The sequence below is a fragment of the Lampetra planeri genome, chromosome 34 (genome assembly GCF_965212315.1).
Source record: "Lampetra planeri chromosome 34, kcLamPlan1.2.h2, whole genome shotgun sequence".
NCBI lineage: Eukaryota > Metazoa > Chordata > Hyperoartia > Petromyzontiformes > Petromyzontidae > Lampetra > Lampetra planeri.
In genome coordinates this window covers 8127650-8271828 of record NC_136140.1, presented here as the reverse complement: position 1 = coordinate 8271828, position 144179 = coordinate 8127650, and the positions used below count along the sequence as shown (strand labels likewise).

Sequence of the window (144179 nt, the reverse complement as noted above, 5' to 3'; positions counted from 1 at the left end):
AAGAGCACACACCAAGAGCCATCATAAAATCTGGCTGTATTCCAGAGTTGAATATTTGTTGGCCTGTTATCATTAAAACTATCATTACTTGTTTTAAATAAATAAATACGTGCTACATGTTAATGTAGCGCTAAATACGCCCATTCGTATTTGACGAATACATCAGATTATGCGATGGCTTCATTTATACTGCCCAAGCTGTTGATGTCCATTAAGAGGCGAGGTCGGACCATGATAAGCTATATTTTAGTAATTTTGGAATACTCTAAATGTTCATTACTTTATGCATAAAAAACAGACTTGAAAGGGAATGACATTTCTTTATTCATGTATATATTTTTTAGTGTATTATCTTCAACAACTGCTACATGTTCATGAGCACTGGAAAGCAGATCCGTGCCGTGCCTTGTGGTTTCGTGGGCTCCACATTTCTATCTTCATGCCCCACTCTCTCTTCCCCACCCTTCCCTCCATGACCAGATAGAAGACTTTATACAAAGTTAAATGTGCGTCGGGTTATTGCTTACATTATTTGGAGAAATGTAAAGAAATATAATTCGTAGAAATTTCGATCTTGTTTTTTTAAAAACATGAACACAACACGGATGCCGATGACAACTTGTGTCGCTTGCGTAATGACACCTCGATGTCGTCACTGGCTCCGAGGTTGACCCGGCTAGAACTGTACTGTTTCCTTGGGAGGAAAGGAAGGCACGTGGCCCCGTTAAAGCTCGCCATGCATCCAGGTTTTACTCGGGGAACGCTAATGTTGGAATCTTGGCGGGGCCCACTTGTCCATTGTACAAAGTGGACCGGCATACTTTCCAGTGGTTGTGGGAACACAACGGAAGTTTGTTGAGATGGTGATCCCCTCTGTGCTTTGGCCTTGATACACATTAGCAAGGAGAGCGGGCACATTCGAAAGGATCCACTGTGGCCATAGAATCCATTCACTGAAGTCATAAAGCCCAATGTAACGTTAGATACCAAGCATCAGCTCAATATAAATAGCACGTTTTTTTTCTATTTTAGCATTCGCAACCTGGATACGAACCACATACATCCATACGGCCTTGTTTCATTTAGAAAGTAGCGTAGATATGAGCGTGCAGGCTTCACCTCATGAGCCTTGCAGTATCATTCAGGATGAAGAGTCAATGTGGCAGGTTATCGGCTTATCCTTTTTAATGTTCTGTGCCCTGCTTATCGTCTCAAAGCAGAGATACGTAAAACTAGCTTTTACTGCCATGAAAGCCATGCTGTCACTCAAATGCATGGCAGCGAGCAGCATTTGTTATCAGCCCTAGACAGTGATGTTCCACAGCGATGCAGGAAGCAACATTCAGCTGGGAGCGAGGGGGGGAGAAAAATATATCCCTTGGAATAGCAGAGTTTAGCATCTGCACAGGCGCACGGTTTAAAAAATGAAAATGCATGAGCTCCTTGAAGTGATTGCATAGTAAATGGAGCACTTTCCAGGTCATTTTGGCGTGCGTTTATCTGTTTGTTAATTTATTATAGACAATCCACTACACGGAGTGTTCCCATTGAGGTGTAATTACCTTGGTCACATGACCACCCTCGCAGGCAAATACGGACGAGGTAATGGAGCGTGACGGCCTCCTCTTGGAAAAAGTCATCCGTGGGATGTTTTGCGTTACTTGCGCAAGGAGGCAGATGGGATGGCGGTTTTAACGTCCCCTCCAGGGATGTCACGCTTATTGATAATGCACCTTCAACACGTTATTATGCGGACAGGCCGGGAGCGTGAATCTGCGAACGTTGGTCTAGGAGGCAAACAGAGTGCCACTTGGTCACCCAGCCACCCTTGAATCATCCAAGTATTCAGCAGTGCCACACTGCCCATTTTGCAGCCTCCCGTAAGATTGATTGCTCGATGTAAAAGAAGTAATCCCGCTCTTGTTCCAAGTTGGGTTTTGAAGATGAATCTGGGTGGGGTGTTCTCATTGGAATTCTCGACAAGATTGTGCCCGGGCAATGCTATAGCTCATACGGAAGCACACAGTCCTGCTCACCTAACCAAACATTGCCCTCCGACCTAGATCGGCACTCTGCAAATGGCTAGTGCCCCCCTGCCTCATTTCCCATCTGTCCCTGTGTTGCCTGCTCAAATGCATTAGCTTTACACGACACATTCCCAGAGCCCAGAGGACCGAGCAGACCGGAGTGAAGCCGAGCCAGGCTGACTGGCTCTTTTAAATTAATTTATTTTTAAACACTTGGTTTACACTCGGGGCAGTTTCGCTTAGACTACACGTCCTGTTTCATTTATGTATTGTGCACGTACATGACAATATGATTCTGCGATGGCAATCAGAAGGAAGGGCACGGATCAGTTGGCAGGACAATCTGAGCGGTTGGATGAAACTTTCTATGAGAGATGATGAAGATTGCAAAATATGGAAATCCAGTCTCATGGACAACCCACAATTAAGAGTTTGACGCTAGCATTGCCAGTCCAATGCCTTTCCCATTCATGGGGATTATTTCACCATACTTTGCCACGCTGGTCAGCGCGGGCTGATAAAGGTGGACAAGGTAGAAGTGGAAGCATGTAAGTACAGTCCAACAATGAATGTAGCTGCACTGCCCTCTGCTGCCCATCTTCGAGCACCGCGGCTGCTTAGCTTACAGAGACCTGGCAAGATCAGGGGCATTGCAAGCAATGTGCTCGTATACGTTTACTTTTTAAATGCTGAATTAATTCAATACCCAACGAATCAAGAGATTCAATTAATGTCTTAATTAACTCTGTATAGCTTGGTGCAAATTATGATAATGATTAAATAAATATACAGTACTGTGGTGACATTCAGTTTGAGTGTGAGGCTCTGCGTATTGTTTCCTACACCCCCCAATTAAAAAACCCTTTGGCTTTTCAGCAACACAGATTAATGTGCGAGGATGAGGCGGGTTTTTTTTCGCCCATTGGGCTTTTAATAATTGTCTCAGAGATAGAGAGTGGAGGGGGTGAAGGGTTTTTCATAGCAGTTTTTCCATGAAGACGTCTTGACATAAGTAAACAGACGTACATTTGGCACTAATGCCAAAAACATGCATTTACATAAGGGGCTGGTTTGATAATGTACCAGCTTCTATCACAACCCCCTTTCTATTTCATTTTTCATTTTAAATACCAGAAATATGTATGGATGCTGCCATCTGTTCTGCTGCATTATGGAAGTCACTGGTTATCCATATAATTTCAAAGTAAAGTATGACATCCATTGATTGCACAGTTGATACGCAGTCAAGAATAACACGTTCATATTTTCTTTCTTAAAATAATCTATAAAATGAATTCACGTGGCTTCTACTTTTGCACAAATTGGAATCTTCATGATTGACTCATTAGCATACAACTCAGGGTATTATTTTGTGCGAGATCGTGTGTCTCGCTATCGTAGAGCATGGGCTCATTTTGTTTCAAATAAATGGTGAGGCATTTCAATTTCGATTTAAATCAAGAATGTTTGAAAACCTTATGCTATGTTTCAATTTGCACATTCAAGACATTGTTTATTATTTAAGCATACATTGCTCAGAAGCCTTGTGTTTAATGAATGGGAAAACACTACATGTTGCTGTTCTCTACGTCATATGCGATACATTTAAAATGTGTGGATGGGATTGCTTGCTTTTACGTTTTTTATGTGCACCTAGTATTACTAGTTAATGGTAGTACTAGTTGCCAGTAATCGTGGTGATGAATACAAGTCACTAATGGTTGAGGATGTCACCCCTACTCACCCCCTCTAGTGGATTTGATGAATTGACAGATTCAGCTTTGCAATTTCAAGAATGGCAGTTCCTCTATTGGCTGCAGGGGCACCACGATTCCATTACGTGCGAAATAAGCAAGAAAACATGGATTCTTACTTGTGCACTTCAATACATGTACCATGATATTTACAATAAATATTAATACAACTATCCCTTACTTCAGATTACTAGTAGTTCCTGGTAGCAGGCTTAACCCACTGCTGATTGGCTTCAGTGTGACATGCCATAGGAGGCAACTTACTTGGTTCACTGACAATGGTGATAAAACATCTTTACGTATTTAGCAAGAGACTGAAAGCGAAATATAGCTTAATGCTAACCCTGCCATATGAGTGAAACCAAAAAGTTTTAAGATTCGAATTTTTAGGCCTCAAAAATTATATTCGAATCTTCTAGTTTTGAGCCAGGGCTATTTTTATTCGAAATTTCAGCTCTCCGGCCTTTCAATAATCACTTACTCGCTCACTCAGGCAGTCATTCATGGATGACGATATGTTCTAGATGGTAGATATGAACAAAAACAACATCGGACACAAACCTAAAACAGGCGAGGCACTTTAATTTTCATTTTGATAACATTTTATCATCTTCAAAATGAATAAGCGAATAAACAAAAATGCAGTCCCCAAACACCGCGCATCATTTCATCTGGTCAAGGAGACGCGATAACAAAAATCCAAAAAAACAGCTACTCCCTCAACGAGCTATTTTCTGGAAATTAATGGAGTATGAACAGTACATTTTTCTCATAGCAGATTTCCAGCCTTTCCCCAAGGATTCGTATGGCTTATCCGAGCGCCGCGAGCCTGGGGCTAGAGTGAGATGCCGATTGTATTTCCTTGTGGGCAATATAAAGCCCGAGGAATCCCTCTGGAGTAAAATGATAGCCAAGAACCCAGTACGTTGTGAGCAGGTGCTTACAGCACCTCACAAGGCTCTGCAGCACGGTACGGGCAGCCTTAACCCTTGCTTGGAACAAACACATTCAACTCCAAATCGGCAGATATGGTGAAACAAAGGCACTGCAAGGGTGGACTTGTTTAATTTTGATGTAGTGAGTTTTTACGATGCTATTACAACTGTGGACATTGTCTTGTGGACTGCAAAGAATAAGTAAGGGACATGTGGTGGTAAAAGTGCAGCCCTACAATTACTTGCCGATGCCACTGCTGGAAGCTCTACATAGCCCCTCTACAGGGATATTATTGGCCTACTCTTCCACGCTGGTCAAAGAATGCTAAAGTCTAGTCGAAGCTGCTCACAAGTTTAAATAATTGTTTAAAAAAAAAAACTATAAATTTGGTGCATTTTTTTTTGGGTTAGATCGCGTAAATATATAAATGTGTCGTTTAAACCGCCACCACCCGACACAGCCAACTAGTAAGGGTTGTCACGTAAACAGAACGTGGCCAATTCGTCACTAGTACAGCACACCGGTGTGTTGGAGAGCCAAGCCACAACATTTACAATCCGAGTACGACGTTTCGCCAGTAATTATAACTAGCTTCATCAGGCAACAGCCAGATTTGTGGAGAAGTCCACCTGTTTCGTTCCTTTGTCGCGAAAGCCTACGTGTTAAATCGGTGCAAAGGAGTTAATATCCCTGAAAAAACATCGGTTCGAATGTTTGTCCTGGCTATGGGATTGCAAAATGTATAGCCTACAATTCCTATTATGAATCTAAATAGGGTCTAAATATATTATTTGATGGGCGGACGTTTTGGTTATGCTATTCATTTTTGTTTTACTTTAGGATAACAATAATAACAATAAAACCCATCCCAAAACGCACCTGTCTTACAATGAGTCTTTGCATGTGTCTTTAATGGCAAGGTTCATTAACCTTTGGCTGTGTAGAGACGAAGCGACTCTCTTTTAGAGGTGCTTCCCACCTTCGTTGCAGACATGCATTGCCACTGCACATTTGACACAAGCTGACGGCTAAAATTACGTGCCTCCGTTAGAAATTCCGCCGTATGTGATCCTTCCCCGATCTCGGGCAATGGACTGCTGGAATTGGTGCAATGAAAGGCAGCGTCGTTTAATTGTACACTAATAGGAGGTAAGTGCACTAAAGGGTACCTTGGAGAAATGGCACAATTATGTCGATTAAACTTGCTCCGGATGCTTTGCTTTCTCACATCACGTGAAACGATATATTTTATTTTTATTTGTCACTTTCAATGGAACTGATATCTTACGTCGTCAATAATATATATATATTTCTTCCAGCGTGGTGCCATAAGGATGCTTGTCTTTGGCAATTACGTGCTTAGAAGGAGAAAACAAAGGCAGTTGGGGGAAACATCTTGGCTGGAAACAATTTTGCAAATGCTCTGCCCTCACCCCGGCGTAGCGTTAACCACTTTAATTGGTGCGATGTTAGTCTTGAGAATGGCCTGTCAAGCAAAATGGTCAACAAACAAATTGCACATTTGTTTATGATATATTACATCTCACTGTGAGTCACAATGCTCCGATATATATACACACACACACACACGTGTATATATGATAGCAGTTGGTTGTATAAAACATGTGGGTGATGATAAATTAATCTAGGCAGCAGTTAGATAAACAAAACATTTCCTTTTAAACCCATTTCACCATTTTTGGTTCGGGATGAGCTGCTCTGTTTCTCCAGTTCTCTGGTACCCACGCATGCAGGACAACAGTCCCGCTCCACATTCCCCCACGTCCCTTGTGACGACGCACACATGACTAATAGCGCTGCGGCGTCTTCTCGGAGCGGGAGAAACTAGCGAGGAAATCTGCGCGGTGGAGAGAAAAGCTGCTTCAACGTGGTTGCGCATTTTCCCTGCCGCCGAGCGGTGGAGCTAGTCGTGGTGGCATGACGCGCAGCCCTGACCACCACGGTAGCTGGCCGTGGTGCTGAAGCGGGATGCTAACCGCGGAGCTGGGACCCGGTGCCGTACGTTACGGAGTGCTGCCCCACAGGCTTCTGGCTTTGTGCGCCGTTTTGTTTTTCTCCGCTAGTCCGGGCTGCTGCCCCCCTCCCCCTCCCCGCCACCCCCCCCCCCCCCTCTGTGCACCGCCCCCTTTCCCCGGACTGCCCAACCAGCGTCCCGCGCCCGCCTGTGATTTTAATGAGGCTGTGTGATGAAGTGGAAATAATTTCTTGCAGCAGCAGATCCTCTTTCCTTCACTTCCCCCGTGCAGCGCTGCCCGTGCGGGCCCCTCTCTTGTTGCGTGGGCTGGTCTGGGAGGGGGAAGTTGAGTGTCGCTTGCCACTACCCCGTAGTAGCGGGCAGGCGGTTTGTTCAGCTGCCCCATTCATGAGTGATTTTTAAAACCCCATGCGATCTCAGCGAATGGACGGACGTCAAGTCGTTCGGTGAGAATCTGCATAGCCGAACCTGCATTCCTGGAGTTGTCGTACCGCGAGGTAAACGTTTTCTCTATTATGTACTAATCGTTGTTTTATTCAGGCATGTTATATACCCTCTGAGCGTGTGAAATAGTATGGTCTATAGGGTATTACAAATAATAGTTTTTTTTAATCAAAATTCATAATAACCTGGTTGTGAGGAGTTGGATACAATGTAACACGTGTTATAAATATTGGAGGATTTTTTTGGTATTTAATGAGAACAGCGTGGATCGGTAGTTTAATGCAGTTCTTTTAAAATATACGAATGATGTTTTACTTGAATACTGCCCTTTTTGTCTGTTTCAATAAAATGTCATGGATGCAGATGTATGTAATTACAGAGACACATACATGCTGTGTGCCTCAGAGAGAAGCAAAGCATGGATGGTGATGGTGACGATAATGACGATAATATTTACACCAGTACATCATTAATGTTGTCAATAAGTACGAATTAAACGAGAAAATTACGAAAGAACGCGATAAAACACAGAAGTAAACATCGTTAAAACAAACAAAAAAACATGTCAAGCAAGAGAAATATGTGTTTGCCTCAAAACCAAACTAGAATGCATAATTCATGCCTTAAGTGAAACAAGCAATCTGCAATGCAATAAATAATTGCATTGCCTTCAAGTCCATTGTTAATGAAACAATGTAGAAAACCACACAAGTTGCAGGAATGGCGCAAGCCAACGGGATTGATGTTTCGTAACATTAAAGCATTAACCTAGATACTCCTGAGATGTTATCCTCTGAAAAAATAAGCCAGGGTTGTGGCCGCTGATAATTGTGCCAGTGCTTGAACATCTTGCCAAGCCACAGGCATCTTCAGTGGCCCAGCCACTCTAATTAATTACGGACACCGAGTAAAACTGCACGTAATAAAATATGAATGAAAAGCTTACATTTTATACTAATTCCGAATGAAGCGACAACCATTTTGCATTGACTAATAAGCATATTATTGGAGCAGGCTTAGGTGTTGCTTATTTGTTTTGTTGTTTATGTTGATCATTACTGCAGGGCTACTGCACATTATCTATTTGGTGGTGCTTTACTGGATTAATGAGGGGCTCTATAATGATGCCAAGGACCGGTTTAATGTCTGTTAAAGGAGCTGCTCCTTATCACCTGGTGTGAACCGATAACCTACAAGGGAAGAATCTCACTGACCAAAGCACTTTGTCTTAAATGCTGTGATATTGCCTTCAGAATGACAAGAATTTGCCTTGGGGATGAAACGAATCTACTTTACTGCCCTTGTGGTTCTGTGTGCAGTGTATGCGCTCGTAACCACAGAGGGGACATGTCAATTTGGATTATGCACATGATGGATGTAGTTGTGTAGGTATCCAATTTCTAAGCTCGAATATATATATATAAAGAAACAAAGCGTAATCAATGTTGGCTATTCTTTCCATACTTATAGTATTTTGCCAATTATCTTTGATGTATGCTTCCAATTGTGAACAATGAGCACTTCATATTAATTTAAACGGTTTGTCTGAAGCTCACAGATATACCCATGCATTTGTTTTCCTAACTTAAAGGAATACAAAAACTAAATATATTTGAAATGTAAATAATTCTCAAAATTGGATAATTGAACAATAGTTTCGATCCTTACCTTGACTTGCTTTCTGGCTTCTCAGCGGAATATAAGGGGCTTCTCTGTGAAGCGTCATTCTCTTGTCGGTTTATAATGATTTGCTCAGGAAACCGCAATGTGCAAATGTGCTTACTGGCTGGCAGTCCCTTCAGTGCCCTCCTGTGTGCTGTCAGTGCATCCGTTCAATTGCAGCACATGGATGACGGTAAACACACTAATTGCCAGTTCTCCCTCTGTTAGAACACAGCAAATATTGTGGCATTGACCTTTTTTTTTTAACAAAAACCACCACCGGTATTCACTACTGTATTCTCCCACGGGGAGTCTGAAGTGGGCAGCGGACGTATCATGAATTCGCTGGCTTCTCGTGCTGACACAGGAACCTGGTATAATTCACGGTGGCCTCTTTTATGTTCTTCCCATGGCTTGGACAGCGGCATGGATGCGAGGCTCATGCTTCCCGTACATTCGCTCGTGTGCTTGTGTTTTCCCGTGCTTGAAATTTGGCGTAAGCCAAGATTTATTTTTAAAGCTTTACACGGTGCATTATTAATTTGCAAACGGCACCAGCCTATGCAGCATTGACATAATTTATACCACTGGGAATGCTATCTCTGCTGCATACTGAAAGAACTGACCTGTGCATTTGTGGTGTCTCTAAGCAGCACATTTCACAAATATTAACATTTAAACCACATTAACTTGATTTTTCAAGGGTGATGCAGGGATATCCTCTATATATGAGGTTGCCCCGTATATATTGGGGTATTTCCATGCCTGTATGCCCTTGGCATGCCAACTCTGAACTTAAGTAAATCTATAATATGACTGCTCTCTTGCATTTTGTCCGTAGGCAATTCAATATTTCAGGTGCGATTATTTTATACGACTATTATTAAGATTTATTAATTTTCGTCAAGAAAATGTTCACATCGGTCATTATCTTCATCTAAGCAATCTGCAGTAAAAGCACTGTGCTCTGCCTTTCATGGGATTTAAAATGGACAAAGGTGGATTTCCCTTCATATATTTTCAGCTGTAGAGGATTTCACTGTCTGCCTCTTAAGGATTGTCGAGGCATAAGGGCCACTTGCATCCAGAGGACAGTGGGTGAAGGACATTCTGCCATCCATTGTACGTCGCCACAATAATTTACACATCTTTTTTTTTTACCAAGAAAAGCCCACTGAGCTACGTTGCTCTTTTTCAGAAGCGACTTGGTCGCAATTGATAGCTCAACGACGTTGCTTAGCATGTGGACATTTATAGCAGCCAAATACTCTAAATGCGTGTTTCTAAAATGTGGAGGGAAAAACCGGATGACCCGGACAAAAATCCACGCGACCACGGTGAGGACATGCAAACTCCAAATATACATTCGTCAGGGTCAAGATCGAACATACGACCTCCTGTTTACCAGACGAGGTAGTTAACATCTCGTCATTGTGGCGTCCCATGTACAGCACCAGCCTTTTGCTGGTGGCACGCAGGGCTGGCCAGGGTGCAAAGAGGGCTTTCCACAAAACAGGGCCTCACATGGGCCTGTGTTGTTGTTGCTAAAGGGGTCCAAGTGACATCCTGCCTTGGGCCTCCAGGTAACTCCAGGTGGCCACTGATGCCATCTGCCTCCCATTCTCAGGGCTGGTCAGCAGGCCTAGATGGTGGTTGCACACAGTTTATATTGGGTGATATTGGCCCTTCCTCATGTGCTCTGAGGAAGGGCCATTGCTTGACATGTCACTGATTGTATATGTTTTTTTCTTCTTGGTTATATCGGTAAAGTCACGTAGAAGGAAAATAATAAAATAATATAAATAAAACATAATAAAAATAAAACTTAATACACTTATTTTATTATAAAATTATTGTATTATGTTTTATTTGTATTATTTTATTATTTTCCTTCTACGTGACTTTACCGAAAATTATTTTATTAAAAATGTATTTAATAATGTTTTATTTTTATTATTTTATTATTTTCCTTCTACGTGACTTTACCGAAAGAACCAAGAAGATGAATCCCTGCAGTAACGAAAGCTTTAAATTGTATATGTTTGTTTATTTGGGGGCAATGCTATCGATGAGTGTGAGTTTGTTTTTATTAAATGTGTTTGTGCATCAATGAATGTGTTTAACATTGAGCTAAGAAGCAATTTTGCAATGGCAACTCTTCACAGTGATGCAGAGCAGCCAAGCCAGACGTGGCCAGCGGGGACAAGGATAATGGCAGATGTTTACAGTCCCCATAATAGACGGTTAGATTATCCACGACCTAGTGTATGCAGACCTAGGTAACCTGGTGTGCGCAGACCTGGAGAAGCTGGATTAGATGATTTCACACGCGCAGCTAAATCCCAGGTCTGGCTCTACAGTACTGCAATCGCGCACGTATAGTCATGAGTGTTCCTGTTTAACGTGTTTATCAATCTGTTTGTGAATTTAATTATTAAAATGCCTTTATTTGTTTGCTTATTTATTTTTTTTACTCGCCCTGGCTGTAACTTTTAATGAGCCTTTACAACCTAATGCAAAATTGAATTTTTAATAATCGTACATGCTCCCCTTAAATTAAGATGAGATGTTTCGCTGATGAATTTCACAGCCGCTCATTTATATGCATTCAGCCAATCTTCGATCGCGGTGTCTGCAGGCAATCAACTATTGATTTTAATTACCAAGGCACTCTGTGTGCCTAATGAACTTTTGTTTCACTCCAGAGGCCAGCTTTGGATTTACCCATGCATTTTTTGAAATGCTATATTATTATTAATAATTCACAGCCCCTTTGTCAATATACTATTGGATGAAGACTTCTCCATGCATTGTTGTTTGCGGGGAGAGGAACAGGAAAGAGGTGGTGGTTCTTCAACTATACTTCACCATGTTGGTCAGTGCACATTCATGGAGGAGAAAACCAAGGACCAGGTCAAATATCCCTCTTCACTGATGTTAGCCGTGGCCCGTAATCATTAAGCTAACCACTGCCACCGCTGTCTCCCAGAATATATTGTGCATTGGTAACAGGGGGTGCCCAGGACTGGTTGTTCAGAAATATTAGAATGCTGTGCAAGTCTATGATATCGCCTCACTATTTCACCAGCACATTTTGTCCAATGCAGCGAGACAGGAGCAAAGGGCATGCCTTTGATTGTCGTCATCAAAATCCAAAATGCTGTCAGCGGCATTAGGGTTTTCAAGAACACATTACTGACAGGTTTTAGAGCAGCTCAAAGGAAACGTCATGGCCCGTGTTAAAGAGCCCATTCTCTGCTGTTCCCTCGCGGTGCTGCATGGTTAATTTTATTCTGAGCATCTGACAATGGGAGGCAAGAGGTGGTGCAGTGGTTAGCGCGCTGCTCTGTAGACTCTGGAAAACCCGGAGTGCGATTCCTGTCTGTGGTCAACATCAGTGGAGAGTGGTATATGAACTGGTCCTGGCCAACCTTTTGCGTTTGTATTCTTAGGTTTTTTTTCGGTAAAGTCACGTAGGTAAAAAAATAAAATTAATAAAAGTTAAATAAAAATAAAATAAAAACCACGACGACGTTTCGGAGGCAACACAATCTTTATTTTATTTTTTATTTTACTTGTATAAATTTTAATTTTTTGCCTACGTGACTTTACCGAAAAAACCTAAGAATATGAATGCTTGCAGTCACGAAAGCTTCAAATCTAGAACTTTTGCGTTTGCTCAGAATCAGAATATATATTTAGTCCTGAGAAATCCCTTAAGCTATGACTGGCACTGGATAACATGGTGAAGCATGGTAAATTATACTCCGTAACTAATACAGTATGGGGATTCATCCAGCAGTGGATTGATGAACGAACGGCCATGAATCTACTTAAATGAATAATAGACACGCACACATGCTTACAGATGCAGATTCTCTCTAAATAATAGTTCACAAGACAGCTCTGAATTGCGGGGAATGTAATGCGTGCCACAAAATTTTCCATTTTATTTTATATTTTATACAGCTTTTGATCTACAATACCAATGACACATTCGAGGTCTTAATGAGATTGTAAGTAATTTTTGTGATTTTTTTTGTTCTACCAAAAAAAGCACAGTGTTTAGGCAAATGTGTATTACAAACACATGGGTTAGTTTATACCTAGATATATCATGTCAAAGTATTAATTTTGAGGATTTTACAAGCATAGACAGCAGGCTAATTCTTTCTAATACTTTCCCACCTACCGTGTTTGTATTCCAGGCTTAAGATGTGATATTTAAACACTGTGGCACCTTTTTTATGCCTCTCTTACACAAGATAACGCTCCGGTATAATTAGCGAATATACACGTGGTGTTTTAATATGTGCGACGAACGTTAATTAGGCAGCTTAGACATCACAATCAGCTGTATAATTGCATGTACAGCACGTGTGGAATGCATTAAGTATGTATTTATAGAAAGGCTGATGGCATCTTTACGGATGACGCATTAACGGTGTGAGGATTTTTTTTTCTCCGACTGGCAATGTCCCATCTGCAATTGCCCTGCTGTTATTTTCAGTTACGTAAGGCTGTTCAGTAAAGTGTGTGTAAGCACACCTCTCGCTGCCTAGCACTAACGCAGAAAAGAAATGTTTTATAAAGCTGTAGCCGTAATGACCTTTACTGTCAAATTACATTCCACTAACACCGTGTCACTGTTGGCATATAGAAGCAGGTAAATTGAATTCTACACAGGACTCAGCCGATCGTAACCCGCTCCTGACAGCCCTGACACGAGGCTCATCTAGCTCAGCGCTCGCTAATGCATTTGCGTTGTTACAGGGACGACGCTGGAAATGCATTTCACACTCATATTACGAGCACCACACTACCGCCGTATCGCTCTTCCAGATCGATACGATGTACGCGCAGCATTGCCGAGCGCGCTGCTGCTGCTACTGCTGCTGCTACTGCTGCTCCGCAAAATGGGATTGCTTCCTCCGAACTACTGATCACTTAGAGTGTCTGCCGCTACAAATGTGTTGTCACACGGCAAAAAATTATTACGGTGTTTACTCTGATGCTTTTGTCCTTTCCTTGAACATGTTTAAATGTAATTTCCACACAAATGAAGTTAATAGATTCATTTATTAGATATATATTTTTTTATTATTTTCGGGCAAACCTGCCAGGCAGAATTTTTATTCGAAAAAAGCGCTCCTACGATTGCCTGTGCACGTGTGTCTCTCCGTGTGTGTGCATATGGGGAGTGGTAGTGTAGCGGTTAGCGCGCTGCGCTATGAACCTGGCGACCCGGGTTTGATTCCCGCTCACGGCTAACACCAGTGACGATTATCTGAACCGGTCCTGGGCCTCCCCTAGGTCGACTCAGCCTTAAATGAGTACCTGTGCGGTGTGTAAACATCGCCACTGGGGAGACAAAGGCGGTCGGGCGTGGTGTTGGCCACCCACCCCCTCGTGTGCCGTTGCCGGCCTTCATAGGTGCTCGCTAACAGCACTTGACCCTACAGTCTGCTAAGGCTATACGGGGGATCTGTGTCTTTGTCTTTGTGCATATCTGTGAGTGCGTATGGGGAGCGTCCCTGCTCCAGTTAGCACGTTGCACTACAAATCCGGCCACCCGAGTTTGATTCCCTCTCACGGCCACCAACACGAGCGACGATTATTTGAACCAGTTCTGCGCCTCCCCTAGGTCGACTCAGCCTCAAATGAATACTTGGTGCGATGTGTGAACATCATCACTCGGGAGACAAAGGCGCGGTGCTGACCAGCCGCATCATGGTGGGCTGTGCCGGCCTTCATAGGCGCTCGCTAACAACTGTCGGTTCAGGCTATATGAGGGTATTTTGTGTGTGTGTGTGTGCGTGCGTGTGTGTGACATCAGGATGACAGTGCAGTTGGCAGCCATTGACACCAATCAGCCAAATTACCCGAAACGTTAACCATCTCCGCGTCCCATCTGCTTCAGAATCTCATGGAATCCCAGTCATTAGAATGCAGGTCCTTAAATAAAATGGGTTCTGTTTAGCCGTGCGTGGCAACCAAGAGCACACCAGAGTAAGCACTGCTATTTGGAGGATTTTGCGAAAAGCTGCTTTGTTTACGCATAAAAAAATAAACCTGTTGAAAATCGCTTGGAAATGTTATTTGAAAATTATGGAGGATCTTCACCGTGACCTCAAATGTGTGATGTGGCAGCAATTGTACCTTTTTTTCTTATTCTGCCACTGGAGAGTGACGCTTTATCCTCTGTGGAGGGGAGAAGAAAAAAACTCTGGTGAATCTGTGCAGAGGATAATGATCCGTCGTCACTATGATTTCATGATTTTCTTTGTCCTTTTTTTTGCAATACTCTGTCACTCGATGAAAATGCAGCAAAACCTCTTGATACCGTTTCCACTTTGTGAATATCCTCATATCTGACATTTCCTTTTTGTTATTTCCCCGATATATTACATGACAGTTCACACTGTGATTTAACATTTTGCACATCCAACATTCAATCTGGCTGATCCACCCAACAATATTATATCTAGGTTGCTCTGTACACTGACAGATAATTTGAATGTGGTAAAGATTAAAAGTCGAGGTGCAACCTTGCCAATTGCTTGCTCACGCCACTGCTTGTGGAAGGGTCTGCACTGGAGGTAGCTCTAGAGAACCCCTCTATAAGGTATTTGGCCTACTCTTCCATGCTGGCCAGATGTAAGAGATGTGAGTACTCACACTTTACCGCAATCCGCTGATCGACTAACCGCTGGTGGCCGGAGTCACATTGGATTGAATAAAACTCCCATCATTGTCTCAACAACCACGCTGGGTAATTGAATAGAACCACTGACCTGTGGATTGCAAATCCAGTGCACTAAACATTGCACCACGCCAATACCCTTGAATGAGTTAGAGAACAAAACTAATTGGGGGGCATTGTGGGAAGCCGAAGACACCTTGAAGGCCCTTGCTAAGTTTATGCATCTCCCTGAGCAGTTCCCGTCAAGAGGCACCGCTTGGCCCTTGGCAGTTGTGTGAGGAAGTTCAATTTACAACGCGTCAGAGGCTCCGCCACCTGCTCAGGTGGCATTTATTGCCTCGTCGCAGGCCAAGGGCTGGTTTATTAACCCTTTAGATGGTGCATTTGCCCATAGGGGGCCCACTAGTGGCCAGAGGTCGCAACCGGGTACCCGATACCCGTACCCTACCCGATACCCGGCTACCCGTACCCGGCCGGGTACGGGTACCCGTTTGCGACCCTGGTGCGGCCGGGTACGGGTACGGGTAGACCGTGAGTCACTGGTGAGTAACCGTTTGTCACTCATTTCCCAACGTCTTGTCTCCTCTCACAATTCAAGTTCCTAGAATCAACCCACCCGCGCCTGCAACATGGTTTCATCCCAGAGGTCGCAATCAGGTACCCGATACCCGTACCCTACCCGTACCCGGCCGGGTACGGGTAGAGTACGGGTACGGCCGGGTACGGGTACCCGTTTGCGACCCTGGTGCGGCCGGGTACGGGTAAGGAATCAAAACCCGTTTGCGACCTCTGCTAGTGGCTGTCCCCATCACGCAGCACTGGAGTAACACAACAGCTTTAGAGGCTGCAGCCTGAAGGGCTTGGGTTACGATGACCCCACAGAAACATATATATGCTACTTTATATTGGTTGAAATACAGTGCTGTAGTTCTATGATGAACCCTGTAGACAATTAGTTTTTTTTGTAATGAAATACATGGCAATACGATGTGTATTATGAACAGTTACGTGCCCACATTACAATTAAAAATAAGCGTCAGCTTCGATTTAGCTTTACAATTCAACGTCACTTAAAAAGAAAACACTCGAACTGAAATAACGCAGTGGGAATAGCAACAGGGCATTTTAGTATCATGCAGTCAAGGAAAACAATTTAATGAACAAAGAGGGCCCTCCAAAACTATAACAGCCTCGGGCCCCTATTAAACGTCATCTGGCCCTGCCTGTGCCTTGTCCCATATGTCAGTCTCTCCCTTCCGTAAAACTGGGTTGACTATAGCAGCACGTGAAATTATATGGAGCACGTGGAGATTCCACGGACCCCCATCCTGAGTGCCGTAGAACAACTCCCGATATCATCTACGGCCTCTCTCGACCACATGGGATACACGCACAAGGGAAAGGAGGCAGACTTAGGAAGAAAACGGGACTCAATTCGGAATAACCCATTTAAACCCCCCCTGACATCCGGGATCGTTGATCCCAGTGCTACGAAGACACACACTTTGTTAACTGCGTGAGTTCCTCTCCCAGGTCAATGTGTGCAGCTCTGTACTCTGCCATACGTTAACCACTACGCCCCCCCCTATCCACCCTTCCACCCCCACCTTATTTTCAGCACCCCTCGTGTTAATAAAAGATGATCATGGACAGCCATGTAAAGTACCAAAACAATGAGCTCTGTAAATACGGACGCGTATGACCTGTGACGCTGGGCAGTGTATGTATTGTTGGAGTTTACCATGCGTCATGAACGGAAATAAAAAAAAAGAATATCAACAAAAATGAATTGAAAGACTGAGTTTCCTAAAATACTCGTGGTTGAGTGTGTAATTGAAGTAACAGAGGGACAACTCAGAATTGTATCTATTGGAGCGCGCTCCGTAACGATCGCCCGAGCATAGATAATGTTGTAAACGCATTGCGGTGGACATAGTGTGAAGACAGGGGTCCCATGGGCAACACATGCCTAGAGATTTCACTCGGGGGGGGGGGGAGATGGGGGTGGGGGAAACACACACACAAAACAGATAACACGAAAGAAAAAAATGTATTTTATGATTTTTAATCCAAGTTATGACCGATGCTGCTGTTGTGTCATGGTCAGCACACTGGACCTTGCAATCCAGATGTCGGTGCTTCTATTCCATCTTCCAGGGTGGCAGTTGGAACAATTGGGGCAATTTTCTTAAATCCCCTCCCGCCTCCCACACCCCTCCCTGCTTCCTCGCCACTGCTTCTGTCCACTCAGCAGTATAAATAGGCGCAGCCACAGCGAGTCGATCGGCGGGTCATGCGAGGTGGCTTGAAGCGTGGTCGCACTCTCCATCCCCTTTCAGGACATCTGCCCAGAGTGGAAGAGTCGGACTAATAACGGCCAATGGGCTCTTGAGAAGACATTCTTGCCGGCAGCAGCATGAGCGAGAAATTTTAAGGCCGCACCTCGATTTGTTTTTACCACCTAAATAGCGGTCACGGTTACGACTCTAAAATAATTTGTTCCTTTAAAATTGTATCATCTTAAATTTACCGTGAGTGGCCAAATGTGTTTATTTGAATTAGAATAGGTTTTCCCCTTTGTTCTGGAAATAAAACAAGTGTTAAGATCATCATTGGAACCTCATTTGCCAGCAAACAATATGATAATTGGTTTTTTTCCCTTCTATCTGGCAACAAAACTGACACCTTTTTTTTACAAGGAGTCATGTTTGCATAGTCCCCAATACCTGCAGCCATAATGCAAACAAAAAACATAACTCTGATAATGTATGCACTGTCCTTGAAGTTGATTGGTCCACACCCGAGACAGCTTTCCGTAGAGCCTAGTCTCACATGGGTTGGACCAGATGACGCCAAAAGGCGCACAACTCAAAGACAATGCACCATCAGTAAAAAAATCAAGTGTTAAGATGTTTAAACACCAAACTGAAACCTTTTACAAGGAATCATGTCCGCATTAACCACAATCCTTGTGGTCAGAATGCAAACAGAAAAACATGCGTATATTATCAGAGTATCATCTTGATTTGAAGCTTTCGTGGCTGCAGGAATTCATACTCTTTGGTTCTTTCGGTAAAGTCACATAGATAGAAAAAATCACTAATAAACCACGACGTTTCGATAGCAACACAAGCCATCGTCTTCAGGTGAAACAATACAGCAGGCAGACCGCTGAGGAGTAAATGTTGCGAGAGAGCTACTGCAACCAAAGGTTATATAGACGTTTGTGGTGGGTACAACCCAAGGGTAAGTGAGCGGGACTAGGGATGGAATTTGCAAGTGAATGTAATCGCAGAGAGGTTAGGGGTTGGTGACCTCGGCTAATCTGAAGAGGGGGGAGGGGGGGGCTTCCGCAACGGGCGAGAGGGTGGGGGTGACATTTAAAGAGGGGAAAAGGTGATTTTGACTTTACCGAATGAACCAACGAGTATGAATTTCTGCAGTTACGAAAGCTTCAAATCAAGATTGAACCACTTCTACGGGGATGATTTCCACACAATTCAGACGTGACTTCAACCGAGAAGATGGATGCAAAATTTAGCAATCTTTGGAAGGACGTTGATCAACCAGGTATAGTGTTAACTGTTGTGTTGGCCGACTCTCTGAGTTGCATTACATTTCGAAGTTTGCTAAGTTTTATATACATTTTTTTTCTCTTTTTTCTCTCTATTACATTTTTCCCTCCGTAAATGTCACCCCACCCTATCGCCCGTTGCGGCAGCCCCCCCCCCCTTCCCCCTCCTCGGATTAGCCGAGGTCACAAACCCCTACCCTCTCTGCGATTACATTTCCTTGCAAATTCCATTCCTAGTCCCGCCCACTTACCCTTGGGTTGTACCAATCACAAACGTCTATAACAGGTCCCTGCGGGGTGGGCTGGTAGGAACGAACAAATGAATGGCTATAATGAAATGAAATGGCGGGGGTACGATATGAAGGGAGAGTTTGAGGCCTAGTTCTAGGCTTTAGGCCTAGCTGTAGGCTTTAGGCCACTGTGAGTTAATTTTTAATTTAAATGTTTTAATTAAAAACTATCTCAGGGAATTATAAGGGAATGTTACACTTGTTTAGCCAGGAAAGCCTCACTGAGTCTAAAGGTTTTTGTAGGGTCCTGCCAAGTGTTTGCAGTAGGGGGCGATGTTGCTACACCTAATCGGACATCGGACGGACGGACGGACGATATAATCTATTGTAGGCTGGTTCACTTCGTTCCTATCAGTATAACCTTTGTTTGCAATAGCTCTCTCGCTACATTTCCTCCTCAGCAGTCTGCCTGCTGTATTGTTTCACCTGAAGACGATGGCTTGTGTTGCTATCGAAACGTCGTGAATTATTAGTTATGTATTTTTTATCAGAGCATGTTTTTTGTTTGCATTCTGACCACAAGTATTGTGGTTAACGCAGAGATGCTTCCTTGCAAAAGGTTTCCGTTTGGTGTTTTAACATCTTAACATCTCATTTGTTGCCAGAAAAAAAGAGGAAAACCTATTCTCCTATTTTGGTACTGGCTAAGGAGTTCCCATGATATTTATTTGAATACCCATGTATTATCTTTGTCCTAAACGTTGTCTCGAGGCAATTGGTAAACAACATTATTATACGATAACTGAATTCACTTTCCTGTTTGCCGTGGCCAAAATTAGGTTGTGAATAGTCAAGGGAGCCGCTTGCTGGAATGTGACCTATTTATGCAAATACTCCATAAGTAAGATACACACAAAGAGAGTAAATCCGAGCCATGGCTCCAGCTCAGGATTAGTAATCACACGTTACACGAGCCGGTTATCAATCAATAAATCGATGATGTAATTCATGTATTAATGGAGCAACACATTTCACAACGCATTAATTGCAATATTAATTGACGAATGGGAGACGATTTGAAAAGCATCCTTAATGTTTAATGAAATAAAACAAATTGAACAATAAAAAAACCTGGAGAGTGCCCAAAAAAGAAAAGCGTGCAGAGATGCGTGTTTCGAATTGCATTTAGAGACAGAAAGTGAATCACCTGGTGGAGAGAACATACACAGGTTACGGACATCATTCAAGGTGTTATGACAAAACGAGTGGGCTTGGGCAGGACACCTCGTGGCGCAAAGGGATGATGGGCACTGGTCATGAATAGCAATGGCGTGGCAGTCGAGGAATAAAACGCATTCCAGTGAAAGTCCACGGAGAAGATTGAGCGATGATGTAGATTGTTACATTGCGATATCGTAAGAGGATGGTGATCACTCGAGGAGGCCCATGTCTAGCAGTGGTTTCATGATGACTACTGTTGAGGACGAATGTTTCATACACCAGCCAAGCACCGATTTGTGCACGAAACAATAATAGTATTCAGGAACAAACATCACAATCAATAATAATCATATTGGTAATTTAAAATCTGTTCTCCTAAGAGGCTACAGTGAGGGAAACAAGTATTTGATCCCCTGCTGATTTTGTACGTTTGCCCACTGACAAAGAAATGTTCAGTCTATAATTTTAATGGTAGGTTTATTTGAACAGTGAGAGACAGAATAACAACAAAAAAATCCAGAAAAACGCATGGATGACTTTAAGATACAGATGGACCATGGTAGGATAGGCCATTTAGCTAATGTACAAGAGTAGGTAATGTGGAGGTGCCCTTGTCTGTTGGTCATCATCTGGGGCAAAGACCTGGGCCAATGACTTACAGGCAGTGAGGGGAGATCAGGTGATACGACAGAGGGGGGAAGAAGAACAGGAGGGTAGTTGTGAGGGCGGAGTTGCTGGAGCGTTTGTTACCGGTTGCGTTACCTGTGGGTTATCAATACAATATATATTTGTTGAACACTGCGTGAGCGAAATCCTTTCACAAGGAAGGTGCAGCCCTGCAATGTCCTGCTCGTGCACACTGCTGGCAGAAGGGCCTGCACGAGGAGGGGCTCTACAGAGCCCCTCTCAGAGATATTGTGGCCTACCCTGCTACGCTTGCTAGACATCGTCGGAAGAGCTGGAAGTGCCCACATTTTACTTCACCATATGTGACCTGCGTATTGATTAGTTGCGGCGTACCCATTTATACTGCTGGGTGGATAGACGCGGTGGGATTATGGCGGGGGGGGGGGTTAACACATTCCTGCGGAGGGAGCTGGTAGGAATGTTGGGTTGCTCGGTCAATGGCCAGGGTCAACGACGGCGTGGTGTATTCCGCAAATATGCCCGATTGTGAGGGCGGGCGCAAGCCGGCGTGAGTAGGTTAAGTTGAGTTTTATAAGGGCACCACGGGGTGACCAGCCCCTCCCCACCCAGCCCCACCCCTCCCACCCCCTACCCAGCACCACCCTCCCCACCCAGCCCCTCCCCACCATACCCACCCAGCCCTTCCCCACTCAGCCCCACCTTCCCCACCCAGCCCCTCCCTCCCCACCCAACCCCTCCCTGCACGACGGACGGACGGACACAATAATCCCTTGTGGGCTGGTGTAACCAAGAGGTTCCTACCAGTAAGAAACGTGCTCCACGGTTTAAACTTCCGTGCCAAGGAATCCAATCGAACACGGCAGCATGTCTCGTGCACAGATATCTATTTTCTTATAATTGCATTTTGTTTTGTTGTGCCACCGCTCATGTCTGCTGCATCGAGGCGCGCCCAGGCATCGTGAGCATCCGAGTCTTATTGCTGAACATTCAAGCTTGGATTCTGCACTAAATACGAATGCGGCTGAATGGTGTTGTAACATTCAACAGTTTATGAATGCATTCACATTGTTGTTACTTTGTAGAAATATTATAATAATTATTGTTGTATTTTGATCCTGATATGTATGCATGAGGACCCACAAACATAGCTCGTGAACAGCCCACCCAGCATTTGAAACACAAATCAGGGCAGCCTTGAAGCCTAAACTGTATTGTATATATTTGCAAACTTTTCTACGCCATGGTCAATGCTGCTTTGCTGCAGTTTCAAAAACTAATTAACATGTAAACAACACAAAAATAATTAAACAAGGTTGTTTTAATAAAAATCTATTTAGACATATAATGAAAATTGCAGCCAATACATTTCCTTTATTAAAATAAGCTTAAAAGATATCTTCAATTATTTCAAAAGTTACCACATTTTTAGATTAAATTTCTCGTGCAATGCCTCATTGCAATACATTTATCATAATCATCATATACAGCAAAATACATATATATATCTGCTGTATACAAATGTATCGCATGCCACTTTGAAGCAAGTGCATGTAAATACAACACAAATATGTATGTTCTCTTTGCTCATGAGTATTTTTGAGGCTGGCTGGTTTGGTGGCTGCAAATACCCTGCCTCTCCTACTGCAGCCTTTCTACCCAGTCCCAGGCTTTGTACGCACGATCAGAACCTCCCCCAGGTTTTCAGTGAGGCCTGCATCGCTTGAATAGAGGCTGCCGTCGGGCGCGGAGCTTGGCTCTGGTGGGTGGATGAAAGAGTGGTCAGCACTCCAAGACGCTGAAGCGGGAATCGCAAAACAGTGCTGTACACATTGTTTTTTAATTAACAAAAAGGTCAGTTTAACACGTAGCAGGCTTTCGCGACCAATGTTATTCATAATCAACGTTTTTGGGTTTAGATCGCGTTATTTATAAATGTGTCGTAACCCTCCACCACCCGACACGGCCAATCAGTAAAAAAGTGTCACGTTGACAAAAGACAAATAGTTCACTGCATCGGGCAATTCGCCAGAATGCCCGATGCACGTTGTTTGCGAATTGCCCGATGATGCTGGATGCAATTACTAGCGAAACGTCGTACTCAAATTGTAAATGTTGTGGTTTCACGCTTCAACACACCGGTGGGCTAAAGCAGTGAACTATTTGTCTTTTGTCAACGTGACACTTTTTTACTGATTGGCCGTGTCGGGTGGTGGAGGGTTATGACACATTTATAAATAACGCGATCTAAACCCAAAAACGTTGATTATGAATAACAAAAAGGTTTTAGAGTTCGCCCCCCTTCTCCAATCTTTCGAAATGCACGAGGTTTGATCAACTCAACTGGTGTTGGCCGTGTACACTGACACGTTGTAATCGAATCATGAACTGGCCAGGTGGCTCAGGAGTTTTCATTTAGAGACTAAATCAGGGGTCTGACTGAATCATCTTATATCGTGGATCACATATGCAAGGGTCATTCCTCGTGGCATTGAATTCGGTTCTTTTTACCAGCCAAGTGGCTGGGCGCTAGAGTGAGCAGCTGGACATTGGAAGGTTGCAAATTCAACTTTTGTTCATGGTGACTCAGCGCTGGGCTTGATAGAATGAGTAAAATATCGTGTAGAAGTCATGTGGTTGTCCTATGGATAGACGCACACCCTGCCATAGGAATCTGGACATGCCAGCACTTGCTGAAGGCTGTAAATAGGCGATGATTCCCGCATAAATGCCCATTTTGAGAAGGAAACCACTTTGACTTGTTTTTTTTACTTTGTGCTGCGACCCTACACAAAATGTAATCACAATAGGTGTCGAGTGCAAATCGCGTGGCCAAAAGTCAATTCAGCCCCATCATTCCTTATTGGCTCAATAAAATGAGCATCGCATTGCTGGAAGTCGACAGTGGTTTTCTATCGAGAGGCTGGCCTGCGCCACAGACTATGTGGCATTTCAAGCACTGACTCAGGGCCCAGGATGGAGATGGGCACGATCCCAGTGCTTGGTTAAGCACGTGTGCAGGACTGGATTAATTCAAAGCCTTGAGGGGCTGCAAGCCCGGGGCCTTGGAATTCTGCTTTGTAATAGTTACGTAACGCAATAATTTAGTGTAGCACGATGATGAATCCGAAAGTGTAATTTGGTAATTAAAGGCCCAGCATCACAGTCTTATATTACTACCAGTAATGTGCCGCACTGACAACGTGTCTTCCTCTTAACCTTGAGTTATGTTTACAATTAATGTATTTCATTTAAAAACTATAACTGAACAGCAATGGGGTGTTTGGCATTGGACATGGATGATGGTATAACAGCGAAAGAGAAGGAATTTAATAGTGGTTGGAACCTCCTGGTTACACCAGCCCACAGGGGATTATTGTGTCCGTCGTGCAGGGAGGGGCTGGTGGGGAGGGTGGGGAGGGGCTGAGTGGGGAGGGTGGGGAGGGGCTTGGTGGGGAGGGTGGGGCTGGGTGGGGGGTGGGGTGGGGAGGGGCTGGGTGGGGAGGGTGGGGCTGGGTGGGGGGTGGGAGGGGTGGGGCTGGGTGGGGAGGGGTTAGTCACCCCGTGGTGCCCTTATAAAACTCAACGTTTAACCTACTCACTCCGGCTTGTGCCCGCCCTCACAGTCGGGCTTATTTGCGGAATCCACCACGCCGCCGTTGACCCTGGCCATTGACCGAGCAACCCAACGTTCCTACCAACTTCCTCCCCAGGAATGTGTTATATAAGGAGTCGCCCTCTAAAACTATAACAGCCCCAGGCTCCTATCAAACTTCATTCGGTCCTGCCTTTGAGCCCATTGCACACAAGGTACTCGAATATAATATTAATATAAAAGAACGGATTCTTCTGGCGAATTGCCCAATGATGCTGTATGTAATTACCAGCGAAACGTCGTACTAAAAACACAATTTTAAATGTTGTGGATTCACTCTTCAACACACCGGTGGGCTAAAGTAGTGAACTATTTTGTCTTTTGTCAACGTGACACTTTTTTGCTGGTTATCCGTGTCGGGTGGTGGAGGGTTACAACACATTTATAAATAACGCGATCTAACCAAAAAACGTTTATTATGAACAGATTCTTAACGCGCGTGACGTGATGCGTGCATAACGAGCAAAGGCATCGATTTGAATCGACGAATCGATCCATCTTGACATGCTCACTGTGGATCACAGGACCTGTGCAAGCGTGTCTCATCGTTGTGGGGCCATCCATACGTCGTGAGGCCGCCTAAAGTAATCACAGTTCTGGGGCCCCCATCAAGGTTAATCAGAGCACTGACGGCGGAATGACCTACATTAGAGCAAAGGTACTTGGTCTACTCTTCCACGTCGATTAGACGTGTGATGGAAGAGGGGGGCGTGCACACACGTTACCCCACCGCGCACGGCCTGCCGTTCAACCAACGTTGGTGTGCGAGTGCTTCGAGGAACCGGTGCGATTGTTTCAACTGACCATGGCACACATCGTCTCCGGCTGCGAGGTCCGCCAGGGCGTCCAGGGCGTACTGGTCGCCCTGCGTGCGATGGAGTAGCAGCCTCTCACGTGACTCTCAGGCTACGTGGGCTGACGCAGAGCTCACAAATAACTTTGACGAACATATTTATTCGAAGCTTTCGTGACTTGCAGGAATTCCTCTTTGGTTTTTTCGGGAAGGTCACGTAGGAAATAAAATCAAATAATAATAGAATACGACGTTTCGATTGTCGTGTTGCGTTGTGTTTCTAAGTTTACTATGTTCTTTTCTTCTCATGCATTCTTACCTGACGACGGTTGCTTGTGTTGCAATCGAAACGTCGTATTATATTATTATTTGATTTTATTTTCTATGTGACTTTACCGAAATAACCATATTTCTGTATGTATTCTTCCGTGCGTATCTGGCGCGGTCTGACTGCATGGCAGTCACGCGCAAAAGCATTCGCCACGTGAGTTCGTTTCAACTGCCACGCCGGATGATGAGATCGAACCGCAGGATTGCAGGGCCGGTCCGCTCGCCGTTGCGTCAGCGGTCTCAGCGGAGGCGATGCCTTGGCTCGTTCCAGAGACTGCCCAACGTTCCATGTGCACACTCGGATGTTGGCGCTTGCTGCCCCATTGTGCATCGTCTGTGGTGTGGTGGTGTTGGCACCGGCGGAGGGCGGTCATTATCATCTGCAAAATCATAGTAGCGTCAATAATATATATAGATAGATATTTTTGGAGCGTGTCTAAATGAGTCTCGAGACAGAGCCACAAATGCGGCTCAAGTGTTTTTTGTTTGAAAATAATTCCTTTCTCGGTTCCCAAGCATCCCCTAAGCTTGATAATAGTTTTTTGTTATCCTTCTATCTGGCAACAAAACTGACACCTTTTATTTACAAGGAGTCATGTTTGCATAGACCACAATACCTGCAGTCATAATGCAAACAAAAAACATAACTCTGATAATGTGCACTGTCCTTGAAGTTGATTGGTCCACACCCGAGATAGCTTTCATGACTCCTTGTAAAAAAATGACTCCTTGTGATAAAAAAGGTGTCAGTTTTGTTGCCAGATAGAAGGGTAAAAAAACAATTATCATATTTTTTACTGGCAAATGAGGTTCCAATGGTGGGATCCCCTAAGCTTGTTGGCACTCGGTCTTCAAATGTAACCTCGCTCGCGCCAACGATTTTGGCATTCTTGCTTGAGACCTCATTAACAACAAAGTTTTATCTGCACGCTGATAAATGATGTGCAAAGTGTGTCGCATAATCAAATGTGAAAATAACCGCACGTGCTCCAATATGTCACCGGCTTTGGAACGACAGCATACTGGGAATTAAGTCGTTTCGTTGTCATAATCAGCTGCAGCGTCAGTCTTAATTTTTTTGGTTATAAGACATTGTCTGCCCACTGCTAGATGAAAACTTCCCCATGCTGCCATCATCTCGTCACGGACCGGCGACAACACAATCCAATACATTCCTGCGCATGAGCCAATCTCATCGCTCCATCTCTGCGGTGGTCATCCTCTGGGGCACCTTCTCTCATTCGGCTACTATTCCATCGCTGGGTCTCATCCATCGGTCATCATCCCTTTTCGTGATGTGTCCACATCAAGCACAATTCGTTTTCTGAACAGTCGCCGGGCTTTCACCACCAATGTTATGATTCATAAACGGTTTATTTTGGGGGCTTGGATCGTCTATATATTTGTGTCGTAAACCCTCCTCCACCCGACATAGCCAATGCATGAATGTGTCACGTGAATCAAACGTGAACATGTATCCGCTGCTTCAACAGTACCACCGGTGCTGGTGTTGGAGAGTAATCTCCAAACATTAAAATGGGTAACGACGTTTCGCTGGACATTACATCTCGGAGCTCACATCTGGAGCTCTTGAGCTCCTGTTCACAACCTGAGGATACTGGATGTAATCACTAGTGAAGCATCACACTCTTTTAAACGTTGCGATATTACTCTCCAACACCAGCGCCGGTGGTGCTGAAGCAGAAATACATTTGGCACGCTTGACGCGCACGACACTTTTATTAATTGGTTGCTTCGAATGGAGGAGGGTTTGCAACACACATTTTTAGACGACCTAATCCAAAAGAAACCCATCATGAATCGGTCAATCTCGACGTCTCTGCTTTGTGTTTGTTTCCCAATCCGTGGCCTCCGTTTTCCTGCATCTCATTGTAATTCCCAGGATGCATCTCTGCATGCCTAACTACACGTTCAAGGCAACAACTGGAAATTAAAATCAAAAGATTAATTTTCAATGTGATGAATATTATCGCGCAAAACTTAGCGTAGCACTTCATACAGAGCTGTAATTAGCATATCAGGCACGACAACAGCGTCCTTCTAAACCCTCCTGTAGCGAACCACAGATGCACGGATCACTCCTTATTGCATTTCATTTGGCTCTTTAGCCAGTCACATGGCTCGTTGATAGAGTAAGTGGATCGCAGTCAGAAGGTTGGAAGTTCAAATCCTGGCTGGGGGATGGTTCAGCCCACCATCCATCTGAGGACAATGAAATATGTCCAACTGTGTTGGGAATTGCAATAATGGTTGTCCGATTGTATATACTCGCCCGTGTTATAGGAACGTGGAATTTCCATCACCAGCACAAGGCTATAAAAAAACGGATATGAGCACAGCCTCAATGCTCATTTGAGCAGGAGATTACTTTGACGTTTTTTTAACTGAAGGATTATTAGATTGCATAACATACCTGATCCCCATCACGATACACGCAAAAAGTCGATATATGTTGCCAGGAAAACTGTTTGTGTCTGCTGTTTGCTTAATCGCTTGTCCATGGTCCTCATTTATTGCTCGCTGCCATGGACATCATAAATAAAGGCACTTTATTATAAATAAAGGCACTTTATTTATCATGAATAAAGCCACTTTATTTATGATGCAATTTAATTTTAGCACGGGAGAAATTCGATTAGCACGGTTAGCTACGTATGTTGCGAAAGAAGTTCAACAAATATACATGCATGTGCAAAATTCCACTCGAACGGACGTGGGATTGATGGAAGCCAGTTTAATCTTGCCGAGGTTTGGGAGAAACGATTGTCATTTAACTTTGCCCTCTCTCTGGCTACATTGACGTGTAAGTTACATCAACCATGCCTGCGATGACTTCTATGGATGATGATAATGATGTTAATTATAATTAAGATTAATTACTTCATAATTTCGATGTAAAGCTTTCGTGACTGCACGGATTCATCTTCTTGGTTCTTTCGGTAAAGTCACGTAGAAAGGAAATAATAAAATAATAAAAATAAAACACAATAAAATTATTCTCACGGCGTTTCGGCCACAACGCAAGCAGTCGTCCTCAGGTGAAGAACAGGTCTGTCGGAAAGACAGCATCTGAATTTTTGCTTGCGTTGTGAAACGTCGTGAGAATTATTTTATTATGTTTTATTTTTATTATTTTATTATTACCCTTCTACGTGACTTTACTTAATAATTATTCAGTCGAAAAATGGATATGAACTCAGCAACCACAAGTGGGTAACAATTAGATATGTTCTTATCTCAAGCCTCTTTTTTAATGTTTATAATAAATTATCAAGTTTGAAACACACTGAGTGCTGTGGATGTCCTATGCCTATGTCATTATGCTCCAGGTTCCAGCGCCGTTAAAGTAATTGTTTAAAAAAATATACACCGCAATTTCAAAGCACACAGACATGCTAAATATAAAACCTCGTATGTGAGTCATCTTCATTAAATATTTCCGCTTGTCAAAATAAGTGTCTGCCATTGTCTGCTCGTTGCTATTACTGTCAAGATGTGATTTCGCGAAGAGAAATTTAAAAAAGTCGTGAATTTTTATAAAAGCATTACGGATAAACTTATTGACGTCTTGGCAGGGACCACCTGTGTACTGGGTTCTGGAGTGTGCCTAGGGCCCAACTTAAGCCCATTGCGAGTTCAAAGAGAGTTGAAAGCTGCCAGATCTAATGCATCCACCAAGTCTATTTTTGAACAGCTGCAGTGTGCATCTCATTGGGTTTCCACCATTCTCTCTCGGTTATTAAGCCTGCTTTATTTGCATCCCGTCTCAAAGTAAGATCGAGCACCATTTGCTTTTATAAAGCTGAACAATTTTTTTTTACTGGAAATATCGGCCAACAAAATGTAAGGATATTAGAAAGCAAGCACGCTCCATGGGTGTCGGTGTACATGACTTGAAATTACAATCGTGGGGACTTTATTAGCCGCTGGTGTGGAAAAAACGTTTCAGATTTGTTTTTGTTATCGTAGTCATCATTACCAGACACTGCCTTGTAGCTAATATACATATAGCTCATCTAATGTGGAAACAAAGACATTTTATTGGCATAAACACGAGCTTATTGTGCACATGGGAATGAATTACGTTATCTTCAATTTGAAAGAAAAAAACCAAAACAGAATCCGGTCACAGATGCGCTCGCGGTAAAACGGCGCGCAAGAGTCAAAACCGTGGCTCGGAATGAACAACCGAGACCCGGAATGGGACCCGGCGAAACGCGACGAGAGACGCGCGGCTTTCAGTACCCTCCTCCCGACGGTGGAGCAGCTGCTGCTGACTGCGCTGCAGCGCGGGCTATTGTGTGTCCCGCAGAATAAGCTCGCAGGTGAGCAGAGCTAATGAGGATCCGTGGGCCACGGGGTTTGCAAGACTCGTCCATTGATTTCGGACCACGCACGCCGTCTCTCTTCACTTGCCCGAGCATGGCGAGGCTTCTCACTGCAACCTCGCTCCGCTTGCACGGCAACAGCCAAAACAAGCAACAGTCATCTTTTTTTTCGATTAAAAAACATTGCTTTGGTGGCATGAAACCAAGGTTTTCAGCGCCAGAAAAATATCTATATAATTTTAGGCACACCTTTGGAGTTAAGGAATCACATTTCGGAATTATTTAAAATGCCTGTGTGCTTCCACCAATATAAACGTGCGTGCGTGCGCACAATGTTTACTTATTTGTTTACCATTAAACTACATCTTTGAAGGTGTACATATTCCAAGCGGTGAAGTTAAAATAAACCACGATACCGGGTTAATGTAACGCTCTTTGACGTGCACACGTGGCGGTTGATGCAATTGGACGAGCCAGTGGAGCCCACATTTTCCAGGCCAAACAAGGGGATAAATAAATAAAATCCTCCTCCAAGAAGGCACCTTGAAAGGCTTTGCAAAGAAACTTCCAGCACTCTTGTTTGCGATCGGCAAAAAAAAACAGTTATTGGCGAGTCATCATGGGACCTCCTTTGCCAGTACCAAAATATACCAATAGGGTTTTTCCCCTTTTTTCTGGCAACAAAACTGACACCTTTTGCAAGGAATCATGCTTACATTAACCACAATGCTTGCAGTCAAATGCAAACAAAAAACAATACTCTGATAATTGATGCATTGTCTTTGAAACTGATTGGGCCACACAATTAGAAAGCTATCTCTGGTGTGGTCCAATCAGTTTCAAAGACAATGCATAAATGATCAGAGTATTGTTTTTTGTTTGCATTTGACTGCAAGTATGGTGGTTAATGTAAGCATGATTCCTTGCAAAAAATGTCAGTTTTGTTGCCAGAAAAAAGGGGAAAACACTATTCGTTTATTGGCGAGTGTGTGAACTAAAGGCTGAATTTGGTAATTGGGCGTAAAAAAGAACAGCAACACGAAGGATCCTCGAACTCTGCAGAGCTTCGGGGAACCTCCCGGCAATCTCCCAAGGGCAAACTAGTTCGCACATTTTGAACAGCTCAGACGTCTTTCGATCCACCCGTACGGCATAGCGCAGACAGCTGTAAACACTGCTCTTGCTTCAGATGAGTCAGACGTGCCCTCAGGATCACTGTGCGTGTGCAGAACACGTGCGATAATTACGAAGAACTTTTAGGCCATTATTAAGTGCTTGAACATTTGAAGTGAAAAAAAACAAGCGTTGCACTATTTGCTCACTGGGTGCACATTACAGTGTCGGTTGAACTGATGAAGCTGAAGGAAGCCGCAGAGCAGAGGGGATTGGCGATGAACGAAGCCGTGAAATTGGTAGACCGTCTTCTTCGTACGGCTGATGTTGGTGTAGATCAACACCTATAGTTTTACATTGAGGTGCTTGAGTCAGATAAAAAGATTTGTCGGGAGTAGCAGAGTGCATCGCTGTGATGATGCCCCCTCCTTCGTATTTGTGAATCGGGTATCAAGGGGTTATTTGTTCCCGTGGTCTATTCTGGGTGGCCACTGTCACGCACCAGATATTATTTAATGTTCCGTTTGTGCACCAAGTGTCTGCATTGGTAGATGACCGATAGCAATAGAGGGACTTCGTCACTGTCCAGTCAACACGGAATTTTGGGGTCAAAGTTGGGTCAACGTTGGTCCAATTGTTCCTGCCACGAGCCAATGCTGGCCCAACAGTTGACCTTACGTGAACTTTGTGCTGAGTAGACATCCAGGTGTACAATGAGCCCCCCAATGTTTTAAAGATAAAAAAAAAATTCTCCCAAGAATAATAGACACTTTATTCTTTGGTTCTTTCGGTTAAGTCACGTCTAAAGATAAAATAATAAATTAAATATTATTCATTATTTTATCTTTAGACGTGACTTAACCGAAAGAACCAAAGAATAATTCCTGCAGTCACGAAAGCTCCAAAATTAAGAATAGACACTTTGTAAAGGCTAATAGAGACTTAACCCGGCCGCCACATAGCAAATGTAATTAAACTGATCTCTCAAACCTTACGAATAAATAATCAGTGTAGCTAAAACATCGTGCATCTTCCGGAGCATTTATTATATATTCATCACAAATGTATGATTAGTTGGGCTCTGTATGACACCCTCATTCTGTGGTCAGATCTAATTGAATGCGAATATGACCAACGCAATCCAGGCCTGTGAGAAATGTGTGAAAATAACATATCGTTTGCTTAGATCTCTCCTTAATCCTGTGCTTATGTAAATCACTCCGATGTCACTTTGTACACACATTATATATTCACTCCTCGATATCCTTACGCGAGAGAGTTGTGTATCCACTTAGACTGTTACATGAGCTTGCTCAGAGGTATGGGTGTACACGACGCATGAGAAAATATCGGAAAACCGCGTTTTGTTTCTCATTTGAATGCTTTAGATCGGTCATACAAAAGTCAAATCGATTTCCCGCTCCAATGAGCATTGAGGCGGCGCTCGACCCCCTATTTACAGCACTGATCCAGTCGGTGAAAATGTCACGTTCCTCTGGCGTAAGTGAGTCTATTCATAGGACAACCATTGTTGTTTCCACCACAAAGGAGCACTCAACCCTCAGCCGGGATTTGAACCAGCACCCTCCCGCATACGAGCCGCTCAAAGTTCAAAGTTAATTTATTAGGTATGGCCCTGTGAGCCATTCGGCTCTTGAATCGGGTGCAACCGCAACAAACAAAAAACAAAAACATGAACAAAAATACATCTTATAGTGACTATGTGCAAACAAAAAATCCAAGAAAAGACAGCAAAATATTGCAGAAAAATCACCGTAAACCAACACTGTGCAAAAATCCGAACCACAAGACAACCTAGATTAGGCCATCAGTCTAACTCTGTACAACAACAAACAAACATGACCAAACCAATTTTTTTTTTCGAAAATCACCAAAATAAAGCCATAAAAGCAATGGAACAGTGGTCATAGGAACTGTGACCGAATTTTCACAATAAACGACGTGAACAACATGTACGTGGAAGCAAATGGGGAGCACATTGCCCTCTGGCCCCAGCGATCTGTGTTCTACTACCGTCCGTGGCTAACACCAGCGGCGAGTGACATCTTCCCTCCTCTCCCCCTTACCAACCCACACTGAACCGGCGTGGTGACGTGTCGTCAAATAGCCCCCGTGACCGACACGGCGTGATGGGGAGACTTTCATCCACAAGTGGGTTGACAGAGGCTGCAAATTATTCATATTAAGTGTACGTGAGCAGGTGGAGGTCAATTTGATTCGCAGTGCTGACGTCACTGACGGCAGAGAGTCATTCCACTAACTGTCAGGTGAACGTATTCTCCTGCAATTCACCCTAACTGCTGAGAAGCGGTAAATCATCACCCACCTTGCCCCATCATGAACATATTCCAAATACACGACAGAAGTGTGCCCATTTCAGACATTAGGTAGCCAATGACAATGCTGGTTGCAAGAAGAAGATTTCATCCTCGGATTGTACGTATTAATATATGATTGTTTAATCATTGCCTTATACCTAAACCATTTGGAAGAATATCTCGCCGGTGATATACGTGTAACATGTTTTAATGGCAAATGTTCCAACTCATGTCACGTATAATTTGCGCATTCGTGTAATATGCATTTGATGCATTATTCTGCCATTGCACTTTTTACCGATATAATCCTTACACATATTTACTTTGTAGCCCAATGTTTCTCTTGAATTAATAAGAGACGTGTAATCTCATTGCGGCTCTCACTTGGTTACAGAGGTTTTGCTTACAACGTAGTTTTTTTCCCCACAGTTGTGCTGCATGCCTCTCTGCTGTGTTTTCACAACATGCTGTGAGAGCCCGAACAAAAAAAAACCCATCAGAGTAGCACACGCATTTGAGTCGTAAACATGCATGTGCACGCACACGCGTGTTTATGACTCATTTCAAGAAAACCATTTAGAACCGTAGATTGCCAGTAATTGCTGGAGTTGTTGAATGCAAATGTAGCCGAGCGGGATGTCCTGTGCTTCTAAACTGGTCCTTCCAGCAATGCAAGTGAGTGCAATTTTTAACGCAGGCTTATTTACCATGACCAGTGAAGCCATGAGTTGGGAACAGCGTTCTTCCACCGTGCTGTCACGGTTTTACATTCAATTACATTTTAAAACGGTCTGCTAAAATGTCTGCTCGTTCTAAACTCGAACGATGGCGACGTGACTGTGCAGATCAGTTTAGTGGAACAATATCAATTTTATCCCTTCGCATAAAATTGGCTTTACAGAAATTACACGAGACTAACTATACGTTGTTTGACGATCGTCACTGGGCTACCATTACCAATCTCACTGTTTCTTGGCATTTATATCGCTGAAGCACAAGCAAAACAGCACCAGAGCACCTAAACGAGACTGGTGTGTTTATGAGTCCATTATCTCGCTGGCATTTTCACAACCGCTTGCTGTGTCACAGCACATGAGTGTGTGCTTTACCGTAATATTTGTTTCATATATATGTAGAGATGCCTAGCTCCCCGATGTGTTTTCGGGTTGCACCACGTATCAGTTGGTATGACGTCCAACGTTTCACTCCACATAACTGGGAGCTTCTTCAGCAAATACATTTGGCTGACGGTGAAATAACGTTGTCCTTCCAGTCACGTGACACGGCAGGCAGCGGCTCCCAGCATGCGGAGCGCACCGTTGGGACCGTCACGCCGAACAATCGCAGGATGCCACCTGAAAACACAACCGAGACAGCTGTCCGGCACGGCCGCAAAAAAAAAAGAAAAACTATCGCAGGAGCATTTTGGAATCTTTTGCTCACGCGGCAACTTTTTTCTCGCGCTTTCACTGCCAGCGGAGTGGCTTGGGGATCACCGCAGCCGATGTCTTGGCTGACGTCCTCTTTGTCGGCTTTGGCGAGGCTGCGAGCAGTGCTGCGTCCGCGTCAAACGCAACCTATAAACCCTGGGCCCAGTTCCCATGCTGCCGCTTTTGTCCCGCGCGTTGATGACGAATGCGAGCGGTGCCAAAGCAGTTGGGGGGGCACTGCGGTAGGAACAAGATAAATGGTGGTGTGGTGTGGGGGGGGGTTCTCGCTGATTTATTTATATGCCCTGTTGTCTCAAATAATGACTCGCTTTTCGCTCGTTGCGTAAAATTGCGGTTGAGAATTAGCGGGTTTTGATAGCGTTTTTCGGGGGTTACGTATTGCGCCGATGGAAGTCACTTCGTCGTCGTAAGCTGCACAGGTTATCTAGGTGAGAACAGATGCTGAACTAAGAGGGTTTGTAAATTATTCCACAACTTGAACGAAAGTAAAGTCAACTCAACATCGGATCTTGTGAGAGAAAAACACTTAACACGCCAAGGCCGTGCTTTCTAATGTTGCATGATAAGTGTTTCAACACATTTCACACACGTGTCGTCAGAAATTTGGTGACAAAATTGCATCTCCCGGCTTTGCATTTCAAAAAAAAATTCGCAAATACTTCCCGCATTAAAACAACAAGAACGCATCACGCATGCCGCCGAAAATTATTCATTTCGCGCTCAGAAATTAAAGTTGCGGTTGTGCATCACATCGTGGAATGTCTCCACAAATTCCAAGCACATTCCCTTCTCAGTTTGCAATGATTGTTTTTTGTTGTTGTTAAAATTAATTGGATCTAAAATGAGCATCAATAGCGCGGTCTGCCTCTGGAATTTCCACATCTCCTTATTGTGGCGTTGAAGCTTTGCCCCACCGAGCGAACGCGTCCCGGCGTTGTGCCTCTCGATTCTATCTACTGTGCGTCACATCGCAGTCTTGCTTCTCTGTGACCCCACCACCCCCTCCACCACTTCCCTTCCACCTCCCACAGGCGAAGTGACGAGGAGAGCAAGCGTGGAGCTTCTGCTGGACGCTGCCAACCCCCTCTGATGTGCTATAGGGATGTGGCTGTATGAATTTGCAATTGTGGTAGCATTTGCTGCTTACCCTGCAGGTAAACAAAAAAATAACTCAAAGCAAAAATAATTTTTTTGGGTGGAAGATTTAGTTTTTTAAAAAGTTGAATTTGCAATGCAATAGTTGTTGTTGTGGTGGTATTTAAAGTGAATGTTGAGTTTGATTGTCATTGTAGTCTGACCCATTTTTTCCGTGTGCATGTTCAGTTATAGTAAAAGTAATGACCGATGATAAATGAATAAGTAAGTAATCTACACTACAGCTGATGATCAATGTCTAAGAGATTAAATGCTATTTGTTGTCGATTTCAACCAGGATTGTTTTTTTATCCTTTCCGATTGCATTACAAAGTGGACAGTAAAACTAAATAAATAAACATCGTGATATGTGATTTTTCCTATGTTACCTTTACATAATACATGTTATATATATTTATTTGTCACCAATATACATTTAAACATATTTTTTTCTCACAGTGATGCTAGCATTTTATTTTACCCAAAAGCCTCACGGCCACCTGGTGGTTTTTGTGGTGAACCTCGCTGGAATTCTTTCTCAGACCCGCGCAAATAATTAGCACTGGCTTTGCATGTGATTGCTGTAAATTATGCTCAGATTAATCTCAAACTCTGGGATATACGCCTCATTCCTGTAAGAGATGCATTTTTTGTTTAATGTACACACATTCTATTAGCCCTGCGTTCGCGTGCATGCCGTGCTTGTCTTTCGGCAACTAGGTGCATTAAAGCGAGTGTATAACAAAGCGATCAATTGTTTAACTCTCCAATACGATCGTAGTAGTAGTAGTATTTCTTAATGTGACTTTAAATAAGTATATATGTATCGTACAACTCAGAGTTAATTACAAAGCGAAGATCGAGGCTCAGTGGGATGGAAAATTACCGCGGTAACAAAGGGACGCTTGCTAATGTGGCGTTTGTTACCATAAGCATACCTGTTCCAAACAGCATACAAGCGGGTTTGGGTGTGCAGTGCAAGCACATTTTAAAAAGCAATGACTATTATTATTATTATTACCTGGAAGTATCTATTTTTTTCTTAAATGGCTGCAAAGGGCCTCAGACAATATAATGAGCATAGACTACGACTGCAGTTCCGTCTTTGTAATTTTCGTTCCATAGTTAAATAAATAAGATTGTGCTTTTTTATTGTAATTATTATTCCTGCGGTTTTTCAAGCCCAATTATATCTAGGCACGTAACAATTCCTTTTTTTTGTTGATAGACTCTGGTAAAAAATTAAAAATGTAGTTTATGCACCCATTCGTATTGGCTACAGCAAACTACCGCCATTACATTTTTACGTGATTGCGTTAAAAGAAACAATTTGTTTTATTGTTGTTGTCGATATATTTCATGAGAGAAATTACTCTATTCAGTAAATGTTACAGCAAGATGCACCTGCGATGTGCAAGTGCAAACTTCTATACTAACGATTGAAATTATTTCAGATGCATACGCCGTCAGATTAATTTTCCACGAAAGGAAAATGGGGTCCGCATTTTCACCATGAAAGCAATAGTCATCTGTTGACCATGGCTTGGCTTCAAATTGGTTTCACGATTTTGAGGGCCTTGTGAAATTGTCTTCTTATTAACGTGAATAATAATAAAAATAAAATAGAGCATTTCTCACGGTTAAAAGCGAAAAAAACACATTTACATTTAAGTTCCTCATTTCATCCCCTGAATGAGAAGTGACACATTTTCAATTTAAATCTTCTAAATGTTGGTTTTATTGTCGTTCGCACTGATAGGAAGTGGGCCATAAGAATGGGAGCACAGTGTGAAATGGCTGCAGATGCAAATGGAAGGATGCTACCAATGAAATTCCCTCCTCCCCCCGCGCACGCCCTCTCTCCCTCCCTCCCTCCCCCTCTTAACATTCCCTATTCCTCTAGCGGAACAGACAGGGGAATATGGCCCACTGTTTTTGGAGGAGCCGGAAGATGTGACATATTTGGTAGAGTCCTCTGAGAAAAAGGTCTCGTTCCGGTGTAGAGCCAGTGGACACCCTCCCCCACTCTACAGGTGAGTCCGCGGTGTGCAGCGATGGAGATTCCTCGGACACTTAAGTCCGATTGAAATTTTTAAGACGAGAGAACCATCCTCGCAACTATTTTTTTTTAGTTTAACACGCAAGCTTCCGCGACCAGTGTCATTCATTTTAAATGTGTTTTTTTTTTGGGGTTAGATCGCGTAAGTACAAATATTCTGGCAAATCGCCCGATGATGCTGGATGTAATTACCAGCGAAACGTCGTACTCAGATTGTAATTGTTGTGGATTCACTCTTCAACACACCGGTGGGCTGAAGTAGTAACTATTTGGCGTTGTGTTTTTCGTGACAAATCCCTTACTGATTGGCCATGTCCGGCGGTGGAGGGTTTCGACACATTGATACTTACGTGATCGAACCCAAAAACCTTTATTATGAATATTATTTTTTATTTCTTTTTTTTTTTATCAGGTAAGGTCCGCTGAGTTATGTGGCTCTTTTTCAGAAGCTGCCTGGCCACAAATGATAGCTCAACGGAGTGTCTTAGCACGTGGATATGTATAGCAGCCAAACACTCTAAATGCACATTGTTTCTAAATGAGGAGGGAAAAACCGGAGGACCCCGGAGAAAAATCCATGCGACCACGGGGAGAACGCGCAAACTCCAAATATACAGCAGGCGTCAGGCTTGGGACCGAACTCACGTCCTCCTGTATACCAGGCGAGATAGTTAACATCTCGCCACCACGGTGCAAACACATCGTAAGATGCTGCAGTTAGCCGACGGTGGAAGGAAACGTGTGGGTTTTGGCAAGGTGCATTATTAAATATTGATCAAATGTATTTGAAAAAAAAAAGATATTGCGATTATGTTTAACTGGTGAGCGGTGAGAGGTTAGGTGAGTTGATATTCAGAGAGTCAAATCAGGTCAATGTCTGACGAGGGTCAAGGTGGATGCCCTTTGAGTGTCGTCGCGTCAACCCCCGTCAAACGGACAGGCTGCCATTTAGTTTCAAATTAAACGCTCGCTAGAATTAATGTACATGACAATGTCACATATCCGACGCGCAGGGGACAAAGGGACAGGCGGCTATGTGAAAAGGCCACGCATGTACACATCTACGAAAAATGACAGTGATATCACCATGCACAGCCAGGATATAAGTGGAAACCCGCGTTACCGTGCGTTTAGAAATGAACACACGTTCGCGAGATCAAGAATACGATAACGCGAGCGCACAAAGGTCGGATCTGGGACTAACTATTGAAAATAACAGTGGCACCGGGCACATACATTGCACTGTTTGTGGGCGGATCATTGGTCAGGGCGAATATGCGACGGTCGGATATGCGACGTCGTGAAAGGTGTGGGCAAAGGTGGAGCACCCCAATGCCTTTGCTAGTGGAAGGGTATCACATAAACCATCACGTAAACTCCAGTCATTCTCGCAGCAGTTTTTGGCTGGTCATTAAACAAAGATGGTCACTGCATCGCGCGCTTTCATCTGCGCTTCTGCGGCCGTCTGGAACGCTCTTCCTTAGGATATTAGGAAGCCGCTGGAGCGATGCAGTTTTAAATTACCTACATTGGAAACTAATTTCTTTAGAACAGCTTTTTGTGTATAGATTGTTGTCCTTCCCCCACACCTCCGATTAGCACAATTGACTATGGCTACGTACGGTGCGAAAGAAGTTCCATATACACTAAAATTGAGCTCTCGAGAGTGTCCCTCCAAAGCGCCTTTGGCCTACTCTTCCACCGCTTACCAGAGGTATCGGACGAGGCATGCGACCTTGTGCCGCACTTTAAAGCCGCGTGCGTGTATGTGTGGTCACGTGACGTGCGGGGCATCGCGCTTCGTTCACAGGTGGCTGAAGAATGGGACGGAGGTTCCGATCACGGGACACTACAGCCTGGCAGGGGGAAGCCTGATCGTGAGAAATCCATCCGAGGGTCGAGATGGCGGCGTGTTCCAGTGCCTGGTCACCAACTCCGTCGGAAGCATCATTAGTGTGGAAGCCAGACTACAGTTTGCCTGTGAGCGCCTTCCATGATTCTTTCTCTCGCATGTATTTCTCCCCTCTGTTGTCATAAAGGGCCGTCCATAAATGACGTCACGCGATTTTGAACGATTTTTGACCCCCCCCCCCCCCCGTCGTCACACGGCATCACAAAAAGTCAGACCCCCCCTCAAATATGACGTCACAAAGCTCTGCCCCCCCCCCCCCCCAAAAAAAAAAAATGCTTCAAATCGCTTTAAACTATTGTCATTGTAGTGCGTATTTAATGTGGCGCTGCACTCTGTTATAGGAGAAAACATTTATAAAAAAAAGTCTATTCAATTAAGTAGAACGTATTATCTACATTTATTTAAAGTTGCGCATTTTGATGTGACGTCACATTTCTCACCCCCCCCCCCCCTCGTCACACATCGTCACAAATGTCTGACCCCCCCACCCCCCCAGGTGCGTGACGTCATTTATGGACGGCCCCTAACCTCGTTGAATCATCTCTTACACCTTCACTTGCGTCGTTTGTTGCTTGCCCCTTGGCATTGTGGGGGACCTTTTAGGGTTGTGTGAGCAGCGAGGGTAATATATAACACGTGGTAGGCTTTCGCCACCAATATTATTCATATTCAACGTCTTTGGGTTTAGATCGCGTTATTTATAAATGTACGACGTTTCGCTGGTAATTGCATCCAGCAAATTGCCCGATGATGCTGGATGCAATTACCAGCGAAACGTCGTACTCAAATTGTAAATGTTGTGGTTTCACGCTTCAACACACCGGTGGGCTAAAGCAGTGAACTATTTGTCTTTTGTCAACGTGACACTTTTTTAATGATTGGCCGTGTCGGGTGGTGGAGGGTTACGACACATTTATAAATAATAACGCGATCTAAACCCAAAAACGTTGATTATGAAGGGTAATAAATACTGTATCTATATATAAAAAAGACGCCGCAAGTTTAATAGTCCAGTGGCTGGCTTCTTTGCACCTACGCATTGACAAAAGAGCGGTAGGGGCGGGAGAGCTTGGCGCAACATGCAGAGGGCTCTTTGTCCAGTGGAGCGTCACGGAACGTCGACATCTTCACACGGACGTGGAGAAAAGCAATCCGTGCAGTTTTACGTGCAAAGCGTTGTTAACGGCAAACGCGGGCGTAGCGTTATTTGGGCTGAGAGGCCGTCCGTTTATGACGTCACGCACCTAGGGGGGGGGGGGTCAGACATTTGTGACGATGGGTGACGGGGGGGTGAGGAATGTGACGTCACATCAAAATGCGCAAGTTGAAATCAATATAGACAACACGTTCTACTTAACTAAATAGACGTTTTAATAAATGTTTTCTCCTACAACATCAGAGTGCAGCGCCACATTAAACACGCACTACAATGACAATAGTTTAAAGCGATTTGAAGCATGTTTTATTTTTTGGGAGGGGGGGGGGGGCAAAGCTTTCTGACGTCATTTTTGAGGATGGGGGCGGGGTCTGACTTTTTGTGACGCCGCGTGACGAGGGGGGGGGGTCAAAAAATCGTCCAAAGTCGCGTGACGTCATTTATGGACGGCCCCTGATGGCGAGTTGCGCTTCGGCGTCGGCAAGCCAGGGGGCAGGGCGCCATCGTGGGCGTCTGCGTTGGGCAGGGGTATGGGTGCTCGTGCCGTCGTTTTAATATTTCCCTCTGCGTGTTTTTTTGCGAGAGAAATGCGCGTTTTTTTTTAACTTTATTTTAGATAACGAGACCAGTAATTGTTACCATTGTGGTACAGGAAACACATTGTATTTCCGCAAAGAAATTTAGAACACAAATGCCCCATATGGATTTGAAAATGCGCTGAGTCATTTAGGACCACGGCGGTCATTTTGCGCCGTGTAATATTATTTTGTGGTTTCAAAATGTGTTCGACAACTGAATTGCATGCATTGTTCTGAAAAATTGAAGATTTCCGTAACAAAGCCCATCCATTATAGACCACTAATAAAATCTTACGTATGAGGACCCTGCTGTAGGCCAGCTCTCCATTATCGGAAATTTGTTCTTAACATATTTAGCAGCTCATTGTTAATGCATGCTCTTCATGGGTTTAGTGTTTTTTTCTATGTTAGGTGACTCTTCAATATCCGAATAGTACAACAAAAAATTGCGTGTTAACATATGTATGCAATCAATATTTATAACCAGCTATAGCCACATATGTTTTTTTTTAATTGTCCAAACATCCCATTGAAATTTCGTATCGAGATCGAATGAGCTTTTCCTGGCTAATCAAAAAGCGCAATCATTATTGTCGTTACAGCTCATTGGCAACACAATCAAACGCAATTCCGCCTGAAACTCTCTCTGAAGCCTGTGTAGGAATTATTCAGCACGCACATGTTTGCTTTGAAAGTGATGAACGTCGCATGGGAAATAAAGTAACGGATGGATTGCCGCAACAACTAGGGGAGGTAATTCCGCTATCAGTGGAGCAAGTGAGCTGTTGCAGGGCTGCACCTTTAACTTTCTGATTAATAGCCACAGCTTAATGGGGGGGGGGGGGGGGTGCAGGCCTTTGATCATTTTAGGGGGCCCTTTTTGTCTGGATGGCTACACAACTATGGGACATCCTGCGCTGGTTCTGCGATACAGAGTAGGCATGGATCGATTCGTCGATTAAAATCGATTCTCATGCTCACGGTGTGTGCATCACATCACGCGTGTTGATAATCAGTTCCATTCATATACCTTATGTGTAATGGGCTCACATTCAGGGCTGGATTAAGTTTGAATGGGAGCCCTTGGGCTGTGATGGTTTGGGCGGGCCTTCTCTGTTAAGTAAATTCCTTCCCTTGACTGTTTTACAACCACTCGTGCCCGATGCTAAACACTCCAACGTTATTCACATTGGTTATTTCACTTCTCGTTTTTAAAACGTCGTGTATACTAATCGTCGACTAGAATCAAAACAAGCAAACAAAAGTATTGTTACATTTTTTTGGCACGTTTCTGGTAGGAAAGCAGATAGTGAGATGTGTTTTCACTTAATTACCAATTTACCTTACATTATTTATCACAGTGATAAGGTATTGCATTTCAAACGGTACAAAGCACTAAATATATTTTTGTGTTCGTCCGCAATATGAGGCCCTGGGGCTGTAGCCCATGAATCCCCTTCTCGCAGTCCTTTCAGTTGCCACGAAAAAAAAAATCCATTCTTGAAATTGAATGACGACCACGAACTGTGACCGTTCATTGGCTCGCAAGGGAATGGGCCAAATCGTCGCTGTCCTAATACACAGGAGCCCAGGGGTTTCCCTTCTACGTGTGAGCAGGGTTGTCAGGATCATTTCGCGACGCCACTATATGTCATACGATATATAAGCCAAGCCAATCGTATTATGCGTTTTGTAAAACGCATTGTGTTGCATACCGTGGCTTGTCTTTTTTATATTGCGTTTCCTGACGAAAATTTTAAGTCATGAAAACAATACTAATCGTCCAGAATGATAATTCGTAAAAAAAATCGTACAAAATGTAACATGTGAAATCCAATTACAATTGTATGGGAAATGGTTATCACCGTAATCGCCGTAATCGTCAAATTTTAAATCTTATTGTGAAAAATGCTATCGTGGTGACCATAGTCCTCATACACGGGGGCCCAGGGTTGCTCTGGTTGTTGAGTATGTGAGGAAGCCGTTGACTCCCGGACATAGTCAAAGATCCCCCCTGTAGTCTGCACAGGCTGTTGGGGCAAGTGCTGTTAGTGAGCCGCAATGAACTCCCACGCACGCACATCCATAATTGGTATGCGGCGGTGGCCTCGTGCTGCTGCGATGGCTCCGTCACATCACCATCTGCTCCAGCAACGTCTCTTTGCACCGGGGGTTGATGTTACATCCCAGGCATCCTGTAATCCGTATGGTCATTGTACATTATTATTACCCAAGGGCCATGCGCTGTGACCTCTACTGCTGCCTGCTCACCCCCCTTCCCCCATCGCTTCATTTCTCACAACAGTAATGCTTAGCTCACTGGATTTGCAATCTGATTCGATCTTGCCGCTCGGCAGTTGAAACGATACGGCATGTTTCTAAAATACCCCTGCCACTGTCCACCCAGCAGTGGAAGTGGGCACAGTGCGTTGATTTGATTGGCAGGTCGTCTGTGAATCAACGTGCATTTAGAGTATTTGGCTGTGATACATTTCCACGTGATGAGCCACTTCGTTGAGCCATCATTTGTGGCCAAGTCGCTTCTAAAAACGAGCTATAATAGCTCAGTGGGCCTTACCTCGTAAAATAAAATAGTTTACATCATGGAACCTCCTTTGCCAGTACTAAAATTTGTGAATAGGTTTTCCCCTTTTTTCTGCCAACAAAACAGGTGTTAAGTTGTTAAAACACAAAACTGAAACCTTTCACAAAGGCCTCATGTCTGCATTAACCACAATACTTGTGGTCAGAATGCAAACAAAAACATACTCTGATAATATATGCTTTCTTTCGAGCCTTGTCTAGAGGACGCCAAAAGGAAAAATTTGAGACAGATGCCATCCAGGCATCCACCCAACGTCCCTCCTTTTGGAAGAGGTACATAGATGACACGTTCGTCATCTGGCCACATGGCCTACCAGCTCTGGACCAATTTTTCAACCACATCAATTTCATACACCCAGCCATCAAATTAACCATGGAGGTGGAAAAGGATGGCAAGTTACCATTCTTGTATGTTTTAATCGAAAAGAGACCAGATGGTTCATTGGGACACTCTGTTTACAGGAAAGCCACCCATACGGATGCCTACCTAAAACCTGACTCCCACCACCATCCAGCCCAGAAGAATTCCCTCATCAAAACTCTATACCATATAGCTTGATGTATTTTGAACCATAACCACAAAGCCAGTGAACTGAAACACGTACACCAAGCCCTCAAGAAGAATGGATATTCAGATTACACATTCCGTAAAGCTATCACCCCAACTGTTGGGAAATAACTATCTGAGGAACCAATCAAAACAAAAACTTGCCATACATAGCAGGGGTCACCAAAAATATTTCCAAAATCATGAGCAAACACAAGATCCAGGTTCGATTCAACACAGTACATAAAATTCGTGATTTGATCCCATCTGTAAAGGATGGGATCCCTGACATGCAATACCCCGGTGTCTACAAACTAAAGCTGTGTCTGCAGCAGCTGTTACATTGGGGAAACTAAGCGACATGTCTCGGACCGTGTTCGTGAACATGAGGCAGATCTGAAACACGGCAGGACCAATAGCTCAGCTGTGGCTGATCATTGTTTTAATGCTGTGGGCACACACGAAAAAGATTTTTCCAAGACGAAGGTACTCTGCCAACTCACTGGCTATCAGCAAAGTTTCGTTAATGAAGCCATCCAGATAAATAAACACAGACACCATTTCAACCGAGAAGATGAGTACAAACTGAGCAATCATTGGAAGGACGTTATTAACCAGGTTAAGTCATAACTGTCTGTGATGTTTAGTAGTTATTTTCGACTCTCTGGTGTTACATGAACAGGTTAAATGTCTCACTAACACAGCCACCGTTGCTCGTTTTCCTTGATGTGTCGGTGGCTCTGCGATCTTACATTGACATGCTAATCTCTCACAATACAATGGCCACCTCTGCAGTTCGTCGTCGGGGAGGTAGCTCAGCTCTCCCATCTTACATTGACATGCAAATGTCATCACTAGCCCCACCCACTTCGCTTATGACCTTTGGGCTACACCCATCTCAAACCTATATACATCCTGCCTCAGCAGCTATCTCGCTACTTTTGACGATTGCTTGTGTTGCGATTGAAACTTCGTGATAATTTTATTATTTTTTCTGTCTACGTGGCTTTTCTATCTACGTACCGAAAGACCCAAACAATATGAATTCCTGCAGTCACGAAAGCTTTAAGTCAACATCTTAACACCTGTTTTGTTGCCAGAATAAAGGGGAACACCTATGTTGTGATTGTGAATAGTTAAACTATATAGTGCTGGAAGTGTGGAGACTCCCACGTCTTCCAAGACATCGCGCTGACATGAAAGAGTAGGCCAAATACGCTAAAAGAGTAGGCTAAATATTCGATAAAGAGTCGCCTTCTGTGAATAGAGCTGCACATTTCCCTTGTACATTGAAGCCCCTTGAAACCAGACTAACGGGAAGTGGGGGAGAGCCTTTCTGATTTGTGGGAGATGTCAGGCAGTCTGAAAAAGATTTCAACTTTAGAAAATCGTATTATTTTTAATTACGCACACATTTATATTGGCGAATCTAAGACATTTTATTAGAACTCAATATCAATATAAACATGCAGGATTTTAAAATGTTACAATAAAAAAAAATCACCACCATACAAGTGAAGCACAAAAGCTAAGCTTCACTGGATGCGAAAGGTTGAATTAATTTTACCAACGGGCTTGAGGCATTAATTTAGTTTATTTGTAAAGTAAACGTACAATAAGTGTGAAAGAAATGAGGGCGCAATAAGAAAGGACGTGGCATGCAAGGGAATGGATTCCTCAATTTCATACGACAGATATGAGTGCGTAGCATTACAATTGCTCTTTCACTTGCACACAATGTCTTCTACCGTACAAAGATTAATGAGCACGCATACAACATATTCCGGTCAAAGTTTTAGTTTTGTTTTATCTTTTCAATCGTTTTGATGTATCGATGCAGGGAAGTCCTTCTGGCTTAACCCAAAATTCTGGCTTCCTTGAGCATGGTTTGGAGAGGTATTCACTTTGTTCCTCACTTCTGTATTCCCTTGCAGACTTGGAAAGTTTCCGGAGCAAGCACCGGGGCACGGTGGCCGTGAGACAGGGCCAGGGAGTGGTGCTCATATGTGCTCCTCCACCCTATTCTGGCGGTAAATGAATGCTCTCTGCTTGCCACTTTCCACGCACTATCAACGCCGGAAAACCCGGAGGACGCATACAGCACCAAGCTTTGCCAAATGAGGGTCAAAGGCAAAGAGAGAGAGTCCATTATTTTTTAGTCAGCTTGAATTTATAAAGTATGTTTATTATCAGGTTTTATTTTGGCACAAGTAAAAATCCCACTGGGCAATAAATACTTCTTTTCGATGGGGAACTGGTTACAGAAATCTGGTTACTGCAAAAAGACACGAACAAAAGCATCAAAGTATAACTATACTTGGTCATGTTCTGATTGTTAAAGCCATGCATCAACATGGTTCGACAAGCAATACAAGGCGAATAGGACACATCACACATGTTTTGTTTTATAACTTAAAGTCTGAGAAGCAGAGAGATCAATTGCACGTACAACTTGAAAGACAATCCGATGCCCAAAAGTTATTTAAAGTAGTAAAAAGGTGGTTACGATTTTTATTCCATACATCCCCGCAAGATTATTCCAGAGATCACGAACAGCCTCCCGGAAGGAACTCAAACCCAGTTTGTTTGTCATATATTGGGGGACTTCGAGCAGGAACAGAGAGTAGCTGCTAAGGATGCAGAAATTGGCCTGTGGGATTAAACGATCCGGAATATATTTAGCAGATTTTATCAAAACACTTGAAAGGGTGAAAATGGCTCGATGCTGCGCCCTGCGTCGATGACAGAGCACATGCTGCCCAATCTGGCACGAAGCACTGGAGACTGTCAAAAAACATAGAACACTTTGGCACGCTGTGCCCATCAGCCAGCAATGTTGCACGCTGTGGAAGTAAATCGAGCGAGACTCTTTATTTCAAATCAATATTTCACAATTTAAATATCTGGAAGGAAAACGTGCAGCTTCGGCTTCGTTTTAGGTGTAACCGCTTTCAGGAAAGTTACCCATATAATGCTGCTGTGAAATTTCGATTGAAAGCTTTCGTGACTGCAGGGATTCATCTTCTTGGTTCTTTCGGTAAAGTCACGTAGAAGGGAAGTAATAAAATAATAAAAATAATAAAATAATAAAATAATTCTCACGACGTTTCGGCCACAACGCAAGCAGCCGTCCTCAGGTGAAGACCAGGTCAGACGCTGAATGAATTCCTTTAGAATTTTTACCTACGTGACTTTACCGAAAAAACCTAAGAATATGAATCCTTGCAGTCACGAAAGCTCCAAATCTAGAATTAAGGGTACACCACAGTTAATCGATTGGCAGGGCAATTGTGGTGCGAACAAGCCTCTTCTGAGATGCCTGGCTCGCGTGGAAGAGTAGGCCCAATACCATCTACGGGGGCTTGCTAGATATCCCTATGGTGGAGGCCTTTTACCAGCAGTGGCGTGAGCGAGGGATCGCAGGGCTGCACCTTTAAACATTTCATGAATTTACCTGTGCCTCCATAAAAGGCTTCTCGGTAATTGTGGAGCTAATACTAAGGGGAAGGATCAGCCTGCCTTGCTATAGCTTGAGCTATGTGGCCTCTTGTGTTCCAGCTCTTTGTTGCATATGGGCTTTATGGATAAAAATATAGATACACGCCTACATCGTCATGATTAAAGTTCATCTCTGCTGTTGGGGGATTAGAGGTGAAAGGGTTAAGAGGGAGGCTGCTGTTTTGTGTGGCATATATCGACCTCGTATCTGTTGCGTTTCTGAGATGCCAAGTAATTTGAGGCTTGCCCAGAGGTTTTAAATCCTGTAGGGATTTCATTTCCTTTGCGCTTGAACCCATCTGATGAATCATGCACGGTGGCGTCAATACTATCACGTAATGCCAGTGTATTCTCGATCAATATTGAGCAGAATGTGAAATTATTTGTGGCCGCGTCCGACCGAAAGCACCGTTTCGCTGCAGATGATAATTTAAAAAAATGACGATGATGAATTTCACGGCAGGATAATTCATTTACTAAAGCTCTGAGCTAATTTGCATCACAGCTCAGTAAGCAAATTACAATATGCATCAAATTACATCTCGATTGTTTATTTGGACAAATGCACCGGCACATCCTGATTGCACATAAGCGTTATTCAACAAGTTATGAAATTTATTATTTCATTGTCTTTCTTACATTTGTATTATTTAACAACGAAAATAATGCGTGTTATTTGAAGTAAGGTTTCATATGAATTCCATTTTTTACGTTAAATTGTTAACTTTGCGACACATGTTTTCGTTCAACTTTCAAGGGGACATAAAATCGTGAAATCAGTTGGACGACAATTGCAAACACAAACGATGCCTATAGCACCACCGATTAGCACGGTTGGCTACGTACGGCGTGAAAGAAGTTCAACATACATACAATGTAAACGTTGCATTTGTTCTAACCAAATATTCAGTGCCCCTCTAACCCCAATCTCCAACCTTCTAGAGAAGCAAGGAGGGCGGCTGGGAGAGGGGGGGCACGGATATATTTTCTGGAGCTCAGCCCTAGGCAGTGTGCGCTGTGCGATAGGTCGAAAGGTCAGCGGGGGGCTGACCTATTTTGCTCTTCGTCCACAGAGCTGACGTTTGTCTGGCTCTTCAACGAGATGTACGACTACATGCGTTCGGACGGGCGGCGCTTCGTGTCGCAAGTGACTGGAAACCTCTACATCGCCAAGGTGGAGGCGACCGACGTGGGGAGCTACACTTGCATGGTCCACAACACGGTGACCAACACTCGCGTGGCCAGCCCTCCGACTCCTCTCCTCATCAAGTCTGGAAGTGAGAGAGGAGGAAAAACGTCCCTCTGTTGTTGGCAGTTTTTTTGTTGTTGCATGGCAGCAGCGAGCAGGCAATACCAGACTCACACATCATCACCTCCACACCTCCACCTCCCCCACCCCAACCGCCCCTATTTTAAGTGGTTCATTTAATTTAAAATAACTGGCTACCTCCAGCCCATGAGTGGCTGTTTGTGCACGGGCTGGCCTGCTGGAATGTTCCACGTCATGTCGCGGGGATGACACCTCGGCTTGAGCCACCGTGGGTGTTGGCTCTTGTAATCTTTGTATCACCTTGGACTGTGGCGGCGCGTGTATATTGCAGGGGGAGGCAGGGTAGGGTTTGACGTCCACTTTAATTGGCATTAGGACACACGTTGGGATCGAAGGCCACTTGGCTGAGGAACGTCATCCCCGTGACGGCCTTGCCAACGCACTGCTCAGCATGCTGAGGTTGCACTTACCATATGTCTGTGAATATGTTAGCGACGGCAGGACATAAACTGGTCACTTCGCTGCGACGGTGCCCACTGAGCCGTGAATGATTTTCCCCCGAGTCAAAACATCTCTGAAATAAAAAATAATAGGCAATATCTCGCCCTAACATGAAATCCGCAATACTCCACAAGTTTGCTGGATATAAGCACACCTCTTGAAAGTCAGGGTAGCTGTGCTTATATCAGAACTGTGCTCAAATAATGAAAAAAATAAGAATGGGAAATGGCAAAAGGCCCCATACATATGTGCTTAAATAAGGTGAGCTCATATCCAACGTCAACTGTAATTGCAATTTATTGTACATTTTTCACTTCGCTGTTGTATGAAGGCCTTTTTACACCTGTGGTGTCAGCTTCGTCATCGGGGTTGTTTTGACGATGCTTGGTATGGGAGGGAGCACCAGTTAAGATTTCACTCACTGCCACGGGTGCGGAGTTAACTGAGGCCAGAAATAAAACATACGTTGCAGGCTTCATGTCATGGTGCGCCTGCCACTGCACCATCATTCCTCTCCACTCCATAACAACAAAAATCAATAGGTTATTTTATATATATATTTTAAAGCTGCCTGGTTCATAGGTTTTGTTTGAATTATCTTGCAGGAAGCATGGGGGAGTACGAACCGAGAATCGAAGTGGGCTTTTCACCAAAGACTCACACCCTGCTGGGTCACACTGTCAGGCTGGAATGTTTTGCTCTCGGAAAGTAAGTCCAATTAATTATTGAAACATTTCACCTACAGCTTTGGCTGTGGTAGTGGTAACCATTACGTTCCCAAAAAGCCACGATGACTGCAAATAGTGACAGACGATACAGAGGTGTAATGGTACACCGTGAATTGCCAACCACTGTCAACTTGAATGTAGTCATCTGCAAGTAATGGATTTGTCTTTCTGGTAAAAAAAAAATGTTCCAAGGTGACTATGCCTACGCATCAATGCAGCTGCTGTTTCCATTCTCACTCTCAAACACCCACCGGCTTCGATAGCGCATTCGCACATTTGCAGTCATTGATTTTCCCGACATAATGAGGTGGACAGCCAGGAGTGAGGGAGCGTGACGAGATCAGGCGTGTCACCCAGACCGTGTCACAAACACAGACCACGTGCAAGAGTGTGACGCTTGTTACGCAGTGGTTCCACAGACACCCTTGCCGAATGTGGACCTTTCAGCTGCATTGTAAATCGGAAAGCGCACCTTAATATTCGACGTAAAACAATCAAAGCCTTGCGCTCGTGTTTTGCTCTCAACTCTACAGTGCACCACGTTATAGAATTAAGCTTTCGTAACCGCAACGTATCGGTGAACGCAAGCACATTAGATACGTAGTAAAACAATTTCATTATTCGTTATTTTCCTTTTTTTTTACATAGGTGAGTTCCATTAAGCCGCACGCAGCACATGTACAATGAGTCACTCCTTCTCGCTGGAGGATGAAAAGCGGAATTCTCTTCGGTACTTGCACCACGACACTGCCACGTTGATGGCTTACTCTTGCAGATAGCACGGGGGATACGTTGAGGTCCCGTAGAGAGTGTCACAACAGTGGGCTCCAATCTTCCTCTGAGTATGACGCCCCTGTTGACAGCGCACCTGGCGACATGTGAGTGAAGCCAACGTGGGACATTAAAGCAACACTCCTATGCCTCAGAGCTTCACAGGCGCGTGAGACGGATCGGCCACTCACCCCAACCCAGCCACTGGCTATTTCTATGTATTAAGATCTAATTGCTTAAAACGCCTCCAAACCTAAGACCAGGCTTGTGCTTAGCATTCGCAATGATGGATTTATTCTCTTGGCTGCGCAAGCGATGGCTGTTTGGAACATCGCAGTCGACATACATATGCCTTGCCGCGAGCTATTTACTGCTTGTTGCTGCTTGCAAAATGGTTATCAAATTAACCACCGCGCAATATTTTTTTTATCAGGAAGGCTTTAGCACTGCCAATTAAGGAATTAGATTAAATGGACGCGGTATTGTTTGTTATATGAGGTGCAGGACATCGCGAAAGGAGAAGCAATATACAACTGACACTTGCATCAGAAACGTATCGATTTCCTTTCCCAGCCCCGTGCCCGTAATATCGTGGAGGAAAATAGACGGACAACTACCAAGTAAAGCATATCTGATGGAAGCGAATGCAGTTTTGGAGATACCCAATTTCCAGCACGAAGACGGTGGCAATTATGAGTGCAATGCAGAAAACGTGGCCGGAAAGAACTCTGCTCAAGGGAAAATAACAGTGTACGGTAAGATGCGTCATCCACCTTCACGGAACCAACACGGACATCGATCTTTGTTCAATCGGTTTTTTTTTTTCATAAAAAAAATCATGCAAACATTCTGAGAAATATCTGTGAGATGAAGCAGCTCCTTTTTACATGTGCCCTGGAGCGATCAGAGGGGGTTACATTTTAAATTGCATTTTATCTTGTGTTTTATCTCACGTTTTATCTCACGTTTTGCGAGCATGGTATTTCCAGTCGATTGGTCAGTGCACTTTAGTGAATCGGGGGATGAGGGGGTGAGCGAATAGAACCCGGTTTTGAAATCACTCACCAACTGATGTTAACCGTGGCTGGAAATGAAGCTGCACTTGTTCGATTCATAGCACAGCACGCTATCCCCTGTACTCATGCTCCGCCATGTAAGCTTCATGTTCACGGTCAAATGCCTCCAATGGCTGAACACTATACTTTCCCAAAAATGCATTGCTGTCCCAGTCGTTATATGCGCGCTGTCGGTCTGATTCCTCGGCATTGTTTGGGTTTGGTTTCAACCGAACACACCTCTCCCAACCAACACATGGTGGATACACGTGGCTCACATGAATACCTCCACTCAGCTGTGCGCGGTGAATGAATGCCACTGTCTTGGAACCACCACTTCATTGAGCGCGCCCTCGTGACAAGCGGCGCAGTTACGTTTTTTCAAAAGTGCCGACCGGGCTCTGGCATCATCGATCAGTGCCGATCGTGTGCAGTTGCCAAGCACATCTCAGCGTCCAGACCCGCGGTTCTTCCGTGATCAATGCTCACAATGATCGGGCTCCGTTTGTGCATTAAAGGTGCATTTCTCCATCGCTTGCGGAATCCTCAAGTCGCCATCAGAGTGTGCACAGCACAGCTATCATCAAAAGTGGGGTGGAAGTGGCACTCTGACAACAACATCGCTCCAATGAATCTTAATTTGGAGCTTTCGTGACTGCAGGAATTACTCTTTGGTTCTTTCGGTAAAGTCACGTATGAAGAATTTTTTTTTTAATAGCATACGACGTTTCGATTGCAACACAAGCAATCATCAGGTATAAATGAAATAGCAACAAAAATCTAACCAGAAAACTATAGACAGACATATAAGCATTACATTACATTTCGATATTTTGCTAGGTTATTTAATTTAGTGTGTCTTTCTCCCGCTCTCCTAATTTTCAAGCTTGCGTACTTTACAACGCGTCGTGCTACTCATTGACATGCTAATTTTTTCTCTAACCCCCTCCCTCTCTCCGCCCCCGCCCCCTCTCTCTATTTAAGGCCTAGTCACAGAGACGTTCTCTCTCTCTGTGTGCCTGTGTGTGTTCTCTCTCTATGTATCTTGGTGATATCTGTCTGCTTATATGTCTGTCTATAGTTTTCTGGTTAGATTTTTGTTGCTATTTCATTTATACCTGATGACGATTGCTTGTGTTGCAATCGAAACGTCGTGTGCTATTATTTAATTTATTATTTTATCTTTATCCGTGACTTTACCAAAAGAGCCAAAGAGTAATCGCTCCAAAGGCCATGGCACGCACGAAGCCCACACCTTAACCCTACGGAGCCATTACGGGATATGTTTGATCAGTTCGGTGCCACAACGTATCATGCAAACAATATTAAACCAGGTGCGTGGTGTTTTATTCCACGTAACGTGAATACGTCCATATGTGCTGTTACGTGCAATTACAGACGTCGCTGGTTCGATTGCCCAGCAGCAGTTGAAACAATGGGGCGAATTTCGTCTATGCATCCGCGTCTCTCTGTCCAGTTTCATGAATTGCAGGCCGTTACCTTTGACACATGCGAAAGGAAGTGACGCGGCAGTGATTTGTGCACTGCGCTATGAACCTGGTAATATGAGTTTGATTCCTGGGAACGCCTAACATCAGAGGCGAGCGTTATCTGAATCAAGTCTGAGCCACCCTTTCACTAACACGCATTAACCAGCATGATGAAGTATAGTCAAACAACCCCTGTGACAGCTACGGCTTGGGGAGGAGGCCTTCATCCATCAATGCATTGACAAAGGGCTGTAAACTGTTCATTAATTAAACATCATCTGTAGAATATTTTCGACATCAAAATACATAACTGTTGGGCCACTAAAAGTCCAACTCTCCACTCACTGCTTGAATTCGCCTTCATGAAATTGAGTATGAATAATTGTGGTCTTGTGTTTTGTTATCGGTTATGACAACAGGATTTAGGTGCTTCTTTTATATTTTAAGCTATGATAAAGTTAACATTTAGCTTAAGCTGTTAAGTAAAACAAGTTTTACCTGTTGTTTTAATCGTACAGTTGAAGTCATGTAATTGTTTTCTACTCAGTTGTCAATTTTTTTTTATCACCAATGGGGCTAATGTTTAATTTCATTCAAAAAACTCAAATTTTCAATACGCCTTTGTAAAATGTAACATATATTATGATGTATGATAATTAAAAGTGAAAGAAAGAGGCAGAAGATTGTGTGCTGAGCCCAGAGGCCTAATCCCATTTCCTATCAGACTAAAACCTACCGCAAACATTTTTTTTTGATTTGTGGAGCCAAGTGAAACGTTTAATGTGCTGGCAAATGAACTGTTACATTAATCACATCTTCCACGCATAAGTAGGGAGAATGCAACATGTGCACATGAGAATGTGATATTAATCAAACCGCGGATGGCGGCTGCTGTTAAATTAAGATGTACATTATGTTTCATGCACTGGCAAGCCAATGTGAAAATTGCGAAATCAGATGCACGGAAGAGTTACCGATCCGTGCCTCTTAAAGAATAATTAAAATATCTAATTAGCATTCGGTGACCTGCTAACACAATTATACAGTCTTGATTTGAAGTGTTCGTGACTGCAGGAATCCATACTCTTTGGTTCTTGCGGTAAAGTCACGTGGGTAGAAAAAAAAGAAATCACTATTTATTTTATTTTTCGACCTACGTGACTTTACCGAAATAACCAAAGAGTACAATTATACAGCTTTTACATTATTCCACATACATGCTTTGTAGGCTTTTGTTCAAGGTTACACAGACACGTGAAATTAATCAAATTATAAGGTACAATTACAACACATATCTTAGTTTAACTCTATAATGTAACTGCTCGTATTATGGTGAGCAGATTAATGGTTTAGTTTATTAATGTCACGTGGTCAAACAGCCTGTAGCTTTAGCATTGTTCCTCGTTTCCAGGTTATATATTTTCTCTCTGAAGTATTAAATTATTGTCACGTAACAAATCGACAATATTACACGAACATGAATGCATGCTCAATAATAAATTCCCTGTAGTGCAAGTCGGCTAGGGAAGATTAATTTTAGACTAATAATAGTCCAATTGAAAATTCACTTACAGAAACATGAAACGGATATAGAGTGACTATTGTACTCATATGTAAGCAGACATGGCTTTATGTCAAACGGAATTGCAAGCTAAGTTATCATAAATTGTTGACAGTTCAGCATCAAATTGTGATTTGGTTTGTATAGTATTGAAGGATTTGAGAATAGGTTTTCCCCTATTTTCTGGCAACAAAACAGGTGTTAAGATGTTAAAACACCAAACTGAAACCTTTTACAAGGAATCATGTCTGCATTAACCACAATACTTGTGGTCAGAATGCAAACAAAAAACATACTCTGATAATATATACTCTAATATTTAAGGATAGTTGAAGCGATGGAATTCCAGGTGTTTGAGGCAGTAGCAGAAAATGAGTGACAACCATCCGAGTTCATTTTTTCTTCTTCTTGGTACAATGCACTTTAGTCTTGTGGGGCATCTAAAATGTTGACGGTTGTGGTCCTGAATAAACACAGTGGACAGGTCAGAGACCGAGTTGTGTGTTTGTGCATTAAAGATGAGCATGGCCCAACGAGTTTCCCTCCGAGTTGAAAGAGGGCGATCACTGATCTTGAAGTAAAGATCACAATCATTGAGTGGAGTTTTTAGTTAGTATGATAAAGCACAAGGCCGAATCAACGATAAGATTCGGCAAATCCAAAGTGGTTTAAAGGTTGATTGGAATTTGAGGTCAGCATAATCCATGATAGGCATATACTGTATATAGTCGCTATCAGTTGCCCGTAGAGTAGATGAGAAATAGGATTTGTTTTTATACAAAGCCCCAATCTTAATTATTCAATCACTAGTCACGGTCAACATCGGGGATGATATTATGATCCAGCCATGGCCCTCTTTTATTTTGGCTCAGCTTCAAATGAGTATTGTGCGCCGTGTGTAAACACCGCCACTGGGGCGGACAGATTTTTGCCGGGCCTGGTGGTGACCAACACCACACACCTTGATAATGGATAATTGTTTTTTTACCCTTTATCTGGCAACCAAACTGACACCTTTTTTTACGAGGAGTCATGTTTGCATAGACCACAATACCGGCAGTCATAATGCAAACAAAAAACATAACTCTGATAATGTATGCACTGTCCTTGAAGTTGTTTGGTCCATACCCGAGACAGCTTTCCTTAGAGTCTAGTCTCACATGGTGTTGGACCAGATGACGCCATAAGGCGTGCCACGTGCCGGCATCCATAGCTGCTCGCTAACGGCATTTGCCTCGATGCCCTGTGTAGGCCTGTGTAGGCCCACGTTGAGGATTTTCGTCGTTGGATCTGTTTATGTCAGAGTCTAAACGCACAACGATATTGGGTGTGGTGACTCACATTTGTAATCCATAACATTAGAGGCATCACGAGTTGGTACATCACATGCAGTTGTGAAACTCCCACACCTATTCAGATACAAGGTGACCAATAGGTTTCAGTAAAATTGGTAGATTCAATGCATCTGTGTGGAGCTTTCATAGTTATTCTTTCATATATGTGTGTTTTCTCGGATTTCCACTCACAGGCCAAGCACACATTAATGGATTTGGTCAAACATCCTAATGCAGGATCCTTAAAAAAAGTCTTGATACCGAGTGATGCTTCTTTGTAGATGTGTCTTAAACGAGACCATGTATTTGGCGGTAGGTTTGCGACTGTAGTTAAAGAGTGAAGATTTAATGTGGTCTCAGTACAGTATAAATCCCAGTATTGCATCAGCAGCTCTTGTAAAAATTCCATTTGATTCAAGAAGAAAATAATGCTGAAATGTAGCATAGTATGTTGGGACAAAAATTATGATGACAAAGCAGCTAAGGGGAAGGTTGTAGTACAATAAAACACTACAGTAAAGGACCATTGATCAAGAACATCCAGATATACTGCATGAGAGACTCGGTATAAATATTCAGTGAGGATGACAAGATAGTATGAGAAAGGCCTTTGTAAGTCAACTCTGCGTAATGAAAGTTACATGAATAAATGCATTAAGTTGCCAATGCATATATTTATCAAGCAGTTCACAATACACCTAATTAAAATCAATAAAAATGTAATTTAAAATATCTCAATTAATATTCTTGGTTCTTTCGGTAAAGTCACGCATAAGGGAAACAATAAAATAAGAAAAACAATTAAATTATCACGACGTTTCAACTGCAACATAAGCAATCATCATCAGGTGTGAAATCCGCAGCAAGAAAAATTGAAAAAAGTTGCGTTTTTTTTTCTTAACGTCAGCACCACGGAGAGCGATTTTTTTTAGAACCAAGAATATGAATCCCTGCAGTCACGAAAGCTTTAAATCAAAATTTATCTCAATTAAGTTTTGTAATAGTTAAAATCGTCTTTACTCTTTGCATGCATAGCGCTCAAATAAATCAAATTATTTTTCTGTCATTGTTTGCTGTACTCGCTTGGATGTCAGCTGCTCCAGTGCTGAGTGGTTGACGTTGCCCCACATGATCCATGCTTTGACGCATTGTGTTTTTTCTTTCCATGGTGCTTTCGTACCTATTATAAGGTGTTCATTTTATGAATTTGAAGATGTTTGTGTGGACGTCAAAATGTTTCGCGTTTTGAGATGTAATTTGCTTAAATGACGCGAAATTAAGCAAATTATTACTTAATAAAAAAAAAATCCACTTTTGCCTCGCGTTTGAAACACAGTGAAGGGCATATGGTTAATGAGTCGAAATTACTCTTTCTCAAGACGGTTAAAGAAAATGTACACAAGTAAAATTCTTTAAAAAATGCACGCGTGATATCCCCCCCCCCCCCAGCTCCCCCCCACTGGATCCAGCCAATCAGCAACGTGGAACAGGGCATTGGAGACAAGCTGTCCTGGGACTGCAAGGCAGGAGGGAAGCCCCCTCCTACTTACCGCTGGCTTAGGAATGGAGCGCCCCTGCCATCAGAGGTACCTTGAACACTCTTGCCTCCTTCATTTTCTCGTGACTTCTGACCCCATCTAGTCTTGGGGATCCTTGAGATCCATCTCACTATCCTCATTTCTGTGGTCCACATCTATTCCTGTAGGCGAATTTAAGCAGTGAGTGGAGGGTTGGACTTTTAGATCAATGCCAATGTAGCTAAACAGTTATGTATTTTGATGTCAAACATATTCTACAGATGATGTTTAATTATATGAACAGTTTACAGCCCTTTGTCAATGCATTGATGGATGAAGGCCTCCTCCCCAAGCCGTAGCTGTCACAGGAGTTGTTTGACTATACTTCATCATGCTGGTTAATGCGTGTTAGTGAAAGGGTGGCTCAGACTTTGATTCAGATAACACTCGCCTCTGATGTTAGGCGTTCCCAGGAACCAAACTCATATTACCAGGTTTATTCCAGTGTTGTTTATGGCTTTGTATAACAACCGATGTCTTGGACTGATCGCCAAAGCACAGCCTTGGCGGAAGCTGATTTAATGTATTCAATGCCTCCGCTGCATTGCACTGAGGTTCACGATGGTTCAATAATGTCATCCGTGTTCTGGTCAGGATTTCCACAGTTGCAATACACCAGGGATTCTTTCACGTTACGCTTGAGTAGTTGCACGCCTGTTGAACTTCTTTCGCATCGTACGTAGCCAACCATGCTAATTGGAGGCGTGGTGGAAGGGCAACAGGCCAAACACAAAAAAACAGGTGGTCACATCCAACATGGGCGCGATATGGGCTATGTGGTTCAGTCTGCGCCCACTGATCTAACCCAGCGGGTTCGATGGTCGGGTCCGTGTGGAGACACTTTGTTGGGGGCATCTCCGTTTCTTCATAGTCGTCGCCATCATCGATCTTTAGCTTTGAAACTCAGAACACTTAGGGGCCTTGGTCGTATTCGAGACGGTTTTCACGATGATCTAAGTTGGTAGATTTCGTGGGTCTTCATGGAACGGTCAGTTTGGCTTCCCTTGAATGCAATGATACTGTATCCAATTTTAGTATTTGGTTTGTCCATTTCAGCTTTTAATGGAGCTAAAGAAAGGTTTGTCTTGTTTTGTTATTAGAGCAAAATCTTTGCACAATATTCCGTCGTTTTAAAAAAGCAAATGCATTTTTTTACGTGAAGGAGGAAGCAGGCGTGTTGTGTGCTTGTTAATTGTCTTACTTGTCTTCCCCATAACAACAATAATATTTCTGGTGCCTTCTGTATTATTTAGTTTCGTGTCAAACTCTAACCAATATGCAATCGAGTGGGTCTCTGTTTCGATTTAAAGCTTTCGTGACTGCAGGGATTCATCTTCTTGGTTCTTACGGTAAAGTCACGTAGAAGGGAAGTAATAAAATAATAAAAATAAAACATAATAAAATAATTCTCACGACGTTTCAACCACAACGCAAGCAGCCATCTTCAGGTGAAGACGCTGTCTCCCCGACAGACCTGTCTTCACCTGAGGACTGCTACTTGTGTAGTGGCCGAAACGTCGTGAGAATTATTTTATTATGTTTTATTTTTATTATTTTATTACTTCCCTTCTACGTGACTTTACCGAAAGAACCAAGAAGAGGTCTCTGTTTATAAACATCTGACAGTTCGCCAGCATTGGTTTTCGCAAGCCTGAATCTGCTGGTCCAGAGTTTGCTTTTATTGAACCAGTTCCTGCTGAAAAACATTCACTCCCAACACAACGCCATCTGACCGATGGGATAGGTAAAATAAAACACGAACTAACATTTTATTTACGTTGAGCAAGGAGGCGAATTATTTTATTAATTCCGTCGTGGAAGGCCACTTTTTATTAAACGTGTTGTTTTTACTCATGCCTCCTTGCATGTCGAATATCTCTGCTGTATACTTGTAGGATCGTGCGAGGTGAGCGATCTTTCTACGCGCGCACACACACACGCGCGCGCGTGACTTGGAAAAAAAACTAAGTTTGCACGTGCAATTAGTGGAGTCGCCTGACATTGACTAAAGTTTTGCCGAACGTCGTCGTGACCTTTACCTCTGAATGCCAAGCCCCAGCGGAGTGAGAAATGTACTTAAAATACTTAGCCTGGCTTCCTGAGCTGCGTGATGGGGGGGGGTATAAGGATGGGTGGCCAAGAAGCAATAGGGAGGAGGAGGGGATGCGTTGAGGAGAGGAGGGACACGTTTCTGAATGTACACGTGGTATATCCTGCGGTTACTGTGCCTGAATCTGAGCTTCGCCTTTAGCATCACATATCAAGATTATCTTTTTTAATTAAATACTACTTTCTCCCCCTGCTCTGCAAATGAGAGTACTGTTCATATTCTTAGGTTTGTTTCGGTAAAGTCACGTAGGTACATTTTTTTTATTAATAAAAGTAAAATAAAAAATAAAATTTTAATCACGACGTTTCGGAGGCAACACAAGCTTCTGTCTTCAGGTGGAACCGTCACTTCATACAGCTATCGTGCTGTGACGGTTCCACCTGAAGACGGAAGCTTGTGTTGCCTCCGAGACGTCGTGATTTTTATTTTATTTTTTATTTTACTTTTATTAATTTAAACTTTTTTACCTACGTGACTTTACCGACAAAACCTAAGAATATGAATCCTTGCAGTCACGAAAGCTTCAAATCTAGAGGAGTACTGTTCGTTGCATAACAGTGAATCTAATACATTATATTATTTTCAGAGCTTGACTTTAGCCGAATTAGTTGCACAACCAAATTTAATTACGTTGTTTTTTTATTTGTGTGTGTTGTTGTGCTGAGAAGGCTGAGACCATTAACTCTACTACGCTTGAACACCCTGTTTAATCACAGATAAATATATGTGAGTCTATGGGTGTCTACGTGAGTCTGTGAGTCTCTATGTGAGTCCATGGGTCTCCCTTATAAGTCATTGGTGTAGAGCTGAGATCGTGAACACCACTACGCTTTGGAACCATTTTTATTCACAAATAAGTTCACGTGACTTAACACGTAGGCTTTCGCGACCAATATTAGTCATAATATAGGTTTTTGGGTCAGATCGCGTTATTTATAAATGTGTCGTAACCCTCCACCACCCAACACGGCCAATCAGTAAAAAATGCCCGATGAAGCTGATTGTAACTATCAGCGAAACGTCGTACTACTCAAATTTAAAAATGCTGTTGAATCTCTCTTCAGCACACTTGTGGGCTAAAGAAGTGAATTATTTTGCCCTTTGAAAAAGTGACACATTTTTTACTGATTGGCTGTGTTGGGTGGTGGAGGGTTACGACACATTTATAAATAACGCGATCTGAGCCAAAAACCTATATTATGAAGTTCACGTGAGCCTGTGATTCCCTATGCGAGTTTATTGGTCTTTTTGTTAGTCATTGGGGACCGAGCTAAGATAATCAATGCCACTATACTTGAGAACCATGTTTAATCACGGACATCTGAAATCCGAATTAGAACCCAGGAACTAATCCAGCTGCAGTGCTCTGTCCTCTGAGCCACCCGGTCTCATAACGTAACAAGATCCTTGTGTGTTTGTTTCATGATGGAAATGAGAAAAGGTTGGCCTTGTTCCAACCGGTTCAGGGTGGTTGCATTGTGTCCTATGTGTTGGTATGCCTCTGGTGTGGAACCGCCAGTGGATTATGCACTTTTGTATTTGTTTAGAAGTCCATATCTTGACTTAAAGCTTTCATGGCTGCAGGAATTCATATTATTTGGGTCTTTCGGTAAAGCCAGGTAGATAGAAAAATAAAAAAATAAAATTATCACGACGTTTCGATCGCAACACAAGCAATCGCCATCAGTTGAATAAATATAGCGGGAGAGCTGCTGAGGTAGGAAAAAATAATATACAAAAAATTCCTGCCTCAGCAGTTCTTTCGCTATTTTTTTTTCACCTGATGACGATTGCTCGTGTTGCGATCGAAACGTCGTGATTTTTTTTATCTTATCTATGTGGCTTTACCGAAAGACCCAAAGAATAAGTCTATATCTGTAGTTTTCTCATACATTTTGAGATGATTACATCACATCCCCGTTTACAATAGAACACATCAGAGGTATAATTTACATTCATTGTCAAATACGTACTATTTGGCACCTATGCTTTTGTACACGTATATGCTTAGCCTCAATAAAATATTACGAGAGACTTATGTGCTTAGGTGAATCCAGAGGTTTGTTTTTGTTGTTATTACAGAAAGCCTCGCTTGGCTTTAATTGGGAAGCCGTGCTATCATCTCCCGGGTTCTGTAATGCATTGATCTCTAATACACACACACACCATTTTCTATGGAGAGTCTAAGCTAAGCGCAAAACTAGATTTATTGCCTGGGATTTGGCGCTCTTTCTTGGCTGGTGATAGCAATTTCTGAATCTGCTTGGCATAAAACAAAATGGGGGGGGGGGGGGGAGTTATTTATTTATTAGTTGCGACTGTGGGAGTTGGAGGGGCGAGGTTGGAAAGAATAAATGCTCGTTTTGTTGATGTGTCTGAACTTACGAAGCCAAACACGAGGATGTGGTGGTCAGCTGTTTTGTCAATCTGTTTCTACAGGCAGAGCTGCGCTTGTGGTGGCATCATGCCCATTATTATTGTTATTAGCAGTGACGATGATGTATGCCCTTTGTAAAAAACGAAACACTGCCTATTGTTATTATAATGGTAATAACCATCCATTGTGCTTTTTGTTGAATTGTAATTTTTGCCAAAGGAATGAAAACTTACATGCAAATGCTGAAATGTTAATTAACGTGCCCTTATATCCTGAGCACAACAGGAAACCTAATCCGTCTTTGTTTCACAGTTCCCGGGATTTAGATGCGTAATGTCATGGCTTTAATGAATTCAAATGCAATTTTACACACGTGAAGCACTTTTAATTATTGCTCCAGTCTTAATACTTAATACAGCCGTGCGTTGATGACGTGCCCTGTTTGGTGCTCTCGCATGTCACCCTTTTGATCTACAGAGCAGATTCAGCGTGATGGCAAACGGAGAGCTGATACTGCAAGAGCTTCAGCCGTGGGACAGGGGCATGTATCAATGCCTGGCCGAGAATAAACACGGCAGGATTTATTCACACGGAGAACTCAGAGTAAAAGGTTAGAACTTAACATTTTTCCTTGCATATATATTTCTTCCTGTCCCTTTCTAAGAAATTAAATTCGTAAAAATAGCGTCCGAAGAGAAAAAAAACCCACCCACTCTGTTCAAACTTGACACAATTCTAATATAACACGTTGAGGACAGAAAATGATTGCCGCAACACATGCATCAGCTTGAGTCTTGTATTCATTTGTCCACTCTCTGTGTGGCGTGGGTAGATTTGATCGTATCAGGTCTACTTATATTTCTAATATTAATGCTTTTTAATACCACAAAAGGGACAAGGGGTAATTCCGGTGAAATGCAACATCTTTGGTTCTACGAAAAAATGTCTCAACTCCATATATCACTGGCAAAGCGAATGCATTTCTTGCTGGCATTGAAAATATATGCATTGCGCAACATCAATTCACACGCTCGGAGTACAGCAGTGATGACGTGCACTTTACACACTGCACACAAGACGCTGCCCCGGAGTTATGGTTGACACACTGAAGTTGCAATCCATGGTGTAATGGTTAACACACTGAAGTTGCAATCCATGGTGTAATAGTTGACACACTGGAGTTGCAATCCATGGTGTAATGGTTGACACACTGGAGTTGCAATCCATGGTGTAATAGTTGACACACTGGAGTTGCAATCCATGGTGTAATGGTTGACACACTGGAGTTGCAATCCATGGTGTGATGGTTGACACACTGGAGTTGCAATCCATGGTGTAATGGTTGACACACTGGAGTTGCAATCCATGGTGTAATAGTTGACACACTGGAGTTGCAATCCATGGTGTAATAGTTGACACACTGGAGTTGCAATCCATGGTGTAATGGTTGACACACTGGAGTTACAATCCATGGTGTAATGGTTGACACACTGGAGTTGCAATCCATGGTGTAATGGTTAACACACTGAAGTTGCAATCCATGGTGTAATAGTTGACACACTGGAGTTGCAATCCATGGTGTAATAGTTGACACACTGGAGTTGCAATCCATGGTGTAATAGTTGACACACTGGAGTTGCAATTCATGGTGTAATGGTTGACACACTGGAGTTGCAATCCATGGTGTAATGGTTGACACACTGGAGTTGCAATCCATGGTGTAATGGTTGACACACTGGAGTTGCAATCCATGGTGTAATAGTTGACACACTGGAGTTGCAATTTATGGTGTAATGGTTGACACACTGGAGTTGCAATCCATGGTGTAATGGTTGACACACTGGAGTTGCAATTCATGGTGTAATAGTTGACAAACTGGAGTTGCAATCCACGGTGTAACAGTTGAGACATTGGACTTACAATCTAGGATGAACTGGTTTGCGCAAACTTGCAATCTGGAGGCCGCCGTTTCAATTCGATCCCCGTTCACTGAGCGCTATAAATGGTTTAACCACGGTTAGTCAATGGCAGGCCATGTGTGGTAGAGTGGATTGTGAGCACTCCCCACTTCTTCCAAGACGTCTGACCAGCGTAGAAAAGAAGGCCAATTGCCTTCTTGAAATGTTCTCGGGACCTCCCTCTATCGGAGGCTATTTTCACATGCAGTGACATAAATAAAGCACTTTCAGGGCCGCACCTTCACCTTTTTACAGTGTGTGTAGATATATGTTTTTCAATTGGATATGCACAAGGCAATTTAACAAATCAGTTGTGGACACATGTGTGTGTATATATATACATGTTTGTTTTTGCCTGTGTGAAGCCTCAGCGCCTGATTTTCGAAGCAACCCCATGAAGAGGGTGACTCCAGCTGCAAGAGGGGGCCAGGCTGTCATCAAATGTGAGCCGAAGGCCTGGCCCAGGCCCTCGTTTACATGGACCAAGGGGAACGCAATGGTCATTGACAATGAGCGGTAAGCCTTTGCCCTGTCCACAAGAATCCAGTGTTTGTCCTACATTCTAGATTTGAAGCTTTCGTGACTGCAAGGATTCATATTCTTGGGTTTTTTCGGTAAAGTCACGTGGGTAAAAAATGTAAATAACATTTTTTTATTTATTTTTTATTTTTTACCTACGTGCCTTTACCGAAAAAAACCAAGAATATTTGTCCTACACATTCAACAAAAAAGCACAACGCACTGCCTACTAATAATGGGGCAACGTGTACGTATGTATCTATGTATGTATGCATGTTGAACTTTTTTCACACCCTACGTAGCCAACCGTGCTAATCGGAGGTATAAACACAAATGTGGCAGCGAGAGCTTTGCATGGGGCACAAGTCAGGCATAGCAAACAGCATTAGTATGCAATCATTTCATTTAAGCCTACCGATCATTCCACTAGCTCTCAGGTCCACAGCACATATCCATAACTGGTGTTGTGTGGACCTGTGGGTGACGTGCATTTTATCACTGATTTTCACTTCGTGGATTTCTTATCATCGAATGCATGATGGCGTGTATGGCTGAGCTGCGTGAGGCTTAGCTTTGTTTGACTCTTATAGAAAGCAATAAAATGAGGGAAAACATCCCATATACCGCGTTGGAAAAACAATCAGCATATTCGTTAATATCACTGTGGCTTTAACATATTTTATAATAGGTGACGTTTCAGCCAATGGCTCGTCTTTATAGCACATAGAGAAGCCAGATGGATAGAGTGGATAAGAGATGGAGACAGCACACTATGCAACATTGGGCCTTATAAGAATTCAATTATGAGACATTTTCAACTATTAAAATGTTTCCCGCTAACAAATACGTACTTGAGCACCTCTGCCAATGTATTATCGACGAACATTTCCATATATTTTTGCAGTTTAAGTTGCACATTGAAATGGCCCGGTGTTGCCTTTGCTGTGTTTGCACGTGAAACTGTGCTAGGGCTAGACACTTTGTGGCTTCCAGTGTTTGATATTTGACATCCAGTCAAACTGTGGTCTTCCTCTTCTTCTAGCACCTACAAGTGTTCCCTCTATCACCCTATTTGCAGATGGTCACCATTCATCCTGATCAAATGTCAGAAGATACAGTATTGCAGCTTACTCTATTTGACCTCACTTTGTAGCTTTGAATTTGTGTCTGTTTCTACTTTTTCTCGGACTTCCTTGTTCATTGCACACTCTTTAAATTACAGTTTAAGATTCCTCCACGAGATATGTATTTCATTTGTTACGCTAGTGCTGATAGCATTGCAGTTTATACGATTGGACAAAAAAGTTAACAAAAATAAAATTTTTAGTTTTTCTGATGTATTTACTAAATGGACACAATATGACGTGCGAGCCGTGTTTTTTTGCGTAGCGCAATCATAATTGTTTTTGCTTCCTTTTGCGGGATGGGCATATTTTTCTACACGTATTTCCACAGACAGCAACATTAGCATGCTACCAACTTGTAAAGCAGTGCCGTGTTTCTTCGCCTCTGCCTGTTCTTCCATTAATTTGTCTGAGCTGACAGTAGGACTCGATAGCTTCGGGAGAGTCCATTTGTATTCTCACTTCAAGTCAATTAATATGTTCAAAGACTGAAGCAAAGGCATGCTGTGTAAGGGGGCCATGCTGAACAGATTATCTCCACTGCAGATCCTAATGACAAAACATTTAGTGCGGCTAAATTGAACGAGGTAAGAGGTCTGTTGATTGTGCTTGCCTGACGAAAGTTATCCTACTGATGACAATTGCAGGATAGCATTACATGTTGATGACTTTGCCAAATGAAATTATTCATTCGAAGAGTAAATAAATATATAACGTCGCTGTGTGTGTATATATAGATAAATTATCACAATGTAATGTCTAGATACAAGCGACTGAAATGTGATTTTCCTGGTTTTGTTATGATATGTTCTCTAAATATTGGGGTTCTTCACGTGTTTATTACACACACGTATGACGCGTGTTTATTACACACACACGCACACACGCATGCCAGTAGCATGGCCTGGGTACAGCATGTATTGGGAGGCAGAAGATCGCAAGCTTTCTTTTAAATAATTTGGCCAGTGGAAGATATTTCCTTCTATTCTAGCATAACAGTGTTATCATTATTATAGTTGCTGTATTTCAACTGGCGTTTATTGTCACCCTGCCCCCATTAACACGTGTGTATACATATTCATAAGCGCCACACAGAGCGTTGTTGTGCACAGTCCGCTCCAAATTCATTCATCGGAGTTTATTGCGATTAAACAAAAGTCACCATAGCGAATGCATTCCATCCACTTGCTGTTCACATACAAAGAGAAAACATTTCCATTTTCCATTACAGGCGTGATATTCAGATGCTAATTAGGAACAGTGTACAAGACACATCCATTTTATCTGTTGCCAATTTTTCCTTTTCGCCGACGGTGCTTCATTAACTTTGTATGAATGCTGTTCAGCCATCTGCTATGGGTTACCATGATAAAGATATAATAATCCGACTGCTTGTGTATGATAGCGAGTGCATGTTGCTGGCTAAGTCACGTTGATGGACTGTCATTGCAATTCAGTGGGTGTTCAGGCATGGCTCTGCATCGTAAGTGAGTTGGTGCAGCTGAGCCGACAGTGCTGCTGAAACGAATAACAGCAAGTCGCCCACCCCCCTTCCCTCCACCCCAAACAAAAAAAAATTGGGCTTGACATTGAGGAGAAATATCAGACTTCTCCGTGAAGACATATGTCCAGCACTTTGGCATTCATATGGATTCGTCGGTGCTTGGCTTCATTGCCATTTTGAATCAGTGGTCCACTTACCGCTCCATTTGGCCGGAAGATATTTTGATTGCTGCCCATTGGTTGAGATGCACTTGAGATTATTTCAAAAGAATTGACCTTGGCTCAAAGCGTTATTTGCATAACAACTGCGTGATTCCCCACCCCGTGCTCTCATTCAATATTTATGCAATGATGTTTTTTTTTCTCCCCTCTCCAGCCAAACGTTGATTTTCTGCTGACCTGTTCGTTCAGTCCACTTAGCATAGCAAAGGGCAACCATGGGGCACAATAGCAGGTGGTGGATATGGTCTCGGGGGCCGTTTGTGGCCCCAGAAAGGGTGATTAAGGTAATAAAATATGTGCTTTGGGCATTTGTGCAAAGCTTGCTTGATGAAATGTTTTGTAAGGATGAGCATAACGCAGAATGGGAGCCTCTGGATTCGGAGTGTAACTGATGACGATGCCGGCACCTACACCTGCACGGTGGAGAATCACCTTGGGAGCGCTAACAGCACCGGCAGATTAATATTGAAAGGTACGTTTTTTGGAGGAAATGTACACAGGGACATACATTTACAGATGCTATTGAAAAAAATATTTGCGTTTTTTTGTTGCATGAGTCACGTGACCTTTGGGCATAGCTTGGCAGCCGCTGTCCTGATGAATGTCCATTGATTGAAATGTTATCACGTTATATGTTTTTATTACTATGATGGCGGTGAAGTATTTTTGGCGAGCGGTTGCACCACCGCTGCCAATGCCAGCGACAAAAATCCGAGTTTTATATTGGCATAATGTCAAAAGGACAGCACTGTGGATTTATAGGAAAAAAATAATTTGTGGGAAGATACAAATCCTTTTGACTAAACACAAGAGAAGTTTATTTGTAGCATAGTAAAGTCTCTTAGCTACTTCTAGATTTGAAGCTTTCGTGACTGCAAGGATTCATATTCTTAGGTTGTTTCGGTAAAGTCACGTAGGTAAAACATTAAAATTAATAAAAGTAAAATAAAATAAAAATCACGACGTTTCGGAGGCAACACAAGCTTCCGTCTTCAGGTGGAACCGTCACAGCCACGACAGCTGTATCAAGTAAATGAGAGATTGCAGGAGCTAGCACTCCGTTTATTTAATGGTTGGAGAGGGGGGAAGGGCCAAGTACAGCACACGAAGCCATACAAATATACAAACACAGACATCATTTCAACCGTGATGATGGTTACAAACTGAGTAATCATTGGAAAGATGTGATTAACCATGCAAAAAAGATTTAACTACACTTATTTGGCCAATCTTATTTGACAGACAACTATTACAGGTTTACCATGTTGAGTTGTTTTTTCCTTTTCACACTATTGTTAGGTAGGCCAGGTTGAGTCACAAACCGTACTTCTCCATAATAAAGGCTCACCCTCTTAAGCTTCACCTTACCATATGAATAAAAAGTGTGCTGTACTTGGCCCTTCCCCCCTCTCCAACCATTATATAAACGGAGTGCTAGCTCCTGCAATCTCTCATTTACTTGATACAGCTGTCGTGGCTGTGACGGTTCCACCTGAAGACGGAAGCTTGTGTTGCCTCCGAAACGTCGTGATTTTTATTTTATTTTACTTTCATTAATTTAAATGTTTTTCTCTTAGCTACGTTTCTATTTGTGCACTAATAGACTTAAATAATAAAATGCACTTTTCAAGTGGCCTCACATCAGCCAAATGATAGCTGGTGGAGCATGATACCTGGCCCTGGAAACACATGCATACACACAGCTGCTTCATTTATATCAGTCAGCGGAAGCTACTGGTTTCATTGCTATTGCTACTCAGGAAATTGTGTAGCACGCAAGCCAGCAGTGTGTGTGTATATATATAATGTATTGTTTTAGTAGAGAGACCAGTTTCTTGACGTGCGATTGTTTTACTCTAATTGAGAGGGCCCTATTGCTTTAGCATTTTATATGACGCGTCTTGCACTCTACAATGCAGAGATCTGCATACATTTCCTCTAATTTTAAGATTCTATCTCTGTCATGAGTTACGGTTCAATCACTCGACATTGCAAGAACGTGGTAAATGGCAGTGCCGTTATCCAGCAGTGGATTAATCATGGGTGATGATGATGATGATTGCGATACGGTGTAATTTAATTTTATGTTATATAGCATTAATATAAACTACTTTTAGAAAGCACATCATGATACAGACTCTCCTGGTAATTGAATTTGACCATTATCATACCTCTGAAATAACCAGACATTCCAAAACTACAGCGTCCCGTGTTCCGTGACCACAATCACAATCAACTCGAAGGTTCCACGCGGCTTGTAAATTACATTATCTGCAACTCTGTGTTGCATTGTGGCTTTGTTGGTAGGTTTGTTTTGTACTCTAGGATTCATTATTCAAGGGATGCTGCCTTCGTGCAGTGGTTAAGTGCACCCCGCACTTGCAATTAATTGCCCACCAGTTAATTCTGCAGTTGAAGTGTTGGGCAAGTTTATTTATTTTTTTGTTACCCCCCCCCGACCACATTTTTGTCCACCCAGAAGTATACAGTGCACCCCACAGCTCGTCTATCGGCTGGTTGGGTGGCGTGGGATAAAGTGTGCGTAACCTCTTCCCGAGATGTCTTGTAAGTGTGGAAGAGTAGGCCAATAACGAAATGGAGGAGCTCTTCCTAACTCCATCCAACGGAGGGCTTTTCTCCCAGTAGGGACGTCACCAAGAATGTGCAAGGCCGCACTCTCTTTCCCTTTTCAGTCATCGAGCTGGCATAGTTTTACTGACCACATATGGAGCTGCCACATGGCAATGCTATGGAATACCTGACCAGTGATTATTTGAACAGAATGATGAGGCCACATAGAGATAAAACGGTGGAAAGTTGGCCTCGGCACTTGGTGGACATTATCCAATACTTAAGTTGTACGACTGTACACATCGGGCTGCTCACAGAGTAAAGGTTAAAACTGAATTTCATTATTTTGTTATTGGAAGCTGCAAGTCGTCGTGGCATGTATACTGCACGTTGTATTTTAAACACTTGTGGGTTTTTTGTTTATTTGTGGTTCGAGTCACGGAGAAATATGGTTATGACCTTGCGTGGAGAAACCCGGAAACCCTCTGAGTCCGTTAGGGTGAAGCAAGGGCCATTACTTAACGCTGCGTGAGTGGCCTTAGACATCGACAGTGTCACCGCCAGTTAATGAATCCACCTTGAATGCTCAAATGTGACCTAATTGGTGGTCTTGGCTGGACACATCATTTATTTTTTACGTCGTTTTCTGCAGTCTCTGAAGTGAGCACGCCATCCTTCGAAGCGCGTCTTTGTGTGAAGCCGACCTTGTTCATTCCTTCCTACCCAATGGGCAATCATTTGGTGGGATTTAACCGTGTGTCACCTGCAAGGTTTCAAAGGTGACATCTAGAAATATTTAATGATGAAGGTGACAGTCGGTGGGTGGAAGTTGTTGGTATCGGGAAGCGTAAGGAAAGGGCACGCGGACCTTCACGGTAAGTGACTGAAAAACAGAGGATTTCCTCGAAGCGGTTGCATCTGTGGTACTTTTAACCTCTGCACCTCCTTTTATCGAGCATGCTGGTGGTAATAGGACACCATTACCGCTTAGTTTTTTTTATTCCTTTCGCGGTGGTTGCTGTATAACTCTCCCAAGTGTGTTCACGTTGTGGCGCGTGTATTCTTTGGCGTGATGTCCGATGTTCAACTCTCCGCCCTGGGAGCTTCTTCGTGAACAGAATTCGGCTCCGTACAAAGCTGCCCCGCACGCGAAGTGAAACATCGGACGTCACGCCCAAACAGCTCGCCGTACAACCTGAAGACACATCGGGAGAGACGCGTACCCGCTGCCGTAGTAGCCCCAACTCTCACGGTCCACTAACCCCCGTGTGTATTTATTTTTGTCAGAATCGACCCGCATCACCGTGGTGCCCTCGCTCAAGATGGTTTCAGTCGGGGAGAGCATTGTGTGGCCCTGCCAAGCATCCCACGACCCATCCCTGGATATTGTCTTTGTGTGGTCGCTCAACGGGCAGCGAATCGACATGGAGAAGGACGCAGAGCATTACCAGCTCCTGCAAGGGGTAGGTAATTCCTGACAAGGCTGGAACAATTCACTGCCCACCGCCAATAGAAATTTGACTAATTGTCAGAGATTCTGGGTCGTAATTCGATTCGAGAATAATGTCTCGTCGTTTTTAAAGGCATGGAGATTGGTTGTGCGCGTGCAGGTTAATCCATTGCAAACAATATGCGGTAGGACGTCGCATGTTTGACCATCACATATCCGCACTGACAAATTAACGGAGTGCAACCCACGTGGCATTTGTGGTGTAACCGTAATTTTTAGTAGATGTTCACAAATCTTACTTTAAATTTCGATTTAAAGCATTCGTGACTGCAGGGTTTCATCTTCTTGGTTGTTTCGGTAAAGTCACGTAGAAGGGAAATAATAAAATAATAAAAATAAAACATAATAAAATACAATTCTCACGACGTTTCGGCCACAACGCAAGCAGCCGTCCGACAGACCTGTTCTTCACCTGAGGACGGCTGCTTGCATTGTGGCCGAAACGTCGTGAGAATTGTATTTTATTATGTTTTGTTTTTATTATTTTATTATTTCCCTTCTACGCGACTTTACCGAAAGAACCAAGAAGATAAATCTTACTTTTTCAAACACAGTCACGTGTTCTTACGATCGCGCACGTAATCTTATGAAGGACAGCAAAAGCATGATCCCATGTTTAAAGCAATTTGTGCTTCACTTTTGTACAGTAACATATTTGTATTTGGGGCAACTGTCATTTTGTATCGATCTGACTCTTTCACATATCTGCCTATACCTCACTCCCCAGGGATTCCCGCAAGTAAAGCAGTGATTCTTACAAAAGCAAACCGATGTGTGTGTCAGGAGCTTAAGAATCAATATTAATGAATCGATACATCATTCCGCCCTTAGTTTCTAATCCAGGTCACTCTTGAAAGAGAGACCTTCTTTAGCCTATCTGGGCTCTCATCATAGCATTGAATGAATGGATATTGCAAATCCCTGTTATTCAAAATTCCAATTTGCCATGGCCGCTTGTGATTGTACGGCAATGTTCCTCATTATTTTAATAATACTAATTTAATACATTTCGTATTTACGCCATTCTAATGGCCCAAGGCTATCACGAAGGCGATATGTTTCAGACACTGGCTGTGGTAATTTCACAGTGGGCGGTGTGGGGCAGTGTGGGAGTGGGGGAGTCATGTTACAATGTGTAATCCCAATTGAGTAATTTGCAGTGTAAATTTTTCGAATTTGTAGAATTTGACCATGACGCCGGCACACAATGGGACCTTCTCATTTTAAAATTAAGTCAATGGATCTTTTGACGTTTCACTGTGAGGCAGATAGCAATATTTTACTGTTCATGCACAGCGCAGTAATAGCCAGGGAATTGCACTGGGGGAGAGTAAAGAGAAAGGGACGCACATGGATCAGGGAACAAACAGGCATTGCAGACATCATATTGACCGTAAAGAAAGTAAGAGCACTCGGGCAGGAAAAAACTTGTTCATCAACACAAAAAAGCCACGCGGGTTGCAGTACACAGCCACCAATATGTCATTGTCACCCGTGCTATTATGCCACTATAACACTGAACTTTATTGAAGTGAATTTGCACGAGGCAGTGATAAGCGGTAAAATTGTTTGCGGCCAGAGGCTCCCTCTGGGAGCTCCATGCAGTCGATGCGCTGATTCTCTCTCCCGCAGTGCGTCGGCACCTGGGCAGCAGCAACGAAGAGCAATTGTGTTTATTAGTTTCCTGCAAAAACAGGGGCTCACATTGTGGAATGGTTGTACTTTGAAACTTGTAAAGGTGCTCAGCCTCAAGAGTTCATTCTGTGATGCTGACGTTTTTGCAATGCTGTACAGACGACAAGGACATTATTCACCGTGAAAATAGCCACTGGTCCCTGGAATAGATCACGCAGACAATGTGTGTGTGTGCGTGCACGTATATGGTGGGGAGTGGTGGTGTAGCGGTTAGCGCACTGCACTATGAACCCGTTTGATTCCCGCTCACGGCCAACACCAGTGACGATTGTCTGAACCGGTCCTGGGCCTCCCCTAGGTCGACTTAACCTCAAATGAGTACCTGGTGCGGTGTGTAAACATCGCCGCTAGGGAGGCAAAGGCGGCTGGGTGTAGTGCTGGCTACCCACCCCTCTCGTGCCATGCCGGCCTTCATAGGTGCTCGCTCACAGCACTTGCCCCAACAGTCTGTTCAGACTACACTGGGAAATCCTTGTCTTGTGTATGGTCCAACTGCGCGGTCTGTCACCATCTCATGAGAAATTAGTTCGAGTCTTTCTTATTTAGTTACCTGCCCAAGAGAAGGTCCTTGGCTCAAGTTCCGTCCATTCTGTCCGACCTTCATCTTCTTTACTTTACAGTACAGTCTCCACTTTGTAGTCGCCAAGCAGCATCATTTCTCTTTCTGCCTCTTAGCCTCAAACCCAAAATCATGTCCCTACAGGACACTCTTCATACGGCCCCCACATATTTGAGCAGCCAGGAGGGACCGCGGGGGACAGCGGCCCCAACACTTTCGCCTCTGAAAGTGTGCCCAATCGCCAATTGGTTTGACATCACAAAGATTTTCATGTAAATTTTAGACAACTATTCTTCATCATTCCTTCTTGCTGCCGTGTTATTGTGTGTACTGGTCGCCATTTGTGCTGTCGTACTTTATAACCGAGTCGCACTGACTTAGCGATGAGCGCAGGTTTTGTCGGCTTTCATGACGGGGCCATTGTTTGTTTGTTTTGTTTTGTTTCAACCTTCGATGAGAAAAAAAAATAGCCATGGGATTAAAATGATGAATCTTTCCTGACACCCGGGGCAATGTCCTGGGAGCAGAATGTACCGAACAGTTAGTCAAAGATTAATTATCGTATTAGGATGACTAAAGACTAACACTGTCCATACAACGCATGCTATCCAGATTGGAATATAGCAGCACTCGTTTCTCTCCATCTCGGTTAGAAGGCTCTGCACACACGAGCTGTTCAACGTGAGGATTTAACACCGTGTCCGCTTTGCGGTCACCGTCAAAGATCCGAGTGTAGTTTTTAATTGTACGTCCTTTGCGCTCGTGAGTGACCATTTAGATAAGTTGTTAACGCGAACAAAGATGGGCTACACGCGGCGACGGGCAGCAATACATTACATCAATGAACCATGCGTAACAAATGCCTTCTGTCAGCTTTGCTACCATATCTGTTTGTCAAACAAACCCCCAGATGGCTGTAATGAACGGTCACGTACCATCTCCCTGCATATAATGTACAACATTCATAACATGGAAATGGCTCACAACAATGATAACCGCGATGACAACATATCCTTTTTATTCATATCCACTTTATTTTTTTTACTTCATAATGAATGCCCGTCTTCTCCATACTTCCAGCCCGCCCCCAACATAAATTGATATTTCTCTTCTTGGTTCTTTCGGTAAAGTCACGTAGAAGGAAAATATTAAAATAATGAAAATAAAACATAATAAAATAATTCTCACGACGTTTCGGCTACAACGCAAGCAGCCGTCTTCAGGTGGAGAACAGGTCTGTCGAGAAGACGGCTGCTTGCGTTGTGGCCGAAACGTCGTGAGAATTATTTTATTTTATGTTTTATTTTTATTATTTTATTATTTTCCTTCTACGTGACTTTACCGAAAGAACAAAGAAGATGAATCCCTGCAGTCACGAAAGCTTTAAATCGAAAAATAAATGGATATTGTTATCATCATAAGGCATGATCAGTCAACTGCTGGATCAAAGCCGTCGCCGTCCCTGATGGCCCTGCACTGCAACGTCGCAGCCAGCAACCATTGTGCACGATCAGATCTCATTGCCCCATCACCGCCCCCCTCTTTGGCTCATTAGTCTTGACTTTCGGCCATGATCCCTTCTAGCAACGTGTCCTGCCAGTCACCCACTTACTTTTTCATTATCAGTCAATATGCCGTCCGTAACTTGCCCATGTTCTCTAATTCGTCTGTTATATGCAGATAGCAACACGCTAATTGCGGGTGTTAGGCGTGCGCGCGACGTGGGAGTCCATGCATGAAGACAGCCTTAGGATTATTACCGTCTCGCGTTCCGAAACAGGTTCACAAATGCAAAGTAGCCCGTTGTACATGACTGCAATATTTACCATGTGGCAGGCTTATAAGTATATCGAAGAATTTTCATGTATACATCAAAACATTACATATGAGCAGGGCGGTTTTGTACGGACAGCATTTGCACAGCACGACACACTTAACATTCGGTCCGTGCCCTAAAGAAAATATCTCGCTCACGCCTCTGCTGGCAGACAGGCTTCCACGAGAAATAACTCGAGAGGATATTTGGCCTACTCTTTCACGGGGACCAGATGTGTCGGAAGTGGCAGGCATTCCCACACTTTACCCCACTACATACGATCTGCCGATCGACGAAGCTCAAACTATTTTTTTTTTTACCAGGTAAGGCCCATTGAGCTATATAGATGTTTCAGATACGACCTGGCCACCAATCATGGCTCAAAGAAATGGCCTACCATGTGGAATGTCATAGCATGTCTCTAAATGTGGAGGAGAAAACCGGAGGATCCGGAGGAAAATCCGCGCGATCACGGGGAGAACATGCAAACTCTAAATATACAGCAGACGTCAGGGTCGGGATTGAACCCACGACCTCCTGTATACCAGGCGAGGCAGTTAACATATTGCTGACTCTGCTGTACACATTTATACTGCTGGGTGTACAAAGGCGGTGGTGGGGGAGAGAGGGGGGGGGCTGGATTTGAGAAACATAGCCCAACGTTTCAACTGCCAAGGTGGACAATGAAAGTGGTTATCGAACCGGCGACCTCTTAAATGGAAAGTCCTGCGCGTTAAAACATCACACCACAACAGCTGCTCCTGCAACGTTCAGTATGATGTGTATCAATTATATTGTTGTTATACATTTCTATAATACTAATAAACCAACGTTTTAAGTTGATATACACCCTTTGATTCTAGATTTGAAGCGTTCGTGACTACAAGGATTCATACTCTTAGTTCTTTCGGTAAAGTCACGTAAGTAAAAAAAAATGAAATAAAAATTAATGAAAATAAAATAAAAATCGCGACGTTTCGGAGGCAACACAAGTCTCCGTCATCAGGTGGGACCGTCACAGCCAGATTTGCTGCATGATGCAGCAAATCTGGCTGTGACGGTCCCATTTATTTTCTTTTCATTAATTTTAATTTCATTTTTTTACCTACGTGACTTTACCGAAAGAACTAAGAGTATATACACCCTTTGGCCGATTCACTGTTGGATGATTGTCTCCTAATTCTGTGTCGGTCATCGAGGGTTGTTCGACCATTCTTCGTTCCGCTGGTCAGTGTAGGTTGATTGAAGGGGGGGGCAGGACATGTTCAGATAGCACTCGCGACTGATGTTAGTCGTGGCTGGGAATCGCACTCAGGTGGCCAAGTTCAAACTGCAATGTGCCAGAATCAATGGGCCACTGCTCATCCTCCATTATATAGAAACATAGTCGTGTTCCCTTTTCTGAGTGTTTGTGTTTATTATAGGACTAGCTGTACTACCCCGGCTTCGCCCGGGACTTGGATTCACCACGCCCGGCCGCCTTTGTCTCCCCAGTGGCGGTGTTCACACACCACAGCAGTTACTCGTTTGAGGCTGAGTCGACCTAGGGGAGGCCCAGGACCGGTTAAAATAATTGTCACTGGTGGTGGCCGTGAGCGGGAATCGAACTCGGGTCGCCGGGTTCGTAGCGCAGCGCGCTAACCACTAAACTACAATGCGTTACGCTTCCGCATGCGCGGGTCACGTGACAGATTTGACGTCACAGCTCACCTGCTGTGCAAAAAATCTATGCATTATTGAGCTCCCCCCCCCAAATAAAAAGTGTATTGTAAACAGAACGTGGCCAATTTGTCACTAGTACAGCACTAACCGGTGTCTTGGAGAGCCAAGCCACAATATTTACAATCTGAGTACGACGTTTTGCCAGTGATTGCAACTAGCTTCATCAGGCGACAGCCAGATTTGTGGAGAAGTCCACCTGTTTCGTTCCTTGTATAGAGGCGTAGATGTGTTGACCACCCTTCTGCGCTCTTGCACAATGATGGGGGTGGGATTACTGAGTCAACGTACATTATGCATGTTCATTATGCGAGCCCTTTGAACTTGTCCTTCCTGTCTATTGTGTTTATTAAAATAGCTCGACCAACGGTAATCCCCCTTTGTATCATTACCCATGCACAGCGACTGTAAGATGGGTGTTAAACATCCTGTGATAGTATTCAAAGCAGTAAACCCACGTGAGAAGATGTCATAGCCCATTTCTCAAAATTTAACATCGTTTAATTTAAATCACAAACACTCTAACTTCCTCGTATCGTAGACATTATCTCCTTTGCGAGAATTGCATTGTGATTTCAACAGGCTGGCGACAGGTTTGATTGTCTCAAATTGAAGCAAATTGAATTGCGCAACTAAGCATTGATTAATAGTTGTTGGGCTCGGAAGCAAGTCCGAGTTAATCTCATGCTGCCCGGGTGTTGTTGTCATTGTCGTCTCGGCAACCGCCCCCCCCCCACTGACATCAATGTCCCTAGATTTGAAGCTTTCGTGACTGCAAGGATTCATACTCTTAGTTTTTTCGGTAAAGTCACGTAGGTAAAAAATGAAATTAAAATTAAAAAAATAATAATAAAAAATCACGACGTTTCGGAGGCAACACAAGTCTCCGTCATCAGGTGGGACCGTCACAGCCAGATTTTCTGTATCAAGTGATTTGCTGTATCAAGTGATACAGCAAATCTGTCTGTGACGGTCCCACCTGATGACGGAGACTTGTGTTGCCTCTGAAACGTCGTGATTTTTTTATTTTAATTTCATTTTTTACCTACGTGACTTTACCGAAAAAACGAAGAGTATCAATGTCCCTCTTTCCTTCCTTGTGACTGTCCAGTTGTAGCCTCCGAACTCTGTGATGTCGTCTCGCCGCTGCTGCTGCTGCTGCTGCCTCTTCCGCTTATCTCCCCCCACTTCTCTTCCTCTCGCTCTCGTGTTCTTCACTCCCGAGTTAGCTTTGTCTCGCCTTGGTTGTTCTCGCGACGTGTCCTGCCAATGCCCACTAGAGTTATTTTGCCTTAACAACAGCATCGGTTACAACCTGTTCTGTTCCTTATTTCTTCATTCTATAGCCTATCTCATCGACTTACTCCTAACATCCTTCCTTCCATAGATCTTTGGCACGCTGGTCACATTCTTTGCTTACTCATTTAATTTATCTCCACCTCTGTTTATTGTCAGGTCTCATTTCCCAAACGCAACACTGTGTGCATCAAGGAACACGCGCCGTATGTTAATGGCGGCGAGTGTTGGTATTGAATTCATCCTGGTCGGAACCTCCTGGTTCCACGAGCCCACAGGAGATTATTGTGTCCGTCCGTCCGTCGTGTATCCGAAAATGGTAGGGGTGGGGCTGGGTGGAGAGGGGAGGGTGGGGAGGGGCTGGGTGGGGAGGGTGGGGAGGGTGGGGAGGGGCTGGGTGGGGAGGGGAGGGTGGCGAGGGGCTGGGTGGCGAGGGTGGGGCTGGGTGGGGGGTGGGAGGGGTGGGGCTGGGTGGGGAGGGGCTGGTCACCCCATGGTTACCTTATAAAACTCAACGTTTAACCGACTCACGCCGGCTTGTGCCCGCCCTCACAGTCGGGCATATTTGCAGAATACACCACGCCGCCGTTGACCCTGGCCATTGACCGAGCAACCCAACGTTCCTACCAGCTCTCTCCGCAGGAATGTGTTTAATTCACTTAGCATTTCAAATGTTGTGAAAATCAATTCAAGTTCACATTCCTACTCCACTGGACGTGCATTGAATGTGGCTTCTACTCTCACAGTGCCCTGATGCTGTCGTGAATTTGTCGGTCTCGGGGTGCGTGTTGTGAACCCAATTGATGGTTCAATTCCACATCCCTGCCAAGTTATCAGGCTTTCTCCTGCAAGGGACACCTGGTCCCAGTCCGATATGGACCTCAAAGGCATGCCCAGGTGCATTCGTACTGTTTTGCTCAGCGGGTTAAGCAAAAACCTTCATTTGAGACATTTAAACAAATCAAACACTTCAGAGTGCCAAATGGATCTACAAGCAAGTTTTGCACTTAAGACACACTTGGAGACACGCGCAGACACACGGATACACACGGAGACACGTTTGGAAACTCAGAGACACGCTGAGACACGTGGACACAGTAATGTCTCACTGGGGCATTGGTAGTCCGGGATGTGACACGTGACTAGTGGCGGGGTACGGCCGCAGCGAGAAGCGTGATGGATGTGGTGTGCCGGGTGCGAACATATTTTGCAGAGCTCAGCCCTGGTCAGCTTCAGATTAAATTGAAGCCCTTGGATGCTACCTCTGATTTGGGTTATAGCCAATTAGACATCCATGGACATGTAGAGCAAACTTAATTGTAATATTGACCAGTATAACATAAAATGTGGAGTTTAGGTAAGGTCATTTATTATTATTAAAATATTCTAAGTCAATTTAATTTAACAATTAATTAACGTGATGGCACATTGATAAAAAAAATGTACATCATTATTTTTTGGTTTTGACCTACACCAGTCTGTATAATTTATATACCATTGCCTCAAGCAACACTTACCAATTCAATTGACCTCCTTGAACTCCAGAAGTGTGATAAGGAGCACTTTATCATATGTTCACCCAGCCTAAGCAATTTGAAATTAACTTTCAAATTGTAGTGTAGCAATACAGCTAATGAAATCCAACACTCTTACAATATATGCAAATAGTGTGTGTGTGTGTGTGAGGCCAAGCAAAGGGCTAAATGGATAATAATGTAACTAAGATGCAATTTCGCCTTTGCTGTATTGGTATCTTCATGTTAAGCTGTGGATTTTAATGCATTAAACGATTACGTTTTTTTTAAATATAAGAACTAATAAGAGATAGTGTTACTTTAGGGGACGCCGCTGTGGTTTAACGGTGAGCATACGGGACTTGCAGTCCAGAGGTTGCCAGTTCAATTCAATCGCCCGGCGCGGCAGTTGAATCAATTGTGCAATTTTCTTGAATCCCCGCCATCACTGTCCACCCAGCAGTATGAACGGGCACGCAACGGTTTGTCGACTGAGCTAGTCACGTGATGGGGGGGGGAGCATTCGGGTACTTCCAGCTCTTTCAACACATCTGGCCAGTGTAGAAAGATTAGGCATAGGCTGTTCAGTCTCTCTAGAGCTCTCTAGAGCTCTCTAGAGCTATCTCTCTCTATCAGAATCATAAACCGTATTTAGGACTGGAGAAATCTGATGAGCCTTGAAGATCTCTCCCACAGTTGTCCAGTATGGGCGTGTCAGCAAGTTACAACAACAAACACTAAAAGCAACGATAGGAGTGCAAAATAGAGAAACATGTAAGCAAGTCGCGAAAGAAAAAGTAGTATTGTATAAGTCATATTCATCAAGCTTGGGAAATGTAGTAAAAACAACAGCAAACGTGTCCCAGACCACACCAAGATAACACACAGTAGGCCCTCAGTAAAATGGCACATTAAAGCATTCCTGCGGAGGGAGCTGGTAGGAAACGTTGGGTTGCTCGATCAATGGCCAGGGTCAACGGCGGCGTGGTGTATTCCGTAAATATGCCCGACTGTGAGAGCGGGCACAAGCCGGCGTGAGTAGGTTAAACGTTGAGTTTTATAAGGGCACCACGGGGTGACCAGCCCCTCCCCACCCAGCCCCATCACTCCTACCCCCCACCCAGCCCCACACTCCCCATCCAGCCCCTCTCTACCCTCCCCACCCAGCCCCACCCTCCCACCCAGCCCCACCCTCCCCACCCAGCCCCTCCCCACCCTCCCCACCCTCCCCTCTCCACCCAGCCCCACTCCTCCCATTTTTGGATGCACGACGGACGGACGGACACAATAATCCCCTGTGGACTGGTGTAACCAGGAGGTTCCTACCAGTAACATTGAACTATCGATACACAGGTACGGATCAAAGTTACAATTTACATTTTCAAATATGGCTGTAACCAGCACTAATCTTCTACTTCACGATATTCTTTGAAGGAGGATGTATAACAGTGCTGTGCCTTCACCCTAACTAGGAGAAAAGCCCTTTGAGTAAGTGTCGCCTTTGCAGCCAAAACCTTTGGTTCAGCGTCTTTGTGGACTCCACATTGCACGCGGCACTGTCAGGATTTATACAACACAGGAGAGAGAACGCGTGCTAAGTTTGCTCATACATATAATCAGCACGTTTCTTTACGCGCTAATGAAGCTCATTTATTCGAATTAGTAGTTGTTTAATAATACAGTGCCTTCACATCAGGGTTTATGTCTCGAGAAAGATAATGGTAATCACGAGCCTGTGTGTATGCTTAGCCTCACCTTGTACTGCTTACGGTACTTAGATGGTTTAGCCGTTCCTACGCCACTCTTGATTCTGGCTTTCTGAGATTTTGGTATTCATACAGAACCCTAGAAATTATGAAAGTGATTTAATCTGTATTATTGGTTCTTTCGGTAAAGTCACGTAGAAGGGAAATAATAAAATAATAAAAAATATTAAACAAAATTCTCACGACGTTTCGACTGCAACACAAGCAATCATCCACAGCAAGAACATTTTCTTGCAAGAAACATTTTCTTGCTGTGGATTTCACACCTGATGATGATTGTTTGTGTTGCAGTCGAAACGTCGTGAGAATGTTATTGTTTTATATTTTTATTATTTTATTGTTTCCCTTCTACGTGACTTTACCGACAGAACCAAGCATATGAATCCCTGCAGTTACGAAAGCTTTAAATCTAATTTTTATTTAATCTGGTACCGTGGGCCCTGGCGGAATGCCATTGAATCACTAGAATCCTGAACATCTGAAACCACGAGCTTTGGACAGTAACATTTTACCAAAGTATCCTAAAGGTGCTTTAGTTTGGCTCGGTAAACCTTGGACAATCGCTGTTAATCTAAAGAATTTCAAGAAAGCTGGAAGTTGGCTCAGCAAGCCTCTGGATATGAAAATTAACCCTACAAATCCTAAAGGTGATCTTCGTGTGTCTGGCTGCGGGTTATTACATCGACATATACATCTGTATATCTTCATGATAACGAATACTGTTTAAATTATACATAACTAGCTGTACTACCCGGCTTCTCCCGGGACTTGGATCCACCACGCCTGGCCGCCTTTGTCTCCCCAGTGGCGATGTTCACACTCGTTTTGAGGCTGAGTCGACCTAGGGGAGGCCCAGGACCGGTTAAAATAATCGTCACCGGTGGTGGCCGTGAGCGGGAATGGAACTCGGATCGCCGGGTTCGTACAAAAAAAAAAATATGAATTATTGAGCTCCCCCCCGAAAAACAAAAACCCCAGAAGTGTATTTTCATAATTTGTGCATGGTGTACAGTCTGGAAAGTACACACATGGCAAATTTACAAGTTTATTGCATGTCGGGAAGTACGCTAAACATTTTGAACAGACACACATATTCACAATTTTGCCTTATATATATGTAGTAAGTATTCAGGAGGCTTTGACGACGGGGTCGGAGGCACACTTATTTATTAACACCAACTTGTGCACAGTAACGGGTACACACAGTACTTAAGGGGGTATCGTCCCCTTCACTCGGCTAACAGGGAGACACAACATCTAACCCCGCTAACCTACGCCCAAGTCCTCCACTACGGAGCTAGGGGAGGCTACCTATCCCAGCCCTGGTCAAGCTGGGATCCCGGCACCCTGAGTCTCCAGACCGGCTCTTATAAGAACGTCAGTCTGGGCTCTCGGGGCCACGCCACCGGCTTTCCCTGGTCGGCCCTGACAAGGACAGCGAGCCAGGGGAGCTCCGGGGCCTATTCTAGCTGGTCTTCAGTCTTCGCTGGTTTAAGCTGATACTCGACCTCGAGCCCTCCGGCTCACCACCTTTTATAGTACTCGGCCCCCGGGAGGGGCCCATGGGGGATGCAGGTGCGGACGTCGGTGTGAGCACCTCCTCTGTGTACGGCCATAACCACGCCCCTTGTGTTTGTTAGCCATCCGCGCCCATACACAATTACACCTCTACACATATGGAGATATATGTTTGAGTGCATCAATTTGTGTGTGTGTATATATATCTTGTTGTAGGCAGCAGTGATTGGCGCGTTGCGCTCCGAACCCGGCGACCCGAGTTAGGTTTTCACTCACGGCCACCAACACCAGGGACGATTATCTGAACCAGTCCTGGGACCTCCCCTCGGTCGACTCAGCCTCACATTAGTAGTATCTGGTGCGATGTGTAAACATCGCCATTTTGGAGACAAAGCCGACCGAGCGTGGTGCTGACCTCTTATTCCCTCGTGTGCTCTGCTGGCCTTAATAGGTGCTCGCGAACATAAACTTGGGCCCAAAGGTTGTAAGGCTATAGAGGGGGTATTTTTCTTGCCTTTGTCTATACATATGTCGTTGCTGATCCTGCCATGTGTAGAATGGGAATATAAAGCAGCAAATGCAAATGAATGTCAATAATAGCCGTCGTGAGTTGTGACATTCGCTATTGACTTCCTGGCGATACGAGCAAATCATTTATATGGATGGTTCAACTTTAATGTTTCCCGGAGAGGCCTATGCGCGTCGCACCAAATGTATTCATAGATCTGTAAATTATTTTCCGTGACTCATGAATTAACATGCCAATTCTTTAAGCTGTTTGAAATAAAATTACGTTATTAATAACAATAATGTTGATTTGTAATTTTCACAGTTTTCGTTTACTCTCAAAGAGAGAGAGAGAGAAAATGATTCAGAGGTGCAGGAAACCAGAGACAAAATGAGAAGGCTTCCAGGACCGGCACCAAAATGTGCCCGAGTTCTGTGGTCCTATATGTGTATGTTTGGCCAACTCCATTAATTAGTGTTTCCTCTGTGAGCAGAAGTAAACCAGAGTGCCCGGAAAAAAAACCCCCACGGGTGAAAGGGGGGTAAAACTCAATCCTCATTCAAATGAAATAAAGATGAATGCTAATCCACTTGCTGTACTGCCATACCATGGCAAGGCAGGAGATAGTGAGCTCTTGATGCCCACGGGATGGAAGTTTAACGAATTTGGATTAAGGGCCACTCGATTGTTCATTCGTTTGTGTTATTCTTAGGTTTTTTCGGTAAAGTCACGTGACTTTAACGACAAACACATAAGAATATGAATCCTTGCAGTTACGAAAGCTTCAAATCTAGAATCGTTTGTGTTACTTTTATTGCTGTTTGATTTTTACGTGCTGAAGATTTTACTTACTGCTCGATATTGTACTTGACCCACTGCTTGCATGGCTCTTTTTGATTTTATCTACTTGTATTAAACCCTATCTTGTCCGGAAGCTAAGCGGAGTTGACCCTGGATAATGCTTGGACAGGCGACCATCATTCATAACAGGTGGTATAGGCTCTGAGGCTACGTAATGGACAGGAGAGCGAGATTATTGTTACTGTTTTTTTTTTCGGTAAAGTCACGTAGGTAAAAAAATAAAAATCACGACGTTTCGGAGGCACAAGCCTCCGTCTTCAGGTGGAACTCACTTCATATTATAATTTTGCTGTGACGGTTCCACCTGAAGACGGAAGCTTGTGTTGAATCCTTGCAGTCACGAAAACTTCAAATCTAGAATGAGATTATTGTTGTTTGGTAATTCTCTGCTTCAAAGTAAATGACTGCCACGTTCATCAACCCACGGTGTCCAGCCTAATGAAGTATAGCCAGAGAACTCCGCTCAAATTGTACAGCATGGGAAGGCCCTCATCCAGCACTGGATCGACAAAGGGCTCCACATGTACACGTGTCAACGATGATCGTGATGATGATTATCATGGTAATAATGATGACGATGACGCCGATTGCGTTTCATGTCGTGGACGATTACCGTTGTGTGTGTGTAGCATTCTGAATCGCAAACGAGTGACCGCGCACTCCCCTCCCGTTGCAGCAGAGGGAAAACGTGGGAGACCTGATGATCAAGCGGCTACAGCTGCGGCACCGCGGCAATTACACGTGCACCGCCCAGACGTCCGTGGACAACACGTCAGCCTGGGCCATGCTGATGGTCAGAGGTGAGGTTGCCACCCTTCGTTAGCACTCGCTGTCCCTGTGCCGAGGCTGCGATCGCCGCTCCTGCCCCCTCGTGTGTATGCGCCGTGGTTGGGGGGGGGGGGGGACGATGGTGCGGTGAAATTTCGATTTAAAGCTTTCATGACTGTTCTTTCGTTAAAGCCACGTGACTTTACCGAAAGAACCAAGAAGATGGTGCGGTGGTTCATGTGATGTGCTATGCATGTGTGTGTATGTTGAATTTTCTTTCGGACGGTACGTAATCAACCGTGCTAGTGTGGGGGAAGGATAACAAACTTAACACCAAGATCAGTTAATTCTAGATTTGAAGTTTTCGTGACTGCAAGGGTCCATACTCTTTGTTTTTTTTTCGGTAAAGTCACGTAGGTACATTTTTTTTAATCACGTTTCGGAGGCAACACAAGCCGTCTTCAGGTGGAACCGTCACAGCAAAATTACTGTATTAATTGTTGCTGTGTTGCCTCCGAAACGTCGTGATTTAATGTTTTTTTTACCTACGTGACTTTACCAAAAAAAAACAAAGAGTATGAGTACCAAGAGCAGTTCTCAAGAAATTAGTTTTCAATTTAGAAATGAACCCGGCAAACAGAGTTCGAATCCTGCTCACGACCAACCAGTGTCGATGATTTGAATTGGTCCTGGACCTCCACGATGTCGACTCAGCCTCAAATAAGTACCCGGTGTGGTGTGTGAACATCGCCACTGGGGAGACAAAGGCGATCGGGCAGTGGTGGTTGCTACCCACCCCCTCGTGTACCGTGCTGGCCTTCATAGGTGCTCGCTAACAGCACCTGTCCCAAAAGTCGGTGCAGGTTATAAGGGGGACCTTTGTCTTATGTGTGTTTGGCAGCCAGTGTTCTCAGCCGAGATTGTGCATTCGTATAAAACTGAAACATGGTCTAGATAGGCGGAAGGAGGGTGATATGGGGGAGAATTGCTCCGCTCGTTTGGGTGAAATGCGATTTTGCTTTTACCGCTACTGCAAGTTGGAATAATTCAAAAAATTGCACATTGCACTGGAAAAATGATCAATTTTGTGACATGCCAGATTTGAACTGTTTAAGTCAAACTGATAAAAACGATCCTTTAAGGATCTGAAGTAATCCACATCGTTTTGCATGAGATTGTGTAGGTTTAGTCTGTCTTTGCAATGGTGGCACAACTAACAGAACCATCAAGACATACTTAAAAAAGTGTACAACCCTTAAAAGGTGTCTTGAAAAATGCAGTCCTATACAAAATTGAGTAAACTGTCCATGCCTTAGGCAAATACAACGAAAGTTTGTCTCGTAAGGCAATTTTTAAGAGGGCTATAGTGGTTGTGAAACGTTTAGGGACACTACCGTTCCTTATTCCTCATGCAAGAATATGAATATGTCGTTTCCAATTGTATCCATCTGTCAGTCCATCTTCCAATCCAATCTGTGCACATATGACTATTTATGAAGAGTCACAAAAATACCGCACCTTGGAAATGGATAAGCAATCTGAAAGAAATAATGTGGAGCATACTCGGAAGGAGTTTCGGATTTCATGTTTTACAATTTCGGGATTCTTTAATTTGTATGCACAATCTTTGATTTTTCTTCTTGGTTCTTTCGGTAAAGTCACGTAGAAGGGAAGTAATAAAATAATAAAAATGAAACATAATAAAATACAATTCTCACGACGTTTCGGCCACAACGCAAGCAGCCGTCCTCAGGTGAAGAACAGGTCTGTCGAGGCGACAGCGTCTGAATAAAACAGCACACGTGCTTGGAGCATATATATAAGCTGGGTTGGAAGGAGGGGGGGAAAGGGCGCCTTGACAAAATAATTTGCATATCAAGAGGAATTTAGCATATTTATGGGAAATGCAGGTATGTGATTAGTACTACTTATGTCCGTGCATTATGCAGGATTAGCAGCATCCAAGGGAGGGGATATGGGAAATGCAGGTATGTGATTAGTACTACTTATGCCCGTGCATTATGCAGGATAATCCTGCACATAAGTAGTACTAATCACATACCTGCATTTACCATAAATATGCAAATTCCTCTTGATATGCAAATTCTTTTGTCAAGGCGCCCTTTCCCCCCCCCCTTCCAACCCAGCTTATATATATGCTCCAAGCACGTGTGCTGTTTCATTCAGACGCTGTCGCCTCGACAGACCTGGTTTCACCTGAGGATGGCTGCTTGCGTTGTGGCCGAAACGTCGTGAGAATTATTTTATGTTTAATTTGTATTATTTTATTACTTCCCTTCTACGTGACTTTACCGAAAGAACCAAGAAGATGAATCCCTGCAGTCACGAAAGCTTTAAATCGAAAAATCTTTGATTTTGTTAACATTTATCGGATGTAAATGTATCGAGTTTTCATATTTTATCGTGTTTATTGTTGCTTATTTTTTTTTTTACTTCAAATGTCATCAGATAAAAAGGAAATATTTTCATATTCCAATGATTTTGTCATTCAATTTACTTGGTGTGATGTTATGTGACGTAAAATTTTCAGATTTTTCTGAAATATTTTCTTGGGATTATCCAACATTTCATATCCAGGCCCAATTTTCAGGGGGGTTTTTTCAGATTCATCTGTAATTCAGGAAATAATGCCGAGCGCATTAAGCTCCATTGCACAGTACGTTTTGATTTCCGAATAGTCTTAAAGAGCAAATGCTTGTGTGTAGACACTTTTTGTTTTTACAAAATGACAGTTGTAACATTTTTCGATTTAAAGCTTTTGTGACTGCAGGGATTCATATTCTTGGTTCTTTCGGTAAAGTCACGTAGAAGGGAAATAATAAAATATTAAAAATGAAACAATAAAATTCTCACGACGTTTCTATTGCAACACAAGCAATCATCATCAGGTGTGAAAACCACAGCAAGAAAATTTGAAAAAAACAAACAATTTTTTTAAATACAAATAACAGTATAACATTAATTGCACAGCCCTTTTGCTAATCCACTGTTGAATGAAATCCTGCTACCTGAACGGTTGTTTGGCAAACAAGCATTCCACCTCACCGGTTGTATGAACTGGACTGATGTTAGCTATTGCGTGGGAATTGAACTGGTTTCTGGCTTCATAGCGGAGAGCTTTAGCCACTTCACCACGATTCTCACAAATTGACTTTATGGCAACTGTTTTTTAAATGTTTTAACGCACACAAACGGCATGCTGGTATTGAAGGTGATTTTCAACATACTCGCATGCATTAAACATTCGATACAATGAAACCTATATATCCTGTACATAAAAACAGCACTTCCCCATGCAGTTGAAAGAGTACATTGCAAAGCACATTCTAAATTATCGTAACAAAAATGCCATGCTATCTTGTTATTAGATTGCACCCATTGCCGTATAAAATGTGCACACGAAGGCACTGCATATGCAGTGTGGTGCATAGCAGTACCACATTAAACAATGGCTTAAATATATGCGGAGGCTGTGTATTTTTTATTGAGTTACATAACCAACCATCAATAAACAGCCATAAAAACTATAAACTATTTTTATTTTACCAGGTAAGGCCCACTGAGCTATATATCCATTTTTTTAGAAGCGACCTGGCCACCAGTGATCGCGTGGAAATGTATCGCAGCTAAATACTCGAAACGCATTTTTTTCTAAATGTAGAGGGCAAAACTAGAGGACCAGGAGAAACATCCACAAGACCACAGGGAGATGACATCCTGTATACCAGGCGAGGGAGTTAACATCTCGCTACCGTGATGGCCCACCACACGTGGAAAAGTCAACGTATATGCTGAACATGCCCAGTAAAATATATTTCATATCTAGATAATGGTTTGTTGACGACTCACGCAGGAACACATTTGTTTGTTGAATTAAAGTAGCTGAGCATAGGGGCCAAAGGCCAAAAAGTGCCAAAGGGGCCAGCCACAAACAGCACTATTGAAGATGTGATAGATAAGTGTTAATACTAAGCAGGGAAATCATATTTTGACAACATGAATTGGGAAAGATTGGTAAACTGATGAAGCCACAGTGTTGGGGTTTTAAGATTGATAGTGCCCTGTTTCATTCAGCAAGCAATGTGTTGCAGGTGATGATGTTGATGAGGCTGTCAATGATGATGGCCATTCCAATTACAAAGAACGCCAAGCCTATGTGAGTGTGACTGATAAGAGGATACAGCCTAACTTTAATTCCTGCCCGAGGTAAACGTGCAATATTAGGATCAATACGACGAAACAATTTGCTGGCAATATGCTATGCAACAGCAGCGTATACTTCAAAATTGAGAAGGTTGAGAAAGACAATATTTAAAATTGCGTCTATATCATCTTAAACACTCGAAGGTTATATTGCTGAGTCAAATCTCGTGTCGTCCGCTTTGATGAGCTGTATATTAGACCACAGCTGTGAACATTTCACTGAATACAAGAGAACACTACGCTGATGCCTGAACCCATGTCACAGAAAACACATTCCTGCGGAGGGAGCTGGTAGGAACGTTGGGTTGCTCGGTCAATGGCCAGGGTCAACGGCGGCGTGGTGTATTCGGCAGATATGCCCGACTGTGAGGGCGGGCACAAGCCGGCGTGAGTAGGTTAAACGTTGAGTTTTATAAGGGCACCACGGGGTGACCAGCCCCTCCCCACCCAGCCCCACCCTCCCACCCCCACCCAGCCCCACCCTCGCCACCCAGCCCCTCCCCACCCTCCCCACCCAGCCCCTCCCCACCCTCCCTTCTCCACGCAGCCCCACCCCTCCCATTTTTGGATGCACGACAAATGGACGGACGGACACAATAATCCCCTGTGGGCTGGTGGAACCAGGTGGTTTCTACCAGTAAAATCTGTCATTATCCTTTTTGATAATGTCTCATGTCCCCATTGTACTGCTTGCAAGCTCCTTCGTTGTGTTTTTTTTGTTTCTTATTTATCCAGAGCAACCGTATTGAGTCACAGGACTTCTTTTTCTGATGGTCTTGCATTTGGGTTTTATTTTAATATGTTTTCAGACAATTAACGCCGAGCGCTCATTTATACAAGTGCGAGCGAACCAGAGCATCCAGAGTTTCAGTTTCAGTTTTCAGTTTCATTTATTTGGAATACCCCTGTGACCCATTCGGCTCTTGATTCGGGTGCAACCGCAACAAACAATAAAATGACAAGATCCATTAAAAATGTACTGTGCGCAAATTGAAACATCCCCTACAAAAACCCACGCTTGCAAAGGGGGCAACACTCTATCCCTGTACAGATGGAAACAGATGGCGATTGGTCCACTCACTGTATTGCCGTCTCCTGGCGAACCACAGTGCGGCACCTCGACGCACACGGGAAGGGAGTTTCGCGACATTTTGTGCTGCGATCCGCCTCTAATCCACAGCCACGGGGTAGTTGTGTGTTTTGCCTCGGATGTGTCTGCAGAGATCACAGGGTCTGAGCAAACATGCACCACCTCTCAATTTCCTCAGTCCTGTGTGGGGTCGCTATTGTTGGAAAAAATCTTGCACGACAGTGAAACAAATAACATCTCGCCGGACTAATATGGCGGAACCCTGGTGCAGTCAGTTGAAAAGTCCAGCAGTCTGAAAAACACATTTCAAATGTGAGAAATAACAGTGTGTAATAAATATATCAGTGCGTGTCTTGTGTGTGTGTGAGTGATTTTCTGTACCGACCATGAAACAAACATGTGTACTTATTTAACACGTAGGCTTTCGCGACCAATATCATCCTTAATATAGGTGTTTTGGTTAGATCGCGTAAATATATAAATGTGTCGTTAAAACCCGCCACCACCCGACACAGCCAACTAGTAAGGTTTGTCACGTAAATAGTACGTGCCAATCTGTCACTAGTACAGCACACCGGTGTGTTGGAGAGCCAAGCCACAACAGATTTCTGGCTGTCTCCTGATGAAGCTAGTTGTAATCACTGGCAAAACGTCGTACTCAGATTGTAAATGTTGTGGCTTGGCTCTCCAACACACCGGTGTAGTGCTGTACTAGTGACGAATTGGCCACGTTCTGTTTACGTGACAACCCTTACTAGTTGGTTGTGTCGGGTGGTTGCGGATTTTAACAACACATTTATATATTTACGCGATCTAACCTGCAAACCTCTATTATGGATGTGTACTTATTGTATGCATTGTGTGTTGTGTATTGTATTGTACTGTGCAGTCATCTCAGGCAGTTAACCGATAGAAACTGGGTCTGTCTTGTGACCTCCTGTCAGTGATCCTTAGATACTTCACATGGCCTCAATGTGCACTTAGCCTGGCACAAGTGCTGTGGTGACGTATAAACCATATCACATGTTCTAATGGATTGTATTACACAGTTTATATTACGTAACATTCTAAAGTATATATATATGAAACTATATAGGCTTTGGTGATCAATATCATGATTCACGAATGATTTGTGGGTCAGGTCATGTGAGTAAAATGCTATATTTGTGTTGTACACCCTCCTCCATCTGACACAGTCAAATTAAAAAGTTGTCACGTGAGCCAATATGCAACTTTGTATTGCTTCAGCAGCGCACCAGAGTGTGGAAAAGCAATCCACAGCATTAAACAATTTTGGAACGGCACTGACATATTAATCACACCATACGATACCAAAAACGTATCATAAATCAGTATTTAGATTATACTCAATTAAATTACAGCTCTTATTTTCGTCGAACTATTCAACATTGTTGATTTTCTCTTTAATTGGCTGACCTGGCAAAGAGCAGACACTGGCAAGCTGAGATCTGGATAGCCGGGGGTTGTTACTGCGTTGTCCATTGCCCAAGGGGTGCCTGCGTTTGCGATGTTCAAACCCCCCCCTAGGTCATCCAGGTTAGTGTGTTGAGGGTTCCATGTTTGTTTCCACTTCGACCTAGCTGTAGCTAATTACAGGCAAAAGTTAAGAGGTCAAAAACGCTGGCCAATTAGGCAGCTGGTTTCAGTATAACTCTGAAGCAACAGATCCACATGCCTCGGCACGAGAGGAACAATATTATGAAATGGTCGTTGCCACTTTAATGAATGCGATAACAAACACAGTGATTGAGAGTGCATTGAACGTGGGAGAAATGCTAAAAAGCAAAGATCAAATTATAGATTACAAGTAAAATTATCACACTGAAACTGTTGAGACGATTCGTTTGTAAAGTAAAAATGGATAACTTTTCACGAATAAATGTACAGTATTGTTACGTCGTGAGTAAATTAACACTTTTAAAGTTGAAAGTATATTCGATCATACTTTTATCATGGTATATGTAATGCATCTTCAATGGTGTAACTATACCAATTTACATTCCTTTTGATAGTAGATTGATGGATTCAATCTTCCCCATGCATTTTCAGTCATTGGGGACTGTTTGACCATACTTCACCCATATGCTGGTCACAGTTATAGAAAACAGGTTGCAGGGTTCATTGTGCACTGTGCTCATTAATCACTGTGCCATCAGTCGCGGACATTTAACAATATCGCACCCATGCAATATAAGAACATTATGGAAATGAGATGTCTCGCATTTTAATTATACATATCCACAACGCGGGTTGTAATAATATTCCAAAACAACACAAGTTAATTACAAGTGCACTAATCTCAATGGATATGATTGCGATAACAATTTTTTTTTTTAGCATGAGTTACATTTCCACCCTGTGGCTTTAATTGTCACCTGGCGTAGCTTCCGAGCGCAAATACCCTAAGCGGCGATATCGCACAATTACATTTGCATCGGCAGTGCAGCTCGGCTAAACAAAAGTGAGCCTCTAATGGCAAATAACCATCAAAACATGCAAAATTTGAACCGTTATAAATGGGTCTTTTTTATTTACAAAAAAAAGACAATCTTCTTTCACGTGTCAAGTGGACATGTCGGAAAGCACTTCAGCCAACCGCTGTATGCTTTGTCTTAATTGAATAGCTACCCCATTTCCCGGCTACCGTCAGAGCCGTGTCAAGAACCCCGTGAGCTTTGACTGCAATTGTAGAAATTAACCAATCACATCCCTTAAGCCGTAATAGGTCACAGGGGACTGATATTGCGTCTGCCACTACCTATGTCAGTACGTAACCTCTTGAGCCACCTTGCGTTTACAAGTTATTAAATCCTCATTTATCCCCAGCGCTGGAAGCATTACTCTCCCTGCTTGCTGTGGTCACGTTTTAAGCTCATAATCTCTGGTTTAGCTGTGCTCTACAGTTTTTGTAATATATATGGTCATTGCATATATATAAACAATCGCCTCAGCTCATCATACATCCGGGGAAGATAGCATGTGCACCGATTTGTGGGGAAGTCAACGGTAGATGTCCTCTGGATAGATTCATCACTGTCAAGAGGGATGTGGAATGTCCACCACTGGCTCAGGAATGTAAATACAAGATGAGCACCCCCTCAATGCGCATTTGAGTGAGAAATCACTCCGGCTTTGACTTGGCTATTGCATAGGGGACAGTCTGGAGTAGTAACTCATTGGGTGTGTCACTGCGATATGAACCCGGCGACCTGTATTCAATTCCCGGCCGCGAGAAATATTTGAACCACTCTTGTGCCCCCCCACCCCACCATCACCAACCCTCGCTGACTAGCGTGATGAAGTATGGCCAAACGACCCCAGTGAGTGACGTCCAGCCTTCATCCTGCAGTGTGTTGACAAAGAGCTGTAAATGACTATTATTGTTGCTTTTAGTCTTGTGCACTGATAATGATTTCCCTAAAGCGGTGTCACCTTACAGAATAATAATAATAATATTAGTCTTGCAAATGATGTGCACTCTTAATTGTAATTGCTTGTTATCGGAGATTGCATTTAGCAGCAAGAACATCCTACGATGTGGTAATGGTTCCACGTACTATGTTGGTAACTCTAAACACTGACGGCAATGATTTTGAAGAACATTTATTAGTCAACAATTGCTCATAGCTTGATATGAGCTATAATTGGTTATCGCTTGCCACGGACTGCCGCAGTTGCTGTGCTTTGATTTACAGAACACAGAAAGGCATTAGACACGTTGCCATTCCCTATAACAGGTATACAACATCCGCATTCAAACATGACACGGAATGGTGATCGTATTAATCCTCATTAAACATCCAGGACAATGTTATCTCCTTCATTGGTTGTGTATTGCTCCTTTTGAAGATGACACTCCTAATGAGTGAACAGCAGCCTTCACATCGGCATCAATCCGTGCAGCCCGCAGATGAAAGCGCGCAGGACTTGACTCATCATCTCGGATCAAAGGAAGCCATTGCCCTTTGTAGTGGAGCGTCGCGACCGCCGTGTTGACGGGATAATTATTTGGAAGCAGAGTGGCAGCCCGCTCAAATTACTCTTCCTTGCGATAATGTTCACCCAAGGACACGGGCGCATGGTGCGAACCGTTCCCCTGATGCAAAAAGAAACGAAAGCTTTGCAAAGCTCAGCAGTGTTTTTACGCATTGCTAAGATCACTTTGCTGCATTGAGACTAAATAACTTCAACCGGTGTGTAGGAATCGTGTGCCATTGCATTTGTTGAATCTTCGACTTTGACATGACGAGTCGAATTCACGTGAAAGTTAGTTTATCCGTGATTGAACAAAATAACTGATGATACCTTTCTCAAATTCCGTTACTTTTTTGGGGTTTTTTAACCCGCAACACAAGCACAACTGAGGTTAATAATAGGGGTTTTCCCCTTTTTTCTGGCAACAAAACTGAAACCTTTTTACAAGGAATCATGTGTGTATTACCCACAATACTTGTGGTCAAAATTCAAACAAAAAACACACTGATAATATATGCATTGTCCTTGAAACTGATTGGTCCACACCAGTTTTGTTGCCAGAAAAAAGGGGCTTGAGTCACATCGCTGCAGACGTAGCAAGATCTGAAATCTCTGTAACCCTCAAAAACGCTAAGATGCCAGCTAGCAACATCAGCAAAGATGAGCGTTTTGAATTAGCTCAATTAAAAAAGAGGGATGACATTGTCATCCTCTCAGCCGACAAAGGCAATGCCACTGTCATCATGGACAAAATAGAATACAACAACAAAATTCAAGAACTACTCAACGATGGCAGCTATACAAAAATAAAAAGAGACCCCACCAACAGCCTCGTCTCCAAAACCAACAACATCATTTCTGCTTCAACCGCATTAATTGATCAGACCAAACAGTTCTCGTTGAAACCTTCTGCAGCCAGGCCACCAAGATTGTACGGCTTGCCAAAGATACATAAAGAAGATACACCTCTTCGTCCCATTGTCTCTACTATCAACTCCCCCACTTACAAACTGGCTCGTTTTTTGTCCGAAATCCTACGGCCTTTCACTGGAAAAACCACCTCTGCAGTACTAAACTCTACTGACCTGGTATCGACAATCAAGGGGATTGCCCTGTCCCCAGACGACCTGCTTGTCAGTTTTGATGTGGTTTCCTTGTTCACCAAGGTGCCTGTGCCCGACACCATCGCAATCATTGAAGACTTGGTTCATCAAGGACTAAATGCTGGGGTACCCCCCCTGGTGAGACACTGCTTAACCAATACATACTTCACCTGGAATGGAACCTTCTACAAGCAAATTGAGGGCACCCCAATGGGCTCCCCCCTATCTCCGGTTGTAGCCAACATCTTCATGGAGAAATTTGAGACGGACGCCATCCAGACTGCCACTCTACGCCCGACCTTATGGAAGAGGTACGTAGACGACACTTTGTCATCTGGCCACATGGCCGGCCTGCTCTAGACCAATTTCTCGACCACATCAATTCCATACACCCAGCCATCAGATTCACCATGGAAGTCGAAAATGATGGCAAGCTACCCTTTTTGGATGTCCTAATCAAAAGGAGACTTGATGGTTCAATGAGCCACTCTGTCTACAGGAAAGCCACCCACACGAATGCTTATCTAAAACCGGATTCCCACCACCATCCATCCCAGAAGAATTCCCTCACCAAGACTCTATATCATAGAGCCCAATGCATCTCCGACCATGAACACATTTCCAGTGAACTCAAACACGTACGCCAAGCTCTTAAGGCTAATGGTTACTCCGACTACACAATCCGCAAAGCCATCACTCCAACCATTAAGAAGGATCCTGTTGAGGAGCCTTTCAAGACCATCACCTTACCCTACATTGCTGGGGTCACAAAAAAGATCTCCAAAATCCTGATTAAACACAAGATCCAGGTCCGATTCAACACAGTACATAAAATCCGTGATCTGGTACCGTCTGTAAAAGATGTGATTCCAGACATACAGTACCCTGGCGTCTACAAACTAAGTTGCCTCTGTGGTAGCAGTTACATTGGGGAAACCAAACGACACGTCTCAGACCGCATTCGTGAACATAAAGCTTATCTAAAACACGGTAGGACAAACACCTCAGCCGTGGCAGACCACTGTTACAACTCAGTGGGCTCACATGACATTGACTTCTCCAAGACAGAGGTTCTCTGCAAGCCATCTGGCTATCATGAGAGATTCGTTCATGAGGCGATCCACATATACAAACACAGAGACAATTTTAACCGAGAAGATGGATTCAGGCTTAGCAATCATTGGAAGGACGTAATAAACCATTTCGATACACATTAGGGTGAGTTGAATAATACATAGTGTTATATTAAAATGTATAAAGTATAGGGTTGTTTACAGCAATACAGTATATAATTTAATGTTGGGTTTATCTATGGCAGTATATAGTACTGTATATGCTAAGAGAATAAAGTTTAGATGGAAGTATATTATATACTTCTTACGACGTAGAATTGTAATTTATTATTTGTTGTTAGTAACTCAGCTTATTGTAGAGTATAGTAAGTATCAGTTTATATTTTAGTTTTTTATGTAGTTTTTACTTTGGTTTTCTACGTGGTTGTTTGGTAAATGCAGCTACATATCATTAACATTCCTTTCCTTTATTAACGTTGTTCCTTGCGCCCCCCCGTGGTGCTGTTGATCCTGCATAATGCATGGGCATAATGGGACTTTGAAACCCCCCCGCCCCCCCCTCCTACGCATTGCCCATTGGTATGCTAAAATTCCTCTTCATATGCACATTCTTTTGTTAAGGCGCTCCTCCTCGCTACACCTATATAAGCTCCTAGCTTGATAATGTCTCATTCTTCGCCTGAGGACGGCTGCTTGCGTTGTGGCCGAAACGTCGTGACAATTGTTTTATTATGTTTTATTTTTATTATTTTATTACTTCCCTTCTACGTGACTTTACCGAAAGAACCAAGAAGATGGCAAAGGAGGTCTAATGATACAACTGAGGTTATGTGAATTCGTGCGCGGGAAACACGTGGACGGAAGCCGAGCACTCTGGGTCGTTCTCTCCCTCTGAAATGCCTTTTTTTAAATGCCACAAATAAAAAGCCAATGTGTCTGGAATTGACTTGACATCCAGTCGATTTCCTACCGATCGCTCTGAACGCATGCGCACACCGAGACTGTTATCTGTCCGTCTATTGCGCCATTTGTGAATATCCCGTGAGACGGATGGTCAAGGAATGATAACGGAATGGCAGCCACGGAATGGAACGGGTTCGTGGGGACGCGCAAACCAGGAAGATGGAGCGACGGAATCAGCCCTTTGCAGATGTTCTGTATAATTGTTGCATCGCGGGATGATGATCTTAATGATGAACCTCCTACTCCTCCTCCTCCTCCTCCACAGCACAATCTAAACGACGCTGCTCCCATCAAGCAGTGCCGGTCGAGGTGCCAGCTAGTTTAATGGTCGTGTCGCACGGAGTGTCTTGTTGTTAAAACACTGTTGTGAATTAACATGGCATGCGCTGATGGCTGTTGAATGATTAATTAGGGACGCTCATGAAAGAATGCAAACAAGCAGATCAATATGGGGTTCATAGAGTCGCCCCCTTTTTATTAAATCCTTTATATTAAGTTCACTTACTTGCTTGCTTGCGCGCTTACGACCGTGCAAATCTTTCGGTCGTTTTTTAACCCACTTCCCGTGATCCAATCGAGCTTACATTTTGCACACAGACTCGTTGTGCGTGACAATTTATTATCGTGAAAAATGTTTTCCAAAATTTTCCACTTTTTAGGAAACATTTTTTTTCATATTTAATTTAAAATACCAATGTGATAAAAATGAAACTCTTACTCAAGAAACACAGAAATGAATAATAAAATTAAACCGATGCCACGCATATAAAGGATTTATAGTGAAAACTTTGTTTTTACGAGTTAATTTTTTACTGCATTGGATGGTTCCCATGATCAGCCATGCTGGATGAAGGCCTCCTCAAGCCACTGGCACCTCTCACGATTGGGGCCGTCCATAAATGACGTCACGCACCTAGGGGGGGGGGGGGGTCAGACATTTGTGACGATGTGTGACGAGGGGGGGGAGGGGTTGAGAAATGTGAAGTCACATCAAAATGTGCAACTTTAAATATATTTAGAATTGTTATAACAACACTAATTTTGATTAATTTTCATGATTAACTATTTGATTATAAAAATTTACTAAGGTCACCTTTTATTTATTCCATGAAGGAGCATTTTGCTTCATCATGGGAGAATGGAGAAGCATACATTTTTAACATGTTTTAATGATTGTTATTAAACATTTTGATTATAATGATTCTAGCAGGGCTTTTCATTCTGTGGAATGAATATGTGATTGTTATAATTGTGCTCTCCATTTTGCTTCGTTTTTCTACAAAGTTTCAAGTATTTTTTTATAGTTATAATTACTTTTAATATTTTATAATTATAAGATCATTTCAATATAATATTTTGAACATCTGCAGTTTTAGTTAGACGTTGAATATTTTCAAGTGAATTTTATGCTAAATTTAAGCTTTCCAACGCCTCCTTTTTAATACGTGTTTTCTCCTACAACATCAAAGTGCAGCGCCACATTAAATACGCACTACAATGACAATAGTTTAAAGCGATTTGAAGCATGTTTTATTTTAAAAATGGAAATATGGTTTGGGGGGGGGGGGGGCGAGCTTTGTGACGTCATATTTGAGGGGGGGTCTGACTTTTTGTGACGCCGTGTGACGAGGGAGGGGGGGGTTCAAAAATCGTCCAAAATCGCGTGACGTCATTTATGGACGGCCCCATCATACGATGCCACAATCCACACAGCACCCGCACATTTGATGTTAACCGGCAGAAATATACTCGTCGGGGTTTTTAATCCTTAATCGTTGTCTTCTGAACACATTACGAATTGAAATCATTAGACACTTTTTGTTGTTGTTCCACACTTCAACTGTGTGATCAGTACGGGTTGTTAAAGGGGGGACCTCGTGCGGTTTTAGATATCACTCGCAACTCCGATTAGCACGTTTGGCTCCGTAAGGTGCGACAGAATTTCAACGTACACACATACGACCGATGCTATCTTTGGGCGATACATTGAAAGTTACATCGGCCGACTCAAGGAGACTATCCCCCCCGTCGCCCCCCCCCCCCCCATTCCGGACACGTCCTAACCCACGCAGCCCTTGTTCGTACATAATTATATCTGCGATGCTTAGCCGCTCATGTTTATTCCCACTGCAGGGCAAATGTTGTCTCGTCGGGTCGATGAAGTGGGAACGGGAAGAAGAGGGAAACATTTTCCTCTGCACCCTCCAATGTGACAAACCCGAAACACGAGTTGAGCTGACTGAGGGCATATGCTCGATGTACCAGAACCCATTCGTTTATGCAGGAAGTGACGCCATGCAATTTGCATGTATTTAGACGTGGCTTTAAAGTGCACCTAGCCTGGCACAGGCGTTGCGGTGATGGTATCGTCACTTAGTGGGGAACGCGGTTGTTGTTGTTGTTGTTGTAATAGTATAAGCTCAACTCGTTCTTTCAGTTGGAGCGTAGTTTTTCCAATTGCTTTCTGGCCGCACAGGACCACAACTCTATTTGATCACAAGCTCTCTTTCGTACAAGAGACCTTGTTTCCTTTTTCAAGAGAAAGTAGAATTACGTGTTTTTGTTACTTTCTTGGAAGGTGGGATGTGTTCTTGGTGATTACACGTGGATTCCATCAAAGCACGTTGCGTGCGACCAAAACAACAAGCTTGTCAAATGGCACACACGCTCCTCGGATAGCGATTGCAATTGTAGATGCGTTTACAAGCATTGTGTTCGACGAAGCTTGTGTGGCGTGGGGCAATTTCGGTTTGTGAAAGCTGCATTGCGGTGTCCTCAAGTGTAATTATTAAAATAAAGCTTGAGCATATTCGTGGTTCTTTCGGTAAAGTCACGTAGAAGGGAAAGAATACAATAATAATAAAAATATTAAACAATAAAATTCTCACGACGTTTTTTTTATTTTCTTGCTGTGGATTTCACACCTGATGATGATTGCTTGTGTTGCAGTCGAAACGTCGTGAGAATGTTACTGTTTTATATTTTTATTATTTTATTACTTCCCTTCTTCGTGACTTTACCGAAAGAACCAAGAAGATGAATCCCTGCAGTCACGAAAGCTTTAAATCGAAATTTAGAGCTTGAGCAGTCAACCAGCCACACATCCGCAAAACAGAAGTGTGCATGTTGTGAGTTGTACAGGCCAATATATCATACCAAGGATGCTGCTGTATTTTTGTATGTCATCTTTATTAATGCGAATATGGGCTCATTTTCATTTTAAATCATTTATATTGCTTGGATTGCATCCTAAACTTGCTCCATCAGTTATATCTGCTGCCTGGGTGGATAGCAATTTTATGCATCTGTGAATTTCATCATGTTTTAATTAAGTGATTAATCTAAAATATGGCGCGCGTGAACCAGAATGCATTTGTCTCTTTTAAAGATTATATTTTTACAGGCTGCGTGCATTACGCTCTCTGTGTTTAAACATATACTTGATACCTTTAGCATTCAACAGAGTGGGAACACGTTGCCCCTTTCGTGTTAGTTGTGGATGACGTGGCATAATCAAACAGCAGCGTGGACAAAGAAATTAAACTTGCTTCATTAAGGGTGCTGCATTTACTGCGAAAGTTATCTGATGCTGCTTACCATTTAAAAGAACACACTTAATGGCGGAAAGGCTAAAGTTGCCATCATTATTTCCTTACATGCTCAATTAATTTGCAATTCTTTGGCAATTAGGCCATATTTTTGTTGCCTCAAGTTTCTGCGAGTTCCAGTCTTACGACATGAGAAAACGTGTTAATCATAATATGCCCGTTGGCGTGGTTGGCATCCATCACCGTAGTTGAACAAGAAGGCGCCATCTGAAAATGAAGGTGTGTCATTTGGAAATACAGCAAAGTTTGTAATTAAATTTGAGCGGTTTGATGTTAGTTTTTGAGGCTTTGGTGAATTTAAAATGAAAGTGACGCCTATCAACCCAACAATGGATAACTGTTAACATACGTTCGCAATGGTACACATGACAATGACTTATACAAGTACACTTTACGATGCATATTTAATGCCCAAATATTTGTTAATGGGCGCAGGAATACATAATTACATCCTTCCGCTGGGGATACTTGGAGGAAAAACATTACCAAGGCATTCTCTGTGATGACATTAACACCAAAATTAGGTTAGACAAGCGTTCGACTCCACCCACCGTGCATTATTAATGAGTTTATTGGCTGCACTTTTAAATAATGTATAAAGGCCAATTGGCATTACATAAAGACAGGGGGGTTATGGTGTTCTAAGGTTTTCAAGGTCAGTTTTTTTCTCAAATTTCTGTCTCCTTTTTTCTTCTTCCAATTTTATCTCAATTCCACTTTCAGTATCACGTCGCTAGACGAATTATTTATTAGAATTTTCCACAGGGCATCACGACCCTTCATTTTAGAGAACGGCCCACAGAAGCAGATATCACAGAACTACCCCTCAGAACATTTCAAGTGACATCTGGTCCACAGTGCAGAGGGCAACACTTTCCCCATCACTGCATATAAGAGTGAGGTTTGTTGCATGAAAATGAAACCGATTTTTTTTTTGAACTGGAATTTAACCAAATTAAGTGGATTACCAAATTAAATTTGAAGGTTTCTTTTAAGGTAATGTTTGTGTAAATCAGAGAACTGCCTGAAAGCAAGTTTTGCGATGTGATTTTCATCGGCATCTCAAAAGTAAAAAAATATTGGTGGGAATAGCCCAACATCTGACTTGTTTTTGCCAGGATTTCTGGATTTAGGTTGTGATGAGGGCGGTGGTTATTGTGATAGAAAGTAATGGTTGGAGCAGGTAAGGACTACATTATTGCGAAATCTTTTCAGGCTGTGAGATAGTGTCAAATATTTGATGTGATTGCCCTCAGTGGAAACAATGCTTGAAGGTTATTATGTATGTGCTGGTTGTTGTTTTAGAGCTGTTTTTCTACGGCACGTAATAACAATGTGTCTTTTTTTCATCTGAGTGATAGAAATAGTAACAGATATTCAATATGAAGAAAAGTATATAAGCATTTCTGGTAACAAGTCTTCCCGGTGTATTATTGAGACAATTTCATGGTGTCAATTATTTTTTTCCCTTCACCTGAGATGTTAAATGAATGAATTAATGCAAATTTACAACCCTACATGAATACACTGTTGTTATATTCACGATGGTGGTGGGGGGGGAGGAGGTGTTTGATCATTCCTCCCAATACTGATTATGTTGCAGGGTTAGTGAAAGGGATAGGGGGCAGGACCGGTTGAGATATCACTCGTTGCTGATCTTATCCGTGACCGGAAATTTAGCTGGGTTCACGTTTCATGCGGACTGCACCTGACTACCATGCCGTCACTCCACCCCCTGCCATTGTATTGCAGTGCAATTGTAGTAGGGGGGGTGGGGGACGGTGGCCCAGCGGTTAGCGCACCACATTGTCACGTTTGATTCCCAGCCACATCTGTGAAAACGAATGGACATCTGTGAAAAAGAGCATCATAGCTCATCGGATTCCTCCAGCATGAATAAATATTCAGATTATGAACATCAGTGACCAGTTATATCTAAACTATTTCTGTCCCCCCCGCCCCCCACCACCACCACCACCTCCTCCACTTAACCAACACTCTAATGACCAGCAAATAAAACTCCACGTACGACATGGCTTGGAAAGGGCCTTCATCCAGCAGTAGATTCATAACAATTTGTCGATATACGTGAAAACTACTTCGAGTATATGTACACGTGCGGTAACAAAATGCATGCCCACGTGCGTGTTAATGTGTTACTCTGTGGGTAGCCCCATTCTGTCAAAGAAGTCGGCGTGCAGCAACATTTGACGAGCGTCGCTCCCTTACTCTCTCTCTCTCTCTCTGCGCTGTCCCAGGGCCCCCGGGGCCTCCAGGGGCTGTGGTGGCCGAGGAGGCGACGAGCACGACCGTGCGGCTCGCCTGGAAACGAGGGAGCAACAATCACAGTCCCATCATCTCCTACAAAATCCAGGCCAGGGCTCCAGTGGCATCGACGGAGTGGCTTAATGTGCACACGTGTAAGTCTTGCTGTGCGAGTGGGCTCTTGCTGGTTAGGCACCGCCGCGTAAACATCACGTGGAAAGTTTGTAATGTAAATACAAGTCGAAATATACATATATACTCTTAGGTTTTTTCGGTAAAGTCATGTAGGTAAAAAATAATAATAATAAAATAAAATAATAATAAATGAAAATAACTAAATTTAATCTCGACGTTTCGGAGGCAACACAAGTCTCCGTCTTCAGGTGGGACCGTCACAGCCAAATATACTGTATCATATAAATATATATAAAAGTAAATTAAACAATCAGCGGATTAAAGTTACTCCTTTTCTTTCATTTCGAATCTATTCAGATGTAATAAATTGAAACGCAACTGAAAAAGGGCTCCTTCTTCTGACTGTCCTGGTGAGATTTCTATTTCAAAATTAAGTGAAAGGGGTGCGAATTGGAAACCTCATCCAATAACAAGTAGCTTTTACACGCCTATGGATATCCATTTGCGTTTGGATATCCATATGCAAATGAGCTTCTCCCTCCCTATGATTCCCCCTTCCCACCCACCCCACCCCTGACAACATCAGCACCGGCATCGCCCCACCAAACATTCGACCCCGCTGCAGCGTCGTCCCGATTTGAGACAACCTCTCACGGTCCAGTCCATCGTGGCCTTGCCAGGGCGATGCCCAAATGTGGGATCTGTGTTTTTTTGTGGCACGATAATGCAGCGGCTCTTTCACAATGCAACTTTAGCACCACTGCCTCTGGAAATTGACAGAGACCGCCGAAGGGCTTACTCGCAATAGCACTGGCAATGTCATTTATTTTTAAATAAAGAAACTAGTCATGGTAGTGATAATGTCATTTTATTTTCTGGGGAAAATATAACCGAGTCTCGAGACTCATTGTCACGAGGGTTCCCCTTCGAGTTGTTTGACGATTTTCTTTTTAAGTACGTTTATTTTTGCTCGGGATGTAAAACTAGAGCACCCAATGCCACGTGCAATAACACGTAAACATCAACACCGATGCATAAAATAAACAAATTTTCGGTACTGCCAAAGGCCCCTGACAATTTGCGAGTTTCAGAAATCTACAAGATTCATCAAACTTTGTCTCCAGCACGCCGGACGATAGGCATTGCTCCACTGCACGTCTGTAATCTATAATCTGCACGTCAGAATCCGACTTTAAACGCAGTGGTTTCCAATGTATTGCTGCGCTATTTGGCAAGAAAAGCGAAGTAACACCTGCTTCATAATACACTTTTCTTTTTGGGGGTTGGACTGCTTAAATATAAATATGCCCGAATTCTGGTAAATCTAATGAAGCGGGTTATAATCACTAACAAAACCTCGCACTCAAATTGTAAATGTTGTGGGTTTACACTCCAATACACCGGTATGCTGAAGTATAAACTAATTGGGACGTTTTGTTTACGTGATAAACCTTAAAATCGACTGTGTCGGGTTGTAGTGGGTTAACGACACATTTATATTTACGCGATATAACCCAAAAAAACCTTTATTATGACTGATCTGGTCGCAAAGGCCTAGGTGTTAAACCAGCACTTGCTTCATGTTTAAATATGAAATATACTGGCTGGGTCAGCACTGGTGTCATGCCACTCCTACTTGTGACACAATGTGTGTGCATATTAATGCCACTTTTATAGCAGAGGCCTGCGTCTGTGTGTGCATATCAACACGATGTCACAATTGCAATGGAGACTACGTAGTGTATAAAGGTATGAAAGGCCCTCAAAGTAAAATACTGTCTGTGGCAATGGCAACCGTTGTGTAAGTTACACTGGCTTGACACATTTTACACGTCGGTTTTGTTTAAGTGTTAGCTTTGATGCGCGGTGGAAATGGGGCATATATATATATTTTTACAAGGCGATTCTGGAAAACGATGACCGTAAAAACTCGTCCGTGAAATATATATATATACATGTGCGAGGCTACTGCTATGGATAATTTATTCGCAGCAGACCAGCTGTGCGTTTGTAGGTTTGCATCCTGGTTTTTGTTTTTTTAACAAGTGCTTTTTGGAGTTAAACGCGTGTTTTTTTTTTTTGACAGCTCCAGATATAATTTCTGGAGATTCTGAACAGGCCACGGTCGTTGGTCTCACACCATGGATGGACTACGAATTCACAGTACTCGCCATCAACGCTTTGGGGGAAAGTGAAGCCAGTCGCCCATCAAGAATGATTAAGACCCTATCAGCTGGTATGGACACTAGGATATTATGAGCACCGCTGTCACATATTTTAATTTGGTATGCGTGCATTGCTTCGTGGTGTTGTTCAGCCAAAATATAAACGCAACTCCATTCTGTCTCTACCAAAAAAAATACATGTTCATTCATCGGCACGTTTGCTTTCCAGACCAACATTATTACACGGCATTTGTTTAAGCAAGCACGTTTCGGACCAATTTCGACATTCAGGCTCTTTTCAAACAGCGTCGCCTGCTTTTAATTTTGGCATGCAAATAATTGCGACAATGTGGGCAAATGTTGTCACTTTTAAATGCACTGCCACGAGTCGGAGCTTTTATTTGTTTGTGCTCGACTTTGTTAAGCAAATGTCATGCACATATCCAGTCTAAGCTAAGCCAAGTGGTATTTCGCCTTTGGTGCAGAGGTGTCTCCAGAGATTACGGAGCAGGAAAGATGCACGTTGGGGGAATTTGTTCATTTTCCGTGGGCAAAATTCGGCATCTATTGGTGTTTACCATGGCCAATTTCAGGCACTTTTGAGATAAGCGGTACATTCGAGCGGTCCGAAATTCGATCCGTTCCGCTCGTACAAGACACTCAGAGATTCAGCGCATCGATCCCCGTTCTTCCGCGTTCACATAGAGAAAGCCACAGGCAGTGCATGGGGAAGGGATGGGATTTGGATTATGCCCCCTTCACCCACACGTGCCTTTTGTGTGTGTTGTGTGTGTGTGCATCTCCACCGGTGCTCGCTGTTTAATTTTCTAAAGTTTAATGAGATGCAAAACCCCGCTGTCTAGAGACTTCTCCTTGCCACCGATAACTGCGGGTTGCACCGAGCGCTGACGTGACATAGAGCCACAGATAACATTTGCTGCGCTTCACTCTGAAGAGATTTTATTATCAACATTGGCGCTTTAATAGTGGTAAATTGTTTTAATTATGAAAAAATTAAATCGGGAACCTAACAGAAATCTTGTTTTTTTGCAAACAATAGCTTTAAGTATGCATATATTTTGAAGCCTTGAAATTTGCTTTTTGACGGAACATTCACATCTTATCACCCTCTAGCATTTTGTGCTTTGTTGTCGCGATAATGCATTGGCAGTGGTCCACAGGCACAAATTACAATAACTGAACACAGTGTAGCCATAAAATCTAAAATATATAACAGATGATGTTTTGGACAATTTTAAAAAGAAAGAAGGGCCATTGTCAGAAAAATATATTATTGAAAATATATTTCAAAATATTTTCCCACTTTTAATGCAGTGTAATCAAAAATATATAAAGTAATCTATTATACAACGACATTATCTTCTTGGTTCTTTCGGTAAAGTCACGTAGAAGGGAAATATTAAAAATAAAACATAATAAAATACAATTCTCACGACGTTTCGGCCACAACGCAAGCAGCCGTCCTCAGGTGAAGAACAGGTCTGTCGGAAAGACACCTGAGGACGGCTGCTTGCGTTGTGGTCGAAACGTCGTGAGAATTGTATTTTACTATGTTTTCTTTTTATTATTTTATTATTTCCCTTCTACGTGACTTTACCGAAAGAACCAAGAAGATGAATCCCTGCAGTCATGAAAGCTTTAAATCGAAATTCAACGACATTATGTTATGCTCATTTATTTAAATTTCAGGGCCAGGTCTTTAAACAACGTGCTGCGTTTTTGTTGACATCCTGAACAGTTGGTTGACACTGATATTTGTACTTTTATTGTACATATTGTCACCATTACTGCATTATTATTATGATCATCATCGCTGCAGGTCCAGAATTGGCACCGGAGCGGCTTGGAGGAGGAGGTGGCCACCAGCATGAGCTCGTCATCACTTGGCAGGTATGGCGGCGGGCGGTGTGGCACGCGGCGCGCTTCACGGCGCCTGCAATTCCGTGGCTGCCGAGAGCGATGCGCCAGTAACTTTTACGTATTCTTGGTTCTTTCGGTAAAGTCACGTAGAAGGGAAGTAATAAAATAATAAAAATAAAACATAATAAAATAATTCTCGCGACGTTTCGGCCACAACGCAAGCAGCCGTCCTCAGGTGAAGAACAGGTCTGTCGGAAAGACAGCGTCTGAATGAACATCACCTGAGGACGGCTGCTTGCGTTGTGGCCGAAACGTCGTGAGAATTATTTTATTATGTTTTATTTTTATTATTTTATTACTTCCCTTCTACGTGACTTTACCGAAAGAACCAAAAAAATGAATCCCTGCAGTCACGAAAGCTTTAAATCGAAATTTAACTTTTACGTTTTAAGCGACACGCAAACAACAGGTGAAGAAGATAAAAAAACGCACAGCCTCTGTGCGTATACAATAATACAATAAACCATCAGCAGTTGCGGAGGAAGTGCAGTGTGGTCATCTTGTCTTTAGTCACCATCAAAATGCGCTCCTGCAGCCATTTAGAACGCTCTTTCCTTCCGATATTATGCATTTTTAAATCTAGATTGAAAACTAATTTATGTATGACTGTTCTCTGTGTTTAGTTTGTTGTCCTTACCCCGCACCTCCGATCAGCATCGTTGGCTACGTACGGCGCGCGAAAGAAGTTCAGCATACATTCGTACAAAATAGAGTTAAGCCGATTTGACAAGTCTGACAGCAGCAGTGACACAGCAATAGACAGCTGTGTACCGATGTTGTCCTCATAGCTCATCAGCATGGTGTAGTACACCAATGGCTTAATTCGAAATTCCTTTTCCTTTTTTGCTCAGCCCGTGGCGCCGCAGTTCCAGTATGGGCCGGATTTCGGCTACATCCTGGCATTCCGGGAGAATGGCACCAGAGCCTGGCGCCAAGTGACAATTCCAAAGGCGGAATCACGCCGATACGTCTACCGCAGTGACAATCTGGCTCCCTACGCGCCCTTCGAAGTGAAAATCAAGATGTACAACTTCAACGGGGAAGGACCTTTCAGCAACAACACCATCGTTTATTCGGCAGAAAACGGCAAGTCCATACAAATGTTCCCTTTTTCTCTTATTTATTAACGTGGATTTTCATTTAAACCGTGCCTTGTTGGCAATTTGAAATGTATGTAAAACAGTGTACTTGCTTAATGTCACGTGCGGCGGTGGTGGTGGTGTACACATATATACGCAAAAGCGCCTACAACAACAAGGCCTTGATTCATCAATTGCGGTTGATTCTCATGCTCTTCAATCGATTGCCACGTTTCGTGTGGTGCGGTAAAGTGTGGGTCACTCCCACCTCTTGCATGACGTCTGGTCAGTGTGATCGTGTCGGCCACGATACGATCCTGAGTGGCTCTCCTGAGCTGCCTCTAACGGAAGCCCTCATGCCAGCAGTGGTTACGAGTCGGTGATTGCAGGGCTGCACTTTTACCCGACGCCAACGATGCATGCATTGAATCTTGTAAGAATACAAATAGTGATGCCAACGCAAGACCAAACAACTTTTTTTATCATGAGCGAAACGAAACCACGTTCATTGACGAAACAGATGCATATATATCTAATAATTGACACAAACTCCAGTAAATTGTGCACTGCGACTGACAGTCGACTTTCGAAGTGGACTGCCACCCTTTAAACCAGTGGTCCCTTACCTGGGGTGCACGCACCCGCTGGGAGTGCGAGATGCCCTTTCTGTGCGTGCAAGACATGGCAAGATTTATTTAGAAGGTAAATCATCAAAAAAACACAAATTAAGCACGGTCATACGTTGTTTCATCAACCCTATCTATTTATTAACATTAAAGGGCTGCGAGGCTGCAGTAAAGGTTAAGAACCGCTGCTCTAAAGTTTAAGTAATGATGCCACCCCCGGTAGTCGCCCACGTGCTGCGTGGATCAAACAAATCACTCTGAATGCTGACAGGCACGTCAGCGTGAGCGGTTGTTTTGTGAATGCTGGCACAAGAGGTCACGACGTTTGGCGAAACGGTCCCTTCGCTGGCTCTGTGCGATGATCGATTTGATGATTTCTGCATCCGCAAGTGGCAACGCGTTCTTCGCAGTGGCAAAAAGGGGTCGATTCCTGAGTGGGATCGTGACGCCGAATCGTAATAATTAAAATACTCACTGGGAAATGATGATTGTTGCCTAGCTTGCACATGTTCGATAAACTTTAAGGACAGCGATGATTAAAACTGGTGAGTTACCTGAGACCACAACAAAAAAAACTTGCAAATCATGACGAACTCTTCGATGTGATGCTGTGCCGCGTGCTGTTCACGATTCCCAATATCGGACGTCGCTCCGAACAACACGCGGTACGAGCGTGCAAGCGCATCGGAGAGCCGTAGAACACCGCACGCCATTCGGCTCTGAAGTGGTTAAGCAATTGGCCCAGGATGAGCGAGAGGTCTGACTGCGTGGGTTTCAAATCTCAGGCGCCACAAGTTGCCAATCTGGCCACTTGCTTTTTTACCCTTTAATATTTCAATGCACGAACACATTTATCGAACATACACGTACAGTAGTTGGTGTCTATCTTGTATAGTCACCCTCTTCTGATGCACGCTGGTTGCAGCACCAAAAGTTGCTCCGTCCAACGTGACTGCGAGGAGCCTGACGTCGGCAGAAGCAGAGGTGTCCTGGAGAGCTCCACCTCTCACCTCCAGCGCAGAGCGCATCACTGGCTACGAAGTAAGGCCCCGTGTTTTAAACTCTCTTGTACCCCCACCCCCCACCCCCATTCGCTCTTCCTCTCTCCTCGTGTCCTGCCAGCAACGGTGATGTCTGTCCATTATCAGGGCTGTGGTTATGACGATGATGTGGATGATGATGATGATGATGATGTGGATGATGTGGATGATGATGATGATGTGGCCCCGTTTGTAGCCCTTGGTCCTGCATGGTGCGTGGCTCCCACCAGGAACCGACAGACCAAGAGAGACCCTCCACCGTCCGTGTCTCACATCCGCATGTTGGCTCTTGAACTGCCCGACGACTAACACTCGAAGGCGATTTGAACGTCTATAGTTTTGTTCAGATTCGCAAGGCCTCAACGATTGTTTATTCACTTATTGCAGGTTAATTAAAATGCCTCTCACTGAAGCGTTTGGTGGATAATTTTGTTGAACAACAATCTTTAACGATTAAGCAAATGGAGGGACACTGCCATGCATGATGTAATGGGTTAGCAGACTGTCCTGGCAATTCAATCTCCCGGTGTAGTTTCAATTTGATCCGATCTCCATGCCTCCGATTAGCACGGCTGGCTATGTACGGTGCGAAAGAAGTTCAACAGAATACCTACAAACAGCAGTTGAAATCAAGGTGAACGTTTCTTGATTGCCAAGGCCTCTGTCCATCCAGCGGTATGAATGGGTACGCCGCAGTTAGCTTATCGGCAAAGTCGTGCGTGGTGGAGCAAATTGTGGGTGCTCCCCGTCTTCAAATATGTCTGGGCAGCATGAAGATGAGGCCAAATGCCATCTAGAGGAGCTGTCTAGAGCTCGCTTTATTGGAGGCCCTATCGCCGGCAGAGACACGAGCAAGAAATGCAGGGATGCATCTTTGCCCTATCTAAAATATGGAACAAAACGCCAGGAGCAAAATTCTTATCTTGCCAAATGTTCAACTACAACGGAGCAAATCGCCACGGCATTGAGTTTCGGCTGTCGCGCCAAGATGATACTCTGACCCTCAGTGTTTCCAGTAAAAAAAAAAAATCCTCTCTACATTTATGCCATCTGAGTCACTATAAGCCTTGTGGAACGACAGTTGTTATTAAAGAAGGTAAATTAAAGTTTAGGTTGAGATACGTTAAACCAGACTCTCTGTGTTGCGTACCACGCTTGTGCTAAGAATGCTGCAGGGTTCTTCGCGATAATTAAAATAGCGTTATCGCAAACAACAAGACAACTACGTCTCAATCAGAATCGTTATTTCTATTTTTAGTTTAAATCATTGGCTTGGACGGCTCAAAGCTGTGCAGCGGACGCCCTCTCAATGTTCCATTATCACCCCACTTTGATTCAATTAACACGATCACACAACGATTCTTCTGGTAATCCACGGGTGTCATGGATTAATCACGTGACAAAAGTGAAGACAAAAGCTCGACTCGTGAACCCTTCAGCTTTCGCGCAATTAATCCCATGGAAGATGCCGTGCGTTTACAAATTCATGCCACTGTTTGCATACATTTCAAAAGTACTAAGTAGAACACGTATTCATGTCATAGCGATTGGCAAAGCATGTAATAGCAGGCTCCTCACATTGTCTGTGTTATCATGCAGTGTGTAAGGGAGGGACAGTGCAACACAATCCATCTGTACTTTCCCGTTTTTAAATCCTTTATATTAAGTTCGCTTGCTTGCTTGCGCGCTTACGACCGTGCAAATCTTTCGGTCGTTTTTTAACCCACTTCCCGTGATCCAATCGAGCTGACATTTTGCACACAGACTCGTTGTGCGTGACAATTAATTTTCGTGAAAATTTTTTCCAAAATTTTCCACTTTTTAGGAAAAAAAGAAAAATTCATATTTAATTTAAAATACCAATGTGATAAAAATGAAACTCTTACTCAAGAAAAACAGAAATGAATAATAAAATAAAACCGATGCCACGCATATAAAGCATTTATAGTGAAAAACTTTGTTTTTACGGGCTAATTTTTTTCCAACCCACACTGACCATCGTCGTGCAGTATGGTCACATATCAATGTTCCACAGCCTGCATCCAGCAGTGAATAGACACACCCGGAGTACATGAATGTACACATGCACATTTCATTGGGTGATCAGTGGCGTAATTCTTAGCACACTGCACTGTGAACCTTGCAACCCGAGTTTGATTTCTGGCTGTCTACGTATATTTTTAAAACGTCTTGCTACTGCTTCAATGTGAATACCTGCCCCATCTCAAAATTGCTGAAGTGATACATCAATATATCATTTTTTTGATACTAGATCCGTGACAATCAAAGCACCTGTTTTGCAAAAATATTGAGCTTGTTGGTTTTCATTAAATTTTACCTAAATAGTAAAAATGTTGACAAGATATTTCTGAAATAACAATGACTCAAGTTCATGGTAATAATTATCAACGTTCAATGAAATAGCTATTACCCGTTACATTTATGTTTTCTAAAACCTTTTTCAGAGCAATTATATTCGTTAAATATGTTGAGCTAACTGTAGTCTAAAGTTATTCAACGTAATGTTTATTTGGGCCAAAAGCACTGCAAAACACAAAAAAAAAATAGAATGAAAATGTGAAATACGATTATGTATGTATGTACGTTGAACTTATTTTGGACCGTACATAACCAAATGTGCTAATTGGAGATGCACAAACACAAAAACTGTCCTAAATAAATGAGTTTTCAACAGCAGCTTTCCTCCTCTTTCCTCCTGATGACGATCGCTTGTGTTGTGATCGAAACGTCGTAGTTTTTTGTTATTTTTTTGTTATTTTCTTTGAACCATCTACGTGACGTTTACCGAAAGACCCAAAGCATACTAATTCTTGCCGTCACGAAAAGCTTTAGGTCAAGATTTAAATGATAAATTAGTTTTCAATTTAGATTACAAAGTTGAAATTACATCGCGGCAACTGCAGAAACTACGGGTTGCAAAACACATTTTTAATTGACGCACGATGCTGTGACATCTGTCCCTCAGATTGTGTACTGGAAAAAGTTTGAGGGAGAACTGATGGCAGAGAGTGCACAGACAGATGGCCTGGAATCTAGCGCGGTGCTCCAAAGTCTCACAGGCAGCACCGATTACCAACTGGTGGTGAAGGCATACAACAGCGGAGGCACGGGACCACCCAGTCACATCGCCCAGCTCATCACCAAGAAGCCTCGTAAGTGTTGCCACCCTCAACATAATTTCTTAGAACAATTTTGACCCAGGGAAGCCTCACTGAGCCTCCGAACAATCTTCCGGTGGGTGAGTAAATTTCGAGGGTCCACTATTGTTGCCGAGCAAAGGAAGCGATGCTTTTTTTTTTACATGGTACAGTATTCCCTCGCTGTTCGCGAACTTTGATATCCGCTATTTTGGCTTTCTGTGAATCGCATCTGAAACTCAACACCACTGACTACATGGAGAGAGAGAGAGAGAAATAAAGTGATGAGAGAAAGTGATGAGAGGAAAAGTGACGAGAGAGTGAAGTGATGACAGAGAAAGTGATGAGATAAAAAGGTGCGTTATGATAATTTTCATGAATTTAGTAGCTTATTTCCATGTTTGTTTAAGGTAATTTTTTTTTATTGCTATTTACGAGCATCCCCGGAACATATTCCTTGCTAATAGCAAGGGAATACCGTGCGGTAAAAACACTGAAATTAAGTAGAGTATGTGAATGGAAACTGTCGGTATGGGTCGCCTGTTTGGACGATTGGCTTGCCATGTGAACATTTTACTGAGCGTTATCACACGTTGCGTTTATTTCAACGGCCGTTGACAAACCGCGCTGGTTTAAAAAAAAAAAATCGCCACGAGAATCGCTATGATTGCAGAACCTTGTGATGTGTGTAAGAACGTGGCATCGCATTGAAATTCACAGTGGAAAAGTTTGGAGCCGTGGACTGATGCCCTTGGCCAGAGCTTCTCATATGTTCTGGTTGGCTAATGCTGATAAAGTGTTCTGGCCAGCAGACATGACAATTATCATATCGGTCTGTTGCAGGTGGGGCCCTTTTCGTTATTTTTAATGAGAGCAAATCCACCAGCCTCCTTGTGCAAGAAGGAAGGCTGAATTTCAAACCAGCGTTCACTGCTCAAGGCTCCGTGGCTGGATTTTGGTTTTGATCATTAAAGTTCCACTGTCATCATCGAGATTATAAGCATTGAGGGTACATCCTGTGCTGTGCTGGATTTGTTCTGTAAATGTTTGCGACGGGCCGTGTGATTTGCACCACTGCGGCGCTTTCTTCGTTGTGACCGCAGTGCAAGTGCATCGTCAGAATGTCTTGAAAATGTTTCTGCTTCGTGAATTATAAATTCCAATGTGGAGTTTTGGAGATGGTTGGATTTATATCTTCAACTTGTGTGCGGACTATCTGCGGTTTTTCTTTTTTTAACCACTCATCTGACGCTAGCTATTCATTAAACGGTGTATCTGTTGTTTTTGTTAGCACCTAGCAAACCTCCAAAAAATATCGACTTGAAGCAGGATGGCACCAAGGTTACATTACACTGGGACCCGGTAATTGCCATGGAGAATGAATCCGCTGTCACTGGATACAAGGTAAATTGCATTCAAATTATTATTTGTTTGAGTAATTTATTTTGCTCGGCCATGCTCAGAGGGTTTGGATATAAAAATAATGAAAACGCTGACAGTTTTAAAGCATCTTATCTGACAAGTTTCAAATATGTAATTAACAATCGCGAACACTGCCACATAGTCCTTCCTGTTAGTGCACCAAATTGTGTTCCCATAAGCAAATACTTTCATCACCTTCTTCGTGCATTGGGAGCGAGGAAAATAAAATGTTTACGTCGCAAGCATTGTTCGCCTTTTTTTTCTTTTAGAAAATTAGGTGTTTTTCTTCGATAATTGTAACTGCCATCTTTGGGGATTATGCATTATTAATGAATTAAAAGGTTAATTGCATTTCTTCCACCAATGTCATGCATGCAAATACACAAAGTCACGCTATGGCACTTACTAAATAAAAGTTATTTTGTTTAAAAGAAATGTAGTTTGTTACATTGCACGTTTAGAAGTGAGCAAAGTGCTTTTTTGCTATCATCCAATAAAATAGGTAAACTTTGTACATTACATGATTCTGAATCAGAGGACATTTCCACGACAGAATTTTCAATTCTGGCAATCGCCTGGTGAAGTTGGTTGTCACTACCAGCGAAAAGGTCGTGCCCAATTGTTATACGTGTGTGAATTACTCTTCGACACACTCGCATTCTCGAGCAATTCCAATGAGGGTGCACGACACACAATTGCACTGCACTCACGTGATCTGACCCAGTGAATAATCAGTATCATTTGTTTCCCTTTCTCTCATCACACAGGTGTCATACGTGTCACTGGACAGAGGCACTGACAAAGAGATCATAACCAATGGCACTGGCGTGGAGGTGGTGCTGCCAGATGGGGGAGTGTATTCATTCGAGGTGCAGGCTCAGAGCGACGGAGGCCTTGGAGCCTCGAGCTCACAAATGAAGATACCCGACAGAACAGGCAAAGCGTTACTTTTAAACTACAGCACGTTAAAGCGCGTGTTTTGAAATAAACAAAATAAACAACCTTCCCCTTAAATTTCGATTTAAAGCTTTCGTGACTGCAGGGATTCATCTTCTTGGTTCTTTCGGTAAAGTCACGTAGAAGGAAAATAATAAAATAATAAAAATTAAACATAATAAAATAATTCTCACGACGTCTCTCGACAGACCTGTTCTCCACCTGAAGACGGCTGCTTGCGTTGTGGCCGAAACGTTGTGAGAATTATTTTATTATGTTTTATTTTTATTATTTTATTATTTTCCTTCTACGTGACTTTACCGAAAGAACCAATAAGAACCTTCCCCTTTACCACCGCCACCCCAAAAATAGCTTTTTTTCACCAAAGAACATTAATGTATGGTGATATTCAGTTTAACACGTAGGCTTTCGCGACCAATATCATTCATAATCAACGTTTTTGGGTTAGATCGCGTTATTTATAAAGACCGGGAGCAAGCGCAGAGCCTCACCATTCTGGCGAATTGCCCGATGATGTTGGATGCAATTACCAGCAAAACGTCGTACTCAAATTTTTTTTAATGTTGTGTTTTCACGCTTCAACACACCGGTGGGCTAAAGTAGTGAACTATTTGTCTTTTTGTCAACATGACACTTTTTTGCTGATTGGCCGTGTCGGGTGGTGGAGGGTTACGACACATTTATAAATAACGCGATCTAACCCAAAAACGTTGATTATGGTGATATTGTCCGCTTTATAAGCTTTCATCTTCGGACGTTAATTGTAATATAGTCCGAAAAAAATGTAGAATTCTGCTGCTGTGTAATTTGATTGAGAATGTGCTTTGCCTCTTTCATTTATTGTCCTGGTTTTGCAGGGATGAAGTTGGGAAGAGGACGCAACAATTCAGCAGGAATTGACGTGTGGAGTGTATGGGGCCTCATTTCACTGGGAGTGCTTGCCACTGGGAGGAATGGACTTTTATGAGGATGGGAAATTATGGAGAATTTCAAGAATTAAAACTGCACTGAACTGCTAATGCTTATGTGGTCCTTGAATTTGAAATAAAGAATCACGGGTACAAAATGGTAAATTAAACATTGTGTTCAATTAACGTGTTTTATATGTACTCACTGTTTATTTCGAAAGGTACGTGCATTGTATTGGGATTTCACTGCAGAATTCTACCCTCTTTTAAATTCTCCACCGCTCCCTTATTTCACAATTTTCTGTAATGCATTGAAATAATGGCTTTAATTACAAAATCACTTGTAGAAGTCTTCATTTTCTTGATAATGTATTTTGCTGAACAGAAATACGAATGGGGAAGAAACATGTAAAATAAAGACATCAATTTTGTTTTGAAAATCGAGGAAGAAAACTAAATGAAGGGACACTTTTCTACGTTTACATTTTTCTGAAAGTTGTCAAGTAATGTTTGCTTGCTTTGATTATGTAAAGTTGTAAATTACTTTTCACGCTTAAGTGAATTGACAATGCCCACTTTCCTCTGGGACTGCATCCTTGCCAACGTTTCTAAAACATACAACACAAGAAAGCACGAATCATCGTAGAATATCGTAGTGTTAAAGCACATGATATTTACCTATGTGTTACGTATTTCGTTCTATTGATGCAACCCAATGTGATCTGCACCTATATTGCTGAGCAAAATGGCATATGAACCTCATGGCGGTACCCCCCGGGATTTCATAGTACCCCGGCTCTCGCATAATGTCCGTGATGCAGTCATTTGTAGTCTGTTGATGGTCGGCGATGCGGCAATCGACTCATCTCGACGAGCTGTACTCACGATGCACCACCACTATGGTGTACACGATGCACCACTACTATGGTGTACACGATGCACCACTACTATGGTGTACACAATGCACCACTACGGTGCGTACGAACGTTCAGGGTTTCAGCGCAATCATTGTCTTCGCTGCATTCCGACATCGCGGATTGGCACTGATTTTGGATTGATTGGTACCACAGTCGCGGAATTAAGTACACCCCTGGAAAAAATAGTGTCCCAGAAATAAAATATTTAATTACCTTGGCCATTTAGTATTATTTGGTACCCCGTGGTACCGCCATAAGGATCATATGGTTTAAACAAAACCATTACAAAGTATAATTGAAAGATTGATTGTTGTGGGAGTTGTTTAGGTCTTATAATGAACTCAATCTCCAAACTGAACACAAGGAAAAATAAATAAACTCACTCGTGCTATTTTGCGGTTAACACACGGGCAAATTAGTTCTGATGTTATTTTTGAGTTTTCCCCACCAGTGTACCTCATAAGTCTTGTAAATTCTATCATTCCAAGGTGGAGAAAATCAGATTTCAGGAACGGGATATGTCTTAGCAGTAGCGGGAGCAGCCGTGTTCCGTAATGCACTGCGTTCATGGTAAATTAAGTGCATTGCTTATTTAGTGATATTTATCAGACATTTTGTATCATGGTTATTTCATGTATTTGGGAATGAAATATCAAGCGGTACTGTAGTTTAAACTGTTATTTAAGATTCCTTGTTTTTTTATTTCAAATTTTTTGGAATGTATTATACTAGCTGTGATGTTCTTCAATATAAAATCCTGACATTGTACGTGGCTGCATTGCCTTCGTTTGCACCTTCAACACGAACACGCCTTGACACGGTGGTGGCCACACTCACTGGGGGGGGTGGGGGGTGGGGGGGACCTGGGCTTCCTTGGCGTGAAATGCCAGCGTCTCCAACCGGTTACATTCATTCGTTTTGTAAGGGATGTCACGTAGGTGGAAAAGGCGCAGCTCAGCAATTGCTTGCTTGCACCACTGCTGACGGAAGTTCCTCCACAAGAGGGAGTTCTTATAGCGCCACTCTATAGGATACGTTGCCCTGCCCTTCCATCCTGGCCAGACTTCTCGGAAGAGATTGAAGTACCCACACTTTCACCCCACCACACGCGACCTTCCGATCAAATAACTGCAGTGCACCCGTACATACTGCTCCGTGGACATAGGCGGATTGGAGGAGGGGGGGGTTAGAAACATACTTCACATAATTTACTACCGCGCCCGGGAGATGATTCAAAACAGCAACCTCTGAATTGCCAGTCCAGTGTGCTAACCATTGCGGCATTCCCCCAATACATTGTGTACAATTCTACGAATCCATGCGTAGGTGACATCAAGCGCTGCCGCCGCACACTCTCCACTCGCTCAAGTGAACACAGGTACGCCCTGCTCGCTTACCTGGTACACAATTTGCGTCCCTGGTCCAGTGCGGGAATTGCAATCGCAGCGAAGGGAGAAGTGGAGGCTTTAATGGTGGATGCATGGTCGTCCACTCTCGAACCTCTACGGAATCCTTTTTGAATGAAGGCTGCATCTGTGCGCGTGAATTCCATATGAGAGTCACTCGTGGCGACTGTTGCCGATTGCTTCGTGCTATTGTACGACTGAATGCAGCGATTTTGTAAAATCAGTGGGAATGGAACGTCCTGCCGAGCGCCATTTTTAAATCCTTTATATTAAGTTCGCTTGCTTGCTTGCGTGCTTGCTTGCTTGCTTACGACCGTGCAAATCTTTCGGTCGTTTTTTAACCCACTTCCCGTGATCCAATCGAGCTGACATTTTCCACACAGAATCGTTGTGTGTGACAATTAATTTTCGTGAAAAAAAATCCAAAATTTTACACTGTTTAGTGAAAAAAAATATTTAATTACCAATTGCTTAATGGTGGCAGACAATCATCTGACGCATAGGTGGCAGCCATCTCAAGCCAGAGGACGAGAGGACTCTAGCCGCCACGCATATAGAGGATTTATAGTGAAAAACTTTGTTTTTACGGGTTTACTTGTTTAAAATCCTTTATATTAAGATCACTTGCTTGCTTGCTTACGACCGTGCAAATCTTTCGGTCGTTTTTTAACCCACTTCCCGTGATCCAATCGAGCTGACATTTTGCACACAGACTCGTTGTGCGTGACAATTTATTTTCGTGAAAATTTTTTTTCATAACTTTACACTTTTTAGGAATTGTTTTTATATTTAATTACCAATTGCTTAATGGTGGCAGGCAATCATCTGACCCATAGGTGGCAGCCATCTCAAGCCAGAGGACGAGAGGACTCTAGATGCCACGCATATAAAGCATTTATAGTGAAAAACTTTGTTTTTACGGGTTAATTTTTTTAGGTAAACATCCCATCATGAATTCTATCTATACACAGGGTATTATATATACCATCACGCATGTCAACAGGTTTCTACATTAGACTTTGTTTTGGTGACGATTATGTTGATGCTGATTATGTAAATTTGCAATGTTGAACATTGATTATCACCGAGAAATTGATCTACACTTTAAATACTTTTTTTGGCAGCCAAGGAATGGAAGGCATTTGGGAGATGGAGCGATGACATGAGATCGTGTGCAGGTGGTGCCAGGTGAATTGTTGCATCACAGGATGTTGAGATGTAGTGGCGGCCTGGGGGAGGCCTTCATCCAGCAGTGTATTGATCATGGTTGATGATGATGGTAAAGACTTCATTAGATTCAACTTGCTGCTGTAATGGGTTGAAGCATCGAGTCACCATGATGATAATGACGATGGCGTAACTGTCTTTTCATTTTGCACAATGTAGCAATCTGACCCCGAGCACATTCAAATACCATTATTCCTGCAATTATGGAGAATGTCTGTAATTGATTAACATTGATAATTACCATGTGCTCAATTCAACATTTTATGCAAATCAGTGGTGCTTATTCCAATCGTGATATGTGCTGAATTGCAGCACCTCTGCGTGTGAATAAGGGATCTCAGACGCGGTTCTGAGATATCACCTTCCACGTGCTGTTGTCTACACAGGGCGATGCAGCGCTCTGCGAATAGGTTTATCTTTCTCTCACGAGACGGCACCGATAACAAAAATGGGAAAAGTGTAAACAACAAGACAACGCGATTAATCTCTTTCCAAGACTTTCATCACACTTCCTGTCCATGGCAAAGCTTCACAGCAACCACCTTAGCTCACACTGGAGAAGGCCGCGCAGCGATGGATCCTTGCATCTATTTGTGTGGAGCACCTGGTAACCTGGTTTCCTCCCACATGCCAAACCGCCGTAAGTGGAACAGGCCAAAAGTCACAATTGCAAGACCCATTTGAGAGTCTTGAGAAGCATTGAGTATTTTTTTGTGGGGGGGGGGGGGAGGGGCGGTTGGTTGCCTAGAGGACGTCATGCGCTCAATCATCTTATGATTTAAAAATATTAAAATCCGCCCATTGTGACCTCATTCCTGTCCATCCCTTGAAAAATTAAACCTTCCGTCTCGATTAAGGAAACAGGCGGCTCACCAACCAAAAAAATAATTATTGAGACACGTTTGGGAGCAGAGGTCCTGTCGAGCTTGTCAGCAGCTCCTCTATTCGTGCAGTATTGCCAGCCAAATACACTTCATTTTCACAGACCACTCAAGCCTCTTCCTTGATTAAAGATATCTCCAATTCTGGCATTTATTCGATGCGTTCTCACGGGAACTTATGAGCAGTGCTTGGCCATTCCAGGAACGTTCCAGTCGCAACTTCCAACAGCTCGACCCCTGATCCATCAGGGGTTCCATGGGTTTGGCCTCTCCCCTGCATCCCCCCCCCCAACTGCCCCCACTGACCCAACACCTCCCTTCCTTCTGCAACCAAAGGAATACACTTTTATATATATATATAACATTTTTGTCATGTTTAACGCATTCCTGGGTTAGAGTACGATACAATTTGGATTCGTAAAGCGCGTATATATATGCGGCCACGTCTCGATACAATGTACAGATACAGAATGTTTAACTTATTTCACGCAATGCAGAGCCAACAGTGCAAATCGGATTTTGTCGAGAGAGGTAGGCAGTCGCAGGCCGTGGTACAGAGGAAGGTTTTTGAGTCTGCACTTGAACAAGGACAGGGGAGTTGACAGCACGAATGACCGGGGGAAGGGAGTTCCAGACCATGGGGCAAGCAGGCGAGAATGAACGACCGACCACGGAGTGAAGGTTTAATGTTGGAAAATGAATGCTAATATCTCTGCAAAAAGGTAAAGCTACAGCGCTGCATTTACTTGTTCATGCCACTAATGGTGGAAGAGCCTCCACTAAAGGGAAGTCTAGAGAGCTCCTCTAACGGGATTTTGGCCTACTCTTCCAAGCTGTTCATGTGTCTTGGAATAGTTGGCAGTACTCACACTTTACCTCACCACACACGAGCCGATCGACAAACGGTGGCATATCCATGTGTACTACTGCGTGGACAGAGGCAGCAGAGCCGAGTTTTAAGAAACTTGCCCCATTTCTTCAACTGTCACGCCGGAAGATCGAATTGCAACGGGGTCCTCTGGATTGTAACAGCTGTATGCCAACCATTACACCACGGCATCATTCTAAAATCTCTGTACCGTAGATGTGTAGAAATACATGTGTAAATGCTTACCCCGAGCTCTCATACTCTGATGGTGCATTGTCTTTGAGTTGTGCGCTTTTTGGCGTCATCTGGTCCAACACCATGTGAGACTAGGCTCTAAGGAAAGCTGTCTCGGGTGTGGACCAATCAACTTCAAGGACAGTGCATACATTATCAGAGTTATGTTTTTGTTTGCATTATGACTGCAGGTATTGTGGTCTATGCAAACATGACTCCTTGTAAAAAAAGGTGTCAGTTTTGTTGCCAGATAGAAGGGTAAAAAAACAATTATCAGAAATAAATGTGTTTGTTATCCAGTTTCTTACTCTTCCCTTCCGGCGACTCCTGACCACTGGATCTTGCCTCGGGAGGCGATAGAGGTCACTTGTAGGATTCATATTTTTAGGTTTTTCGGTAAAGTCACGTAGGTAAATTTTTTTTTATAAAAGTAAAATTAAAATAAAATAAAAATCACGACGTTTCGGAGGCAACACAAGCTTCCGTCTTCAGGTGGAACCGTCACAGCACGATTGCTGTATTCCACCTGAAGACGGAAGCTTGTGTTGCCTCCGAAACGTCGTGATTTTTATTTTATTTTTATTTTACTTTTATTAATTTTATTTGTAATTTTTTTACCTACGTAACTTTACCGAAAAAACCTAAGAATATGAATCCTTGCAGTCACGAAAGCTTCAAATCTAGACACTTGTAGGACTCAGAAAGTCAGACGAGCCCATCCGAGGAGGGCCCCAAAGGTGTGCAGTTCTACGGAGTTAACTCGTCGGTCATGCCCGAGTGAGATTCTCAAATGAACCAGGTCACCTCACCAGGGATCCCCTTTCGCCATGCTCGTATTGGGGCAACGAGATGCACAGCCAGTAACACTGGCATACATGCAAAACAGAACATCGCAAATAATTTATGACATGAATTTTTCCAGTTGATTTTTGAATTTATGCACAGTATGCATTTTCCTCAGAGGCTTGCACAGTCGTGGATTTAAAAAAAAAAATTGTATGTGTAAAGGCCTCGTGTGGTATAATAAATTCAGTGATTTCATTGCTCAATCAAGCATTTTTTGGTTCTTTCGGTAAAGTCACGTAGAAGGGAAATAATAAAATAATAAAAATAAAACATAATAAAATAATTCTCACGACGTTTCGGCCACAACGCAAGCAGCCGTCCTCAGGTGAAGACCAGGTCTGTCGGGGAGACAGCGTCTGAATGCATTCAGACGCTGTCTCCCCGACAGACCCTGTCATGAGTGCATTCAGACGCTGTCGCCCCGACAGACCTGGTCTTCACCTGAGGACGGCTGCTTGCGTTGTGGCCGAAACGTCGTGAGAATTATTTTATTAGGTTTTATTTTTATTATTTTATTATTTCCATTCTACGTGACTTTACCGAAAGAACCAAGAAGATGAATCCCTGCAGTCACGAAAGCTTTAAATCAAAATTCAATCAAGCATTGTTGTTGTGCCCATCTCCTGTTTACAGCCCAGAGCCAGTGGTGGAAATTCCAACATTCCTATGACGGGGACTTCACCACAAAGTGTTCCTCTTTTTCCATAATAGAGGTTTTTTTGAGTTATATCGCGTGATTATAAATGTGTCGTTAAACACACCACCACCCAACATAACCAATCTAGATTCAATTAGCAAGGGTTGTCACGTATTATCGCATAATGATGCTAGTTGTAATTACTGGCGAAACGTCGTACTCGAATAGTAAATGTTGTGTGTTTACTCTCCAACACACCGGTGTGCTGTACTAATAACGAATTGGCACGGTTTGTTCATGTGACAAACCTTACGAAATGATTGTGTCGGGTGGTGGCGGGTTTAAGGATACATTTATATTTACGCAATCTAACCCAAACCCTCCCCCCCCGTATTATGGATAATTTTGTTCGCAGAAGCCTACATGTTAAACTATTCTTCATTGCTTTTACCCTGCAGGGACAATGGGCATAGTCAAACCCTGACCAGGATTTGAATTTGATTGCGTGTTGCTTGCTCTACTGCTGAGCTACCTGGCATATTTCATGTCTCGTTGTATGTGAAACAGGAAAATCATACTCAGAATAGTTACTCCGTAGCATTTTAATACCGAAGTGAGATGTTCCCAAATGTTATCGCCTCACATTGTTGTAATCACGATAACGTTATCTCGCTGGAGATATGTTGTCACAATTATATTCCATTTAACTTATATTATTTTATCAAATATGATCGTGAAGTGTGTTGTACCCTCTGAGAATATGCTGACTCCAGAGGAGCTAAACGTATGTTGCCATATCACAGGGTTAACATGATAGCTTTTGTTGGGATCGGCATTGGTATTACATAACAATTACATTTAAAACATGTGAGCCGCCGTGTCAAGGTCCAGGATACTTCTAATTAGACACTGCATGAATAATTGCATTTAATTTTCACATAGGCACAATCCAACCACAGAAGAACCACCCACGCTTGGTTAGGCGCACGCTGTGAAATGCAAGCGTGAGCAATAAGGGCGGTTGGGCTGTGTGCGAATATTAATTCAACAAGGGAAGAAGAAAAAAAACACATCGTGCACACGTATGGGTTCTGCAAGCGCTTTCCAACGTGCGCTTGTCCTTGTGAGTATTTAAATAGTGATCACAATGGTAGCGCCCGTGCCGTGCGGACAAGGGCCACCGAGTCCATGTGACACGATGAGGCGTAGGGACACGGATAGCGGTTCATCCAGGGAGAGCACACAGGGAACTCATTTTTGTTTCAATATAACCGGTTTCTCGAGGGTAAGTTCCCAATGACAACACCACTTTAAACTCAAGTTTTATCTACATTGTATCATCATTTTATAAGAGTTAACGTGCCCCTCCTTCAAGGACAAATGGACAGACGGACAGAATTGTTGGAAAGCATAAAAAAATGTCCTCATGTTACTTTTGAAGTTCATCATCTTGTTTAGTTCAATGCTGGATTTTTTTTACAAATATTCTATCTATGCTTTTCAGCAAGAGCACAGTACCTAAGCATACATACAGACGGTGAGATGAGCAAGCATATGAACGTAATTCGCTGTCCTCTCCATTCGTGACCTGGGAGAGTAAAATGAAAGCGAAATAGAGGTCAGAGGGCAGAGGAAGATGGATAATTGACGATAAAAGGAGGAATTAAAAAGGGGACATGGGGTGTCCAGTCAGTGGCGAGATGTTAACTCCCTTGCCTAGAATGCAGGAGGCGATTGGTTCAATCCCGACCCTGACGCCTGGATATTTAGAGTTTGCATGTTCTTCTCGTGGTCGCGTGGATTTTTCTCCGGTTCCTCTGGTTTTCCCTCCCCATTTAGAACCATGCGTTTAGAATGTTTGGCAGGAATACATTTCCATATGATAAGCCACTTCGTTGAGCTATCATTTGTGGCCAAGTTGATTTTGAAAAAGATCTATATAGCTTAGTAGGCCTTATCTTGTGAAAAAAATAATGTTTGTAGTTTATAATCACACAATGTGTGATCAAGGGGGAGTTGAATGCTGGCTTTAGGCACATGGTCAGCGATGAATTTGCTTAGCTGTCCTGCACAAAGCTCTGCCACCTGGAAATCTGCTCATGTAGAGGTCACCGTTTGGCAAAGGACAATTCGTCGCCGCAGTCAATGATGCATGGGAAATTTTCATTGAGCAGGCAATGATGCAGAGGCACTCCATCACGTTGCCCGAGCATGCGGGACAGTTGTGTGATGTTAACATGCGAATTCGCGTAATGAATTGCGTAACAGATGTTTAACTCCCATAGCGCTAATGTTTAGATGATTTAAAATGCATTGTTAATGCTGTAACACATTAAAATCTATATATATTTTGGCAGTGTTAATGGTGGGCTTCAATGCAATGCACTTTTGTGTTCCCGTTTTGTAATAGGCATCGTGTTAGAATGATTAATAATGATTATTGTTATTATTGATGTTTAAAAATGTGTTGCGAGTCCCGCAAGACCACAGAAACTATCAATCTGAATGAGTGACAGAACACTCCCAAAGTGTTACGTATGTTTACTTCTCCCGGGAGCAACGCTGAGTAGAGTCATCTAATTTAAAGGGCATGGAGTCACCTTCATATCCATGCATTCTGCAAAAGAAACAAAAATGCTTCGTTGTAAAAGCATTTAACATAGAAAAAAAAGTGCACACACTATTGCACGAACAAAAATATTTCCACGATGCTTTTCATTGTTTTTTTTTCTCTCTGACAAATGACGCTTCACTGATTGGTCCATTGCTGGCATTATCAGGCAATGCATTGTGTTTTGATTATGTAACACTTAGCATTATCAGCAGCCATCTTCTATCCTCTGGTGGATGAAGGCCATCTCTCATCATTTCACTCTCGAGGTTCTACACACAAGCTGAACTGATTTAATTTCCACATCTTCCCAGTCAACATCCTATTATCCACGTTCACTCCTTTGACTGCTATTCTCTCATCACTCTTGACCATCGGCCACCATTATTTATCGCTGTGTGTGCTGCCCAAGCCCACTTATGTTTATTTACCAGTCAAGATCAAGCCTCAAACGTGTTCTCTAATCCATTCGCTCCTATTTTCCGTCTCAGTGAATTTTAAAACATATATCTTGTTTTGTTTTTGCAGACCTTTCGGCAAATTTGATTTGTCATTTGTTTCATCCATGTCATAACCACGTAAATATGGGCTGATCAAAAGCTCTCTTCTTTAGATATATTGGTATGTTGCTTGTCGGTATCAAGTTGCGTGACCATTGTAAATCTGAATAGAAAAACTCGTGATGTGCTATTGTTGAAGATTACATGAAGAGGCCTATGGTCCACATCATCCATCAATTTTGTTCCCCCTGAGGACGACCGCTTGTGTTGTGATCGAAACGTCGTGATTTATTTTATACCTACGTGACTTTACCGAAAGAACCAAAGACTAAAGAATATACGGTCAATTTTTCAAGAGAAACAAACTTTATTTTAACATGGTATAGGACACTTACAAATCAAAAGTTTCGTGCATCCCAAAGGTACCTATTGCGGTGCGATTTTTTAAAAATAATAAATAAAGGAGACATGCTATTGGGGTCAGACTCCATGATGCATCGTCATCACCATGGACATCCATAAGCCATCTATTGTAGACGGCCAATTAAAGATGAGTAGCCGTGTCTCTCCCTATTATGTAAGAGGACATTGGTTCGTTAGGCCTGGCAATGTATATTCTCATGGGAAAAAAAATCTTCAAGGCATTAGGAAAATCAATGACAATGCTAGCTTAAATAGTCGCTCCAAGCCCGGGGCTTGTCATTCAGACTCTGTCTCCTCGACAGACCTGTTCTCCACCTGAGGGCGGCTGCTTGCGTTGTGGCCGAAACGTCCTGAGAATTATTTTATCATGTTTAATTTTTATTATTTTATTATTTCCATTCTACGTGACTTTACCGAAAGAACCAAGAAGAAAAATGCCAGCAGTATTTCAATGCCGGCACGTTACCTGTTTTAAACACACGAGCAACAAGCTCTGGAGTGCGACGCAATGACACTGCAGCGCCATCACCATTGCGAGATCCAAAGTCACAACCTTCCCACATTTGTGTACCAAGGTGAGGGCATTCAGAGGGGTGCATCGACCCTGTGTATCTGCCACTGATCCCAGCAAGTTAAGTGCTTCAATTTAGTTGTAAGAGTCAGCCCGAAGTGAGGTGTGTGTATGTGTAGGTACATTTTCTTTGGCAAAGAAACTGCAGACCCGCGAGATATCGTTTGGTTTGCACACTCTGCTGTTTTGTGAAGAAGAAAAAAATAACATGTTGCAAGTCATTTAAAATTATCTTCACTTTCACATCATCGTATTCATACATTATTCAATTGCCCTCAAAACCTGAATGAGTATTGCGGGAATTATATTTTAATAGATTCGCTACGTTCTCGGGTACAAACCATTTTCCTCGGAAGCAGTGGGTGCATTCTGGATGATGTGCTTAAAAGCAAGCACCACTCTGAAGCTCAGAGAGGCACGAAGCGAGCAGGGGTACGTGAAGAAAAGCATCTGCGTTACCACATAGCATCGCAGCATATGTTGCAAATCCCTACTCTACAGGTACAGCACACCCAAAGCTTGACGCAAAGCATCTTTCAAACACACACAATCCCACTCCACCCACCCGTTACTTCTCCCCTTACACACCAACATCCCTTCTCTACACACCAATCTCCCTCAGTCCCTCAATCCCCTAGTCCCAGCCTGCTGGCTTCTTTACGAAAGCTGCAAGCTTTGTGAATCCGCGCACAGCAAAGCGGCGAAACATCAGTCTATTGTATACCGCAGCCATTAGAGACCTTGCCAGCATGTTCGATGTGTTGCCCTTGTTTGCCAGGCGTATTATATCATTCCACTTATAACAGTTCGTCAAGTGTGTCAAGGGAGAGTGCCGCCACACGACCGTTACCTTCAAAAAATGCAAACTTTTATTCCGAGGCCCATGTTTAATTGTTTGCAGAATTTTGAGTGCAGTACACTATTTATGAGAGAGAGAGAGAGAAAGAAAAAAAATTGTCAGACTGATCAAAAGACGACTGGCGCCTGGCGTTGACATTTTGTCAGTTTTTCTGTGTTCGCTGTCCATCATCGTGTGGAAGCATTGATTTTGCAGGCACTTGGGGAGCATGGGAAGGCTTTTTCCCCATTGAAAGTTTCCTCGCTGGTGTGGGGAGTCATTTTCTTCCCCCAGGCCTCATACAACAGCGCGGCCATCTCCACCCGTGATGGCGTGGCTCCATTTTTAGAGGAGCTGTGTACAATGTAAACATTAGAGCGCGGTTCCATGACAGCGTTGCCTGCCTGCAAATGGGGTTCCGATAACCGTGAGTTTATTTTAAGGTGATATTGAGATTGTGTGAACGACAACACGTTGCGTGCACTGCCAGTAAGCAGTTGCTGTTGCATGCTACTTATCGACGTGGTCATCATCAGTCATTCACGTCCCACTGCTGGAACCAAGCTTCCACCACGTTGTCGCCGAATCCCATAGTCCTGTTTACGCCACCATCCATCTCATGCCTGCTCCAGAACTGATCCCACGGTTCCATCTCCAAGGTGGTCGTGACCCTGGACATGTTCTCCCCAATTTGGCTGCCCATTCTCTCAGAAGTCTTTGCCGACCGGCGATATTCCCATCTAGTCAGGGTATGTCCCTGCCCTAGCGTGATGATGTCTTCCTCTTTCTGTCCCTCGGTGTAATTCCCAGCATGCGCATCTCCGTGCTTACTAAATGCACGCTTTTTAAATATTTTGTTAAATTTTTGCTGTCATGGCACACGTGTCTTGACCTCTGTCCACCCGGCAGTGCAACTGCTGACACCGCAGCTGGTCGGTCAGCTGTTCCTGTGTGGTGGGCTAAAGTGTGGGTACAACCGCCTCTTCTAAAGCATCCGACCAGCGTGAAAGAGTAGATCTAATACCCTCCGGCAAAGAAAAGAAAAACTCCTTTCTAGATATTCCTCGAGTGTACACATTTACCTTTTTAGTCTGGTCTGACCTTCACTATAATTGCAAGCATGCGCGTGCTTCTGCAAATTCCTTGCTAGGGAACTCGTATGTGTGGATCATTGAGATCACTATCATCTATTGGACATCCATATAATTAGTGCTACTTATTGTTATGCTTGTTTATCCAGGAAAGCCTCACTCGTTCTCATGACTCATTTTTTCGGGAGGGTCCTGCAAAGTTTTTGCAGGAGGGTGGGGGGAAATTATGCTATGTACGGTATATCAAAGTTCAGTAATTTGCAGTTAATATTTCACATTTGGAAATTTGGACCATCACACCAGCAGGCAATGGATTAGTCTTGAAAATGAGGTCACGGAATCTTTAACGTCCACTGTGAAGCAGAAGGCATGTAGTATTTTTGTATGGTTTCATACACCCGTGGTATTAATTAGGCCGATCACTTGATTTGAACCACGAACCTCTGCAACACGTCATGGATGTGCTACCGCTAGGCCAGGTTACGGCCCGGCAAACACTGCAGTGGGATGGTGGTCACCTTGCCCAGTTTAAATATGATTATAGTGTGTGCAAATGGAGTAAAACACATAAAAACGTTATCCAAACATTTTAAAATCCATTGGGTGTGCAAGACCTAGCAGGCATCGGGGTGGAATATGAGTGCATTCGGAATGCAGTTTTCTGCACAATTCAAGAGCATTCGGCAGCATTATTCATGAAGCTGTTGGTGTGTTTAGCAGTTAACTCCGCGAAGCTGGGACACGAGGCTTTGTGTAGAGCAATGCTAAGAGGCATTTTCCATTTGTGCATATTGAAGGAAAATTTTCCCCGTGCGGGAAAAAAAAAGTTGTTGAAATGTGCGATGAGCAAAATGTGAAATCGTTCAAGCGGTGTGTAGAAATGTTATATATATATAAACAAATAATCTGAAACCGCACTTTCTTCCCTGCTGTATAATTGCAATGGCTACGTGCCATATAACATGCAGTGCGTTCAGTTGTTTTCTGAAATATTAGCACTGTGCCATAATCCACAATGATCAACTAATAAAAAAAAGTTCACAGAGTAGCAATACGTTATTTAATTTTGTTATTTTCCCACGAATGTTGCGATACGTCCCACATACTTTATTCAAGAGGGTCGTGCAATGTGGATGTTTGGCCACCACCAAGTACGTTGTATGATTTAAATGTGTGTGCTATGCGAGGAAACCAGAACACGCAGGTGACAATATGTGGAGAACATCCAAATTCCACACATAAATCTACGTGACTCTTTTTGAAAGTATCAAGGTGATGAAAAAAGAATAGGCTTTACCCTTTCTGCCAAAGTGTTCAATCGCCAAATCTTCTTCTTTCGTGTGGCTGATATATATGCAGAGCAACAACCACAATTTCACATTCAGGTGGTCAAGCCAGATAACCGCGTCGGGAGAAGTGGAGTCTGATCGCTGTGACGTCTCCTTTGTATTTGTGGGTCGGGCATTACGTCGTTACACGTTGTACGGTCTGTTCTTGATGATCACAGTCACACGCTGACAGACCTGTTCTTCACCTGAGGACGGCTGCTTGCGTTGTGGCCGAAACGTCGTGAGAATTATTTTATTATGTTTTATTTTTATTATTTTGTTATTTCTATTCTACATGACTTTACCGAAAGAACCAAGAAGACACGCTAGAGAGTTTATTATTATTAATTATTACCATTTATTCAGCAGGTATCCGCATCTGCCATGGTTTGTGTGGTTGCGGTTTGGAATGGACCGTGAGCTTCGTGGAAGATCAAACCCAGGGATTATGAATATGAATATTCATATACCGATAATGAAGAGAAAGATCCACATACTGTTGTAAATAGCTAATAATACAATGGAGGGTACGGCACGTTTCACTTTACTACAATTGCTATTACAATGAGTGTTTTATATACCCCTGTGGTTTGAAAGTTGTCATGATGTATGTAGCAAGAACTCAAGCACAGTGTAGCTTATTTCATTTCATCCAGAGTTTAGGCTCCCACAGAGTTCTCAGTGGGCGCCGTGGTGTAATGAGCACACGTTGGAATGACCTTACACGGGGGAGTGAGAGAAGAAGGCACTCCTGCAAATGTTTTAACAGAATTCCGCCACCACGACACCTCGCCCGGCTATGATATTCCTCTCTACCACTGTAATACCTATAACCAGCGCAATACATTTTTTCCCCAGGATATACTTTTTGTGAGTAGATAATAAGACCATACTATTTTGACCACGAAACATTAAACAAGGTCATTTAATGTAATTGTTTATTTTTCTATTTTTGTAAATAATGAATGAGTTATTTTGGTACTTAGTGGCTTAAGCACTGTACGAAACATACATTTGTTTAATTCAAGATATACTCGCAATGCGTGCCATGAGGTTACTGCCTAAACTACTCCTGTACTCGAAAGATGCATACACACGTAACTCAGCCCCTTCCCTATCCCACGTGTTTATTCAGGACCAAAACTTATCTTCGATGTTCCACGGCAGTTAAGTGCATTGTGCCTAGAATAAAAACTTGTATGATTTTCACTAGTTCGCTATTAATGCCCCAAACACCTGGAATTCCATCGCTTCAAAAATGTCCAATTTTACTCTTCAATCTAAATCACAATTTAATGCTAAACTGTTGATTATTTATAATAACATCAATCATGGGTGGGTGGCGGCGCTAATTATTTTAATTGCAGACGCTAAGGACAGGCAACTGCAAGCCTTGTGGTTCTTCATGTGTGGCGAGTGTTACATATGTTTCATTCCTTTATTAAAAAACAAATCAACTTGTATTTCTAACGTTAAAAAAAAGTTGGTCACAGAGAGGACACTTGTGGGGCTGAAACGTAACTCGCCTTTTGTTATGTCGGAGTCAATGGGAAGACGATGGTCGTGTAACTCGCGTTTAGTGAGACGCGCCTCCATTTCTTTCTTCATAAGGCTTTGACAATTAGGACCACATTTCGTGAGCCACGATAATTGCGCACAGGATATTAAACTAACAACGCATCCCTTGGATGCTGCTCTGAATGTGGCATGCCATTACACCGTGCAGCCACAACAAAATCAAAGTCAGGAAATCTGCAGGAAGTCCTAAAATGTAAGCCCTGAGATGTTCCCACCCCAAGCGCGGCATGTAGCCTGACGGAGTTTCTCCGCACGCTTAATTGGGTCTCTGCGCAGCCCAAGCATCTGTCGCATGAGCCGCTGGATGGCTGTAAGAACCCGGTAGGATGAGGCTCCTGATGTGCTCCACACGGACTCTGCAAATAAAGCGATCCCAGACAGCTGCAAGCGCCGGTGCCTGTGAGACCGTGACGGGAGGGAGCGTTAAGTTTGAGCAGACAAGCCAAATAGTTCTAGATTTGAAGCTTTCGTGACTGCAAGGATTCATACTCTTAGTTCTTTCGGTAAAGTCACGTAGGTAAAAAATGAAATTAAAATTAATAAAAAAAATTAACCCGTAAAAACAAAGTTTTTCATTATAAATCCTTTATATGCGTGGCGGCTAGAATCCTCTCGTCCTCTGGCTTGAGATGGCTGCCACCTATGGGTCAGATGATTGCCTGCCACCATTAAGCATTTGGTAATTCAATATAAAAAAAAAAAATCCTGAAAAGTGTAAAATTTTGGAAAAAAAATGTTCACGAAAATAAATTGTCACGCACAACGAGTCTGTGTGCAAAATGTCAGCTCGATTGGATCACGGGAAGTGGGTTAAACAACGACCGAAAGATTTGCACGGTCGTAAGCGCGCAAGCAAGCAAGCAAGTGAACTTTATATAAACGATTTAATAAAAATCACGACGTTTCGGAGGCAACACAAGTCTCCGCATCAAGTGATCAAGCCTTGATGCAGCAAATCTGGCTGTGACGGTCCCACCTGATGACGGAGACTTGTGTTGCCTCCGAAAGTCGTGATTTTAATTTTATTTTTATAAATTTTTATTTCATTTTTTACCTACGTGACTTTACTGAAAGAACTAAGAGTATGAAGCCAAATTGTCGCCTGCAAACGCAACTCAGGTATTGCATTGTGCTATCCACAGTGCCCAAGCTAGCGCGCTCCTGCTTCAGGTTGACAGTCTTTCACAAAATCGTTTGGCACCTGATCTTTTAAAGTCACGAAAGATGTTGAGTTGTACTTAGTTTCTTTAAAAAAAAAACGTGGGAAATATAAATTGTCGAACTGGGAGCCTGAGTGAAATTCCCAGCCACAGATACGATTATTGTCAAGTTATATATGAACGAGTCTTGGGCTCCCCTCCCTTCACCAACCCATACTGACCTGCGTGGCGAAGTATGATCAAACAACGCCTATGACCTACACAACTTGCGGAGACCTCCATCCCCCAGCGTAGCAGCGAATGTGAATCGTTATTTTATATTATATATATATTTACTTAAACTTACAACAAATACTTTTTTCATGTTTTATTTAGCTTTCACAATGGAGGCGTTCGTATCTGCTTTTATCACTTCCGAGTGGCTTCACGCTGATTGTTGCCATCGATGACTCACACTCCTAAGGTGTCTGAGCCTATTATTAATTCCCTGGCATCGCAAGCGCCGGTTGAGTTGGAATGTGTGCCGAGCTTGGCCTATGGGAAGAGAAAACGTAAAATAAATTTCCTCTTCAGGCTGCCCCTTCTCAAAGAATGTCGGATTTGGTGTAGACTATGGCAGTGAGAGATTGTGCCGCACTACCACGAGGCCTGCCCTCGCCTCTGTCCTTCTGAACGTAACACCGTGGGTCACAACAATTGCTTGCTGCCAAACAAAGGATGCACGCAGTTGGTTTGACTCCGGTCACATTTGTCCTTGTGCCTCGGCTAAAGAAACAAGTGTGCTCTAAGAGGACCTGCACTCCTTGTATGCTATTGATTTCTTTATCCTGTCCATTAGCGAACTGTTTGGTGCCACGTGCCCGCGATACAGACCCGGCTGATCGTGGAGCAATGGATCTGCGTTGATGTTGGGAGACACTCACCTGTAAGGGTGGGTCAGGGTGGGGGAAGGTCGGGGGGCCGGGGGTGTCAGGTGACTCTCGGAGCTGCCAGAGATGGGCAAGCATTTGAATTGCATGTAATTTGAATGTGTAATTTCATTGCATTTGTAATGTGTTCAGAGCATTGAACTGGCCCTGCAGACATCACGGATTTCAGTTAAGGCAGCCGCCCATGATTAAACTGCGTTCTCAAGTACCGTGAGTTGATGGTCTAAGTCCAGCCACCAATTACTGCACTAAATACTCGTTAAATGAAATTAGCATTTCGTTTGGATAAATTCAAGCCACGGGAATGAAACATACATTGGTTTAACCGTCACACAACAATCGAATAGCAGAGTTCTTTGGAAAGTGCACGCCGTACTGTTGGCAGGATAACACAGCCACGTGATGCATTTTAGGGGGAATGTGAAAGCATATCTTCTCTGACACATGTAATCAACTTCACCTACAATGGTGTTTGCATATCCTTGTATGTTTATCTGTTTAATGTTTCTGAAACTGAACGTGTACTGTAATCCGTCTAAAAATTATTAGCCCGAGTCGATTTTCGCTAAAGGGAAATTAGCTTATGTTGATTTATGTTCGTGCAATAGTTTCGATTCCTCGTGTGACAACGCAGTTGTTTCTTGACTGTTTTCTCTTTAATTCTAGATTTGAAGTTTTCGTGACTACAAGGAGCGAGATAGTCTTTGTTTTTTTCGGTAAGTCACGTAGGTAATATTATTTTTTATTAAAATGAAAACAACTAAATTAAATCACGACGTTTCAGAGGCAACACAAGCTTCGGTCTTCAGATGGACGGTAATTTTTCTGTGACGGTTCCACCTGAAGACGGAAGCTTGTGATTGCCTCCAAAACGTCGTGATTTAATTTCGTTGTTTTCATTTTTTTTTTATCCTTTATATTAAGTTCACTTGCTTGCTTGCTTGTGCGCTTACGACCGTGCAAATCGTTCGGTCGTTTTTTAACCCACTTCCCGTGATCCAATCGAGCTGACATTTTGCACACAGACTCGTTGTGCGTGACAATTTATTTTCGTGAAAAAAAATTCCAAAATGTTACACTTTTTAGGAAAAAATAAATTATATTTCATTACCAATTGCTTAATGGTGGCAGGCAATCATCTGACCCATAGGTGGCAGCCATCTCAAGCCAGAGGACGAGAGGACTCTAGCCGCCACGCATATAAAGGATTTACAGTGAAAAACTTTTTTTTACGGGTTAATTTTTTACCTAAGTGACTTTACCGAAAAAACATGAGAGTATGTTTTCTCTTTGCTTTGTCGCTGCACTTTGTATTTTTTCTTTTGTCATGTTGGCGACTCCGATCACTCTAGCAAATGGGTTCTCACCTGCTTAAACAAACACACACGCTTTGACTTCGGACTCGAACTTATCCGTGAGGTTTCCCAATGGATGCTTCATTGCACGAAGATGACATTAAATAGAGAAAAAAACGTACAATAAATTGGGGGGGGGGGGGGGAATAAGAAAAACACATTTGTATATATATGTGTATGTAAACTTTTAAAAGGGAATGGCCTCACATCCTAAGCAGCCTTTCCTTACTGAAGAAAGGTGTTTTAAAGACCCATTGGGATTTCCTTGGCCAATTTATGTTGCATATTCAACACACTTAAGAGATGGAGCTTGAAGCGGGTTTAGTTCGGGTTGCCTGAACCCTCTGACCAAATGAGTCCCAGCTGCTGCTATTAGCGCTGCCCTTATGCATAACTCTAATGATATAAAACAAGATAACGCACCCAATGTCTCATCTTCTGCTGAACCTCTTTGCTTTAACATCAGAGCTCAAGAACTAACCGAGGGGGTGTAGTCGATAGCATTACTTTGTTAGTTAGATCACGGGAGGAGAGAAGCAGGACTGGGCGGCTGCATCAGCAATCAGCTGTTCTTGCAGCTGATTGTTAGGGATATAATGGCAGGGAGTGTATGACAGGCACTTAATTGAGGTCACGTCACCGGGTAGATGATGTCACGCCTCGGTGTCGGGTTATACAACCTGAATGACATAACGTAATACATGTACTGACATAAATTAACTTCATTATTGAACGTGTGTGTTTTTAATTAATGTGGTTTTTGCATGTTTGCTATGTTGCGGTCACAGCACACACAACTAGAGCATATGGTTATCTTAGACGATACACACATATTTTATTTTTGTCTTTGTTCCCACCCATCGGTGTCACATCTCAAAACGAATACTCAATCCGGAAATCTTATTATTTTTCACGGAACTGCTTCTGAAAATCGACTCGAAGAGCCCCTTTTTAAATCCTTTATATTAAGTTCACTTGCTTGCTTGCTTGCGCGCTTACGACCGTGCAAATATTTCGGTCGTTTTTAAACCCACTTCCCGTGATCCAATCGAGCTGACATTTTGCACACAGACTCGTTGTGCGTGACAATTTATTTTCGTGAAAATTTTTTTCCATAACTTTACACTTTTTCGATTTAAAGCTTTCGTGACTGCAGAGATTCATCTTCTTGGTTCTTTCGGTAAAGTCACGTAGAAGGGAAGTATTATTTTATTACTTCCCTTCTACGTGACTTTACCGAAAGAACCAAGAAGATTTACACTTTTTAGGATTTTTTTTTTTATTTAATTACCAATTGCTTAATGGTGGCAGGCAATCATCTGACCCATAGGTGGCAGCCATCTCAAGCCAGAGGACGAGAGGACTCTAGCCGCCACGCATATAAAGGATTTATAGTGAAAAACCTTGTGTTTACGGGTTAATTTTTTATCTTTCTGCGATGGGGGTGGGCGAACTTTCCCACACACTCTGCTATGATATTAGTGACTTGTCGTATTACGGTCAAAATCAATATTTGAATCCTCAAAAATGGAAGTTAACCAGCTTCATAGAACTAGATTTAATCACTGGCGGCTGAAACCCTGAATATGAACCGAGCCGTGATGCCAAAATAGAACGCCACGTAGAGACACAGAAGGGAGTCAATTCTCATGTTTGCTTTTACCCGTAATGCTCTACGGAGTCTACGGCAATGCATAACGAGTTTGTGTAAGCCAGTGGATGCTGGCTCGGCACTTTGACTTCTGAGGCGCGAGAGTAACTCTCAGTTTTTACATATTCATACACACTACACACAATCCAAATTGTTTTTTTTTCTCTTTCAATGTAGAATTAGCCGTATCCCCACACCTCCTGTGCCGCGTGTGTGTATAATAACTCGTGAGCGCATCGAGTGGAGTGCTGCTTCTTAAATAATTAATCAAATATTCCTTTATAAAGGTCCCTGATTTACATCGCTGCCGTATAGTTTCGCCATGCTCTGCAACATTGCAGTGCTCGATGACAGGTAAATATTCAAACAGAGTTGCCATTCTCGTCACACCACGAAGCAGCCGTTCCGAAATACCCACCGATAGCTGATGGGTTTACGATATAAATATTCAAGGCACATCTGACAGAATATCTGATTCGAAGCATTCTCTTTTGTTTTACTTCATAGTTGCTTGACTGCACAAGCTTTACAATTAAAACACACACTGTAATCCATCTGCGAAATGGGATCACCCCTGATAGGTTTCTGTAGATCTGAGTTTATTTTTAATTGCAATCTGGCAGAGGGAACACATCCCATCGCAAAGTGCTGCATTTGTATCGTGCACAAAATTGCTTTTTTTTCGCTTAAGATAAACAATCTTAAGTTAACTGTGTTTAAAAAGAAAGTTCCTGCCATTTCTGTTGTCGTAGTGAACTCTCGTTTACACTTGAGTTTGCAAACGTTAATATATATATACGTATACCGTATACTACTGCTTAGGTTTTCACGGTTGTTCTTCAGTACTTTAATTGAAAAAGCTCACGACCCGCGGGTGTAAATGATTGAACCGTGTGCTGAATAACGGGCAGCACAACCCAAAAATATATATATTTTGGAGCTCAGCTTTGAAAATTGGTATCTATGTGGGTTGAATAAAATGATATTGCATAATTTAAAATGTTCAGTATTTTTCCCTACCACCACATTTGTCTTAGGCCGTAGCTATATCATCATGAAGAAAGTGAGAGCCCCATTGAGATGATTCCTTGAAAAGGGAGACATGGGTTGCAAATAACGGTACACGCTACCAAGAAATACGACCACAAAAATCAACAAGTCATTTTAAGAAGCAACGATTGAAAACAGGACCCTGCGGGGTGGGCTGGTAGGAACGAATAACCAAAGAATATAAACATAATGTATTATTACACTTGTTAAGCCAGGAAAGCCCCACTGAGTCAAAAGGTTTTTGTAGGGTCCTGCCAAGTGTTTGCAGTAGGGGTCGATGTTGATACACGGACGGACGGACGGACGAACGGACGGACGGACGGACGATATAATCTATTGGTGGTCTGGTCCACTTCGTTCCTACCAGTATAATTCGTGCGTCTATGTGCCTCACGTGACTCCAACCTACCAAATGGGCCCACACGGCACACAGGTTGTCATGTGTGGGTGGGTTTTAAACTGAAGTTTTAGAGGGTAAAATTAATATCTGAAAGCAGGACATTTCCCCACGTTGTTAGTGAATAAAATATCCCCATATTGTGGAATATCTTGGCCTCAACTATTTAACTGAGTCTGTGCATCTTATGGTGCATTGGGGTAAATTACAATAACGGTTATTATAATGCCGCTTTTGTTACCCATGAGAGCCTGACTGATTTTTTTCTTTTTCAGGATCCTGCATTAGGGTGCAATTCCATTCAAGAGCGTTTGATATGTGAGAGGAAAATAGAGCCCCTTAGAGAAATCCCTCACTATACGAGAGGGGGGCACGCAAGGCTCTATATTGTGGATGGATTCAAGAATGCATTGTTGTACTGCCATCGCCTGACCACCTCTACCTGAACCTACAAGACATTGCTTGATAGTCCACCCATAATCTAACTAGGTTCAGTTTAACACGTAGGCTTTCGCGACCAATATCATCCATAATAGAGGTTTCTTTTGGTTAGATCGCGTAAATATATAAATGTGTCGTTAAAACCCGCCACCACCCGACACAGCCAACTAGTAAGGGTTGTCACGTAAACAGAGCGTGGGCAATTCGTCACGAGTACAGCACACCGGTGTGTTGGAGAGCCAAGCCACAACATTTACAATCTGATTTAAAGCTTTCGTGACTGCAGGGATTCATATTCTTGGTTCTTTCAGTAAAGTCACGTGACTTTGCAGAAAGAACCAAGAATATTTACAATCTGCTTGACTGTTTAGCTCTGACGAGAGAGCACACAGTCAGAGTTTTTTTTTGTCACAAGCAAACATTGAGATTGAAAACGTCTTAATATTTTGGTAGGAAAAATACAACTGTGTTTTCCAATATTGCTACTGTATCTCTATGGCTGTTTTTATGCGAAAGTCATGCAAAGTCCAATCAGGTTTTTTTTTATTTTGACATTAGCCAAATACATAGGATTGTTCCCTTACTGAACCTTGCTCTAGTTCACTGTGATATAGTACCACTTGTGTTTAAACTACATAATTTATTTTCCAATTGCATTTTGTTTAAACCTATTTCCATGGAGGTCAGGGCTTTCGATAAAAAAGTAATAAAACCAATGTCTTTTAAATGAACATGGCCACATTATCACGGCACACATTGAACAATTGAGGGACATTTGGAAAAAAAATATACGATTGCATCTCCATCTAAACCAGCCTTTTGAAAACACAGCTGCGGCGTTCGTAAATTAGTGAACAGAGAGAAGACAAACACCTCGTGCCTGCATCAAGTCCAATTCGCATGAAGAGCAACGGATCGTACGATCTATTCTCTCTGTGTGTGTGCTGGCTGCTATGATTGCGAATGGATGAACGCATGTCGCGTACTCATTTCTCTCAAAGCGTGCGGTGATATTCCTTTGTTTCAATACGAGGACCATAGGCTTGATGGATATGGCAATCTGCCTGCACATGACTCATCTGAGTGTATGCACAGTATGTTATACATATATATTCAAAACGAAGGCAAATATTCCGCGTGTAGCCTTATAGACTGTTGCGTGAAGTGCTGTTGAGTGAGCACCCACGAAGGCCAGCGTGGCCACGAGGAGATGATGTGTTTACCACCATATCCGCCCTTGTCTCCCCAGTGCTGATGTTAACACACCGCATCAGGCATTCATCTAAGGCTGAGTCGACCCATGGGAGGCCCAGGACTTATTGAGATATTGCGCACTGACGACAATAGCCGTGGCCGAGAATCGTACTCAGGTCTGCAGGTTCGTAGCACAGCACAGGATTATATTCACTGTGTCACTGTTGCCCACGCATTTTTTAACTCATCTTTAAACATTTTTTGTATTTGATCATGTAAAGCCCACTGAGCTATATAGCTCTTTTTCAGAAGCTACCTGGCCACAAATAATCGCTCAACTTAGTGGTTTATCAACGGGAAATGTATAGCAGACAAATATCGTGAACGCATGTTTCTAAGTGAGGAGGGGGGAAAAAAACCGAGAAAAATCCACGCGACCACGGGGAGAACATGCAAACTCCAAATATACAGGTGTCAGGCTCAGGAAAGAACCCACCACCTCCTATATACCAGGCGAGTTAGTTAACATCTCACGCGTGTGCACTCATATAAATGTGTGCACACAAGAAATATCCCCCATTTAGCCTTAAAGTCCACACATCCCATTGTGGGGGTTGAACGAAAATTGGCGTCTCATTGATATTTGCCTGAACAAAAAAGATAGAAAATAAGAAAAAAATAGGAACCTTTTCTTTATATCAGGACACCCCACCCTTGAGAGGTTTCTAAGTTGCTTGATCTCCCTCTCATTAGTGAGCAGTGTTGGATTACACACCGTAAATGATACTCGCACACATATTTGAAAACTCATGAAAACGAGAAAAAAATATAGTTTCTGACATGTTACGTTTTGTATAGCTTTAACTAAAATTGCTTTTCATTCACTCTCTGTGCCAAATCCACAACTGCATGATTATATTGGTTATTCAATATCAAAATGTTTAAAAACGGTGCAACTTCTCTTTCACAAGTACACTGTTTAGGATTCATGTTATTTAAAAAATCCATAATATGATGCAGAATGCTTGCCAGATCGCAATTACAATTAAATACAACGTCCGCGGAAACAGATCGGCTTTGCACCCAATTCTCGGGTGGATTAAAACTACGCTGTCTTGATTTTCAAGCATGCTAAGTTATTAATGCTCGAGAGAATTCCATTTGACCATTAGCAGCGGAAAGTCCTATTAATGAAGGAATTGTAGGTAAATGAATTCTGCATGGCAGCTATGCGTCCCTGTAGCATGGGCGCGTTTCGCTCAGCATGAGTGCATAATTACCCTGGGTAAGCGTGGAAGAAATGGTTGTTATCATTGTACAGACTGTTAATTAGATTTGCTATAAGTTTTAAAATTTGAGATTTTGACAATAACTAGCGCAAA

The 144179-nt window shown here is 43.0% G+C and overlaps 1 protein-coding gene across 1 annotated transcript; it reads left to right on the top strand.

Annotated features, from left to right (window-relative positions):
- Positions 1-36259: 36259 nt before the first annotated feature.
- Positions 36260-120343, top strand: LOC144730096 (contactin-4-like). Its single transcript, XM_078610654.1, has 22 exons — positions 36260-36376; positions 38260-38389; positions 40226-40395; positions 47147-47242; positions 49784-49987; positions 51087-51189; positions 52554-52735; positions 58870-59006; positions 63962-64094; positions 65808-65958; positions 69155-69282; positions 72669-72844; positions 86820-86943; positions 105227-105388; positions 107455-107604; positions 109374-109444; positions 110326-110560; positions 112105-112220; positions 115206-115392; positions 116669-116781; positions 117567-117735; positions 118614-120343. The coding sequence occupies exons 1-22, from the start codon at positions 36325-36327 to the stop codon at positions 118721-118723; spliced, it is 3099 nt and encodes a 1032-aa protein (XP_078466780.1). The 5' UTR covers positions 36260-36324; the 3' UTR covers positions 118724-120343.
- The last annotated feature ends 23836 nt before the right edge of the window (positions 120344-144179 follow it).

What these genes read in the sequence shown, in the direction of transcription:
- LOC144730096 (XM_078610654.1), top strand. Translation starts at nt 36,325, where the DNA reads ATGTGGCTGTATGAATTTGCAATTGTGGTAGCATTTGCTGCTTACCCT. An exon ending in TCTCCTCATCAAGTCTGGAA is followed by an intron (nt 49,988 to 51,086) that starts GTGAGAGAGGAG and finishes ATTATCTTGCAG; the next exon opens with GAAGCATGGGGGAGTACGAA. An exon ending in CGGCAGATTAATATTGAAAG is followed by an intron (nt 69,283 to 72,668) that starts GTACGTTTTTTG and finishes TATTTTTGTCAG; the next exon opens with AATCGACCCGCATCACCGTG.